We start from the raw sequence: 127,757 nt of genomic DNA, 5'->3' as shown, positions 1-127,757 counted from the left end.
CGGACCATAAAGATCACGTGGTTCCAACCCCCTGCCATGGGCAGGGACACCTTCCACTAAACCAGGTTGCCCAACTTGACCTTGAACAATCCCAGGGATGGGGCAGCCACATCTTCTCTGGGCAATGAGTTGAGCAACTCTGCTCCACCACAGCCCTAGGCATCTCTGTGGATATGGCCATGGACATGGCAAAACTGTTGGGAAGGTTAATTTCAGAGGGGTCTCCACTGGTAGGCTGGTTTGGGAGTGGACAGGGTCATGGGCTGGCTGCTGTGATACTGACATGACCCTGTTGTGTTTAACAGAGGGTTTGGTCTATAGCCCAGCACTTACTCATATTTGCAGTTGAAGTTCTCTGATCTGAAGCCCTGAATACTCCACACAGTGTGCCAAAGTGAGATCGATGTTGCCCCACCGTCTGACTGTGTCAACTCCCCAGAGATCTATTAGGGAAGAGTTGATAAGCAAATGTTGATTTACGTTAGCTAGAGAAGAGGTAGAAATCATACAGGGCAGGAGCTACTGACCCCATCACAACTCTACCACTGATACAGAATAGAAAATGATTGGGGAAGAGGAGAGGCTTGTGCTTGGTGGAACAAACACAAAATTTCATGGCTTCAATCACGCCTGATTTTTGCTCTAAATGCTAATGAAGCCTTATATCTCCTGTAAAACACTTATTTAAACTATCACAGCTTATTGAAAATGCCCTGCTTCTTTTTCCATTTTTAATAAAGCAGTATTTGGCATTTGAAATCAAAATAATCTTTCTTAAAATATTTAAATTCTTCATTTTAATCCTATTTTCTAAATTAAAACTTGTAAAAAATTACATGTTCAGACATGCGCTGCCATTGCTGCCCTCTGAGCTCTGTCCATAGTTTTATTGACTACAGCTCACAGTCTTTCCTGGTTTCAGTGTTTCAAGGAGTAGAAATATCCTAAGAGGTCCATGTGTGGTGCAACACAGGTGACATCTTCACACCTTAGAGTGCACTTGATGTATAGATGGGCTATATTTGTCCAAAATGAAGTGCTGATGTTCTAAACCCTGAGACTTCCTTTCTGGTAGGCTTTGTCCATGTACTACTTCATCCCCCCTCATCCCTGCTGGCCCAAGCTGCAGAGACCCACCAAAGGCTGTGAGAATGGCTGGCTTCCCAGGGCTGCCAGCCCAGCAGTGACACTGCCAGGAGCGTCACATGAAAGCGTGTCCTCGTGTGACTTCTAGCCCACTTTTACAGATGCAAATTTGTTTGCTCAAGCTTCCAGTTTCCAGTGTATCAGTCAACTGGACTGCCATGATTCCTGAGGTTGACCTGCCAGCCTTTCTTCCAACTTATCTTATTTTTTTAGGTTATTCATTAAATTATTTCTGCATTACCACAGACCATCTCAAAATATTGACAAAAACTACCTTTCGATATCTATTCTGCCCTCAGAGTAACTGTTCCCTCAGCAGAAAATTTCCTCTTTGTCCAAGAGATTTTTCCATAGGTGCTGTGGAGCAAGGAGCAGCTTGGAAGCTGACTGACAGAGAAATATGTTAGTGACTCAGACCAGTGGAATACTTCAGCCTCATAATTTTTGTTCCCAATTCTTTATAATCCAAACAGGCTGAAGTTAATGTGTCAAGCCAAACCCAGATCTAAGAACAGGGTAATACAAACTATTTTTTCTTTATTATTGTTTTTCTTTGACAAAAATAGAAAGGAAACATGCTGAATTTTGCTAAAGATTAAACACTTTTAATTTCTAGGGTTCCTTGTGCCTGACACATTACATTAATACTAATCAATATAATTTTCTTCCATAGTAACAATTTTGTTTTTATTGAAACTGTGATGTCAGGTACCACTGATCAGCCAATGAAGACACACATATGAAACAAACAGGATTCTTGTGGCATCTCAAAGAAACTGTAATAGTATTACTGATACTTTTAACACTTATTTAATGGCCTGAATTTGGAGATTTAAAGGTTGTGGCAGGATTCAGATTCATCAGTTTTGTATGAAGGGCAATGTCATGCATTTAGTTGAAGCCTGGGCACTGGGCATAGCAGAGCCCTGCCATGCACGTGAGTTTTTACTGGTTGTTGAATAGCATGTTGTCATGAAAGGAAGGGTGGAGAAGTCAACATACATAAAAATGGAATTGCATAGTTCCAGCTGAAATTCCCCAGAAACAAGGAAAGTAACTGGAAGCAATTAAAGCCGCACTTCATTCTGAGGTGATGATGAAATGCCACAGGGGGTTAGCTTGAGTCCTGATTGGGATTGTTGTAGGTTGGACCACATCACAATTTACAGAAACACAGAGGCCTGAGGTTGGCAGGGATCATCTGGTCCAACCCCCTGCTCAGGCAGGGCCTCCTACAGCCAACTGCCCAGAGCTGCGTCCAGTCAGACTTTGAACATCTCTGCACCATAGGAAAAGCATCATTGAGCTGCAATGAATTCAGAGCTCCCAGGTCCCACTGGCCTCACAGCTCAGAGGGAAACACGGTGGACAAGGTACCACTGATCAGTCAGCTACCAGCAACTCTTGGCTCCTGCTAAGTGTCCATCAGTAGTATTTAGCTTTAGTTTGGAAAAGCAATGTGACATCAAGACATGTCTCCCATTGCCAGTCACTGCTCTTGATCACGATCTCCTCCAAAGCCTGGAATTTAAACTCAGGACCTGCCTGTTTCACAGAACTGTCCTGTCGGGAGCATCTGTCCAACTCAATGGCAAAGTGCCTCTTCTTTCCTCTAGCAGCTAGTTCAGACAAAGGAGGTTATCCATTCTTTTTCTCATTTTATGGGCACAGGACAATGGTTATGTACCTAAAGATCCCGGCTGTGCTAGTGGTACCATGGGGAGTTACCAGGTCAATATGACAGAATTTCTGTTAGCTCTCAGTGAGTGCTTGAGAACTTGAGAATTAAATCTGAGTAACCAGGATGAAGCAAAAAGACTTTGTAATTTATCAAAACTGATTTGAAAATTTGTCCTCATTTTTGAATGTGGTATGCAAAGTTCTGTCTACAATGTACTTTTTTCTATGCTTTTCATTTTTGAAACTATAGCTGGTGTGAACTGTCTGTACAACTAAAAGTAAAACTTGTATTAAATTGCTAGCTGCAAGGGTGCAAAATAAAACCCAAGCCACAATAAACTTGTGCTGAAGTATTTAACTTAGCAGTTGCACAGCTTTGCAGGTTTTGTAATAAATATTATGTTTTAGCACCCTCTTCTGGAACCAAGTAATACTGCTGGTATGGACACTAGAAGGCTTTGCTTAAGCTGGAAAGCAACTGCAAGGTGTCCAGGAAAGTCCTTGGCTGCAGTCACATGTACAGTTTAGTTATGTAGTTTCTTATTCTGTAAATTTACATCATTTTTTCTCATCCCTCTTTTGCTTATCATCTTTATATAAATAGTCTGTATTATTCAATTAAGGCAGCTAAGAACTGGGAAAAGCTCTGAATCAAAAACTGAAGCTGAGCTGTTGCAAAAGACTGCAGTTGTATGCACAGTTGCTTGTTGTCTGCATGTCTCCTGTGAGGAGCCTGGTGGCGTTAACTTGCTGTGAATTGTGGATGGACCTGAATGATCTTCCTCATACCTGCCAGTATTTACTATTAGGGTAGCATATGTGGGATCCAGTTTGGAATCATAGTCATGCTGTGTTGAGACCTACACACAATCACAGTATGATGCATAATGGTGAAATACAAAGGGAAAAGGGTGGAAGGATGCTGCTGTCTGTACTCCTGCCCTGGGAAGTAGAAATGTGTTAATGCCAGAAGAAAGTTGGACGGGGGCAAGTTACCAAATATATTTTGAGTAGAAGAAATGGCTACACTTTATACAATCATAGAATCACCTAGATTGGAAAAGACCTTTAAAATCACCAAGTCCACCACTAAATATATCACTGAGGGCCTCATGTACACAGTTTGTGAACACTTACAGGGTCAGTGATTCTACCAGTGCCCTGGCAGCCTCTTCCAATGCCTGATCACCCTCCTTGTGAAGAAATTTTTCCCAGTATCCAATCTAAACATCCCCTGGTGCAGCTTGAGGCCACAACCTCTCGTCCTATAGCTTGCTACTTGGATGCTTGCATGCATATTTGATCTTGTATATATAGATCCATGTATATCATGATCTATATACATGGATTATATATGTATTTATCATGCCACGATGGCTCCATTCCAAGATAATGCCTTCTTCAGTTATGAATGAAGGAGATATGATGTGAATTAATCAACTACTATTAGTAAACCAGTTTGGAACCATAGGATGATGTCTATGAAATATTTTAATAGCCCTAAAATGTTGTGACAGCTATTTTACAGGAAAGTGGTGGTCCCATACTCAGCAAGCTTACTTTAACTGTAGATTTTAAGTAAAAATCCAGAGAAACAGAACAGTGTAGCTAGGAGGGAGCTGAAATACTTTCCCAGAAGTTAATAGGGCAGTAACTCTTACTGGCTTGCTGCTTGTTTGCAGTGCAGAAAAAAAACCTTGCTAAGTATGTGTAACAACCGCTTAGGCTAGAATTAGAGCGATGTTTAAAGATCAGGAAACATACCAAAGTACAAACTTATCAACAAATAACAGAAAATATGTTTTTAATTAAATACGCATGCAAGACATGCTGAGTAGGTTAGGCAGAATATTAAAGAGGGCTATGAATGTTGAAAGAGAAGGCTAGGAATGGAAAGAGAGGACTCTGGTTTGATTTGGTGAAAAAGAGAAGGCTAGGAATGGAAAGAGAGGACTCTGGTTTGATTTGGTGAAGTGACAGCAAATTTGAGGATGTGAATGAGGGCTGCATGTGAAGGTCATTTTGATTTAAAGGTATCTTGAAAGGATGAGGCATGTGGCACACTCAATGAACAGGAAAACCAAAAATTTTTAGCTTCTCTTAAAATGGGAGATTTTTAAATAATGCATAAAAGAAACAAAAAGACCTGTATTAAGTTTGACATCTCACTGCAATTGTTGCATCTCCATGGGAAATCAGGCTTCTGTAGTAGTGGATTTAAACCCCTTTCCAGTAGTTTTACACAACAAAGTCATAACCTTATTCTTTTGCTAAAAGCAGTCCATAACAGAATCAAGATTATCTCATGATTTCTGGAATACAGTTTTTCCCTCAGATTTCTCTTTAGTGGCAAGACCAGCCTTGCTGCACATCCCTCAATGTTAACAGAAAGTGAGACCCAAGGTCGTGTGGAATGTGAACCGGGATGCGGTGGCACAGGTATGAAGACTGCCCCGGCTGAGGCCGGGTAGCTCTCTTGTCCCCCTCTAGATCAAACCGCGGGAAGCAAGTGCGCCAGTGACAAGAGGCAGAAAGAGGAGCTGGAGACCAGGTTGCCCCATCGTTATTAGACCTACACCACTGATCTAAGTCGTGGCACAGCGATGAGTCCTAGTCTTAACCTCATGCGCAGGGCTTCACCCGCGGCATGTTTTCTTCCACACCGGCTGCTCCCTTCCCGTTTCCTCCGCCGCACAAGGCAGCTACTGGCCGGGCAACCAACCAGCCCACTCTGCTTGCAAGCCCTCCCTGCCAGCGCTGCCGGTCCTGTTGAGGCAGCAGCCCCATCGCTACAATCGTGACGGAAAAGAGAGGACCGCCTCCGAGCTGCTACCGTCAACGGGCCCCTCAGCCTCCCCTAGGGCGGGGGCGACAGCTGCCCTGGCCGTCGGTGGCGCGGAGCATGCCGGGACTTGTTGTCCTTGTTGGCGAGAGTGCCCGCCGGCTCCGGCAGTTGGGGAGGGAGGTGAACTGCAGCTCCCGGCATGCACTGCGCGCAGCCGGTGTCACCGCTGGAAGTCCTGCCCCGTTCGCTGGCTGGAGCTCTCACGGCGGGTCGTGAAGCGGTGGGAGGAGACAGGGCAGGTGTCACCGCCCCGCCGGCGCGACCGGGGGCCTCTCAGCGAGTCTCGCTGTCTTGGTTGGGCCGCGGAGTCGCCCTCTCCCTTCCCGGGAGTAGCGGCCAGCGATGCGAGGCGCAGTCTCTTTCCCGTAGCCGCCGGCGTTTCTCTGCTCTCCCCTCCCCTCCCCTCAGCCCCGCGGCGCGACCTGCCGAGGGGCCGGCCGATCCCTGGCGGCTCTCACGCAGGGCTGAGCGGGCCCTGACGGCCGCCGGTGGTGGTCGGCCCAGCCCGGGAAAGCGGCTGCTGCAGCTGGGAGGCATCTTGAGGAGGAGCCCCCGGTGTCGGCGGAGAGGCGGCCGGCGCCATGTGGCAGAGCATCGGGCTGACCTTGCTGGTGATTGTGGCCACCCTGGCCTGCGTGCTGCTCTTCATGCTGTGCGGTGAGTTCCGCCCGCTCCCCTCGGCGGCGGAGTGCGAGGGAGTGTGGGAGGGCTGGCCTGGCTCTGGTGTACAGTGCTTGTGTCCCCCACTTTCACTCTCCGCCTTCTCAAATCTCTGGTGGTTCCTCTTCGCACAGATTGACTGGAGGAAATGAAAGGGCACCGTGCCCCGGGGTGTGCGGGAATGCGTGTGGTTTGCAGCGCCCCCTTCTCTTTGTTTCCAAATAATCTAGAGCCTTGAAATGCCTCCAGAGTTTAATTTGGTCACTAATCTGAAGCTGATAGCTTTTTGTTTTATGTGAACGGACTACTGAGCAGTCATATGCCTGACATGCCGGTGAATGGAAGAAGTAAACTTCCTGCTGGTAACACCTCAGCTTCTGGCGTCTGTTTGCTAGAACAGAATAGAGAGCAGCTCTCAGGAGTTGTGTTGTTCTTTTTTTCTTATGTGAATCCAAAACTTGTGCGTATATATACGCATAGGTATGTATGTATAGAGAAGGGTTATTTAAATGGAAGGCAAAATTTGCATGTCTGGAGGTCTTGGAAGGAATCAGCAGTGTAGTGTATGGAGATGTTGGGATCAATATGCTGAATTTTTTAACCCACTCCAAACCCACCACCACCAAACTATGCGGTACCTTATGGTGAAATGCCTGTGAGATAAAAAGCAAATACCAGGTGGATTGTAAGTGATTACTGAAAAACAAGGGAGCAAAGTGGAGTTAGCTGACGTCCAAAATTTAAAATGTGTTGTTAATTGTGGTCAGAATAGCAAAACATTGTGAAAAGGTTTTGCAGTGTCAGAGGCAAAATGGGAGGTGAAATATGGTATTAACATGAATGGACTAATGCACATAAAATGCAAAGTGTATGCCCGATTAATTTGTATGGGGAAATATAATGGCTTCAGACTGAGCTCTTAGTATCCCCCAAAAAGGATTAGCTGCAGTATTTGCAAGTACTTCTCCAAAATATTTGTTCAATGCTTTGTAGCAAGCAAATAGGCAAGTCAAACAGTACAAGTTTAAAGCAGAAAATTGCTACAGGAATCTACCACATGTCTGTGTCTCAGTGCATTTTCTTGCTAAAATTTATTACCTTATTAAAAAAAGAAAAGAAGGCCTAGTTTCTTTTTAAAAAGATAGAATTTCCAGCCTAAATGATTCTATGATCACATAGTTCTCACCATAAAATGATTTCTGCGTGGCGAAGCTGTAAACAGGTTAGGTTTGTCTAGCCTGGAAAACAGATGACTGGAGGAAAGGTAATGGTTATAGAGCTGAGAAAAGTTAAAAGGGTGAACTGGAAATGGTTGTGCAACTTCATCATTACAGAGGAATCAGAGTACATGAAGTTAAATGATCAAGCAGCAGACTTAAAGTTTTCGTTTACACAATTGGGAAGTAAACTGCAAGCTCATTAACAAAGAATATTGTGGTTTCTGAAACTTCTGTCATTTAAAGTTCATAGAAGAATGGTCCATATCTTTAAGCTGTAGAATGAATACTCGGGTAAGGAAGCTTCTGAAATATAGATAACTGGTCCTGTAAAGCTGTATGAGGATATGTTTCTCTGGGCTTGTGCTCTTTCCTGTGTGTCCTGTACTGTCCATTGTTACAGAGCAAACGGTTACCTAAGTGGCTATTTATTAAAGTGTCTGTACGCTCATTAGATTTGTCTGGCCACTTTTCCTCTTTTGTAAGATGAAAGGTGGTTCGTTCTACTTGCTAGGTAGCTTATGTTTTTTAGGGTTTTTATGCTTTCAGACTGTGCATGTGAGATCTTTGTTTACTCTGCTGAAAGTTTGAAATGATTTTGTTGCATGCTGTTCAAAGCTGGAAACGAAGATAATTTCCTTCAGGCCTTTCGTCTTTTGTCTGTATGTGACAAGTAGAATTAAAATGCTAGGGTTCTCTAACTTTGTCTGCTAACCAAAACATCTCTCGAATGCTTTCTTGCTTAAAAAGGGAAAAAGTAACTAGTAAATGCCTTTTTAAAGGGTTTATAAATACTTAACAATTTAAAGATCCATGTTGTACATTCAGCTTGGATTCCATGAATACTTTGTTTTGAATCCTTCATTGTGTTTTACTTTCAACAGCATCAGAGCTTGTAAAAAGATAGCTAAAAATCACCTAGATTTCAAAAGTACTGATCACGGGAAGCTGACATGTTCATTGGTTTTTCTGTGAGGATTAGAAGTGACTCAGTAGGATTTGATAATGACTTACAGTATCGGTAATTATTTTTTCCACATACAGCATTTATTAATATTGGTACATGTCTAGCTCTTGTGCCATGATTATTAATAGAAAATATTCAAGGAAAACAGTGGCAAGACCACTACTAGAAAAAAAAATGAGTACAAGCTGCTTCCAATTCAACTGTTTATCTGTACCAGCAATAGACAGTTTCTTATCCACCTGCTTACCTACTGGCTTCTATTCTTTACAGCCTGTTAGACTCCCAGGGAGACTGAGTGCTGGTATGACAGGATATGAATAAATGTCAGCCAGTGAGACATACAAATTAAAGGACAAACCTGACACGAGAATGGCTGGATATAATCCTGAGTAAGCTTGATCTGATGATAAGAATGTTTTACAGACATCTGATGAGAAGCATCGAAACAGCCTCTTCAAAAGACTTACAAGATCAAAAGCTGTAAACATAAATTTTGCGTGGCTTTTAAAAGGGCTTGTGCTGTGAATGCTTGCAGAGAACAGTAGACTTAAATACCCAGGAGGAGGCCTATGATCACGTGGATTTCTGCTGCTTATCACATACGATATGATAAGTGCTATCAAAACTTAAATAATGGGGGGAAAAAAACTTCATTTTATCATTTTTCTCAAGTGAAGAGACAAAATTCAAAGCACAAACTACCAGAACTTATTTGGACCAGTTCTTCAGCCATGAGAAAAGCAAAGTTTTATGCCCAAATTGGGCATTTATGCCTATAATAAAGAACTTTGTAGAAATGACCTGATTTTCTTTCAGACATTTCTGGTTGCTTCTAACTGCTACTTTCAATGTTAATGTGAATTTGTTTGGAAGGCTTATAGCTAGCAACATCTCTATTTGTAAACTGATCACATCTGACATAGAAACCATTGAGGGACTGTAAACACAGATTTTTGGTTTGTTTTTGTTGGTTTTTTTTTTCAGTTTCTCTGTTAAAAAGTGGGACTAAGGTAACTTGATGCCACTTTTTTAATTCCCTTTTCTGATTTCCTTTCTCTGGCTTCTCTCTGGTAGTCTCATTGCTACCTCTGTGTATTCCATGTTCCTCTGCAGATGGAATTCATGCATAGTCAAGGACAAGGTAAAATACCAGCCAAGATGAACTGAAGTACTGCTTACCTCTGTGTATTTGTTTTGTTTTCTTAGTGTAGTAATGCGTGGAGCCATATGAAATTGTAGGAGTGCCTTCAGTGGAACAGATGGAAGTGTTCATCTCATTTGGCAAGAGAGGCTAATGAGATGTGGTTTGAGGGACTGGCCTTAAAAAGCATGTAACTCATAAAATGCTGAGACAAATGTGTGGTTTGTTTCACAACTCTGAATTCAGTTGCAGATGGGAAAATATGTGAGTCCTGAATTCTACCTGAATAACTTTAATGCTTTGTTTAAACAGTTTTGTAACTATCCTGAATGAGTGAACCTTGTAAATTACTTCAAAAGATGAGGAAAGTCATGCTTGATTAGACCAGCAATAAAAAGACAGTACCCTTTAATTTGAAGTTGAGTTTTGAAATGATTACAGATGGAAGATGAGAAGAGAGCCGAGTTTCCTTGCAATCAGTCAGCAAGCAACAATGGGACCAGGTTTAAGGAACCGTGCAGAGCCAGGCACCATGTTGCTGATGTCTTCTGTTACTTCAGTGTCAGAAGAGTGGATGCTTCCTTCAGTCTGATCATCTCCGTAGCAAAGCTTTCCACTAGGGCAGTGTATTACCTACATCTTAAAAATGGCACACCATCAAAGTGACTTGTCAGTGGTCACAGAAGACATCTGACACTCCTCAGAGTAGAGCCCTGTTCTCTCAAATCTCCGGTTAGCGTCGGAAGCTCTGTGCTCCTTTTTTAAAGCTGTAGCTGCTTATGATTTTCTGTGATAGACACTTCATTTGAATAAAGGCAACATTCACCTTGGTGATAACCTAGTTCCAAACTAGTCCTCATGTGCTGGAGTAATAACGTCCTATTTTCAAATCAGCAGGGACACAGAGGTAAAATGATCTTGTAAGACTGCACAGAAAGTCCATAGCAGGATCAGAAATAGAAGCCAGATTTTCAGACTCTGTCTTGTGCCATTACTACATCACCTTTCCTCCTTTCTTGGTTTAACTTGTATTTCACAGAAGAAAAATCAGGTTGCTTTACCTCAGCATTTCATATTAGCCCTGGGTTTTGTTTTGTTTCCTTTTCCTGATTCAAATTGAAAGTGTGCTCCAATAAAGAAAACCATCCGTTAGCTTTTGCATTCAAGACAGTAAGGTGAATGGAATACATGGACCTGAGACTTGTACCCCTCACCATCTGAGGTGGATTAAGGCAGTTAGATCACTTTGCTTCTTTCCCCTTTACAAAGAGCTAGGAGCTGGTGGAAAGTAACAGGAAAGGTAGCTTTTATGAAGCATAGTCAAATCATAAAATGTGTTTAACATCCTGATACTGCATAGATGTTACATAGTATGTATGAGTCAGTGAAAGAGGCTTTGACTCATGGTGCCATCTTCACAAACACATTGCAACACGATTTTATAAGAGGGGTTGACATACTGATGGAATAATGCCAAATGTGCCTTAAATGTCTTTGAATGGCACCTGGCAGTGGTATTTTAAGTGACAGAGTGGCTCTCAGCTTTTAGTGAGTGCTAAACTCTGCAAGGCTGGGAGCTGCTATTTTTTCTAAATGCAAAATACTGTCTGTCATAGACAGGATTTCACGACTTGCTCTGAATTCAAGTATCTGTTAGACCTAGAGCTGGAGCCTGTTCTTTAAATTGCTATGATTTACTGTAGGGTCTGGCTTGCCTCTTTGCGTAGCAGTGTCTTTCACCAATTAATGTAGGAATATTGTATGTTATAGTCTGCATGTTATCAGTGCTTGTTTGCTGAAGCTGTATTGTGGGTATGCTGTTCAACTTCCCGTGGTTCAATCAAGGAAAGGATGCTTTGAAAAGGTAAATCAAATGGCTAAAGAAAATACAGCAAACACTAGAAGACTGATTCAAATCAAGAATAGTGAAGTTAAACCAGTAGGACTTCTTGGAGAGCAGCTTACCTGAACAAAGTGGAAGCTTTTGAGGTGCAAAACAGTGATGTCAGTTACCTGTTCAGGAAGAGCTCTACAGCAAAAGAGCTGCAAAGCTAAACTGAGCTGTATAGAGAAAGGAATTCGTGGAAATGCCCATTTTTCCTTTTTTTGGGTGTTTTTTTTTATTGTGTCTTTTAAATTACTTAATAGTTATTTTAAGTACACAATTAAGTAACTTACAGTTCTTCAGTATGGCATGGTGTTGGGTGTTACCATTCTGCCATGTTCTTAAGAGGCTGAGAAATTAATGGAAAATGCAGTCTTCTGATTCAGAAGAAACTACGTACTGTGAATCTGCCTCCAGGCTTTATGTGTGGTTTTGTTTAGTGGTGTATTTAGTTGATATTGTTGCTGGAGAGAGTTTCTCCTACCCAGAATAACTTGTTCTTTCGTAGTCTGGTTATTTCCAAGGAAATTCTTACTTGCTTAGTAACAGTGAGGCGACAGGGAGTCTCAGCTGAAGAGGTAGTCTCAGCTTGATTCAGACAAGTGTATTTGTTTTGGGGATTTTTTCTTAACTTTCCATCCAAGCTGGCACTGTAACTAGAGCAAGTGAGAAAAAGAAATCTTTCTACTTTTGATTACTGTATACCCAAATGTCTCTGCTACAGGCTGGGAAATCTTGTGAGGTTTTGAAACTCTAATTTTCAAGCCTGGTTGCCCTCCCCCTATTACCGTTGGCTAAGCCTATTGTAATTTTCTTTTCAATGCACTTCATTGTGGTTCATTTCACCTGGCTGTTATCACTGGTGTGGTGGTTTGCCAGCTGCAGCCCAGTCATGTTGGCTGATTATTTATACTGTCTTGTTTGTAGTCTTGAGCTAGAATGCTTTTAAGTGTGTTTGTGGCACTGGGTATTCTGGGTATGCAGACATGGAAAAAAAAAAATGCTGCTTTTCTTAAGAGTGTCTGCAAATGAACTGTGACATTCTTTAGTACTCCTCCCCTCACAGTAGTAAATCTGTGTGTTGAGTGGCCTTTTTGCAGTGATAGAGGAAGTATGTGGTCTGCTCCAGCCTAAACTAAAATACCTCTCTTAATGGGGTATTTATTTGTGCAAAACATATTCGAGTCATGCTTCTGTGAAGTGCTCTCTATAACTCTTTTGGGAAGGCCCTGAATATTTTTTGGCTCGTTCTCCCTGCTCTGTGGTGTTCTCTGCAAGTGATGTGTCTGTTTCATAGTAATTGACTTTGCAGGTGGTTTTAATTAGGGTTTTAAACAATCAAATAAAAACATGACCCCAACAAAATAATTCATGGCTGGCAGTCATCCCCCTCTATGCTTAAGTGGATTTAGTAGAATGTATCACATGATTTTCATGCACTTCTAAGTGTAGTGTCTCAAATTTTGCATCTGTCAACAAATTGGGGAGTTGGAGATATTTTAAAATGTCTTGTAATATGCTGTGTAGGTCTCACTTTCTTGCAAGAGTCCTATGTTCACATGAACTATTTTATGCGTTTTCTTTCCTGTGTGAACAAGCACGGCTTTTGGAAATTTGATTACTTTTAAGGATGCTTAGATCCATGAGAAGAATTAATTGGTTTATGGTCCTCAAAACACAGAAACCATTGAAGATCACAAAGATCTGAAATATCTCCCAGTGGAAGCAACTTTCAGAGGTGCAGCTTCAATTTTTACATCTAGATCTGAAAGAAAAAAAATGCCAAACCCAGACATCTTTCACTGAGGCTTTTTCTAGGTGCAGGGGGCTTTAATTCATTTATGAGATATCAGATTCAATTTGATCACAAATCTTGTAAAGGTTTAGGTGTTAATGGAAAAGGGAATACTTGGTAAGCATTAAAGATTGTAATATAAAAGCTTTCCTCCACCTTTCCTCAGCAGCAGTTAAGTTACAGAACTAAAAAGTCTACAGGATGTGAAAACCATTCCAGGAGGGAGCGGAAGGGTGGGATCTTGTTTCTTCCTAAGAAGTGGCGTGCTCAAATTGGCATGACTGATTACGGAAGAAGCAGACAAATAGTGGTGCTGTGGTTACAGAAATGACACTTATTAGTCTTTCGTCCCCTTCCCTAGCACATCTGAGTTGTCCACGCTTAAGAAATCTGTTTCTGCTGATAGATGCGTAATTGGGAGTATGGGTTTCCCAGCTCTGTGAAACAGGACTCTTACAATTTGCATCTGTAGACAGAAGTCTGCTTGACAACGAAGGGCACCCAGTAATAGGGTTAAGGAGATAGTAATAGGGCTAAGGAGATAGAAAGACCTTCTGAACTCTGTGCAAGACAGGTAGGTTCTGGGATTGCAAATGATGCTTAGATAGCATCTGTTTTCAAGTAGCTGTTTAAATTTTATTCTGCTTAACTCTGTATTATACAGAGAAGTTACATTTCTGTTCTATAAATGGTGAAACTTGACTGGTTGGTTAGAGGGAAAGGGATAACAGTAATTCTCAGCTGGGTAAAACTCCAGTCTCTCTTGATGTAAATGCTTAGATAAGGGAGAGACCTTTTAAAAGGAAGATTTCGGTTTACGTTTAGATATTCTTTGTATCTGCTTTTTAAAGTTCCTTGGCTACCTGTTACATGAGAGAAGAGGAGCTGGATCTTAACTATTTTTCAAGAGAGATTTTAGCAACATGACTATCCCAAACCTTTACTTGGGACCCAGAGTATTCTAGTGGTGGAGCAGAACATAAATTTACCAGAGAATGTTTATTTAGTGGGATTTAGACATGGTGAGGGAACACCTTGAATTAGGGGCGTGTGATCTTTTAGTGAACATAAGGAAGACCTTGTACATTTCAAAATAGGATTTATTATAAAAGATGGTATTGATTTCAAGATCTCCCAAAGTGTGCATAACAGTGCTTGCATAATGCAGCTTTTAAAATGTGGTCTGTGAGGGTAGAAACTCCAGTGCTGCCTTTTTACACTGTCTGTGTAATGAATCCTGATTCCTTGTTTTAGGTGTAACCACAGAAGTTGCTTTTCTCCTGACAGTTCTTTATCTGTGCAGTCATGATCACCCACCTACTGCTCACTTTGGCAGTACAATTTGTCCAGAGCTTAAATGTTTGCTGTTGGATGAGGACAAACTATCGAATTGGTATTTACAGGACTGTAGAAAGGGGTTTGTGGGAGAGGTTTTTGGGGTTTGAGTGATTTTTTTTCTCACTTTTCTGGTCTAATTTGACTGAAGGATGACTATCGATTTCTAAGGAGTAACTGAGCATTACCTTTTTTTCTTTCTCCTGCAGGCTGGTATGTCGTCTGGCAATTGTTTTTGTCCAAATTCAAATTCCTGAGAGAATTAATAGGTGATACGGGGTCTCAGCAGGGAGACAACGAGCCTTCAGAGACTGAAGCTGACCAGGAGACTCCACCTTCACCCCTGAGAAGCAGACAGAAGTCTGCTCGGCAACGAAGGGCACCTACAGAAGACACAACCTAAAGTACTCTGTTGAACTTCTGACTAATTATGAATGGTTAAGCACCTCTGCACTGTGTTGTTCAGTGGTTTGATCTTACTGAAAAACTGACTTAAGAGGTAGTGTTAATACCTGTGGACCTTTACTTTTGAACTCTACCAATGTAAGCTACTTCGGCAGAAGTTCAGGGAGGGCTTCAGCAGCAAGCCATAGAATACTGAAAGAAAGAAGGGATGGAGAGAAACCTCTGTCAAAAAATGCTGAACCGCTGTAGTTCCTGTCACTGCACACAGGTTAAAAACAGGTCCCGGACCATAGGCTTAGCCTTTGCATTAGTCTGAGCATAGTGAGCATTTCAGAGTTGAAATGGTTTCTAAATTATTTTTTTCTTTACAGCACTGTAACTACATATAGTGAAATTGAGTTTTATTTCCTTAACTATATATGAATATATATTTTTTCTTCAACCTTGAGAATGCATGTGTATTTGAAAAACAGTTGAAAGGATATCCTGCTTTAGAAAGTATTCTAAAGTGAGATTTTAATTATGTTCTTATATAAAAAGTATAAATGAAATAAGAAAAATCAATATTAGATGCACATGGTTTGGAGGTTTTTTTAATCTCCCGTTTAAAAAGAAAGGAATCAGGTGGTAAGACCTGTTTTCTTGGTTTTGGCATAAGAAGGGTAACGGGTTAAACAGTCTTGTTAGGTCTGTTTTTCCTGAACCTTTTACTCTAAGTCCAGCTTACATTGGAGAGGGGAAGGTGCCTAGGTTATGTACTCACCACATAGTATTCTGAAGTACTGTCTTTGGGCTTTGAATACTAAGCACTTCCCTAGTTCACTTTGTACACCTTTACATCAGGTACATGGTAGCTGACATAACTTCTTTCCTGGAACCAGTTAAGGCATTCTGACCAGTTTGGTAGACATCACTGTAGCACTTTGATAGTGTTATAGGAGTGAATTTGGTACCTCAGGTTTGCTGGAGGATTTACTGATGTATTTTTTTTTTTTTTTACTGGTAGCAAGCAGTTGCTCCTATTTCTTTGAGAATGAGTTACATGGCTATTTCGACGTCGCACTTCAGAGCAAACAGCTTCACTTCTGTTTATCTAGCAGCTCTGAAGACTGATGCGGGAGATCTTTGGGAAGAGGAGGAACATGCATGTACCACCTCTGATACGTGTGTGTGTGAGAGAGAGAGAACTACCAATAAGTCTTGTCATGAACAGATCCAGTTTTCTCTTAAAGCTTGGGTATGTGGTAGTGTTTGCGCCATTGCTCCCTGTATGAAAACTTAAACAGGACTACAAAATTGGTCTTGTACTTCCAGCTGTTAAGAAGTTTAAACATATTACTTCCAAACTGGTGGTTTGGTTTAGTTATGTGGCTAAAAGCAGCATTTAGCTTTTCATCAGGTAGGCCTACGTCTGGGAAAAGAGCACTCTTTTAGTGCCTTTATCTTTTGTGAATACTGCTCAAAAGCTAATGAGAGCATTCACTTTATAAAATGATTTGGATGTTTCAGTATTAAAATATATAAGATCAACCCTGACCTTCCTCTGAAGCCTGAAAGTCTGCTTTGTTTACTAGCATGTGCATACAAGCATGCTTTGTGTTACAGGGTTACATTTTCAAGCATGATTAGGGAGTGCTATGCACATATCCTCAAAACACATATAGGAGTATTGATAGTCTTCTTCCTCTATCGTGTCTGCTGGCAAGGGAATGCCTAATGATGCTGCTCTTGTATTTTTAATTAGTAAAATCGATTAGTAAAATTGAATTAGTAAAAATAAGCAAAAGCAATCAGATTCTATTTCCAGCTGCTTCCAGTCACTTGCTTTGCACAACTTAATGTCACAATATTCTTGTGTCTGTACATCTTGTCACATGATGAGACTTACATTTTAGCAGTGCTAACCAGTTGCTGGTACATTTTCTTAAGAAACATCTTTAGCATCTTTGTCTTGGGCTTTGCTAATATAGGCTTACAAATAAAGATCTTTTTTTTGTACTGACGGGTAGGGTATTGACACTCCACTGCACTTCACTTTCACCTAGAGTTTAGTGCACGGAAGATGGCAAAAGACTGGTTCGTGCATGTAGTATCCCCAGCTGAGATGTAAGGAAAGGTTAACTCAGTCTCTGCTTCTAGTAGCTGTGAAGAAATGTGAAGTTACAGCAATATACATACCGAGTCAGGGTAGCTCTAAAGGCGCAAGAATATAGACTCTGGAGCATGACAATGAAGGAAAAATCCATGCAGGTTTGAGTGCTGGCATTGATCAAATATGCAATAAGATGGATGTGGAAACCTCTGGGTAGCTCATCTGCTCTAGCCAAACAACTCCCTTCTCCCTTCCTTGCTGTATGTAGATGTACATTTCACTCTTCAAAGTTGCTTTCAGTCTCTTTTATTCTTTTTTGTTGTTGTTAAACAGCTAATGCTGTTTTTTAATCTTTCTGTGACATAGCTGCCAATGATGATGTCTACCTAATGTATAACTTTAATGATCCTATTAGTATCAGGCGAAAGGTTTATATTGCGTGGCTTGGAAGAATTTTGTAATGCTGATGTCTTCTGTCAATGCATATTTTTTCCTGAAGGAGTCTGTAGTCAAATATCCGTACAGGGTGCTTCATATGCAAACCTGTAAAAGTGAAGCTGTGTGTGAAAGTGTACTTGTGATAAGACCTGGGTTCTGATTGCTGGCAGTCCAGTATACTCATGTCTTTGAATCAATTTTTTACCAGTGTACTTCTGAAATGTTACTGGTGGGTAAGCACTTAAGTTTGAATTGACCCATTCAAGTCTGAAACCTGATGAAGGCAACAGGTTACACAGTTGATCTTGTTTTGTTTAGTAGGATCTAGTTTAAAAACTGTTTATTGCCTTATTGTTGCAGCCATTCTCTTGAATGTATTTTGGGTTCTTATTTTAAATACAGTCATATCACCTTTGTTGCAGGGGCTGTGTAACTGAATAAGCAGTAATTACCTATGTTACATGTGACAGTGCTGCACTTGTGAGCAACTCGCTGCTTAATATCAGGTTTTACACTGAACTAGACCTGTGTATGTACTTCTGTTTCATCTGGAAATGATTGGCACAAAGAATGTGCTCAACGTGATCATTTGCTTCTTCAGTGTTATGATACTGTACCTAAAGCTCCTGTGGTTGTCGGTTTTCATTGTTAACTGTTCTTTTAACTGACTGCACAAATGAAAAATAAAGTAACCGGACTTGAGACAAATATTTTGAGTGGTTTTCTGACTTCTCTTTAAGTGGGGTAAGACTTTTTGGAGTAAGACTGTGGAGTAAGACTCCTTGTTTGAGCATGCAGCACTACAACAATCTAGCTGGTATAGTACCTACAGATTGCTTCATTACAAAGGGTGGGTTAGCGACTCTCTTCTAGAGCAGTTGTTATTACAGGTGTGTGTTCTGCCTTATCTATCCGTGAAGGTTGTCACCCGTTGTGTTTGTGATGCACCTCCCTCTGCTAGCACAGTTTGTGCCTGCTGCCACAGGGATTCATCCTGAATGCTGGCAGTGTCCTTGAACTCGAAAGGGTAAAAAGAAGGTGTTATGTATGAGGGAGCTGTGGCCTGAGAGGTGTTTACCTGTGAGTCCCTGATGCCTGGGGCTGTGTGCTGCACAATTCCTGCAGCTGGCTTCCACCTACATCCCATTGAAACTTCAGCCTTCTATGCAGACAACTGCAGAGCTTGCACGTAGGAAGGTACATGTAACCTGTGTCCTCAGAACCACTGTAGAGAGGGGTAGCTTGCTGTAAGTCACATCAGTTTCCTCTCCTCTGTGCTGAAGTATTTTAACATCTTGTGTGGGGAGTTAAAAGCTTCCTCTCAGCAAGTATGTGTGTGTTCACAAATAACACCAGTTCTGGCTTGAACTACTGGGGCTATGTTATGGGTTTTTATTTCAGTCAGTCTTGAACTTTCTAGCACAGTGCCCTGCTGCTTATTTAAGGACCTAATCAGGAGCCTTCTGTTATTCTGAGAACTTCCTGCTCATTTAGAGTTAATCGCAGTTCCTGTGTTTCAAATCAGCCTTTCGGTGCCAGCTGATCATCTGTTAGCTTTGTCCTGTTTGAACATGTCAGGCAACATCCTTGCCACTGCAGAATGTGTCAATACGTCTCTTGCACATCATTTCCAACGTGAGTGGTTTTGGCTTTTGATAATGTAAGGAGTTACTACCCTCAAGTTCTGTGAGACACTGCTTTAAGAATGTTCTAGAGGGCACAGGAGATACCACCTAGGGATCTGAGCAGTTGTGAGAGGCCTGAGCTTGGTGCTGCAAGGCACAAATGTGTGGCTCAGGCACACCAGGTCTGCAGCATCGATTGTGTTTTCCAATGCTGAAACCCCCTGAAGCCGTCTTGCTGTTGTGGCTGGACAGCACCACATCTGTGGTGACTTCTGACCCTGGCACAGCCTCATCTTTGTCTTTCCAGGAACACGGGTGGCCTGATCGACCTCTGCTGCTGATCGGGTGCAGGCACGTTCGCAAACACCCAGCACAGGTACTGCTTTGACATTGGGAAATGCTCATCCTTCCTCCAGACCAGTGGAGGGCATGCCAAGGGGCTGGCAATTTCACTGAGTTGCAGGTCTTCTACTGACTGTTTTGGCCTCTTTATTTTCCAGAATCACAGGGTTTAATGATTGTGACATTTAAGTATTAGCAATGACACTTACTGCAGCCTTCATTTTTACACTTTCTGAAGGAGTCTCATACTGAGGGCAGACTTGATTTCACTTTTCCTTGTCCCTGCTTCCAGGATGCCCTCATGTTTCTCCTGAATTCTGGAGTGATGTCATGGATGGGGAAAGCACTTTTTCGCAGACTGGCTGCTTAAACAGGTGAATTTCTCACAGTGCAGATCCAGTCTGAAACCCTGGAAGGTTTCAGTATCAAAGTTGGGTACGAAGGCATCGTTGGAGCTGGCTTGTCACCACTAGGTGGCATGGGCCTGCAAGCTTTGCGGGTAGAAGTCCGCTTTGCAGGAGGAAAAGTGGACCGCCCACCAGGGCCAGTGCAGATGGCCTCCTTTGCGACCTCCTTGCCGCAGGGTTACACTGTAACATCGTGAAGAGCAGCTTAAGAAATTGGTCGGTTTTGTGATTTTCGTTTTTTGTCGGTGGGTTTTTGTTTGTTTTGTTTTTTTTTTTTTCTGATGGAGATACTCATGGGCAAACCCCAAGTTCACAGAGTAATAAGAGGTACAGGCAAGGCAGTATGTACTAACAGGTCAAATGACTGTGAGCAATAGGGAGTTGGATGTGTGAGTTTACCCTGAATGTACACATCTGCCCCTGTTAAGAGTATGAAGCTATGTGCACCATGGCCTGATCCAATGGGGCAGCTCTTACCTTCTTAGACATTGGCAGGCTGATAGAGATGCTCAGAGATCAAAACCAATTGAATCGTGCACACACACATCCCCTTAAGTAAAATGTCTCCAAAGTCCAGAATGAAAAATAAATCCTTTGTTTTACAAGTGGCTGCCATGTTTACTGCTATGAAGGACCAGCAATAAACCAGTGTCCAGTGCAGCACATAGGAAGGGATCACAGCTTTGCTCCTTGCTTGCCTGCTTACTTATGTCTTGGGATGCTCTGCACACTGAGCAGGGCCAGCAAGAGATCAGAGCTTCTTGGGCTTTGTGCTGCAGCCAGCTCCCACCCTCCCTTTAGCTGATTTCACCCTGTGCAAGGGAGATGTGAAAAGCTAATTAGCTCCTACTTGTGCAAAAGGTAGTGCTTAGGAAGCCTTTTTTCCTCCCTTTTAATTTGTGTTAAAATGCCAGGGCTAGAGGCTTATCAGGCCTGGAGGACTCACTGCTGTGTGCATGGAGTGGGCTTTAAAAATAGATGCATCTCAGCTGGTGATGGGGACACAGCTGTTGCTTTTCTGTGCATAAAGCTTGTGGTAAAGAAGCAGTCTTGTGGAATGGGAGCTTGTCGAATTGTTCTTCTGGTTTCTCATCATACACTGTCCTCCTGGGAATCCATGGATGCTTTCAGGTAGAAAACACTGTATTTCACTCCACTACTTGATTGGTTTTGTTTCTAAGGATGTGAAACTGAGCAATGTTCGCAGGGCATGGAGGTTTTGTTCTCTGTTGCCTTGCCTGAAAGGCAGGATTGGCATTTTCTGCCAAAGTTATTCCTTGTTCAGTTGATTGGATCAGTTGCTCCAAAGGCTTTGTTGGGTTTGCTGTGGAAGAGATGCCACATACTCCTGTGCTATCGGGCTATTGTAAGACTCCACAAGTAGAAAAAGGTATCTGTAGCTCTGTCCGTCTGACAAGTACCTGATGAGATGTAATGACTCCACATGAAGTACATGAATTGTGCAGTTTACCCCCATGACAGCACAGTCTGGGGCAGGTTAATCTGCTGGAACACTGGTCAACTGCAGGAGTCTGGTTTGCATGGTAATGGTCTGGTATTGTTGTGCTGGTCTGAAAGCAGGTGTGCTTTGTTTTCTCCGACAGCAGTACGGTTGGTTTGTGGTGCAGGAGCAGCTTGGGAGCATCTTGATGCTTCCCTGTCTAGTCAGCTGCTCCGGATGTGCAATTACTTAACTCTGCATCTGGCACATGATCTCCCTGTAAATGAGTGTTTGAAACTGTGTATTATGTTTTTCCAGCAAGGCAGAGATGGATACAGGATTGATTGCTTATTGGGAGGGAGCTAAACATCTCCTGAACAACCATATTTGTGATACAAGTAACATCTGCCTGATTTTCCTGTCCTGACTCCTGGGTTTCTCTGCCCTCTTACAAGGAAGAGCAACCAAATCCAGAAATACCTTCAGGGTGGGAGCTCCTAAGTAAGCCCTCTGTAACTAAATGGACTCTCTGCTGCTGTGAGCCCAGAGTTGATAAGAGAACTGCTGGGAGAATGGAGGCATAGAGATGTGAGCTACCTCTGTGCTTTTCCCTGGCACAGAGCACATTTTAGTCAATGGGACTTCAGAGTCAGGTCTGATCCCATAGCCTGGGAAGTGGCTGGACTGGGAGGAGCTTGGATGTGGGCTGTAACATTCGCAGGCTCAGGCTCCAGCACTGCTTTGGCTTACTGAACCCTTGGGACCAGTGCTTTGATGGTACCAATACCATCTTCAGGCCTGATAGACCAGGAGAAGTCTACGAGTTTCTAAGGTGCTTTAGTGTTCCGGCTGTGACCTGAACCATGTATGTGGCCACACTGAGTTTCAGGAGGCAGGTGTTAGGGTCTGGGGATAGGATTAATCATATTCAAAATTTAGGAGCCTATGATACGGTTATTTGCAGCTGAGCTACTTGTCTTGGTTGCTCATGAAGAACTAAAGGAGACCTAATCACTGGAGCCTAGAGAGGGTTTATTGCATCCTAAATTAGACTTGATCATATGACTTGGTCTCTATTCAGTTTGAAAGGGACCCTGAAGATGTCTTGTATGCATATCTTGTTGGGTAAGCACGAGCAACTGCATCTGGGGTGTCTCACACTGGGAGCAGAGGTGGGATAATCCAACATAGGGCACTCTGGGCATCACCTCCCCATGGAGAAGAAAGGAGCATTTTCATGTGTATATCTCGGTGTCTTCAGCAGCTTTACTCCTCAGATGGAGCTGTGGTTCTATGTAATGCCCACGTTTGTGGGATGTGTGGATTTCCACCTTAACTTCTCAGTGTGCAGAGGCAGCTCCACACCTCCTGCTGCTGCAGGATGGAAATGGTGAGTCCTGCATCCTGATGAGGTGCAGCCCTGCTCTGGGAATGTTCTTTTGGTCATTGTAGCACTGCGTACAAAAGTGATGTCGGTTGCCAGCAGGGCTGTGCTCATTCCTTAAGTAAATCTGCAAGTGGACAACCGGAAGCTGTGTCTTGGGCAGTGGGGCCTGAAAATAACGGCAGGTCAATCACTGCAGAGCACACGTGCTTGTTCTCGTTTACCACAAAATAATTTACTTTGAAAGCCAAGTCAACTTCCCCCATTGTGGAGTGCATGCTAATCACAGGTACCTGTTTCCAGCTCGAATTGCCTCCTGAGATCAAAGGCTTTTGGGTGGGCTGTTCCTACCATGCTTCATAAAAACAAAGCACAGGGTGAAAACACAGTACAAGTCCATTCATGTTCATGGCCACTCACCCTTGTGGCTATTTATCTTTGAGCTTAGCTGGGAATAAAGGCAGACTTCAATCACTGTGCAGGGGAATGCCCTGGAGCCTTCTAGCTGCACAAAAAGTTTGAAAATATACTTTGATTCCTTTCTGCAAGACCATCTAAAGCCTGAGAAGGCTTTTATCTCCTCTTTGCCGTTCTCTCTGCTCTCCTGTTTCAGCCTTATTGCCTGTCCTTCACTGTAACCTTCATTTAACTATGCTTAAGTCTGCCTTTATATAAATAGCAGATGCTTCTAGGACATTGCTATTGCGCCTTCCTGGTTGGCAACGGTTTGGGTAGCCCTGGCTGCAATGTTCAGCAAGGTAAAGCTAGCAAAGTAGGAAGCTATGAAGTGCCTCTTGGATTTGGTTTCCTGCAGCTCTGGAAAGAGCTCTGATCATTGCTTCTGTAATTAAGGGAAATTATAGGGAAGGAGAAAGAAGTCCCCCTGATCTCAGGGGACAAGCCTCCCATCAACAGCAAGGTTATAACACCCCTCCCTTGGCTGGTGAAGCTGATGCCCCATGGGTGTGAGTGTGCATGGAACCAGGGAATCGTGGTTTTTACTTGGGCCTGTGGTATGTGCAACCTTTTGGGAGCCCACTGCGTGCGGAGGTGGCTGCGGCTGCTTGTGCTGCATCGCAGAGGGAATGCATTGCGAAAGAGCTGAGCTTTATATATCATCCGTAGAGCCGATGCTTTGGGCTCCCCCGTTCTGTTTGTGCTGTAGTCAGCCTGATCTGTTGAATTGCTGCTAGGACAGAAAAAGGTGCCATGTCTTGGTGCTCAGCAGAGGAGAATAAACCCCTGTCAGGCAGGCAGTACATACACTGAATCCATTGCAGCTGCAGGCCTGTGGGTGCAGGTTTCCTAGGCACGGGGCTTTGCATGGGAACTCATGCAGAGGTCAGTAGCAACAGGGCAGACTCCTGCAAGGAACTGTGACTTGATGGACTGCCTGTGGGGGTGCAGGGCTGGGGGTAAATACTCAGGGAGGTGTAGACAAGAAAGCAAACGGCAGGTCCGTTCTCGGTTAAACCTAGCGTGATGCTGTCTGCTGAAAAGAGAACTGAAGAACAAACTCCTGTGAGAAGGTTACTATTGCAAGTTAAACCCCAGGAGAGGTGGGAAAGTCACATTCCTCTCAGCATTGCCTCTCTGAGCATTTCACTTCTGCTCAGAAGCCTGCAGTAACTGTGAGCCAAGACCATGTTGTGGTGGAGACATAGGTTTATCGGGAGGCCCAAGGAGCTTTTGTCTCCTCATTTCCTGCCGTGGAACTGTCAACTCCTGATTTTCTGCTGCCCTGCAAGGCTAAAGAGGATGGCGCTGCAACAGCCATCAGTGTGCATGCCCAGCACACCCAGATGGTGTGACCTGAAATTTTACTGGTGAAGCACTGGCACAGGTTGCCCAGAGAAGCTGTGGCTGCCCCATCCCTGGCAGTGTTCAAGGCCAGGTTGGACTGGGCTTGGAGCAACCTGGTCTAGTGGGAGGTGTCCCTGCCCATGGCAGGGGGTTGGAACTGGATGAGCTTTAAGTTCCCTTCCAACCCAAACCGTTCTGTGATTCTATGAAACTTTCCTTGCTGATCCTTTGCTTTGGGAGGCCATCCTCAAGTGGTCCTAGCCACTGACCTGGAAGGTGATGGGATGAAAAGCACCCTGCTCTGAAGCAGCAGCTCCCCAGAGGCAATGCCATGGGAAGGTCTCCTCTGAGGACGGGCTGCTGACTGGCTGGAGTAAGGAGCCAAGCATGTTCACATTTGCCACTAGTGAGGCAGTCTTCCACACCGGACATCAGACAGGCATTTCACACTGGTCATCGACTTGATTGCCAAACAGCAGCATCTTCTTGGCAACTGCATAGGGACACTGTAGCTCAGGGAGGGGAGCAAAGAGGCTCTGGTTTCTCTTCTGAACTGTTTTGGGTGTCCAGTCCCTGCTTTGTTGTTAGCTCACCTTTTTAAATTTAGCAGAGGAATAAACAAAGCACTTTCAGGAAGCAGCCCTGCATCACCAGCTTCCCCCTTGGGACACACAAGCCAAACTGGGCACATTGCTCTCAAGTCTTGCTCTGTACTTAACTCCCCAGCAGGAATGCCTTTTACGGCAGCTGAGAACTGGCCTAAGCATGGAGCAGGTCGCAGGCACTTCCTCTGCTCTTTGCAAACCCAGGGTGTTCAACAGGAGGTAGGGCAGTGCCTTGGCAACAGTGAAATGGGACAGTATCTGATGGGAAACGCTCTGTGATCCTTGAACGCTTGGTTGTTTTGGATGGAACCCACTCCCAGATAATGCTCAACTTGACATGTAGTAGAAGAGGGGTGCTCTCAGCTTTGGGAAGGAGGGGAGGATAGCTACACTAAGTAGTTGTTCTACTGGTTCGCTTGTGGATCATGGCTTCTCCAGTAAATGCTGGAGTTGGGGAGCAGGCCATAGTGCATGGACAGTCACATCCATGTCCTGCCACCCCACCTTCCTGAGGGACTGCGTTGAGAGGAACTGCCCCGTTCACCACAAGGACCAGTCTGGGATGCAGCAGGAACAGATGCTGGCAATGGGACAGAAGCCTAGACACTGATGATTGTATTTCAGACTTGATCCCTTGTGTATCTGAGTTGGATAAATGCTTCAATTGCTTCTTCTAGACAGGCAGAGAAACTGCCTGTCCCCTCCTCTCATATCCTCAAGTTCTCATTTCACCCTATAAGCACTGATCACTGGAAAGACAAAAAGTGAACACCTCATTTTAGAATGGCTTTGATAATATTGCTTCTTGCTAATACTTCCTTTTAATATGCTTAGAGAACTCTGAAAACAAGAAAAAGTAAGACCAAGTGTTACCTTTTTTATATAAAAAAGCTAGTCATTTAATCATTTTAAAATGACTCTCTACAAGATAACAAACTGTAATACAGGCTTGCAATAAAGGTTCTCCTTTCGAAAGCACAAACTATCAACATAACCACTAAGCTTCAAAACACTTTTTCACTTTCTAATAATACACAGTGAAAAAAGAAAATGGATAAGGAAATCCAAAAGAATTCCAAACAATACTAGTACAAAACAGGTTCAGGTGGATTGCTTTTTGGCAACTGGCTATCGGTTACCATTAGCATAACTGCACTTTCTGGATGTTACACCAGAGCCAGGCACTGGAGCCAATTCTGGGCCAGCTGAGGTTGTGCTGGCTCCTGCTGCCCTTCCAGGAATGTTGGGCAGACTGTAGAAGTGTGACATTAAGGTCGCTAAGAACAGTCTTCACTCTGAAACAATACATTAAGGCTGCAAGATTTCATATGCTGCTGAAATGGTTTTGTTATGTAAGACAGCAAATCCTGTTTCAGTAAGGCACGTGTTCGGATACATACTAGGAAGTGAGAAGTTAGGCCAAAGTGCCTGTTCTTGAGGTGCCACCAGTGATCCATTTGCTGACGTGAATCCTCAGAATGCATCAATGTGGGACTACCTTGAATTACTCAAGGAGAGTAGTGTTTCTGCTTTAAAAATGCCAGAATCACCTGGAATTTACCTGAGCTATTGAAGCTTTGTTTCTAGTCTGAGGGCCATGGGTAAATGGCATTCTGATTTATTCTTAGGGGGTTCACAAAAGGCAACTGAGACAAATAAGCCTATGTGTGTTTTGGAGCAGCCAGCATACATGACATTTCTAAAGCAGTCTACCAATCTGCTAACAATTTTTAAGGGTTTAAACTGAAAGTTACTGGGTGGGATTGTGTGTATTTACTGATGGAATGGCCCCATTAAAACAGAGGTCATTTTTCGCAACAGTGTAGTGCAGAAGGATCAGCACCTATGCAAGAGAATTTGGGGTGAAAAAAGCACCCAAGAGCTGAACGGAAGTCTGAATTCCAACAGATGCAACTAATTCCCAGGAATGTGTCCTACAAAAATAAGTGCTATTTCTTCATTACATTGTGTATATGCTATAGAGATGCTTATCTGTTATTTCAAATCAAGCTATTTTCTTTCCATAGGAATTACAATGTGTATGTTAATCCCTCTGGAAGGGACTAGTATTTTGAGACATTGCTCATCTGCAGCCTCAAAGATGAGATGAGTCCAATGAATTCTGGGATGCTTTTAGGATAAGTCTTGAGTCCATGAACAGTAAGGCTTTTGAGCCTGTTAAATCTAATTGCCAATGCAAGGACATACAAGGTAAACGTGTATGAATTTACCTTGCTGGGAATTCATCCACTTTTTGAAATCCCATCTTGCAGTTATCAGAAACAGTGAAATTTGAATGCTGTAAGATACTAAATATATATGATTCTGCCTTCCTCCTTAGAAGGTTCTGTTTCTTATATGGCCTAAAAAAGCTTTTCTTCAAAATGCTGCATGCCTTGCTTGGAGTGCTGCTTGTTGCAGTTGTGCATATATGCCAGTCAGAATGATTGAATGCTGTACATAACAAAGTGACAGCGAGAAGAGAGTTAAATTTCATGGAATTAACCTATAGAAAGTAACTTCTAAGAAGGGAACGGAGTTCTATGAGAACCATTACACTTGCTTCGTGGATTGGTACAAGTAGGTTTCACAACCAAGTCCATGTGCCAAAATCAAGACGGAATGAAACAAGAGGAATGCAGCATCCAGTTAACAAATATACTGAGGAAACAGGCAGTATATACAAAAGATGCATGCTGCTTACCCGACGCATAATCTTTAAGGTGCTTAGCTGATATTTTAGCAAACACAGCAACATATACATATATGCAGTATATACGAATCTAAATGTGTATTAGAAACATAATACAGAACCAGATATACTCCCAGATCCCTGATTTCATTAGATTCTCTAACAAGTATGAATGTATTTAAAATATTCCATTTAAAAAATCTAAAAAAATAAATGATAACATTTACACAAAAATAGCTCCAGTTTGCTCTTCTGTTTTGCCGCTCACAGACTGGGCTCTACTGGGTTTTATAAGGATGCCATTTGGACCAGCGAGAGTTTGAACAACTGTGCGTGACGCGACAGCTCTGTCACTTGGTCCACCATCTTCTGCAGGGCTGCTGTGTTGGGGTAATGCAAGGCAGCCGTCTTGGTAGCCAGAACCACACTCCTCAGCAGTTCACACAGCTGATTGCTGGAGTTCATCACTTTGTTGCGTATGTCCTGAGTCGTCACTTGCCTCGTGAGCATGTCCCCAATGAACACAAGTTTGTGAGCGCTCAAAATGACGAATTTGCTGTGAGCCACAAAGATCCGGGGGGGCTGAGAAGCGTTGACGCAACTGAAAAAGGCATCGATGGCATTTAGGAGGGAGTTGAAGTGAGTCTCACATTGGTCAGAATAGAACAAAAGCAGCTGGCTGTCACGGGAGGTGGCAGCACTGTTTGCAGTTTGGAGAGCTTGAGGTGGCTTCCATTTTGAGATGTCATTCTCTACTGGCTTTGTGATCTCTTGCTCCAGACGTTGAAACTGATTGATCTGAAAGGCAAATTAAAAAGCTCTCTTCAGAGAATATTCACATAAGATGTTGTGTTACGTATTACAGTTTCACCTTATGCCTCGGGGTACTCCTGGGTATCCTAGACTGACCTGTGATAAATAAAAAGTAGTATTATGTTTTCTAAGATCTTTTATTGTGGAGAGTGAGGGGTAATCAAGCACTCTGGTTACCATAAAGCCAAACACACAGAGTTCAGATGAGAAAAAACATCTAAAATACTCTATTTGCATAAAAAAACCCAAAGCACAAAGCCTCATGAATTTACAGCCTGCTGCTCACTTGGAATGTTCTGAAATCACAAGTGAGAGAGATGGATCCAAGTGGCAGCAACTCCTACACAATCTTTAAAAAGCTGCCATCTCTGTGGGATTTTGAGATGACAAACATTTAACTCTCACCTCTGCATTGCTTGTACAATTTTCTGCCATAAGACATGGCAAAAATGTTATTGAAGAATTAACATGAGGGCAATGTGATAGCTCTCAATCTCACATGACCTACCTTTTGGCATTTAAAATTATGTTAAGCACAGTATTTAAGTTGATGCTATTGATGTTCACTGAAGAGATGCACAGGCATATTCAGCACGTGTATTCAGTGTGGTGCAGTGATTAAGGCACTGGACCGCAGATCAAGAAAGCCATGTTCTCCAGCTGGCTTTGTGACTGACCCACTGTGAGACATTGCAGAAGTCTGTTTCTCCTCTGTGGTAAACTTTTAAGACATAGAACGCCTTTTATTGTATGTATGCGCTGGGCCCACCACAATGGTGCATCGTATAAAAAATAATTAGCCTCTTAAATAGAGATGGTTGGAAATTGTTTTCAAGGGGCAGGCTTATTCCTGCCACAAGAAATGTTTTAAACAGAGAGCTGCGTCTGTGCTTACACTCAATTACGAAGTGGCAAAAAGGAAATAACACAGGCAGAGATGCTGATCTTCAGAATGGCTACTCTGGGGTTAATACTTAAGATTTCTTTGCCATAAGGAATTGTTGACACAGATGCACAGGGCCAGGAAGGTGCTAAAATCTTGATGCTCACCATTTCCCATTTGGAGCATGACAGTGCGTGTCCTTCTCCTTTGTGTTGATGATCCATTAATGGTAGAGCCTGACAGGCACAAATTCCACTTCAAAAGAAACTAACCAGGAGCTGCTGTTTAGCCAAGACCTAATACCTGCCATCTTCACAGTCTAGCACCTGGGACTTTCCAACTGCATGTGCTGGCACTCATGCATACCTCACAGCCATGATGCTCACTGCTAAGGGAAGGGCCCCTCCTGCTTTACTTGACCATTACTCCCTATGTGCAAGGAACACTGCATTTTAAAGTTGTTATTGCACCCAAGCAAACATACCTGATGGTGCTCAAGCTCCATCTTGCTCTGCTTCATGATATTTTCCTTTTCCAGCAGCTCCTTCTGTTGCCTTTCAAACTCTTCTTTTCCCTGTTTTCCATAACATAAAACACTGTTAAACCAAAACCGCTCCTGAGCTAAATGACAACTCACAGGTCAAATAACAGGCTTCTTTGTATTGGCTTTTTCACTGGTAGTGCACCTCTGTGAGTTCAAAGAAAAGGATTGTGTGGCAGAGCAGAAGGCTATCACTATCATGTATACACAACAGTCTTATCTGAGAGGAAGTGTTTGCCCTGCTGAAACTACTTTTCAATATTCATTAGCATGACAATCTGATTGCTACTTTCCTGCAAACACAGGAAAGCACAGACAACAACACTGGGTTTACCCACCTGCAGGTGAACATAATCGTAGTCATCCATCCAGCTCTTTTCTGAGCTCTCACTGGTAGTATTGTGAGGGTGCTGACCTTTATTCAGGAGTGGAGGAAGGGAAGTACAGTGGTTCTGTGCTTTTTCTCCATGACGCTGCATATGAGGATTATCATAAACATAGTCAGGAATGTTTGTGATACTCTCTGGTACGTTTTTGAAACGTGAGCTGCTCAGTGCCTGTTTGAAGAGCATCTCTGCGTTGACACTGATGGTAGTGGTCAGTTGCTTGGCATCGTCTGGGACTGTCCTTGCCACCATTACAAACCGATCTAAGTCATCACACTTGCTCTGCAGTCTATTGACAGCTAGAACATTCAAAGACCAGTTGTAGCTGTTCAGGTCGTGACTGGTTTGGGTAAGGATCTGGTGAGAGTCCTCCAGCCTTTGCACCTCCCTCCTCATTTTGTTAAGGAGGCTGAACTCGGACAGGCAGGAAGCATTGGCTGCTGATCCTTTAGCAAACTGGAGGTACTCCAACAGCGACTGCTCTACCTTATCCACAGCAGCGTGAATTTCATTGATGTGTTTCTCCATATATCCGTAAGATCGCCAGTCTGCTGTTACAAAAGCCATAAGGTTATTGACAGCTGTCTCCACCATCTGCTGGAGACAATAAAGCCTCTCTATAGCAGTGTCTGGATCAAGGATTAATCTTTTGTCCTGTGCAGTCGATGCTGAGAAAGAAGAGTCTTTTGATGTTGTTGAAGATGTGGACATGTTACTCCTTGTGCTTCCTGTGCTGGAGAAAGACAACCTATTTATCCCATCAGTCACATCCTGTAAGCCTTTAGTGTCTTGGAGGACTGGTGGTGGCACATCATATACACCTTCTCTTCCTTCTGGGATGAGACTTTCATTGAGTCCTGTCTGTTGTCCTGGGAATGCAACTCCCCTTGGGGTATCATAAACATCTTTTTGAGGTGCAATTTGCTGTCCAAGAAAATGGTTTTGCTGGTTCATAGGGATGTCATAAACACCATGTTTCTGTGGCACTCCGTCCGACAATAACAGGCTCTCAGGAGGAAATTTATTAAGTTCTTTTCCAGTTGCTTTGGTGATGGGAGGAGGAATATCATATACTCCTTCTGGTCTTGCACTGTGGCCCACTGCAGATGAAAAATCCTGCACATTTTCCCTCAGGCCTGTATCATCTCGGCATGCAGATGGATTGGTTGCATAGACCTGATTCACAGAAAGCAAACCATGAAACCTTTGGCTAGAATAGTAAAGTATTTTACATCTTCCATATGGCCTATAAAATGATGGGATGGAAGATCTGCTATTGACTTTTATAAAATTCAGTTACTTATCCTGAGTTTGAGCACCCATTTTAGTATCTCACGTTTTAACATTTACCTTGCTGCAAATTATCATAAGCAGCAAAATCAAAAAAGGCAGCATGCTGTGACAAAGATAATGTAGGTCTAATTATCAGTTCACACTCTGTAACATTAATAATGTTGATGCAGTGCTTCACTTTACCAGTTTTAACAGTTTAGGAACCTAAGGAAATCTTTGAATCTCCTTTTCCTTCAGGAAAATCTTCTTTAAATATGTCTTTGATCAGACATGAAAGTACAGGATCTTGTGGAAACAGTATAATACTTACCACTTTGGCAGGTGGTATGTCATAGACTCCTAAAGCTTTTGCTTCTCCGATGGGAACTGGAAGTGCAGGCCCCTTAACTGATGTGGGGGGAATGTCATATATCTAAAGAAAGAATAAATTTGTTACATAAAGAAGTCACCTCAGGAAAGCTCTACTCTCAGACAAGTTTTCTTGGTTTCTGTGTTTCCTCTTAAACAGCCTTCAACTTTGTGTCATATGGGAAAGCTGCTTGGATTTGCCTGGTATTTCAGACAGCTGGGAAGAAATGCACTTAGCTAGGTCCCCTCTGGGCAATTGTGTGGACACCAGGTTGGAGAGGTCATCACAGTCATCACAGCTGACTTCCATCCTGAGAGTTATGTCAAGGCCAGTCTATTACAGATACCTACTGGGGTGAACAGGGAAGCACTATCCTCATGTGACCAGAACTGATCACACTCTTACTAATAGAGATTTAGAGGGGTTGAGGAATACACTTGTACTAGTACACACCAAACTCTCTGAAGCTAAGACTGTCCCTATCAGCATCACCCATCTGCTTTACTGGGTGCAGTGTAAGCTGCTTCTAGCAGAGTGCAGCTGTCAGATGTTTCAAGTGTCCCACTTGGTGGCATGTCCTACACTTATAGTGGGTTCTGCATGAAGTCTAAGGCCACTCTCTGAATGTCTCTTAACCCAGACTTCCCAGCATTTGGTGCCAGTTTGTTTTATGTACTATTGTTTCAGGGTTGCTCCCGAGGGGAGTAATCTTGAGGACTGAATGCTAAGTGTGTTCCCCTGAACAAAGATGTATTTCAAGTTCAGTGACATGGTGCAGTAGATATGTGGTGAAAAAAAGCTCCCTGCATAGCAGCTGTTCATTTAGGCGATGATTTTACCCTTAGTGAGTGAATTACTGTCAACTAACAACAAAGTAAGGGGAAAAAAAAGTGTCCCTAGGCAGCAAGTTTATTCTGTTTAGATACACTCTTTGATCAAAACACAGAGAACAAATGGGATTTTCATGTTTGGTGTGCTGCCAAATCTTAGTCAACATCAAATACAACTTTGAAATACTTCTGCACTCTGTGAATAAGCCACAGTATTTAATTAAAACATATTTTATCTCTGAAATGAGAGAACTTGCTTTGCTCATAAACTTCTGGTAAACATTCATCACCTTTTGTGCCCTGTCAGTGCTGTTGGCAGTTTTATTGGTACCTACCCCTTGAAGAGGGCGAACCGGGGGGATATCATAGGTATCCTTCTGGTATTTGGAAGGGAATTCATAAACATAACCTTGTCCTGACCTGACTGGAGTTATTACCTGTGAGATAAAAGAAAAAGAGGAAACATAAGTCTTTGAGGATCTTACCATGTTCTTTCTGTAACTAAACAGGGTGTAAACAATCCAGTACTATTAACATTTATGTTTTATGTAGCAACGTTAGTGACACAAGCCTACATATACTTCTGACGGTGGAATGCTGCAAAATGATTGTTAGAAGCTATAAATGCACCATCTTCTCCTTCCAGACTAGTTCTGACACAGCTGCTTCCTAGTGCTATAGTTTCTTCTATTTGTCATGCACAGATTCTCCAACAGGTCTAAGGGAGCTTGGTCCCACTAACTGCCCATTAGCACAGACTACATGAAGTGACAGTTGCATCACCCACTCACTGAGATAAGGGCTATGTATACGCTGATCCTATTGAGGTGTTGAGTGTCTCCACTTACTGATAGAGATGTAAAATACTATGCTCAGGCTCTGGGAGTCTAATCCTTTGCTTGTGGAGGTTATTTCCCACCTACTCCGGCAGGACATCTACGTTCCTGTGCTCCATAGGACAATGGCATAACATCCTGAATAACTGAGTGGGAGCTGTGGCTTGGAAATTCTTTACATAGAAAGGCTTAAACCTTTCAAAGCAGGACATTCAATTTTGCTGTCTCTGGTTTGTCTATATTGGTGGCTAAGCCATTCTTGAAGTATATAATGCGAGAAGAGCTTCTGGGGGAAAAAAAAAGGTTAGAATTTACTTTTTTTTGGTCATTTTCTAAACCATTAACTACTATAATGACTTCATATAAAATTTGGTGAAAAATAAATACCTTATGTGCTGGACAGCATCTGCATGGCAGAGTTTCAGTATAGTGTGGTATAAAAGAAATGTTACCTAACCCCAAGAAAGAGCTGTGTTTATAGTGGAAACGCTGACATCTTAACCTCTGCTGGTGCTACTTAGCTCTAAGAAAAAATACAAATACTGTAACCTGAAGGCATAAAATGGCAAATTATACAGGCCCGTACACAATGCGTCTTTGTACTCAGCTGAGGAGTATTCTGTACCAGAGCTACCTGTCTTTAGAAATGTATGCAAGATGTACAATAGAGTTTCTGCCCAAATGCTCAGTAAAGATCGTGTAACAGTTTTTGCTGTAAGGAATCTTAGCATCCTGGTCAGATTTTACTCTGAGTTTTGCTTGATTGAGGTCTGCAGCAAAAGTCCTTGATGCTAACCTGCTACCTCCTCTCTGCTATGTTAACAGCACAGGCTTTTTCTCTTTTTACTTGCTGCCCAAATATTGCTGTGTAATATCTGTCCCTGTACTGTGAAACAAACACTTGATTTCCACAGTCACCCTCCCCAAGATGACTGCCATTCCAGTGTACAGTACATACACTGATTCAGTGTGAGCAGCCCAAGGCAGTGCGCCTGGTAATGCCAGCCACTGTGTTGACTGTGTGCGCTTTAAGAGAGGAAGGAGCATCCATGTGTGGCAGGCGCAGGAAGACAGTGGGTTTTGTTGCTGTATTTCCTTGAATTAGCATCAGAAGTCAGGAACTGGAAATAGTATGGCCTCCAGAGCACCGGGTCAGTTTGCTACTCATGAGAGAACTCCGGCTGGATTGGATGTGGGATTAACAGAGTTTACATATATACCAGATTTTTAAAAAGAATCTAAAAATGTACTGAATTTATGACAGGTCCTTCCTCTCCCACAGAGTCATCTTCTGCAATGTAAAAGGTCTTTACAGACAGAACTTGTGAGAAAGTTGTTAAATTACTGGAAGCTGCCCATAATGAATCACTCCAGACATTACCCCTCCCAGGCCACTCTCACATAATTCTGGGATTATTTTGTTTGCCTGAGAAACTTGTGTCAACATTGCTTCCTCATGCTTTTCTGCCAGAGAAGGCTAGTGATCAGACCAGCACAGTTTGCTATATATTTTCTGCAAACCCCCCTTCAAGTCAGGACAGAAGGATTTGGTTTTAAGCAATGTTTACTCAGAGGTTCCTTCAAGAGGCTCTAAAACTACAGCCATGGTGCTGCTTCAATAACAAGTCACTGGGTATTTAAAAATGATCCTCCAGGATAACCAACCATGCACAGTAAATACAAAGGGCTGTTCTCTGGGTACCCCATCTCTGCTAACTGTTCTGCTATTCTGAACACTGGCATTAGGCTACTTGCTAATATGCTAGGAAACTGCTTGACCATCCCAAAGGAAAAAACCAACAGACTGTTCATGGCAGGCAGCCAGAGGCCCCATGCCAGCCCTGGAAGCAGGGAAGACCAGTGACTGTTGCAGTTTGGCTCTGCTTTACCTGCCAATCACTACCTAGCTGGACAAGGCAGGAGTCAGGCTGTGTCAGGCTCCAAACAGACAGGTCCCTCAGACTGAAATGTTTATAAACCCGTGTTCTGTTGTGGTCTACCCCAGAAGCAGAACTCTGTCGTAAATCCAGAGCAGGACTAAAATTTGACTGGATCTCCTCCAGGCCTCAGATGTGGGTCGCTTCTTACAGTCCTGCCCATGGAAGCAATGTACAACACCTGCAGAAGCCTTATGGCAACTCAGTTCTCCAAGGTTCGCACAGCACTTTAGAGAAGCGCCTTTACACAAGCTCAGCAATAACTGTCCTACCCATCTCATACCTAAATTCATACAAGATACAAGACACCACCTCTTTCCTTGCTCAAAGAAGTCATTTCCATGAGCAAACTCAAAAGAAGTCACAGGCCCCTAATAAAATAAAAGGGAGATGATGTGAGCAGCACGGGTAACAAGGCACAGAATCACAGAAAGCTGGAAAAAACCTTTAAGATCATCAAGTCCAACCATAAACCGAACACCGCCAAGTCCATCACTAAAGCATGTCTCTATGCACGCACAAGTAAAACCACTTGCTCTCGTTGTTACAGGTAAACATGATATTTTGCTTTTGTGGAAAGAAGCCCTGGTGGCAAAGCAGATGATATCCTTACACCAGGGGCCCTGGAACATTCATGGAAAAGAAGCTGGGCTCATTTACAGAGGGATCCTCCCTCATTCTGCATAGAACAGTATCATGCAGCTGCAGTTATTCCTGTAGCTCATCCTCAGAGACCTTTCCCACTTTTCGAAAAAGGCTGACATACCAGTTGCTGTATGAAAGGTTTACAGTGCTACAAGGCTGCTGGTTTTACTTACTGTGCTATGATACAATCCTAAATAACCACACTAAAGCTAGACTGGCCAGATCAAAGAAGCTGGTTTCAGTCACCGCTGCAAGGCTTTTTTTATCTTATATCTTTCACTCTTTCCCAAGTTGCAAATCCGAAGTAGTGGTCAAGCAGGGTCACTCCTTTATTTGGGTGTTTCTGGCTGTTGTCAAAGGAAGTCAGAGGTTAAAATGCTAAGTGCCTGATTCTGGGTATTCATCATAAGTACAGCCTGCCTATATGGGTGACTGTGGACAGAACACCTGACCGGTCTGCAGGGCTGCACTTAGCAGTGCACTCTACTTAAGGTGACATTTATTTTCCAAATAAGACTGCATCAGAGGCTTTTATGCTTGCTCCTTTTTAGGGTTCTGAAAAAGCTATATGAAAGACAGAAAATACAACCGTAAGAAAATCAGCAACACCCAAGGTTTGTTGATAGCATGAAAGAAAGCTTTTTTCTCCCAGTGACTCAAGTATATTTTCCTGTGTGGAGGATTATTACCCAGTAACAACATGCTCTGAGCTATTTCATCATAAAATCCTCTACAAATGCTAATCTGGTCTCACTGAGTACAAGAAGGTTTCCTCTGCTTATCTCAACCCCTGTTGCCTTCCAGCACTTTTCATTAGGTTAAACATGCCTCTGGACTGCTTGTTCCTAGTCAGTTCAGAACAGAAGCAGCTCATCACCAAAACATACCTTGAGTGAAGGTTTTGTAGCAGCAATTAAAAGAATATCCATGCTACTGGCAAAGTGAAAATGTGAAGCATGTTCTGACTCTCATGTCCCCAAGACAGGATCACATACGGGAAGCCAGGACATGTGGTCACACTGCTCTTCTATATGAGGAAGAGAAAGGTAGCTGGATAGGTGAAGTAAAAGAGTTACCAAGCTTGGTATTTTCAGAAGTAACTTTTGATTTTGGATATTCAACCATAAATATATTAAATGAGCTTGTTGCTTCTGAATTAGATACTCAGCCCTCTGACAGCATCACTGAGCCATTTTTGTATGGGTTTGAATGTTTGATGGCAGTTTAGTTTTGAAGATGGACTTCAGAAAATAGGTGGCTAAGAAAGAAAAGTTCCCTTATCCCACTTCTGGAACAGGGATAGCAGCCCCATCTGGTACTTACTTAGGAATTTATTTCCTAACAAATGTCACTGAACTGCAGAACTCATGAGGAGTCTTTTTCCTTTTACCTCTTCTCTTTTAAGAATGCCTGTGGTCATCTGAGTTTAAATAATCCTGCATTTCAAACCAGCAATTTTCCGTGTTTACGCACTGAAGGAAACAGATGGTCTTCCCACAAACTATCTAGCCCAACATTCTCAAAACATTGTTAACCACTTAATAGGTGCAGAGCAGCTAACAGGCACCAGGTTTGGCTCTGGTGAAATGTGTAATGAGGCTACTTCAAACTCCAGTACTGCAAAACAGAGACAGCTTAGAATAAAATTTGTTCTGCTCACGTTGAAGATGATGCTCTTCCAAAAGCAATTACCTGGGTCTTTTCCATGCCAATGGCATGTTCCTAACCAAGAAAAAGTGCTTATTATGCATGTACTTTGCAAAATATACAGTCCTGTGGGTCATAAAATTCCTCTTCCTTAAACATATGGAAAAAAAACCCTGTCCTACTTCTTCTAGGATTAAAATGGACATTAGGCTGCAACACAGAACACTCCTAAGGCAGCAACAATACAATTCTCATGCTTATGGCACAGTACAATACTGTAGTTTACATTGTCTAACACGGACAAAAAGTGAATGAATTCCTAGGCTTGTAAAGAAAATAAAACAGCCAGAGAGAATATGGAAAAACTATAAAAAAGAGAGAATTAGGGGACAACCCACCTAATCCCTGCTGTTTTGATCTCCTAGTCCTTTGGAAGGCAGTAAGCAGCAGCCATCGAATGATGCTGGACCAGGCAGTAAGTCACTTCTTGGGCCTTCTTTCTGTTTTGCTGCATGTACTTAGGAAGTGTGTCTCCTCAAATGCTTTTTTGGGGGGGTCAAGGTTCTGTGGCTAAGATGAACTGCAGGAAGAACAGTTTCTAAGCTAATCATGGTATTTGAACCTGACCCACTGGCTAAAACTCTATCCTTTTTACAGTAAGCACCTAGGGTTTCCTCTCCTGTTTTTTGCAAGCTGCATCAAGATTTCCAGTGACAGATAATGAATTTCCTGGCAGTAATACCTTTTGTATCACTTAGTATTGTCTATTGTAAAAAAATGAGCAAAAATGTTTTTATGAAGCAGTAGCCTTAACTTGCTATATATAATGATATACAATGCATTTCCTAGCCGTCAGTGAGTAAAGGTTGGGGTTTCATTCTCACTTGGGCTAAGGATACTCATTTTTATAAATGTTTGGTTTTGTAAGCTGCTACCAGTTTTAGGATTATGAAATCATAACACTTTAAATAATGTATGAACATTGGGCCAGTATAAAACGTTCTAGTATTTTCTGCCAAAACTGAACCACTGGAGAGCTTTTGATCAAGGCTTACAAGTTGAAAGAGAGGGGGGGAAGCTGGAAAGGCATTTCTTCTAATGCAGTAGGCTTGTAGCTGCAGCTATGAGTTGTTTCTAATACTATGAACCCAAATGTTTCTGCAAGGCAAGAGGAAATCAACAGAAATGTATTTTCTTTCCTGGGCTGAGTAAGTTATCAGCTCTACTAAGTAGCGGAAAGAAATGTGGTATCAGTGCACGTAGTGACGCTGCCACTTGCCTTTGATTGGGTGCTCCTCAGTGAATTTTCTGAGAAGTAAAACTCAGATGTGTGAAGATAAGTATACGTGACAAATACTACCCTGATACAGGACTGATTTATTTCTTGATACTGCTTCCATCTTCAAAATACCTGCCTATTTTCTCCTATGTTTTATGTCCATTTGTTGTCCAAGACCTGTACCTATGAATATCTGCTTTTCTGCTGTGACTGTACGTGCTCTAAGGTTTAACGCATGTCCAGATGTCACCAATTCATGGTGTGTTAAAAATGCTTAACTTTGCAGGCTCAGGGATTTAAACAGAAACTTTTAAATGTGGCTATGAAGTGCCTCTCCAGTATATGCCCAGTCTTAAAAAACATCCCAGTGGTATTGTACTGCAAATAACAACAAGTAATTAAACTGGGTGTTACTTCTTTTGAGGTCATATTATTTCAACCAGATTTATGCAAGTTTTGGGCTGTGAGCCTTAACAATGTAGAGCAGATGTCGTGAAACAGATTTAAAACAAAAAAGGTGAAATCACGAGCTGCCTTTGATTCCAACCCTCAACTGCCGGTGACAAGGGTATAGCCAACTGCTTTGCCTAATCCTGACTTTTAAACTTCTGGTGTGACCTTGTCCATTAACCAGACACAAAAGCAGGTTCATTACACTATTTTTCAGGTTTTTATTTTTCCTAAATCTAAAGGACAGTTTTGTTGTCTTTCTAAACAACTTGTTTTAATCTACGTAGTTACATAAATGACCTAAACCCTGATGAGCATAAATGACAGGGCTGTATTAAGTGTACTAGAATGGTGCTGACTCGCATTGGCTGTAGCTTTATATTATAACTTTGAATTTCTGCTTGTTGCTGGTGTTCATGATCACAAACTACACAGAACTTACTGAATGAGCAGTAAAGGGCACATAAAAGCTTAACAGTCTTGTCACTGACAAAATTTTACTGTTTGGTTTTTCCCTTTCTTTTATGATGTTTTTGTGACCTGATCCTGCTCTCTCACATCAGCTCGAGGGCTTTCTGCCAGCTGTGTTATGAGCAACATTTCTGCTTGCCTCAGCGGAACAGGCTTGGTGCTGGCTGGCCTTGAATTGCAAGGATGACTGGGAAGGGGTACTTCCTTCCCTCTGCTAGAGTTGTTCTTGCTTACAAAATGTAATTAAAAAGTGGCAAACCAACACATCTGAGGATGTCCAATTTTTGAGAGGAGTGAAACATACCCATTGCCATTAAATTATTGGGACTTTTAAGAGAAGTGTGAAAGATGGTACTTGTCCAATACTCTTGCTGAAAATTCTACCAGTGCCATTGCCATGACAATTACTTAGTTTTAGTCAGACGGTGACATCACCATTTCTGCATGCATTGGCCAACAGTTACAGTACTGGTGACAGAAAAGGCATGCACTGTGAAATAAATGTCTGTGGATGGATCTTAGATAAAGAAAAACCCCAAATTATTGTGTGATAAGTTCTAGTGGAGAAATATGTTTATCTGCTAAAGCATTCTCTGGAAACATGGTTAAATTTTGGCTGGAGTTTTGATTTAATGAGAACTATGTGGCAAAACTCAGCACTTTATTTTGGTATCTTGCCTGTGATAAATACCTAAAGCAGCAACCTGCTTTAACTATCCCCGTCTGCCTAGCCTTCCCATTTAAAAAGGTTGTCACACGAAGCACCATTTGGTAAACATGCACTTGTTTTCTTTGCTGGCAATACTATGACTGACTCATCGTGAAGGCAGAAGGCTAAATTTAGGACAGGTTTGGAGGAGGAGAGGGAATGAAGAATGAGATGATGATATGCTGGGACAAGTAGGGCAGAGAGTGGTCTTACTGCTGTGAATGACATGAAATCCTAAGGGCTCACAAACAATAAACCAGTTTGGTTCAGTCCAAACAACTAATTCTTTTTGGGGAGCTTCATCTTAGTTCTGTTATTTCTTCCCTCTACTGAAATTCTAGATGGAAAGTAAGAGGTGGGGAAAGGGAAGCTTAATTTGGGAATTGTTGAAGTAGGGTATTTCCATGACTTCTTGTTTCCCTTCAAATATTTGCTTTCTTCCTTTAAGACATTTCTCAGAAGAGATCCTTCCCTGCCAGAAGTTTCAGTTTTGGTGAACTGGCATTTCCCAGTGGGCAAGAATATGGTTGAGATAATGCACTGCAAGAAAATTTCAATTCCACAAGAGTGCTCCCAGTAACTGGAGTTTAGATTATTATGGAAGTTATAGACATCTTTTAAACAGATATAAACTCCATTCTTAATTGTCTTCTGCATCTATATAATAATTATACCAGACCTCAGCAAGGACTCATTGCGCATATAAAAAAAGTGATAAAACCCAAGAGGAATGTGGTAGTGTCCTTTAAGAACTAGGGATGGACTGTCTTATGGAAAGTTTCTATCTCCTAAGAACCTAACTACATTGATTCCATTCTAACAATTTGTTTTGGGAGAAAGCTTAATTTAGATGATTGAAATAGGGAATGAAAAAAGCAGTATTACCAATGCTGTTTAAGAAAGCAAAATTGAAATGTTTCAGGCCAGGCATGTGGAATGATGATGTTCTGATAATTAATCTTCTTCCAAAACAAAACATCTACAAAATCACTGAACACCTGCAAAACCTGTATTTTACAAAACACTGTAATAAAACTGTTTTCTTACTGCCAGCAACCCACCTTCATCTAATTCCCATCTCTAGAAACCACACTTCCTCCTTATGATGAAATTTACAAAATGGTTTGGGTTGGAAAGGACCTTAAAGATCACCTGGTTCCAACCCCCCTGCCGTGGGCAGGGACACCTTCCACTAGACCAGGTTGCTCAAAGGCCTGTCCAGCCTGGCCTTGAACACTGCCAGGGATGGGGCAGCCACAGCTTCTCTGGGCAACCTGTGCCAGTGCTTCACCACCCTCATAATGAAGCACTTCTTCCTAATATTTAATCTAAATCTACCCTGTTTCAGTTTAAAGCCATTACTCCATATTCGGAAGTGTTCACACACCGTGTAGATGAGGCTCTCAGTGGCATGGGTTAGTGGTGGTCTTGGCAGTCCTGGGGTAAGGGTGGGACTTAATGATCTTTTAAAGGTCTTTTCCAACTGGGTTGATTCTATGATTCTATATCACTACATGCCCTTGTAAAAAGTCCCTCTCCGTATTTCTTGTTGGCCCCCTTTAGGTACTGGAAGGCTGCTATTAAGAGTCTTCAGAGCCTTCTCTTCTCCAGGCTGAACAATCTCAACTCTCTCAGCCTGTTTTCATAGGAGAGGTGCCCTCTGATCATCTTGGTGTCCCTCCTCTGGACTCGCTCCAACAGGTCCACATTCCTCTTGTGCTGGGGGCCCCTGAGCTGGACACAGTACTGGTCCACTTCTGGGGAGATCCCATTCACTCGTAGCGTCTCATGCGAGCAGAGTAAAGGTGCAGTCACCTCCCTCAACCCGCTGGCCATGCTTCTTTTGATGCAGTCCAGCATATGATTGGTTTCTGGACTGCAAGAGCCCACTGCCAGCTCATGTTCTGTTGGAACAAGTCCAGAGGAGGGCCATGAGGATGATCAGAGGACTGGAGCACCTCCCATATGAAGACAGGTTGAGAAAGTTGGGGCTCTTCAGCCTGGAGAAGAGAAGGCTGCATGGAGACCTCATAGCAGCCTTCCAGTATCTGAAGGGGGCCTACAGGGATGCTGGAGAGGGACTCTTTATTAGGGACTGTAGTGATAGGACAAGGGGTAATGGGTTAAAATTTAAACAGGGGAAGTTTAGATTGGATATAAGGAGGAAATTCTTTCCTGTTAGGGTGGTGAGGCACTGGAATGGGTTGCCCAGGGAGGTTGTGAATGCTCCATCCCTGGCAGTGTTCAAGGCCAGGTTGGATGAGGCCTTGGGTGACATGGTTTAGAGCGAGGTGTCCCTGCCCATGGCAGGGGGGGTGGAACTTGATGATCTTAAGGTCCTTTCCAATCCTAACTATTCTATGATTCTATGATTCTATGTGGAGCTTCTCATCAACCAGCACCCCCACATCCTTCTCCTCAGTCTGCTCTCAATCCATTCTCTGCTCAGCCTGTATTTGGGGTTGGGATTGCTCTGACCCAAGTGCAGGACCACTTTCTGAATCATCAGTTTTCCGTTCACGTTTTTCCCAAATGCTCTGCTGCCATGCTTAGGTGTTAGTACTTAGAGGCAAATGTAGATTAGACAAGCTTAGTGTTTTGTTAGTATGCTTTCAGATGTAACCAAAGGCCTAGTTCAGTTTCTAACCAGCAAGAAAGAGTCCATTAACCTTGCATTTTTCTTCTTACTCTTCTTTTTTTTTTTTTTTTTTTTTTGTTTTTGAGCTAAGGTTTGATCCTGCACTTGTGCCTTTGCAGACAGATTTGTGTCCCTGGGTCCTTGGGGACCTCAGCTGTTGGACAAGATCGCAGCACTGGCCTTTTTTTCTGATACTACAGGGAAAACTGCATGCCTCTGGTCTACAAATAGAACTAATTAAAGAGAGCCCTGTGCTTGGAGAGAAATGGGGAGTAATGTTGAGCTCATATGTTTGCTCAGCCTAATAAAATGCAGTCTTTCTCTTAAAATACTTCTCTACAAATCACAACAGTGACTTGACTTCTTACTCTGACTTGTGGATAAGAGTTACTTCACTCATTGGTTTTCATGGAGACCACTGAGAATAGACTAACTGCATGGGCTTTTTAGCAGTAAAATGGCTTTTCTCCTATTAATGTCACACAGAGTTACAAGTGAACTCTCGAGTCTAAGAAAAACTGTGTGATGGTTTTATCCTTCAGTTTGCATTTAACTTGAGAGAATGTCATCCTTTGGAGCACACTTTGTGAAACTGAGCCGTGAGTGTTGAGGTATGTGTTAGCATTCCTGCTGCACTTGGCAAATTTGCTGTGTGTTCAGCACTTTGAAGCAGTATTTTGTTACGAGGGATCCAAATCCCCAAAGTGGAATTTATAATCTGAAAGCAGAAGAAAAGAGGGATTATATTAAGACTGTTTGGGCCATTTAAGTAAACAATATCACAGGAAGCTGTGGTATTTCAGACTTGAGGGTAGGCAAGGACATTCTTCCACCTTGAAATGTAAATACATTTTTGCCAACAAACTACAAAATACAAGATACGCTCCCAGACTTTCTGATGACAAAATATATCTGCCACACAGCTGTTTACTATGCTTAATGTGTGTCTCTTCTAAGATCATAAATATGAAAATAGGCAAGAAAAAAGACTGTAACATAAAAGGCAGGCTTATTTCTGGAACAAACATTATATGCAGCCATTTGTTTCCTCCCAGCTAAACCAGCACTTGTTTAATTGGAAGGAAAAACGTCATAATGTGGCTAACTGGCTTCTGCTACTGAAGTCTGTGCCAGAACTGTCAGGGTGGTGCTGCTTGTGGGGTGGTGTTTCCACTTTCTCGTGGATGCAGTTAACATGACTCTGACAGAAATAAAGACAAGGGAACAAGGTCTGTTTCCTTAGGCATGGTTTACCCAAACCTCCTGCTAAAGGCAGTGAACTCTTGAAAAAGGTGGAGATAGCAGTATCATAGAATCATAGAAAGTTATGGTGGGGTGTGAAATCCTTCACCTGTCAAGGGCATGAAAATAGGCCAGGGATGTTCAAGTGTGAATGAGCTCCTTCCCTGTTCTGTTTTATCCACTTTTAAAAGGTGGCTAAATCTGAGTGTTTCCTGAGCTGCAGATTCCTAATTCAAACAGACCAACAAACAAAAAAGCTGATGTGTTCCAAGCTGGCATTAATCTCTATTTGCCCAAGTTAGTCCATGCCTTGTGGGAACTGTAGTTCAGAGCTGGTAACTTGTGCAGTGCAGCCTCTTCGCTGGTCAAACAGCTGTGGAGCATCAGTCTCTTACTCTGTTTTGTGCTGATTTCCCTTGATCAGAAGTTCTGAAAGCTACTGGTTCCTACAGGAAGCTTACAGAATTTGTCAAACCTGTCTTCCAATGAGGAAATTTTTCCCTTAAATTTTTTGGCCAATGCTATGTGCAGGACAGTAGGGACAGTACGACAGAAAAGTTAGGGGAAACACTGAACCAGGAAAAGAGTATTTAAGTTGCAGGGGTACCTTTTTTCACATGTAGCTTTCCCTAGTTTAAAGCTCATGTGTGAACTAATGATCAATCACAGATGCAAAAGAGACATTGTGCTTTGTCAGCACCTTTCCCAAAAGATGTTCTCAAAGCAGTCTGTATAGAATGAGTTCCCCCATAATTACCCCACATACTTTGCAGATGAGATTGCTGAGGTGCAAAAACAGCACCCCAAGACCATGCAGAAGCCTGAGGCAAGGATAAAACCCAGGTTTCCTGAATACCAGATTTGTCCAAAGTTTCCTTTGCTTTGCTGGCTGCAGCAGAGTAGGTAAGTTTGAAGGCAGAGCACAGAAAGCAGGACAATAGTCTAAGATACAGCTTTTGTATCTTTATGATCCTCAAACACTCTTCACACTTGGGGGTGTAACTGTTTTGTGATGAAACTTGCAGTGCACCTATAAAGGCTTGGGGCTAACAAAGGCTAATTTTAAACCATCCCTCATTATCTCTGTCATTTGTACGGTAAGTTTTAGAAGGCAGTATTTTTATTTGATAGAAGGAGCCGATACAGCTCCGTTGTCAACAACCAGCTTGCCCAGGATCGATTCATCATTATAATTACCTGCCTCAGGACTCGTTCTTGACTTGTTCTGCCTTTCTGGCTAGTGAGATGTGTTACCTCAGCACAGCTTTATGACATGCCTGCTGTTGATTTACTGTTGCTTGAGGCTATACACTTCCTACCCGACAGCAGATCCTAAGCTCTGCCTGTGAAACTTGTATGGCAGCCAAACCACACATTTGCACAAAGGAAATGGGCAAATGTGGGCAGAAATGGATAGGATAGAAGCTGCTGCTGGCCCTGCTTACAATGGTGTCTAGAGTACACAGTCTTCTCTAGCTACTGCTATGGGAAGGGAGAAGGCTTACATATATGGAGACCTCATAGCAAAATTCTTCAACATCCTTAAAACTACCAAAATGCACAGCTCGCTAACCAGCTGTTTCTGATGATACAAGAAGGCAGAGTTGCTCACTGAAGCAATTGGGGCAGGTGCCACAACTTTGAGAAAATAGATTCATCATTTTGGAAGTCAAAGCAAAGATCCTCAACAACAAATCTTCAAGATTTCCATCTTTTCTTAATACCAAGAGTTGTTTTTACTTATCCCAAGAGAAGGAGGATCTGGAGGACAGACTGCTTACTCAAAGGATACAAGTGCTGAAGTACTTCCTCTCAATTAGACTTTTCTTTAACAAAGGCCTTAGCAGATTGTTGCAGCTGTAGCAGTAAAAATCGGTTTTGCAAAGTTAGGATGATAAAGAATGGAGTATGTTTTACCTCAGACTCACCCTTACTAATAACCCTACAGTTTTCTCATCCACCATGGTTTCAGTTCCAGTGGGCTCCTTTTAGTGTAGAACTAATTCCAAAGGACTTGACCCGTCTGTCTGACCAAAGTAGGACACTGCTATGAGGTTTGCCATCTAGCAAGCCTGCTACTAAACACAACGAATACTGAGACCTGAGGCTCTTCAGCTAAATAAAGTCAGGATTAAAGTGAGCCTATCCTAAATTACAATAATTGGCTAATGCTAAACCGGTTGATAGCTACTTTTTGAGAGTAAAATGGTTTATAAATGTGTGTGTTTAGTTTTGTCTACAGTTGGCATTGTAGCCATTTGTTTTTACACCACATAAGATGACCTTTCATAGGTTGCTATGAATCAAACAAAACAAGTTACAAGTCAGCCAAGTAAATGGTCTTAACTTTCTAAAGGAGGTGACTTGAATTCAGAAAAATGTATATTCAACCTTGATGAAAAAATTCTAGGCAAAACCTTGGAGAACACAGATGCTTTAGTGCCTCTGATTTTTGTATCTCAGCAAGATGTTTGCACTTAAATTAGAACAAAAGTTACTCTGTGTATAGGATTTTAATGCAGTCCCTGTAGCAACCAGCTTTATGCAGAATGTCCTACTAGTGTCAGAGGAGCTGGAGAGGGTGGAAGGAGGGAGAAGAGACTTCGTATGCAGTGAGAGAATTCTTTCTGTGCACAGTACACACACACATTTGCATTATGCTAAGTGAACTCTGCTAATGATCATTTAGGCAGGTCAAGTCCTAAGGTTAAAGTACATAGCACTTATTCTAAGGTAATATCTTGGGCTTCCCAAAAGACTTTAGCGCAGCTCTGCAGTATGGTATATCTCCTGCAGCCCAAGATGGCTAGCTGAGGCATCTCTGCGAAGTGCTGTAATGTTTCATACAGACAAACACTAAAATGTGATCTCTTCTGTGCTGTTTCATCAATAGGCTGTTTACCAGGTGTTCACTCCCTACCTTGGAGGTTATCTAAATTCTACTGTGGGTAGGTAAACTATACTGCTCCTGAAAAAGATTTCACTACATCTGGTGTATAGGGAAAGGAGAAAAGGAAAGAAAAGATGTGAGATTTCTCCAGAAAACCCACATAATTGCTCCAACAAAGTTCTTATCTCTACCTGTGCAACAAGTGCAGCTTTCTCATTATATCTTCCTGCACACCCTACAAACAAAACTGTAGAACTAAAGCAGAGCAAACAAACCTCTTGACTTGGAATGATTTCACAGATCTTTTTCTCTTGCTCAAAAGGAAAAAAATCCATTTATTCTTATCAAGGAAAATTAAATTATACCAATGAAATAAAAGCATGACAAGATGTCTTCCAAAAGCCTAATATGAAAAAGGCTGAGTTGAGGGTGAGGTGGGGAAAAAGAAAAAAAGAAAAGAAAGAATGTCTTGTTAATCTAAATTAGGAGAAGTTAGTTCAAACCAGTCAGGAACTTCTTAACAGAGACATCATCTGCTCATGTAACTTTGATAGAGCTTCTAGCTCTAAAGGTAAGGAGGATGCTAATAGCTGGAACTGTTGAGCTGGGAATGGAGGGAGTGTAGGAACTTCCTTTTGACTTGCCAATAAGGGGTATGGAAGCCCAGGAGAAGCTCCTTACTCCCTCAGGTACCTTCCTTAACCCTTTTCAGTCACCAGGGTACCTGGGAGGAACCCCATGAAGTTAAAATGAGGGAGTGACAGGAGGCAGAGAGAGCCTGAGAGGGACAGCAGGAATATGGGAGGACCCATGTAATGCGGTGCTTCTCACTAGAGCCTTGGGAGCTCTCAGCTGCCTCAGTAATAGCTGCATGATGGAGCTGTTGCAGTTTTCACTTTCAGTTAAGAAATACAGCTGTAGATAAACATCAAGCACACCTTTATAAGCTTTAGGTGTGGTATTAAAACATCCCTCATTATCACCATCCTCTTGCTCCCTCACCCTCCAAGCATGGCCCTTGTCTCATCAATCACTGTCTTCTCTTTGTAGTTCAGACCCACTGGGACTTCTCCAGCAAGGGAGTACATCATTTTTAATTAAAAAAAAAAAAAAATTACTTGAGCAGATGATGTAATTGTTCATTAATCCGTGGGTGAGTAAATCTTACTGCAGCAGCTCTCTTTTGAGCATATAATGCAAGAGTGCCATAGGCTGTATGTGCTTCAGCCTCCCTGGGGAGCCCAACGACACAAGACCACATGCTTCTCTTCACCTTTAGCAGCTGTGGTAGAAGAGCTCCAAAATGCTCTACTACACATCTCAGTTGTGAATTAAGCAAGCAACTGGACCTTTGTCTTCCTCCCACAGCAGTAAAGTTACTGGTCTTAACTTAACATATTTATTCTTCCCGTACCTTAAAGTCCACAGGCTACCACTGGAAATTAACCACTTAGACTCGTGGTCAGCACAAGTGAGCTGCTTTGGAGCTATGACACAAAAGCAAATGCACACACCTTGTTAGTCAAAGCTGGACCGTCAATACATCTCTGCATCGAGGGTGGCACCTGGTAAACATCTTGTCCTGCTAGACCATGACCAGTGGGTATTTGGTAAATCCCCTGATGAGAAGGTGGCACTTGATAGACAGGGTCCCGTGCTGAGGCATGCGAGCTTGGCACTTGGTAGATCTTTTGCTGATTAAAGGATTGACGTGTCATATGTCCTGAATTGGACATATCCTGACCAGGAGGACTGTCCTGTACCACTGGACCTATCAGGAGTTTCACACGGTTGCCTGGAACGATGCCTTGCCGGCCATGTAAGGAGCAGAGCCACCATCCTTCGAGACCTTCAGTGTTCTGTTCTATCACTGTCAAAATGTCTCCCTTGCGGAAGGCCAACTCTTCTGCACATTCAGGGACATTATCGTACAAGGCTCTTGCCATAAGATTCTGTGGAGAAAGAAGGGCAAGAAAAACAAGTGAACAAACAAGCTAGAATTTACCTAAAACTTCACGCATGTTCTAGGTGGAGAGAAATAAGAGGTGAATTTGAAAAAGAGTGTCCAGTAAATCAAAATAACATGGAAAAATAACGCAACACAGGATTCCTCTGCCCCAAGTTGGAGAAATGAGAGGCTTATGAATTAGAAACACTGCTAGTGAGAAATTTTCCAGTAATACTAGGTCAGACAGAAGCTCTTTATATGGTCTATTAACCAACAGACATGAAGTCAGGAGAGTTCTGCTTTTTACATTGAGGTGCTCTTCATGTGAATGAAGGCTTGCACCTTCATCTCTTGATACTGGTTTTCCAAATGTGCTTTGCGTAATGCTACAGCTAGCTACCTGATATATAAAACAAAGCTTAAACCGCACTCTTTGTAGGCATAATCCAGAGCAGTTGCCTCCAAACATTTTTACATTTGCAGGCTCCTAAAAGACTTTCCACCAGAGGCACAGATCCCATTAGTATATAGGGAGTGGGCTGGCTTTTCCTAGCTGCTAACCTGCAGCTCCTTAAAGTCAGGAATGCGTAGATCACCTGGTGAGGAAAAAGGCTCTGCTAACAGCAGTACCTCTGCTAAGACATTTTAAGCCAATTATGAGTTGATATAAGCTTGTCTGTTATGTATAACTAACAAGTAAGTGTCTTCTCTTTCCACGGACTGAGCCATCTTCTTTCCCTCTTTCTTTGCAGGCCTGTATGGCACATCTAGTTCTGAATAATCGGCCAAGCTCAGCTATTCAGTGGAAAGTAGGCAGGCTGTCTGTACTGACATTCTTGGACCCCTCACAAAGGTCATGAACATTTAATTTCTTGGCTCTAGTGATGTTTCCAAATGCGTTGGCAACAACTGTTCCATGCCTGCCTGCTTTCTGGCGAAGGCAGTCAGGAGAGATGGTTATAAACTAATTGTATGCACTTGAAAAAATATAAGGAGTCCTGGATCTGGAGCACTCTAGCTGAAGTATTTGGATGCAGTACACAAACTGAAAGGGTGCTAATCCACCGTATGATAGGATATGCAGCTGTCTTAAAGTTTTATTTTCCCTCTTTTAATGGGGTAGTGTCAGGCACAGTTTAGTGTTTCTATCTGTTATAGTTATCCTCCTTCTTGGACATATAAAAACCTTTTTTAATCCCTTGCTTGCTGCATCTTTCCCCACACTGATAATTTTCTCATCATCTCTGTGCTTCATCAAGACATCAGACTTCCATTTGACCTTGCTCAGTTCAACTTTTCTTAAGTGTAGAATACATCCAGGAGGTTTTATGAAGGGCTGACTGGTGGATGTAGAAAGGGTAAGCTCAGATGAATATGCTTTTCCCAGGACATATAGTTTTGAAATGGGGTGCATGAGATCAGTATTCTCTTACCTGAATAGCAGATCAGCTTTCAAATGTATGAGAAACACTGGCTTTGCTTTTCATTAGCATCATTAGTGAGGTCAGTATAAATTAAGCTGTGGCTTGGAAAAGCAGGTCTGCCATTTTAAACTGCCATGTAAACAGCAGCACTGGGGCCCACCAGTTCTCTCTGATGCTTGTCTATTGAGCTCATCAGTGAATAACACTAAGAAATGCAAACAGAGATAAAGCGGGGAGCAATTTTGTTCATGCCTTGGCAGAACTGTAAAACTGTTCTTTAGCATGGCCAAAACCAGTGGTTTCTTCTTGAACACTGTATCTATGCTCTTGACGTGTTGACCTGACTCTCAGCTGGATCCAAGGAGCAGAGAAAAGCTCCTGTTCAGTCTGAATATTCTAGATAATCCCTTATCTTTCTACATTTCTTTCTAGTGTGTTTTCCACAGGAGAAACTGACTAATGTTATTAGCTCGGCCTGTGCAATTGACTATTTAAAGGAGGCTTGCTCAGAGGATGTTGTTTAAAGGAGGAAGATTATGTGGCTGGGTGTGTATGCACACAAAACAAGCAAGGCTAAATGCATGATAAATGCTTATTCTTCTCTAGCTCAGTAATTGAAGGCATTTGAAAAGCTTGATTAGCTTCTACAGCAAAGCAATTCTCAGAACAAAGCTGGACTGGTGGTAAAATTAGAGCAGATAAAAGTTCCCATGTGATTTTTGTTTTCCCAGTTGCTCATTATCTGTGTCCCAGTGACCTTCTCACCACCTGGCATGAAGCATGTTAATAGTTTCTGGATGTGCTTCAAGAACTTCTTTGCTGCAAACAGCTTCAGATTCTCGTTGTCAGTGTTAACTCAGGCACCAGTATGTGAATTACACTAATTGGTTGTCACTTGTTTCACAGCAATTTCCCCAAGGCCTTTTAAATAGTTCAGAGCAATGCCATCAGCATCAGTCACTGACTGAACAGTGAAGCAGGCAAAATATCCTTCCAAATAAGCCCATAGCACTGGGACAGAAACACCAGGCCTGTTGTTTGTTGCCAGCAGCATAGGCACTGTTCCTGCTAAGCAGACCTGTTTTAAGCATTTCCCTGACTTCATTCTTCCACCATAGGATTTCTTAGTATGAGCTTCAGAAACAGTGTCACAGTTGCTCTCACAAGTCAACAGTCAGTCTTGAGAAAAAGGAAATTGTCACCACAGAAGGTCATCAGGAAACCTTTTGAAAACCACAGAGGTACCTTTAATCTGCTGTGGTGATCAAGACAGCAGTCTCTACTTTTCCACATGCAGAAATAAGTGCTGATCAAAGACACCCCTCAACACATGTGGGCTTTATTTGGATTGACTGGACAAAGTTGAGTAAGTTTTGGATGCTATGTGCATCATAGCCTACACCTCACTACACTGCTTCTCATTGGTCTCATCAGCTCAGGGACTGGGGAGGGTTACCTGAAATTAACTGGACTTGCTCTTGAAGACATGGATCTGTTACTTATCTGTCTGAAATAGGCACTAACATCTGATACGAGAAGGTAAAGGCACAGCAATGACTTTTTTTTTTACAACTAAGTGCTAAGAAAACCTTGGCCAGTTCCTAAACAAATTTGCAACAGAGAAAGGGTTGATGAGAAACTTGTCTTGGAGCTTGTTTTGACAAGTGGCAACTTGCACAGAAGTCCCTTTGTATTTCTAATACAAAGATAAAAAATGAAGGGCAACAGATTCAGAACTACAAGTTCTGTAATGGTAGGGGAGAAGTGATCTGATCCTAGATAAGGAGAAAATTTTGGTTTGTTATAGAGATCAGATGTGCTTCATAAAATGAACATACTGGCAGCTACCACCCCCTTTTAATAACATTAAGGATGGAAGTTTCTGTTGGCGATCTTAAGGTCCTTTTCAACCCTAACCATTCTATGATGCTATGCTCTCCTTTGGTCCAGTTAAGTTAACATGATATTAACACGACAGGTGCAGTGGTGCTCTCAAAGTCTGAAGGTACCTGTGGTCTATATACACCTCCATCCTCCTTAAGCCTGCTCTGTTACAGCAGCCATACTTCAATTAATGAGTGCTTCTCTACACCTAAAGGTTGACTGGAAAGCTTAGTTTCAGTTTTTGTATCCTTAAGCCTTGCTAGCAGTACTGGGATGTTTGGAAGTTGAAGCCAGGGTCAAGTCCCCACTGCGTTAATACTGTGTGCAGGAAAATCATAAAAAACCCCAAACAAATGATTTGTTCTCAAGAAGCTTCAATTCCTCTTAACCTCAGACTTGAGCGCAGTAGAAAGTATCTACTGTAAAATCACTGAAAAAAAGAAGTTTTTCAGTCTTATGTTAAATAAAGTGCTATCTCAGTCATCAGCAGGTCAAAGTGAAAAGAGGCCTGGCCCTGATGACTGCTGCCTGGGGATTTCAACTGGAACATGCTGCAGGAAAAGGCTGAGCAGACTTTGCTGATGCCCTGTGTCAGAAACTCTGTCTAAAAGAACTGAAACTGAAACGGATATTCTCTAGATTAAATTCAGATTACAGTGCCTTTGGTCCCAACTTTCTACATAGGCTGAGACAAAAGTAAAGCTTTCAAGCTCTCTGTAGGTAAAGTGAACCTGGGATTTGAAACTTCTGTCTGAATTTTCCTCTAATGCCACTTTCAAGTCCATTAGATAAATCCCAGAAAGGTGCAATTCATATTCTCTGCATGCTTTAGATTGTATTCTCTTTTGCATCCAGGATGCACGTGCTAATAAAACACAACTGAGAGCAAATGATGCTGCCCTGAAAGCTGTCAGCTGTTCAACTTGCAGAACCATTAGAGGAAAAAAAGCCCACAACAAGCTAACCAACCAACCTCCAGAACTCTGTAAACTATTTTTCTTATTGGATGTTGAAGGAATTACAGGCCAAATTCAGACGCATAAATGAGGTCTGTTATAGTCAAAGGTGTCTACTTTCTTTAGCCTACTGCAATTGATTGTTAGCATTCCTGCAGCTGAATAAAGACACATGAAAATACTTTGAAGAATTTGATCTGTTTCGGTTGGCTTTTCATGCAGTGAAGAGAACAGACAGAATTCTGTAATTTGTGGTCTGGAGAATGAAAAGGTGGTTTGTTGATAAGGCTGAGTGGCACAAGAAAGTACAGGCAAGAGTTAAACAGACTGGTGGAAACATCTACTTTTTCTGTTAAACACATTCAGTGACGTTGGTAACAAGAGTGTGTGAGGTGCCCACAGCCATGGAAGCAAACATAGGAATAATAAATGACACACTATGAGATTTAATACAATGGACTCTTTAAGGGCTGAGTGTTGCGGTGCCAAGATCCTGGTGCAGGGCTGCCGATGACTCCTCAGCCAGCTCCGTACTGAATGAACGCTTGAGTAAAAGGTTCAACCAACCATAAACTAGAAGAATTTCATTTGCTTCCCTCAGAGTTGCAATATGAGGATGTTCCAGAGCGCACAGGCTTGTGATCCCTACTCTGCTTGGCTGGTGGGTCGTGTTGTTTTGTTCAGCTTTGTCTTGTTTTTAAATATTGCTTCCTATGTGTAGAGTTTTATGTGCAAACAGAACAAGGGAAATCACCCCTGCTCTTAACTGAAAAAGGGTGGGACACCTCTTTTCTATTACTGGACCAACTGTTTCTTAAAATGCCAAACGGCTTCTTTTCTATGTTTAGCGAGCTTAGGACAAGGAAGGAAGAGAGGCACAAAGGAAGGAAAGGTGTGGAGAGACACCCCAAAGGAGTGTCTGTGCATAAATCAGTAGCTTCATTTTGGTTTATCCATCACAGATTTTTCATACAGATTCCCCTATCTTTTAGGTTTCTTTAAAAATTAAGCACTGCCATTCCAAAGTAAGCTTAAGCATTTACATACCCTTTTATGGTTACAGTAGGCCTAATAATAATGATTTGCCCATGCAACTGAAGAACCAATTTGAAAACCCAGTAAAGAGTGAGTTTTATTGTGAGAGAAGCAGTTTGACTACAAGCAGTACTGGTGAGAGGGAAGATTGTGCTTTGTTTGGCCTTTTTTTGACAGAAGGGCTGCAGTGCAAGAGTCACTGGACGGTTTAACAGATGATTTAGCTCCCATCTCATTTTCTGTTTTTCACTGTCACTTTTTATCTGAAGCTGATAGCTATGTAGTTGAGGCAGGAAGTGCTACCACAGCACACAAGAGTCTCCTGCACTACCAGGGTGTTGCAGTTACCACAACCTCAGCAGGACGACTCTGAAAGGCCTTTAGTATCTAGCTGAGACAGTAGGTCTGACTGCTGGCTCTGGGAACTGAGCTACTTAAACCTGAGAAGAAACTTCTTCTCAGTGAGGGTGACGGAACACTGGAACAGGCTGCCCAGGGAGGTTGTGGAGTCTCCTTCTCTGGAGACATTCAAAACCCGCCTGGACACGTTCCTGTGTAACCTGATCTAGGTGTTCCTGCTCCGGCAGGGGGATTGGACTAGATGATCTTTTGAGGTCCCTTCCAATCTCTAACATACTGTGATACTTTGGCTCATAGCTAATGAGCAAGCTTAGTTGGAAATGCTCAGCATAATAACATTTCAGTTCACTCTTCAAGACAAAGTCCACAGTTCCACTTCTCAGGCACTCTTTTGCTTTCTTCCACCAAGAAACTCCAAATTTTGTTTTAGCGCAGATACTTTTCTGGTCAAGTGTTGCTAGCCCAAATAATTACAAGCCCTACTGGATGGAGATTAAGGCAGTTTTCCATGCATGGATTTGGAAGGCTCACTTAACAGCTAATGAGAGAGCTATGATGTAACAGCCTGATCAGAGCCCTGAAGAGAATAGGTCTTCATCCACCTGAAGTATCCTTGCACGCTGGTCCTGGAACAGAGGCTGTCAGTCATGCTAAAGTATGCCAAGCTGTCTGGAGGCTGTGATGAGGAAAACCTTAGGTCTGCAGGGCAGAAAGGCAAGTGTCTTATTTCAGTGTTCCACTGAGCTGTCCCAGCCCCTCTGTCTGGCCTCAGAGAGGGGATAAGCCAAAAGTAGGCATGTCATGCTCTGGATATATTCACTGCCAGTTTTTTGCAGACACAATAAGCAGCAGGGGTGGCAGGCAGGCAGCAAAGGCCCAGGCACTTCACACTCCTGATCAAGATGCTGATGTGGCCCATCAGTTCACGTGAGACTGGCATTAGAATATAACACAAACATGTGAAAGACTGAAGGCTTTCTGGTCTGAGAACTTTGTTTCAGCATAGCTGTTCCATTTTAAGCAAATAGCAGATATTTGCATATCTGTTCGGTTTGGTTTTTTTTTTCTTTCTTTGTAGGCAGTTGGCAAAGTACTTTGCAAAACTAAGGCACAGCAGTGAACTGAAACCTGGAAGGGAACCCAAATGCATGAATCCAAAAGAAGGAATCAGGAGGGTAGAGGGGTGGAAATGGAAAACTGAAAATGAAGGTTAGAGCAAGAGATCCTAACTGAAGCTTTTGCCTGTGTGAATAAAATACTTCGTTCTTCGGCACTGAGTGCATCAGCTTGTTGCTGTGTCTGACATGTCAAACTGGACAAATTGAGTTGAATTCTGGTTCTGTATCTATTAAGTGCAACACAATGATAACTCTACATTTGCTCTAAGGATAGCAAGGCAGGCTTTGTTTGGATGACATTCTTTCACCTCTTGACTGAGTTTCAGATTTTTGCTTGGCTGGTGTTACTTGATTTTAGAGGGGATGTGAAGTGTCGTGGTGTCGCTCTGCTTTCCTGGGCATTACAAATGTAATTGTAGAAACATAATTTGAGGTGAGATGTTAAATAAGGAATTGATTTACCCCTTCTGTTTCTGAAGCAGTGAAGGATGGATATAACGTATCACAAACACCATTCAAATAACACGAAACCTCTGAGGTGCTCAGTGAGCGTGTAGGGGGAGCTTAACAGAAGTGGCAACTCCCTTTTACTACATAGCAACCTTCTGTTTGCAGTCTGTGCAGTGAGACACCACAGGTCACAACTACACTAGCAAAGAGCCTATCTGAGGTAATGCTGTTTTGCGTAGCCCTGGGGAACACCCCTGAGATGAATACACTCTACTGCTTGTAGTCAGACCACCCACCCTGTTTTGGAGCTATCATAGAAGTCCGGCTACAGTTTGTGACAGCCCGTTTTTCAGTGAAGCAGAGCAGTGATCCACTGATGATGTGTCCTGATCTTATTCCCCAGCCCTCCGAGTTCCTAGTGTTTTTCAGGAGTGCTTCAATACGATTTTCTTCTCTCGCTCTGGGAATGCAGATCACATCCCCTGACTTACCTTCAAGACCTATTAATATTTTGGGAAATTCCACCACACCTAACTCACAAAGTTTTCTGTATACGTTTTACCCTTATAACCAGTTTCCTTTCCCTCCACCCAAGGAAGGGTGTAATCTAGTTCCATGACTCTAAAAGGCCTTTTCAAATCTGTCTGGAGCTGTATGCCTCCTGTGACATCAGCGGGGGGGGGAGGGGGGGGGGCGTGAGGGGGGAGGGAAAAAATAAAGCATGCAAACAATAGCCTTAGAGTAAATATGATCTCACTATGATTAAACCACAGAACATCAAAATAAAAAAGCAGATGGAAAACCCAACCTCTTTCCCTCAGGCAAGCAATTAAAAACTTAATGAAAGGAGATCGGATGTTAAATCCTTAAGAATTGAAGGAGCAGAGCAGAAGGGAAAAAAAAGAAAAGAGATGGAAAGAAAGAATCCTGAAACGTGTGTTTCGAGTTCTCAGTTTTCCATTTTCTGGCATTTGCGAGCAGCCTTCTCCCAGACAAAGTTTCCTTAAAATAAAAAAAACCCTTCCCAAACTTAACCCTTCTCTGTGCAGCTCTGGGGAAACAATCCCTGCTCAACTGTCCAGAAACAGTGGCTATGTAGATTTAGGACATCAGTACTGTCACCAACTTCTTTGTCTCATGTTTTTAATTTTGGGAAATATGATTTTTTTTCTCACACCCCCCCTTTTTTTTTCCCTTAACCTAGAACTTAGCTGAATTGAGACATGCTCTTCTTCCCCAGTCTCTCCAAAGCTCTCCATAGAAGGGAAAGCCACCATTCTCTGTCACTTTAGTGTCACCATCTGGGGTACTACACAGCAGCTGCAACTTGGGATGCCCTGAGAATCCAGAAACTGAAAAACTCCTCAAGCTTGGGAACTCATGCTTCTAGCCCTGGGCTAGCCCTCAGCAGGCTGGTGGGGGGACAGGCAGGATCAGACACACTTCGAGGGGAGCCAGGCCTGACTGGCAGGTGAGGACTTGCCAGGCGTGGTGAGGGTCTTCTCCAAACCACAATGCAGTGGCCAGAAGTCAACAAGCCTCCCAGGACAGCTTGATTTTGACAAGCTGACATTTTCTAGGGAGGCATACGCCTGGAGAAGGGAGAGGGACAGTGTGTGGGTGCATTTCAAACAGTTCAAGCTACTATGCATACTCTCAGATTGAAATACAACATTAACTGTATTCTTGATCGCGTGAGAGATTGGTTTGTGCAATTCCTGGGCTGCAAACAAGATAAAGCAGTATAAACAGGGAGAGAGAGAAAAAAAAACTAACTGCTTGTAAACTAGGCTTTTCTGTAACAGTAAAACTTGGTTTATTACCCCAAGCATTTTAACTGCCTGTAAAGTCCATAGGACAAGGACATTCATGACCCTACTGACTGCAAGCTGTATGTCAAACAGCGTATACTTCCAGTCGTTTTGTACTTAACTCTTTGGACCAAGAAATTCATTTCTTTGACAGAGAATACTTGAATTTTCCTGGCCTGTATTTTCCTCCCGCTGACCTCAGCTAAGCAGGACATTCACTGCAGAAATTAAGACTTTTACTCTTAGGATCCTCTAGCATTTTCTAAGATTTGTCATCACCAAATGGTTCAGAGTATTGCTACTTCTAATAATTTCAACCTTGCTGTGAATGGGGCCTGCTTAAGAGCTTCTGATGCACTGACTGCATTCCTGTAGTGTAAAACTATACTTACTACCCTTCCTTTTCCGGGCAGGCTAATCCACTCTGACTGTGAATGAAATGCTTTTAAAACAAACACCAAAACAGAAAGGCGAGAATGGGCCTCATCCCTATAGAGAAAAAAATATACAACTTTTGTTGTGCTATGTGCTTGTGTTTCAAGGACTGCAAACTATAGCTTTAGCAGTCCTGTTTCTTGTCAAACGCAAACTACGTCCAAATCTGCTGTGGAAAAATGAGCTCTTTAAAATTAAGACAGTTTCCACTACTGTAATGTCTAGACCAAAAAGCAAAAGCAAAAGAACACCTGCCAAGAGTGGCCTGTGATAAACAGGCAGCAATATTCCAGGGCTGTATTCTTAGATGCTATAAAGTGACCCAACTTCACTGACACTGAGAGCTGCAGCCATTTACAGGCAGCAAGGAATACCTCTAAATGCAGCTTTACTCAGCAGTAGCCTGACTTAATACTGCTGAATACATACCATAAACATTCTTCTTTAGTACAATCCTGGAGGGCTGTCTGATCAATACTACAGAAGACCAAGCATAAAGCATCCTTCAAGGGTCAGAGCACTGTTGTAAGAGGTAAATGTCCACTGCTGTTATGGATGCTCAGGGAGCGCATACTATGTAAAAAAGCATCTTGGAAACTTCTTGGAAACTGACTTGCACATTTACGATTCTAAATGTCAATGAATGTGGGCACCTACAGAAGTATGTGGACTTTAATGTCTTGAATTTCAGATACTTGCCTCTATCTAAAGTGCAGCCAGAAACAGAGTAGAAGATAAGGGCTCTCCACAATCATTGCAGCTAAGGCATATACCTGTTCATGCTCTTTTTAAATGCTTATTTTGCTTTAAAAATGAAATTAAACTCCAGATCTTGAAGATGGGCAGGTTCCTAATTCCTGTTGGTATGAGTGGGATTTAAGTACTTAAATGTCTGTGATAAGCTAGTCCAAATAAAACAGCAACACAAAAATGACTTTACTTAGGCCCTAAAGTGACCTCTATTGCATGCAGAAGTAATTCCCATGCCCTTAACATCTTTGATAATAGCAATATGATGAGAAGGAAGCCCTCATCATGGAACCACGCTCCAGTCATGGTTTTCTACTTTTTGTATGCACAGAGACACAAGGCTGTTTGCTATTTCCAAATACCGAGAGAACATCCTCATCTGCTGTACTTCTGTGAAAGAGCAGGACCTTGCGGTTGGCTGATGATTACTGTGAATGTGGACTGAGGACTACATTCTTACTCTTTGCAAGAAGACCAACAGGCTTCTTGTCTCCTACAATTTCTAAAGTTGGCCAAGGCAGCCAGTAGGCACACCCATTCTAGTAGTGGTGCTTCTAGTAGGAGGCGTGTGCAACTAAGGAGAATTACCTCATTCAGACTTTTACTTGGGTCACTAGACACACCTGGCCTTGCTGCAATGACGCTGGTGTTTGTAGTGGAGCAAAGGCAGTTCAATACTATAAACTTCTCCTGAGCCACCACACGTACGAGTTCAATGTTCAGTGATAAGATATCAGCACAAGTATAATTTTTTCTAACCCCACTTGCTGCTATGCTTGAAATCACAGGATTCCAAAGGTGAGTTTGTACAGTCTTAAGAATTGTGGTCTAACATTTAATGAGTTCACAGTAACACTTCATGAGACTTCCCAAAGTCTAGGCTGTGTTCCGCAAAACAGTAGTTACTGCCTTAGAAAAGCTGAATAACTCTCCTGAATTGGACTTTCATTTTTCCTTTGCAGAAAATGTTTCCATAAAATCTTACTATTAGGGAGTTCTCCTGTTCTCTGACCTGGTAGATCCTCCTCTGATCAGGTCTTTTTATAGTATGGTACTGTTGGGTCAAAGTATCTCAAGGCTAAGTAATAGTCTAATGTCACTGAAACCTCTAGCAGGATCTTAAAAGCATTAAGTAGAACCCTCAGGTTAGTCTCCAAAGTCTCTTCTATTATCTAGGGTCAAACTGAATTGGAACTATCAAAAATATAAAGAAGACTGTTCATCTAGCAGTTCTGCTTCCACACTGTGTATTAGGAACTACTGGACAGAGGTGGATGAAGGCTACCAGTTTCTTGATGAAATAAGATTTACAGCTACTCAGAAGCAGCTGTTTGCATAAAAACACAGAAGTTCTGAAATCATGCAAAAACCTGCATGCTGTTAGCTGTAATGCTTTGTGATGGTTCCTCTTCTTCCTCTGAAACAAGTCCTGTAACATCCCTAAGTCTCAGGCACCTCCATCTCTCAAAAAGAATTAACACCACCTTGCTATCCTACCAACTCTATGGGAACACTATCATGTGAGGTTCTCAAACACCCTGAGGTATTGAGGCAGTTACTTCTATTGGAGGTACCCAAAATCGGAGGCTTGTAACCAGCACTAGAGGGGGTGGGATGGGAGAGGCACACAGCAGTGAAGAGCTGGAATCTGAAAATCCAAGCTTTGGGGAGGAGCCAGTCATGTTCCTACATCTCACTAGTGCTGCTACTGATTTAGACCTGACAGTGCTGGACTTCTGCCACCTCCCTCCATACCACCACAGAGGGGAGAAAAATCATGGAACTTCCATTGCAAATTCACGATGGTAACAAGCATGGCACAAACTTGGACAGTTTTCCCCTTTGTTGGTTTGTTCCCGTAGTACTACCTTTTACAAGGTTTTACAGTTCCTATTTACTTCTAGGTTTGATTGCCACCCTGTGACTGCTGGGATACCAAACAAAACAAAAAAAAAAAGAAAACAGAGAAGAGTAAGGAATAAATGAAACAGAGAGGATTTGGTTAGTAAAGTACAGGCAGTTCTTTTCCCTTTACATAGCCCGACACTCAAAGTCTTTCATTGCCAGGGTTACAAGCGGCTTTTCACAAGCATTCCTGGTTGGGAATATAGTATTTCTTCCCAGGGACACTATTTTGTTTGTCTTGGCATGCAGACATTGTAATCAAGTCTATATATTACAGGACTGTGCCTTAGCACAAATGGCTGTCATTTCAAACCCTATTTAGGTTTCTTCCTTGCCCAACAAATTATCTAAAAATAGATAATCAAGACCTCATACTTTACATCTACGTCATTCCTTCTGGCTTAAATGAGGTAAGGAATGTAGGGGCTTTTTTCTTCCTCTCTTCTTTCACTGTTTGGATCTTTTGGTAAACAGATAAGCCCCTCTTTCTCCTTCCCCCTCTCTTTTTGTCTTGCTTGTGAACAGCCAACAAGCTACAGAAGCCTTATTATGATTAATGCCTTCTTCCTTTTGCATCTGTCACACTTTTATTTCCTGAGATAAAAGCATTGGAATTGCTGGCTAGATTATCCTTTCCCATCATGTTCTTCTCTAATCATAGTAATTTCTGGTATTTCTGATCCTACATAGTACATTTCAGCTGTACTTGCTTCATCCTTGGAGTCACAGTCTGGGTTAGGGTTCAGAGAGGGTTCTGGAGTACCAAATACTGGAATAGCATCCTGTGAGAACTTGATGGGATGGGGGTGTACTTGGTGGCTCATGAACAGTTAGCACAGAAGGATGCCAAATTCATCAAACGAGGAACTGGGGCATTGCCATAATACATCTGCACCTGACAGGAATTAGTTTCTGAAAGTAGCTTATAGGCAAGTAGGACTAAGGCTCACAACTGACATGCAAGTATTTGTTATGCTTAACATTTCAAGTCTTTCCATTGCTCACTCAGAATAACTTTTGTATTCTCCATTATTTAACCAGAACGCGAGTGGTAGAACAGGACCTAACCTGGTAACATCCCTAAGCCTCAAATTTGCTTTTGCTTTGAGCAGTCATAGCTTCATTGAATTCCACACAGTGTGCAAAAGAGACACAGAAGTGTAGAGACATATATAAGGCGAAATTCTGAACTTGCTTAAATCCACAGGGATTTTCCCAGTGGCTTTCAGAGGATTCAGACTTGAGTAGCATATTGGAAGAATTATTGAAGAGTGGGATGGTCAATAAAAGAAGCTTAGGTGAAGTGAAAAGCAGAGTGAAAAAAGGGTAGACTGAGTAATGGAAAGGTTACCTAGGCCAGAAATTAGTTGGTTTAGTCACACTGAAAGCGAAGCTGTGAATGATGAGAGATGTACTCAGGGTCTCATGCGAGTCAGTTCCTGTTCTGTCCAACTGTTAGCACTCTGATTGAACTATGATAAGCATCTCAGCCATTTCATTAAATGAGGCCTTATTTCATGGACTATCAAAATGGAAATAAAGAATGACAGGCCCCAATATAACACCAGGAGCAGTTAAACAGACCCAACTCTGCACCTGGAAGCTAAGCCACCTCTGGAGTGATGGTATGTCCCCAGGCAGGCCATGAGCACATTCTGTTCCTTTATCTTCTATATACAATAAAAACTATAGGACTTTTGTTTTCCTATAGAAACATAAAAGAAAGAAAATACAGAAAAAAGAAAAAAGAAAAAAAGACTGAATGAGCAGGTATTTTCTTTACATGTTGCTTCAGGGATAAGAAACAGCTCTAAGGATCTTTGTCCTAGTTAAGCAGTGTAAGAAACTACTTCACATTTCCCAGGGAAAGTAAACACCCGAGTCTGACAAGAAGGCTTTTGAGGCCAAACCCTTCAGTCTTTTTTTTTTAATGGCTTGGTCTTTCTTTGTCTAGCTTTCTCTGCCCAGAATTACGTAATCACCAACCCAAACAAAAATGCTTATTCCAACCAGACAGCGCAAAGGAAACATTAAAAGCAGGGAAGACTTCTCCCTTTTGAGCTACTTTATCAGTCCCTATTCTTGCAGTGCCACTGGGCTACTACATATGAGGCATGGTCTCCTTGCAGCAGAGGAAAGCTAGCTGGTTACCAAGAAGTCTGGGAGCTGTATAACTGTGCAGGACCATTATTTTCCCACTGTAACACTGCTCTTCCGATCCCAAGTGCCTGATGTTTCTGGGTAAGATTAACAGCTTCTCTAAGCAGGTATAAAGTCTACCTGGACTGATGTGAGATAGAGTAAAAAGGCATGGGAGATAAATGCTATCACAGACTTCAGACAGCTGTTTGAGAACATACTAAAAACAAACAAACAAAAAAAAACAACAAAAAACCCCCAAACAAATCCAAACAACAACCCCCCCCCCCCCAATTCAGATAAAAATTCTCTCAAGTCATGTATCTTTGTCTATTTCTATCTTACACTGTTTATTTTTCCTGGTAATTCTTAACCACCATGAGAAACTAGCAGCAGCTTTGAAGACTTAACTCTGACTTTTCCCAAAGTTTGGGTATGAGAGATCCTGAAAGCTTGGGCTGAGCTCAGAGAGCTATGGAAAAGCAAGAAAATCTGTCTATATTTGCCTAGGTATCACTTGCACATCTCATTCCGCCCAGTGTTATAAAGTTATAGCATCAGGGCTCTTCTGTACTGCACTTCCAAATCAAGTTAGTCTCCAAGTAAGCATATAAGGTGTGACATTTCCAAATCACTTCTTTTATTGACGCTGAAGTTATTTTTGGCAGAGGAAAGAAAGTTTTCCCTTCCTTCCCACTTTTTTTCCAAGCACACAAGATTATGGCATGTCTGTACAGTAATCTAATGCTCTGTGGGCAATTCAGTAACTTGTCCAGATGGTTTTAAGTAGAGTAATATTAGGATGAAAGCCTCTAAATTTGTGACTTCTGAAAAATAAACCAACTCTGGTAAAAGCTTAATCTAAACCCACTTACTTCACAGGGGAAAGGGGGATAGGCTAACCAGTATTTTAAATACACCGTTGTACTTTTTTCTCCTTGCTTGTAACTCATCCGACAGCCCGCCCCGAGAAGCTGCGCTGCGATAACGAGACACTCACAGAGGGCTGGAAAACGGGCGAGTTACACAGACGCGGCGATACCTGTCCCACACCGATGCTGGGCACCACGTACACACCCGCCTTTCCCGAGCCACCGGGCTCGTCCCGTTAGCCAGCGCCGGGGCAAGCGGGGAAAAGCGCTCCACCTTCTCCCCCCACCGCGAACACTCCAGAGCGCCAGTGGATGGGGGCGTCTCCGCCGGATTGCCCCCGGTTCCCCTTTTTCCCCCGGAGCACCTCCCTTGGGGCTCTACGCCTGCAGGCTGCACAGAGCAGCAGGAGAGGGGAGAGGGGTCAGCCGATCCCCGGGGCAGTAACCGCCTGCCCTGAAAGGAAAGAGGTGCTGAGGGGAGCCCCGAGCCAACCGCTTCGCCGTGAGGGCTGCGACCCCTCAGCGAGCGCTGACAAACCCGTGAAACTCCGCGCGCCCAGCCCTGTCCCGTCGGCGGCTCACCTTGTACTTCATGGCTGCGGAGCGCTACGGAACCAGTACTGCACCCACTACTCCACCACCCGCCGCATCGCCACCGCCTCTCCGCGCCGCGCCGCCCGCCCCGCCGCCAGGCTACCCCGCTCATTTGCATAGCGCCCTCCCATTGGCAACGTTCTGGACGCGGTCGGCCCTCCTCGGCCACGTCCCCTGCCGCCCTCCCGGTCGCGCCGCCTGGGGGCTGCTGTCGCGGCGGCGTGTATCGCGACAGATAGCCGCGCACGGTGCGAGGGCTGCGGCCGTACTTCCGTGATCCAGCGCACCGCCCGTGCCGCTTCGGAGCCGCTCACCTCGAGTTCGCTGCGTGAAACGGACACTCGGAACAAAAAGGCTTCTGTCTGGCCAGCCCAGCCCCGGCTGCTGCCTGCTGTGCTTGGGGGGCCTGGGCTTGACAGGGTTCAAAGCACCCAGGCTCCCGGCGAAGGCCCCCCCCCAAAGCCGCCCCTCGTAGCCTGAGGCCTGCAGGGCTGTTCGGAGGTCCCTGTATAATGCCAAACCCGCCGGGTGCTAGACTTTTTCCATCCATCCTTTCCACAGTTGCTTTTTTCTTGTGCAGCTTTTGGAGGAGTTGAGTGCTTCATGCTGCTTTGTTGTCTTTGCAATTGATTTTTATTCTCATTTGTCCCCAGAATATAATCTGCTCAAATCAAGTTGCTAGGTGCTCACTTTGCCTAGAAAAACCTGGTGTTTAAACAGTGGTTAGGCACCACAGACCAAGGTGGCTTTAATGACCTAGAGATGTCCATTATAAAGAGCAGCTATGGCAAATAAGGATTATTCGGGAGGGTGTGATCATTAACTCTGATATCCTGGGGGCAGGAAAGAGCGGGAAGAACAAATGTGTGATGATCCTCCATGCTGTTTAAGTCAGACTCCTTAATCAGGCATGATTAATACGGTGCACATAATGGGAATCTTTGTGTATAGGGCATACTCCAGCTTGTTAGATGAACAGGAAATAAATTCTCTCCTTTTTGCCTGACTTGCATCTTACCCAACATTTCTAGGTCACAGATGGACTCAAGACTATTTCTAGTGGCCTAAGGAAAAACAGCAAAGTATAATCTTGTACTACCAGATTACAAGCATAACTTCATTCCATCGTACAGTGATATCCTTAAATTCTCACGTGACTAACTCTCTACAGAGAGATCCTATTGCTAAAATGGCTTCATGGCGTCTAAGGAATGTCATACTTTTAATCTGTAATCTCCTTCATTCTCTAGTTCCAGCATAAAATATGTGGTTATCTATACAAATTTACTAAATGAGTGCAAAGATGCATTTTTTTTCCTGTATCACCTTCTTGACTGCAGTTACCCCAATAGCTCATTGGTATAAGTTCCCAACAGTACAAAAGGTGTGTTGGTGGGAAAAGTGAGCTTCTGCTTTCTGCAGTTCAGAGCGTGCCGCTGTGACTGGGCTCCCTGTGCAGTGCCATTGCTTCACTTGCTGTAACCCCTTTCAGGTTTTCTCCTGGGTTTTCTTTCCTTTTTTTTGTTGTTGCTGTTGATTCTTCTGATTTTTCCGTGAAGTTACATCGAAAGAGGTAATATTTTATATGTGATGGGTTTGGGGCAGTGTTAAGCACAGCATCAAAATAAATTTGAGTAGTTCAAAGAGGGCAAAGATCATTTGTATTCTGTGTCCTTAGATACTGTATTTAAGACGGTAATTCTTCCAGTGATTATGTATAATCCTACTGTAAGGAGAGCGTAAAACTCTTTGGATTGTTTCTTAACTGTAGGGTTTGACCTTTGATTTTCTTCTTGCTTGTTTTTGTCCAAGGATAAAAATTTCTTCTGGGAGGAGAAAATTCTTCCCGAGTACAGAGGATGCAATGGCTGAAATGTTAGCATGGTATTGGGCTAGCATCTAGGTCCCGTTCCCTGATTAAGTTCTGTATAATCTCTATGTGGCACCATAGGCATGAAGATAAATGCATTAAAGATTGCAAAACCACATTAATAAGACCCGGTTAAGTATCAGAGACAAAAATAAGAAAAGTAGAATCATATTTCTGACTTCACCTATATCTAAATGCAGATTGCATCTGGTTTCCAGTTATCCTGCCAATACTGATACTTTTCATGTAACTGGTGCTTTTCCTTTTTCAGAATGCCTTTACAGTCACATTATAAAACCTAAGCACATTTGAGAAGCTGTGCCTTCTGCTTTTGTTCTAGCTTTCATTGCTTTTAATGTATGTAAAATGTCCCTGACTGATCTTAATGTCAGGCAACAGATGTGTATAAAATTCTAATTGGGTTGTTCTTTTCTTTATATATTGTTTTGCCTTTATCGCTCTCCATAACTCATATTAAAAACTTTCAATTAGATGTCACTGGTATAACACTTTAGGCACAAGAACACTAAGTTTATTGGTGCTGATAACTATACTTTACAATTATGAAGAAGCAGGTACAAGAGTTGTTATTTTACAGGGAGAAAAAGAGATTGGCATTGCACACTGCCTCTTCAGTGAAATCCCACTGCTCATTTTATTCACACACCCTTCCTGTCTCCTACCTGCTCTGTTTACCCACTTTGGCTTTCTTTGCACTTTGAGGGGTTTTTGATTTCCCTAAGGGTGAAATGTTCCCTGTTAGTACAACACTTCTGGTAGAGCTAGCAGCGTGGTGGAGCTCTGCAAATGTCACAAATGTCAGGAATTAGATATACCTTGAAAGAGAGATTTGTAAATATGATCCTGTAACCTTAACTCACTGATATAAGAAGTCAGGACTGTGTCACGCACGTCTGTGGTTAGCGCAGGCACTTTGCTTTCCTTGATGATCTTGTCGACTGTTGTCCTTTACTATTTAATACTGTATTGCAGGCATAGTCTAGGAAAGTTTTGAGTTGGTTGTTTTGGATAATGAGCTCAGTTATACAATGGACCATGCTTATGAGGAAGCCACGACCTGGCACTACTGAAGTCTGTGTTGTAGAGGCAACTTGAGCTGTGTTGCCAGGATTTATAACTGCAGGGTCCTATTGAAGTTCTCAGGAGGGTAATTCATGTAATGTGTCTTTTTGCTTCACAGCACAGCAATGGCTTGATTCACTGTCTCATATTTTATGCTGCTACAATTCTAGCAGAGTCGCAAAGGGTTTTGTGACTTTGTCTTGTGCCTGCATAAGTGGCTTTTGTTTGTTTCTTTGCTTTTGCCAGAAGCAATTAATATTACTCTCTGCTCATTTGGACAACCTACTGCTTGTCTCACACTCCCCTGCACCATCCTGGTGAGCTTGCGTTGTTTCTACCTGCACCACTGGGCTGTGTCTTCCTGGTGCCCTCCTGATTGGGGTTTTGGAGGATTGCAGCAGGTAAAATGGTAAGGCAGCCAAAGGGACTGCTTGTCAGCAGATCACCAGCCACAGCCCTCAGCACACAATGTGGAACAGAGCTGTCAGCCGGGCTGGGAAGGGAATACCTATTGAAGCAAATCAGCCAGCTATCACCCTGTGACAACTGATAGGAGAAGAACATGAGACAGATACCGAGCTCTGAAAGGTTACTCAAACAAAAATCCCTTGTTCCTGTTTCCCCATGACACAACCTGAGAAAAGAGAGACACAGCAGTGTCTCCCTCACAGCTGAGAGAGTCTTTTCAGGAAGGGTCTATGAGCTCTGTGTTTGGGAAACACGGAGATCTCTTCCCCCCCCCCCCCCGCACAAAGCCCTAACTATCTTGCGTGGCATCTGCATCTCTTCTTGCTGTGATGGTGGCCAGGGGATTAGGTTTAAAATTAATTTAGTTACAGTGCCATTGCTCTTTACGATCAGAGGTGTCGTAATTAGCCTTAGTCTTGCCGACGCTTACAACACTACCTGGACTGGTTCAGCCAGCATGCAGTGGACAAAATTTCTTCAATATAGAACAGTTTTACACACAGTCTGAGTGGTGGAATTTGCTTGCTTGGACAAATCTGTTAAAAAAGTTGAAACACTGCTGTTTCCTAAAAGGATCCTTAACAAAAATTCACCACTGATGTGGGCAGGTTTCTGTCTCTGTCTGCACAGAAAGGCGCCTGTCCCACCTCAGGAGATATGAGAAAAAGATTTCATTCTCACCCAAAGAAGGGAATATTTTGCATTTCAGCAAACCAAAACAAAGTCTGCTCTGTTTTTCTTTGACCAGTGATGGAAATCTTTTCAAGCAAGCTGACTATTCCATTTAACAGTAACAGAAGTCTGTCCTGTCAGACAGAGGGGTAGGTAGGGATCGCTGTAGTGCTTAGGTTTAAAGGCAAGGTTCAAACTGTGAGGACAAAAATTGTTAATAGAAGTATCTTGTTTACGTTGATGGTCCTTTGCCTTTCTACCTAAGATGCTTTTTAACTACAGGACTAGTTCACTTGCCTTGCTCTATAATTCAACTTTTCCTTTAATAGGTATGAACTAATCTTACAGGCATCCCACCTCCTTTCACAATAAAGCACAAAGCTGTTCACATTCTAAAGAGGGGCATTCTATGCAATGTTTCTTCAGGAATCGCTCATTTAACTTTGCAAGTCAACCATCAAGGCCCTGTTTAGTGACCCTCCTTCAGAAAAAAGGAATAAATACAGCTCCCTCTATCCTCTCTGTTTTGCTTCAAATGCCAGCCAGAAAGAAACATACTGGTGTCCTCCCACCCAAAAGGTTTTGAAAGTGAATCCAGCCTTTGTTAGCTTGAGAAATCATGGAAGGCAGTTAGAGTTCACATATTCTGGGACTGGCTATCACTAAGGGACCAGCCTGACTGGGTGAATAAAATCTGAAAAGTCTGGTCAGTTAAAAAAAAAAAAAGGAAAAAAAAATAGGAAAAAGGAAAATAAATACTAGTGCAAATTTAGTTTGTTATGAAAAGCAGGTGGTTACCACCTCAGGGGAAAATGAACATAGGAAGGGGAAACAGTGGATTCACTATTAAACAGTATGAGGGACCCATCTCACTGGATAAAAGAATGTGAAATCAAAATGAAGTAAATTTATCTCTGAGCCAGTGCTAACTGCAGATGAGGATGGAAAAGAATTGCTTTTCCAAGTCCATGCAGAACAGCAGCTCCCCAGCCATCTGGCTGTTGTAGAGCACACAGGTCCATGGGACTTCATGTTCTCAGCAGCGCTGGAAGGAATTTGTGCAAGACAGTAGCAGTCGTAGCTGAGCTGCCATGCACACTTTGCAAGTAAGAGCTCTGCAAACCTTGCTGTGTGCACTGGTGTGAGTAACACTGGTGCCTCAGTGAGAGGTCAGAAGCTGCTGGCTTCAAGATGGGTGCAGGACTGTGGCAGACTGGATCCCCAGTCCTTGCCTGCCCACAAACTGGTGGTGTTGGGAGGGCAAGAAGAATGTAAGGTATGCGGGGAAGACTGGAGAGAGAAAAGAATGTCAGGATGGAGCACGAACTGGCCTATTCCTTCCAGAGATACTGTCAAAAGCTTATTCATTTCCCAAACAAACAAACCAGTCTAACAGTGGCGCTGACAGAATACACTCCTTTATTTTTCCCTCTGGCACTGAATATTTTTAATACATGGGTTAAAAAATACAGGCTTGCTTCCAGACGTGTGGCATGCATGCCACTCAACCTACTGATGCCAAAAGACTGTTTTTTTTTGTTTTTGTTAAAAAAAGCTGAAAAATAGAGCAGCTATGGAGGCTGCAAAAGGCTTCTGTTCCCTCTGGTTCACAACTGTGTGGATGAAATGTGATAAATGTAATACAGAGAGGTTGCTCAAGAGGAAATGTATGTTTAGATATCACAGCTCGTTTAAGTTGAAAGGAATCCAGAATTGGAACCGGAATTGCCTCAGACAAGAAACTTGGGCACAAAGCTTAGGCATGTCAAGCTTTTCATGCAGTCACTATGACTGAAGTAAGAAGTCATAGGGCTGGCATCCAAATGCTCAGATCTTTACCTGAACTTTCTACTTTAATTTTCCCCAGTTTGGGCGAAACTCTGGAGCTGAGATTTTATCCGTGTGGATCATGTTACATTATTCCAACAGGTATTGAAGTCATTGAAGTAGGTGTGGGTTGAATAAGGTTTTTTTTTTTTGTTTGCTAGTTTTTTGGTGAAAGCCAATCAGCCCATCACCGCACTATGTTCCCAGATTAGAAACCCCTCAGGCTCTTTTGAGCATGCACCCACATTCTACGTTTGTGGGAATGAAGTCCTGACTCGACACATAACCACCTGCAAAGGAGTTCCTTCATGAAAGTGGAGTGTGAATTTGGACAATTAAGTAGGAAACAGTGGTCTGGAATAAAAAGGTTCATCTTCCTGTGACATCCTGCTTGATGTCTAGAAAGATAAGATTTTGTAGGCTAATATCAGTAAGCTTTTCTCAGCAGATGTGATCTCTCTCCCCTCCATGCATGCACACGCAGAGTAATATGCAGCAGTTCCCAACCCCAGAAGCTTTGTAGCAAATGGCTCTGTTCTTTCCAGTCTCTAGTGGCCTGCTCCTGCCTGCTCTTCCTGCCTGCCTCTCCTTCCTATCCTACCTTCCTAGTCCCGCAGTTGACAGGGTGGAGACCCCCAATTCCAAACACACATGCCAGCACTTTCCTCTGAATTTGTGTGGAAGGTGGTTGTGCAGAAGTATGGAGTTACAAAATGGCATATAAAGAGGGGGGTGTGTTGAAGTCCTTACACATTTATTAGATAGATCTAAAAGACTTCATCAAAATCCTTGCAGTCCCATAAACCTCATGCACACCATTTGGCCCCACCTCAGGGAGCGCGAACCAAAGAAACCATTGTATACTGTCCTCTCCCCCCTGATTTGCAAAATACACACTGCTTTAACTTGGGAAAAACTCAAAACTGACCCTGAAATACAATCTTTCCTGACTAGTAATTGTCCATTAGTTTTACATATCCAAGGAATCGTCCTGTCATTAGAGTAGCCAACTGTATCCATTTTGCTTTCAAAGCCTGTTATTTTTCTTCTGTCTGGTTTCAGGAACCTTTTTTTGCATATCTCCCACACTTCTTTCAGCAAAGGTGATCTGCTCTGGTTATATTTTATATCTTCACGTTTTCCCTCTCCCCATCTCTTACCAGCAACCCTTTCACAGCATGAAGAGCATTTCTCCCTCGTAGGGCCAGCATGCTGCTTGGTTGTTGTCCACTAGCCAGCAACCAGTATTTTCCAGTGGGAAAATACTTCCCCCAGGAGAAGAAGCAAAGAGGAAAATTTAATAAAATTCACATTAGGGATTTAAAGAAAAAAAAGGGAAAAAAATCAATCCAAGGGGGAAATTCTCTTTTGCCTTTACCACCAAGCTTCCCATACAGTCTTAGCCTGGAGGTGTTCTGAGGCTTGAGGAATTTCAGTGAAATTTGCTTCTTTTGGAGATGTTTGGAGGGAGGATATACAATGAGAAGGTGATCATCTTTTCTGTCTTCCACCTCAAGCAGATCTGTGGAGGTCAGCTGATCCATAACAACAGGGAATAGAACATGAAATGTCTCACACTGTCTGACTTATTTTTCTCTTCTTTGGGTGTTGGTGTTTAGGCTCTCATCTCATACTCAGTGTAAATTTGCATCTCCACGAAACTGCCAAAAATGGTTATCTTTGCTGCCATCTAAATCTGTTTACGGTCTACTCCCTAAATCATTCTTTAAAGCAAAATGACTGATTTCCAAGCCCCTCCTCCTCTTCTGTTATTTGTAACAGGCTTTTCAGTCTGATGTCATTTAAAGAAAAGATCATTGCATTACTGCGTATTGCAGGATTCACAGGAAACAATACTAGAAGAGAAGGAACGTGGGAACTCTGTTCTCTCTCTTTTCCATTACTATCATATGCAAACTCTGAATGCTTCCAGCAAGAGGGTAGCCAAAGATGGGGTGAAAAGGACAGACCGTGTTCCCATTGGCAAAGCTTCTCTCGACTTCACTGAGACCAGGGTTTGGCCCATGCTGCATAGCATCCCAGGCCTTGGCTTTGACTTAATTGGCTCCTCATAGTAGAGTATCTCTGCGGAGGGAGGCAGCGCTTGCAGATAAGTTGGCTCTCAGGAGTATCCACCACAGTTATTGTTCTGCTTGCTTCTGGATACTTACACTTGCAGAGCTGATATAAGCACCAGTCTTGGGATCGCATGAAAGCAGGGCTACACACAACCATTTGCTGGTCTCTCCTTCAACGCCTACATTTTCTTCTCTGCCTGCCCTTATCCTCACATCCCAGTTGACTCATGGTGTTTGCTTCTGAAGTCTGATGGGTGCTTGAGTCATAAAGGTTGACACAAGGCTCTGACTCTTCACCTCCACAGAGTTCAGCCCTGTCTGGGAGCTGTAAAGATCTGTCTGCCATGTGTATTAATGGCTTTTAAGGAGTGGCCTAGTTCATTTATTATGCCTTAAGGTCCTGGAAACCACTGCTAAAAATCCCTGTGAATGTCAGGGGTACTGGAGGAGCTCTCCTATAACTCCAGGGTTTTGAGATAGAGTGTGTTGTCCTTGGCTCTCCAAACAGTAAGTAAACACTGTAAAAGGACCTTGGTCATGCTTTCAGAAATAAGGCACTGTAGCATGCCCTCCTGAGCACAGCTGCCATGGGATGGGTCCGCAGTAACTATTCCAGGAGCTGTTGCCTCCAGTAAAAGACCATGGTGACAATGACTGCCCAAGGAGAAGACCCTGAAGGCTGTACATATGCAATCTGCTCTTTCCAGAACGTAAGCTGTGGTCTGACATGATTGGCTAGTGGTGTAAACACTGGCTGAGAAACATGAAAGTCAAAGATGTGCTGGGAGAGCGGGTTTCAGGTTGTAATGTGAAGATAGGGTCAGAGGTTTCAACTACAGCTGGTGAAATAGGCTCCTTAGACTGGTCTTACCATTTCATTTTCCTTATTTCTCAGAGATGGATCTTCTGAGCAGAGATTAGAAGTGGGAAAACACAACAAATGCAAGATCCCAAATGCTGATCTAAGCACATAGGTGAAAGAAAGACTGTTGGACCAAGTTGCATTTGCAGGAAGTGTAACTGCTGTGGGGAGGAATGGAGGGAGACATTGCTTCAAATCTGTGGGAAAAGGGAAAGAAGGCAAGAAAAGGAAGATAGATAAGATAGAGGAATAGAGTATTGTTAATCAAAATAAAGAGAGAGAAATAGCCAGGGGCATTAGGGATGCAAAGCACCCCACACCTTATGTGGATCAGTACAGATTATAGCCTTTTCTTTTTCCTTACTTTGATATTTAAAACATTCTGCACTTGATAAATAACAAAAAAATACATTTCTTAAAGATGGAACCACATTCTGGTAGCAGCCAAGATAACTTCATGAAGACAGACAAATTTGTGTTAAATTAAAAAGTATATATATCATGCTAGAAAGTTATGCAAGATTCTATTTTAAAATCATCTGGTCCTAATTTACTAAATTTACTGCCTCAGAGCTAATGCCAAACTGCTACATTTGATTTATAGAAATACTTTAGCACATTTTTCCATCAGGCTATTGTAGAGTATATTTACTGCCTTTTTAGTAGAGTGAAAAATGCAGACTTCTTTAAGGGAAAGGAACAGTTTTGAAGAACTTATTGATAGCTTCTCACAAGATGCCAGGAGACATGCACATAGTAAACAATGCAGTGTGCTTAGGAACATTCCGCTCAATTTTCAGCTCCTCCACCATCTTTTTCTTTTCCCTTTGTAATTGGACAAAGCGATCCATCTGGTAAATGGATGTTTGAAAATGTCCAGTTTGTGCCAAACCACTTTTCTTAAGCACAGACTACATTTTTTTCAGGCAAATATTTAAACAGCAGCCGTACTGTGATGCATTGCTAACCATTAAAAAACACACAAACCCAGACAGCAGGCAGGGGGGGAGCTGGGGTGGAAGAAAGCTTAACAAATATTCCATTAAGAATCTATCTGAAAAGATCATGCTAAACAACACTCCTTCCTCCCATCTCTCTCCCTGCCATGGGTTTCCAAACGGGAAATGACCGCTGTGCTTTGTGTTCAGCAGTGTGATTGGATGTGTGCTTAACTTTATGTACATGGTCAATTCCTTCTTATTCATTTGTATGTGTGCGCTTTACTGAGCTAGATCCTTGATGAGTCTCTGTCCACTTGTGCAGTAAAATCGTGTTCTGGAAAAGTTATGTTTTTTTAGGATTTTGAGAAACCACCATAGTTTTTTTCTCCTGCGTCTATCTCCCACTGAAGATATCCACAAAGTTTGCACCAGATGCAATGAATTCTCATATTTATGGATATTGTATGGAGCTCTGGTTCAAGCTTTTCCCTGATTTTTGCTCATCTATGTATACTGATCTTTGGAACCCGGAAGTGCCAAAATACCACAGGTGGAGGGAATTTTTCTGGTATTTCCAACTTGAGTAGAGGTGGGTGGTATTAGAGATACTTCTTCCATGGTAAACTCAGACTACTTCAGATCTAATCTAGCAGACATACCAGCACCTCGTCTCCAAAAGTCCCCATGCAATTACTTGAAACTTGTATTTCCTGCTTTCATTTTGATAACTCTTCCCTCGTCCATCTCTGCAGCTGCTTTCTGTTGAGTCTTCTATTCAAATTCAGAGTCTTCTGAAGTCACACAACCAACTAACCAACTTCAGGGACTGTAACTTCAGCCCTGTTTTGAGTACATAAACTCCCTCCCATTTTAAAGATCAAATCGCTGAATAATTTTGAAGCTCAAGGGACAAATAATTTTTGCCTTGGTACAGCAAGACATCAGACTTTTAATGCCAGCTTAAAGAAAAAAAGCACCAGTGCTCTAAAACTGTCTGGTCTCAGTATCAGTAATTCCAGATGAGTTGGGTTTGCAGAGCAGAAGAGTAAAGAATTCAGTAAAGAATGAGGGGGGTGTAATCCCAGTTGTAGCAAAGCTGGCTCAAGTGCAGCTGTGACTCCACATTATCATCTGTTAGGTCTCAAGACAGAGGGTCTGAGACACATCTCAGTCTTTCAGTGCCAAAGCAAAAGGATGTCTATTTTGTACCCGTGAATGCCTTGCCACCATGTCTGCTTGTATCATCCCAAGATTTTAGGTCATTTCAGTTTTGTGTAACAGGTTACTAGGTTGTTGTGGGTTTTGTAGTTGTTGTTATGGTTGTTGTTGAAGGACTGTCATAAAAGGGGAACTGTGTGTGTTGCCCAACATGAAAGGCTCCTGGCTGAGAAGATTTCCTTGCAGCTCAACGTGTACAACTCCACTGAATCTTCTCAAATGGCTCTGTGATACAGTGACATGAAAGGGAAGGAGGGTAAAAAGGTCACAGATGGGAGAAGAAATGATTCAGCACTAGTTTTGGTGGGTTGGCATTTGTTTGCAGGTCAAAGTCAGTGTAAAGTTATAAATGTTGTTCTGTGTTCTGCTCTGGAAAGGAGATAACAGCACAAGACAAGCAAAGCGCTAAAGTCTAAATTTATATTGACATACCATGAAAATGAGACAATTGTGTGCTAGCTGGTTGAGGTCCAGGGATGTCACTTCCCATTACTATCATTTCTTGAGTAGCTGCCAACATTTGTTCGTTTTCACAGCCCCATCAATGTTGTAGAATATTCCTGGGACTGTTCGGCAGTCTGAGGAAGAGTGGAGCTTTGTTTTTCAGGAGCTAATCCCCTTAAACCACTTCCTCTTCCCATTGGAGTGAGGTTTTCTTAATGCCTTTTTATGTGTTTTGTTTTGTTATGTTTTGTTTTAATGACCAGTGCTCTTGGAGCTGTTTCCAGGTCTCCCTGAAAGGTCAGGCCTGCTTTTCTCTTTGCTTGCCATTCATATGGTGAGTAGCAAGTGCTCCTCTTTGCCCGCTTCCCTCAGGCTTTGAGGCTGCTCTGTTTGCTGACCTCAGTTCTCTTCTTTGAGGTTGGCAGTGGTTATTTCAGTATGTCAGTCTTTAGAAAATTAAAGAGTTCCTTAAAAACTTGAGAATTTATATCCCTTTTTGTTATTTATCACCACTTCACCCACATGCCTGGGTAAATAAAAAAGTGCATTGTGCATTTACATCTTTCAATCTTCTCTTTGAACAGCAATACAAGGAAAGACACCTGATGCAGAGAGGACTTTTTACACCTGCAGCTATGGACAGCTTTAGTGTTTGTTGTTTTCTCCTGCAGGGTTTGTTCTGCATTTTAGAAAGCAAAAACAAACACTCATGAATCATGCTTATATAGTCATGGTTCTAGGCTTCAGATGTATTGTATGTAAGCAGGGGTTCCAGAGAATCTAAAGTATATCAGGCATGCCATTTTTACAGATACATATGATATAACCACTTAATTAAACCAGGCATACATCCTAATGACTGCATCTGTCTTTGATTTGTTCAAGATCTTGGTGGTGCTGGGAACCTGCAACGTATACTGCACTAAGAAGCTGCACAGTTTTATGAGTGCCTACTGCCTCTTGGAACCAGTCCAGCTGATAAAGCTTGTGTTGAAGTAGGTGACGGTTGTATTTGTATGTGTAAGGTGATATTTCTGACTTACCACCTTTAGATGGCTTTATAGAGATCAATATAAGTGCTCACTATGAACGGTGTAGTCAGATACAGAAAAATCTTTTGGGGTGTGAGAAGATTTAACTTCATTTAAATTTAAAAGTGAGTCCATCCTTCAAAGCAGCAATTACCTCCTCTCTAATAAAGGACCTCTCTTGTTATAACAGTATTAAATTCCAAAGTTCAGAGCCAGATAGCTAATACAAACTGGATGAATTTTGCTTCCTTCTCTCTCCATTATTATTTACAAACAATTTGTGCTATTTCTCAGGTTGGCTGATTTATTTTCAAATTACTTTTTTCTCCTCATATCATGGCTTCATTTCATTAAAAAGTCATCTCTTGATTATTTTTTTTCCTTGCTATTCATGACTCTGTGATCTATTCCTGTTCAAGGTTTCAAAAATGAATTGATTGCAGAGTGCCACTTTTGAACCAGATGATTTTGAGCCAGTTTTGTTTTGAACCAGAACCAGTGCCACTTTTGAACCAGGTTAGAAAAAAAGTGCTGAGATGCTAATATGAACCCATCTCTGAACCACAGCTGCAACTGACACAAGCAAAGGAGTACTGGAGAAGAAGTTGGTTCATTTAGCTGTCTTCTTTATTAGAGGAAATAAGGGAATTATTGCATGCACTATAGTCTGCCAGTCATTTATTGACCACACTGTGGTTATATTTTCGTTAAAAGAACAACTTCCAGCGTTTAAATGCACGTTGACCTAGAACTATATATGGCAGAGATGTAATACACTTATTTGATCATGTAGTCCCTTGCATTTAAGAAAATTTACTGCATCATCTACAACATTTTTTTTCCTTTATGTATGTGGTAGGTCAGCAAATAAATGTTTGAGGGCTAGGCTTTCAAAAGTAAATGTGGGTCCACCAGGAGGGGCCTGGGTTGCCTGACCGTGGAGTCTGTGGACAGGTCTGTCTTACGGTATCCCAGCTGACATATAGCTGTAACTCCAGGAAGGCAGTGGTGTCCAATAGGTCCTATTGCATTATACCCACTATTGCATAGATGGTTGAGAAGTGAGTTCCTGATCCTTCTGAAGCCAATCCCTGAATTTTTGTGGGATCAGGGCCAAGATATGTGAATGTCCTGGCTTAGCAAAGCTTAGCAACGGACAACTGCATCTCTCCTGTCCACAAATGCATTTATTCTGGCAGACACCAGATATGCAGAGGAGAAAACACATAAAATAATAATCATCACCTCTTCAAAATATGTTTGAACTATTTCCACATAAAGTATCGGTCCAGGAATTCTGGGAACAGGAGAGATTTGGTAGTCAGAGTAATAGTAGTAGAAGAATCCATGCCAATTTCTGATCCCTAAAGTTCAGCCAAGTAAAAGTTCATGCATTGTGAAGTTGTCACAGCCTGCTTGCTTAGGTGGCCATGACCTCTGCCACTTTTGTCCTGTAAATTCAAAGTGGCCTCTTCCCTGGCCCAGTAAGGAACAGAAGATGATTCATTGCAGTCAAGCATCTCAGAGCTCAAAGTAGCCAGTAAGTTTTCCCTAGGACTTCTGAAAAGCCGGTTTATTTGATGGAATGCACACAGAAGGTGAAGATACAGAAGGAAACTATTCTCTTATTTGTTTTCTGTTTCTACTAGTTTGTGCTGTACATAGACACAAAAAAAAAAAACCCACCTAAATCCATTACCGATTCAGTAACTTCTGCATCAGTATCTTGCTCTCTGCACCAGCAGTCTTAGCTACCTTGCTAGGTGCAGAAACAAAGTATGTCTTTCTGGTTTTATAGAGTGAAATTATGCTTCACACTCGGAGTTTCTAGGTTGTACGCTTGCATTCAGAAAGGATGTGGTTTTTCTGTTCTGTAGGTTTCAACACAGAGCTGCACCAAAATGGAGTTGGAGGAAGTTTGCTGCATAGTGCCAGTTGTGACAAATACTTCACCATAATTCTTCACAAAAGGATGAAACCCACAGTTTTAGTCTTCTGAACTACACCTTGCCTGCTGGGAAGGGTAGACTCAGGTTTAACTTGCATGGTGGGCACAGTAGGACAGTAAGTAGTAGGCCAGAGGGGACAAATGGGGACATGCAGTACAATGGTTCTCATCCAAGTGTTTAGTAAAACCGTCCCTTACTTGTTCTTTGCTTTGGCTTCTGCTCATATTGAAGGTGCCACCACAATAAATCTTTAAACCTCCATGGCAAGTACCTAAATAGACTTTGCATCCTGTCTTGACTCCATACCCACAAAACTGTAGAGTACAAGGAATCTTTATATGCCACCTTTTCACTTGCCAAACATCTGCTAGGTCCTTGTCAGTGCTTAAGGGGTCTAGCCTGAGCCCCCTGGCTTTGAAGTCTGCAAAGGGCCTCATTGTGCTCACAGGAGCTACTTCCTGCAACTAGTTCTCATTCAGTTACGAGAGCAGACTTCCCAGGAACATGGAAGAAACGTAGGTGGGGATATCTGCTCCTTAAACCAAATGACAGGGAGAAGCAAATGCAGTGGTTCCTCTGAAACTTTTCCAGAATGGCTCCACTTTTCTAGGAATACAAGGCTAGTTTGGCAGGGACTACCGGTGTCACTGAAGAGCCTTTTTTCATTTCCTCTTTTCCTTCTGCTCCATGCTGTATCTAGGAATAATGTATTTCCTACTAATGTTGGCCCCTTATACTGAAAATGCAGGAAGACAGGATGGGAAACAGCATTCACATAGGTCCTAGCTAGTGACTGCAGTGTATCAGGTTTTTGGTATATGAAATGAAATGAACACAGTATCCTGAGGATACTGAGACAATGGCAAATTGTCATTCTGTGTATTCAAAATGTTCTGTATACTGCAGGCAAGGGTACTGTCGCAGGTTGACAAACAGAAAAGCAACCCTTGCTTTTCTACATGACATGGTTTTTCTGGTCATTATTTAGTTTCTGGGAAAAGAAACAACATGCTTGTGTTCTGGGGTATTTCCACCTGATTTCTCTCATTGTTTTCATGCACAAAAAGAAGGTGAAACCAGGGGGTTACAAGTCTGAGGAACTACCCCATTTCTAGTTATGAAAAGAGTACAGATGTTATGTGACGGTGTTTTATTCACTTTGTCTTCTAAGATTTAAACATATTTTCCTGAATTTTTAAACGACAGAAAATAAAACCTCTGTGATAATTGGGGGTTTTCCTCTTTAAGAAACAAACAAACAAAATCAACCAACCAACCAAAAAACAACAAACATGTAAAGAAATGTAAACTCTTGATCTACTTCTCTCTCTTCCAGGGAGCACTTGGGCTGCTAGTACCTCTCACTTCTCTCTCTTTTTACGAGTGTCTGTTGCTGTAAACACCATCCACTAGAATCTGGGTAAAAACTTCGTGTTTGTTGCTCATCATAGCTTTGCTTACAGCTGAACCAGTTCATTAATTCACATTAGCAAAATTAAGATTAAGGCTCTGTCCTAGTACCGAGCAGAACAAACAGTTCCTGCTCTCTCTGGTAGTGCTGTAAAGGACCTGTCTGTTGTGAGTAAGACCTTGTCTAAACTCCAGGCTGCCATAAAGGAGGTAGCTAGAAGGATTTGCAGGACACTGTAATATCTGGAACTCATCCACAGAAATGCAATAAAGTATTTTTAAACACATGAGAATCTTCCAAATCCTTGGAAATCTGAGTAGTTTGCTTTGAGAATGCCCATAAATAAAATATCTCCCAGGCCTGAAAACCACATCTGTTGCCAGAGTTTAATCCCAGATACTGAAAGTGCAGAAAGAAGCTGGCTTATAAGGATACAGGGGTACTCCTCTGTGCAGATAGATCATCTCCTTTTGCAAAGTCCCCAACAAATGCCCAACATTTTCAATATGCAAAATCAACTTGCAGCTGCATAACTGCTACAAAGGAGGTTTCTGCATTGCAAAGAGATGGTTTTCTTGGAGGTATTGCTTTATGTAGACCAAGGGCTTTGCAGGCAATTCATAATTTCATCTCACTGGACTAGACTATGGATGAGTTATCAGCCTTGGCTCCTGGAAGTCGTGAGTTGTGAGTTTCTTAAGTTCAGATAAATGGTAAACCATGCACATGGTGAATATATGCATGTACATGCACAGAGTGTTATCCCTTCAGCTTTCATTTCCTTAGGAAAGGAGGCACGTACACCCCACACACAGGTGCACAGAGATACAGATAAACATTTTGTAGATTGAGTTAAGAATTAGTTTGACAAGTTTACCACACTGTAGTGGTCCCTGAAGTGTCTGGTTGCACATTTACATAGGTTGCATTGGTAGCTGACTTTCAGAACTAAACACAAGGGAATATGTGTGGTTGCTGTAACGCTTTCAACATACGTGTTACTACAGATCTCTACTTTTCTATATGTTAACCAGACTTGTGGGTTTGGTAGTGCCTTTGCATAACTTCTATTTGTGCAGCTGAAAAATCTCTTCCTGCGTAATTGAGTTCTGACCATTAAAATCAGAACCCAACAAAAAAAGGTCAGCCTTTAACAATCAGCCATTATATAAAATGTCCGCGTGTTGTTTCCTATTCACTCTCTAGATAACTAGGATGGATTTTCAGGTGCTTTTTGGCTGACAGTTAAGACATGGTCATTGCATAGTTTGTGTCTGTACTGAAGTATTTTAAACCTCAGAATGGTTGCTTTTATGTGATTTCTTCTGTGTAAGGAAATGAGGGTCAGACTTTTCCATTGGTTTCTCAGGGATAAGCTCATTCTGTTGCTACTGGTGTACATGACTGCACTGAGGTAGGACTGAATTAGACTGTTCAACTAATGTTTAGTTCCTTGGATCCTTCCAGCAAGATGGGCGATTCCCCAACTATTCTGTAGGATAACAATGACAACATTTTTTTTTTATCAGCCAGCAGATAAATGACAGCTTTCCCTGTGCTCTGGAATGTCATTGTGGTGGCCTCTTTCACAAGTTTTGTCAGCTTAAGTAAAACAAATACCCTACTCATTTGCCTAAGGTTACAAAATAACAACCAAGCATTTACTGTTGTTATAGGGACCCATAATTATTTATCAATTACTGAGTATGCAAACTTATTTTGTGTACTCAATGGATTTAGATCTATTTTCATTCTGGTCTAATTAGAAAGCTACATGGTAATCTCCAGCCTCAGGCTTTTCCTATCCATCATTGAGTGATTGCTTAGCTTATCCTTTCAAAATAAACAAGGAGCTGCCACATCCACAGCAATGTTCCAAAAGGAGGCCCCATACACAGTGATATAGCATTAAGAGGTTACTTCTTTTTTTTTTAGCAATTCCCTTTTGTTTTGCAAACTTGTCTACTAACTACTGGCTTCAATGAGAAGAGTTCACTTTGAAATTTCTAGACCAAGTTAACATTTTCTTTCAAACATGGTGGGAGAGGAAGAAAACGAATTTGAAGCAAAGGTTAGTTGACTATAGGACAAAAGAAGCTAAATTCTGGGAGTATAAAGTACTGAAACAGGTATTTGAATGAAGTTACGGGCTCTCCTTTCTTGTGTGCTTTCCAGAACATGTTAGATAAACATGTTGTGATTAGCCTAGGCATATCAGACCCTGCCTCTGGGCAAAAAATTATATTAGATGATCTCATAAGGTCTCTTTCAGCTCTAGTTTCCTAAAATTAAATTCAAATTAGAAGCACAGGAGGCTGAGCTGTGCAAGTCACTGAACTTTACCCACTACTGCTAGAAATCAGAGTGCCCACCATGCTCTGTAAGAGCAGACCCTCCATTTGAGAGCTGTGCCACTGTAGGAGGAGGTAGACATGGAGATGAGAGGATGCTGGAAGTAAATCCCCAGGATGGAGGCTGTGGGCAATGCCAGTCACAGTGAGACACTCCCCTGGCCTCTGACACTGGCAAGGTATTAGAGGAAAAGTTTGAATGAAGTCTGTCCACTCTTTCCTAGGAAAAATGAAAATTGGCTGAAAGAAGAGGTATCCTATGGTTTGCATCTCCTGCTGATGAGCACCCGATGTAACCGAATGTATGCTGGAAGGCAGCCCCATGGCCAGCTGCCACATCCCAGGGTAAGCATCCATCTTTCTGGGCCACTGATCTCCCTTCTTGCTTCCTGCATTATCTCTGTCCCAGTTTAGGTGAGGGAACAGAGTGAAATGAGTCCATCCAGTAAGACAGTGGGAGGACCCCTCCAGGATAACATGTAATGTGGTAGCTAAGTGGCCCCCTAGGAGTTTGAGAAACCATCATCAAGTGCCTGTTTCCAATCAGGCAAACAAAGATGTCCCAGAAATAAGATACAGCCTTTCAGCCTTGGTCAAAGAGCAGCACAGTCCTCATAGCCTCCTCTTGGGCATGGGTTTTGGCATGGTTGTCATGAGCAATCCTGCTGTAGGACCCATATTTAATGTGCATTAGGCACAAAACAGTTTGGAGCCAAATAAAAGAGAAAACAAGGTTCAGCGTCTGCAGGCTGAGGTGTGGATTCTTGGGATGCAAACCACAGGCTTTGTGCAGAACATGGCAATTAGACACTTAAACCACCCACACAATCTCATCCCATCTAATGGTGTTTGTCTGTTTATGTTTATGGTTATATTTGTATTTTAGAGGGAAAAACAAGCAAACCTCTTTACCAAGAGAAAACATCCCATTGCACAAACCAATTTTCTGTCAGGAAGAAGGTACTCCGTGTGATACAGGTGGTCATACCACCTGATGTGCAGCCAGGAGCGCAGCAATGATGCTTCCATGTGAATTTGAGTAGTTTTAAAAAAAAAAAGTTTCAAGCTTCATCAAAGGGCAGGTGGTCATATATTTTTTTTTTATGTATACATATCTTCACATTCACTGTTGTGTGTATGACAACACGCGTGTTTTAGTTGCAGGATAGGTCTGCTTTTTGATCATGGGAGAAGCCAGAGCTGCTTGTGTCCATTTACAAGGTTATGTAGTCTGACTCTAGCAAACAGTCAGACTCTGTTTCTTTGTATCATGTTGATATTTCCACTCTGGGATATACAGTGGCTTTAGGACCTCAGGAAGAGCTGTTTGTGCAAATTATCAAGCAAACCAGTGGTATGTGCATTCCGAGGACTCATAACTCAGGCAGAAAGAAAAAAAAAGATCATCAAATTGCTCAAAGGAACTTGTTTAGGGTGGCAATTTCCTTGCCATATTTCAGCGCTCTGTCTCCAGCTATTCAGGCTGTCTGAAATGAATCACTTTTTTCTTCCTGAACAATGGAGGATGTGTTATCAGTTTGTGCTAACTGTTTTTAATCCTCCTTTTCCATAAAAAGAAAAAAAACAAACTGAGACTGTTTCTGTTGACAACTCTACCCTACCAACTAAACATGCAAAAACTGTCAGTGGGCTTAAAGTAGTACCTTAACCAGAAGTCCAAATAGCTTGGCTGTTTTACCCACCACTGGAATGGAACGCATGCTACGTACACAAATCAGGACTCACATATAAAAAAACATCAGTAAGAAGTAAGATCCATTCTCCCCTTTAATAACTACAGATTTCATCCTACACTGGAAGGCTGCTGAGTCCAGGCTCCTGTTAGGTGGCCTCATCCCAGACAGTGGTGAGCCCATATAAAATCACAACCAGTTGTGGGCTGAGTTTTTTTTGCCAAAGCTGAATATATTTCCCTTTGAAGTACTGTTGGTGAGGATCATGCTTTATTACACATGGTGTTAACACCAGTTCAAAATCTGAACTCCTTTTTCATATTGAAATAAGAAATTGTGTCCACGAGAGCTTGAGATCGGCTTTTTCACTACAAGCTGCAACTCTTTTTTTCCTCAAATGAAATAAAGGCACTGCTTGGGAGCAGAAGAGCAAAAGGATGTTTCTAAGCTAAAAGGCAGGCAGAATAAGCTTGGCTTGTCACGAAGTTGCACTGAATTTGACAAATGAAATTTCATTAGAAGTGCAGGGGTGGTTATGAAACTGACAGTAAATAACTTTCTCCCCAGAGTCTCACACTTTTTCCAGAGTCTATTTTCTCTTCAGACTCCATTCTGCCAGGGACAATATTTTAAAAGCAAAAGAGTCAGAAGTTAGTAGATAATAAAGGTCAAATGTATTTTTTCCCGGAGCTACTGGAGTTTATGCCATTATTTTATCTTTTTCCCTCCTTTGCACTTTCTCTCACAATTGTTACCACTAATGTGTCCAAGCCAAGGCCATGAATCTAAACAAATGTGGAGGTGGTTCCAGAGCTAAATTGTGTAGCTGACCATTTTCTCTCCAATGACCCAAAGCAAAACCCAAGCTCTGTGCTGTGAAATGCTTGGAGCTGTTTCAGACCTGGATCTGAACTTCATGGCTGATGACCCTCTCTAGTCATCATCCTTCAGTAATTCAAAATATAAATTAAATGCACATCATCATTCATCCCACTAAACCACATCTGTGTGTGAAGCTACTTTTGCTCTCTCAGGGCATTACAAAACTATGAAGTATCTCTCTTCCTGGCTGTGACTGAGCAAAAAGGGCTTCTTTGTCTTCTTTCTTGCTGCTTCTGTAAGGAAGGTTTTCTACTCTTTTGGCTTGGGGATGTAAGACACTTGCATTTCCAAACAGGAGGCTCTATCATGACAGTTTGTTTTCTGTAGGATTAGATGTTGAATTTACTCTCTTGTCCCACCCTCACTACTCCTCAGAGGGAATGTGGGCTGGGAATAACCCTGAAGCAGCTTCTTTTGCACTGAAGCCAAGGCAGGAGGTCCAGCAATGGTCCAAAGTGTAGGAACACATCTTTCCTGGACAGACACTGTCACTTGTGATTGACTGAGACTGGCTAGAAGGAGCACCCAAACTCTTTCACAAGAAGCTCCCCCACAGTAACACAGCCTGTATCTCCTCTTACAAATGGCCTTCTGAAGGACACCTGGTTTTGAAAACACACATATCTGCATCTGTCTCTGTTGTTAGATGCGATTTTGATCATGCTTAGAGATGTTTTGTAAGTGAACTCTTTTCTAACCTACATGCAAAGAAAGAGTTTTTCTTGGTAGCAGGTAAAACCAGGTTACAAAACACCTGTTTCTGAAGTGCACAGCAGTCTCCAAATGGACAATTAATGGAAAAAAAGAGATGTTCTCAGACTCATTCTCTACTTTCCTTTTTAAAACACTGAGAACATGTGTTTTGGGCAGAATCCTGCTGCTGTCAGAAGAGCAGAGATGGGATTTCAGCACCCTAGTTTGGTTGATTGTTTAATTTTCTGGGAAGCAAGTTTTGTGGATCACACACTTAAGCTGATAAAATCAGCAGAACTTTACTACCTTCCCTCACCAGGCTATGTCACTGACGTAAATGGAAGTTATTACACTGATAGTTTATGGGAAGAGGATTTAGGTTAAAGAGATAACAGAGCCCCAGTCTTTTGCTCTTCCAAGTTTCCTAAAGCTGAAAATGCTTGCAGAAGTAATCTGAAGAGCGTATTTCCAGTGTAGATGAAGTTGGAGGACTCAATTTCTTGGTACAACCTCTGTTTTCTAGAACTGGAATTAGGACTTTCAGAAATCACTGATAACCCAGATGTCTTGCCACTGCTCTTAGTAGAAGTCAGTCCTAGATAATGATCCACAAATACCTTTAAATTCGCCTCTTTCTCAGAGTGTGCCATGCCAGCAGATGATTAATACATTAATCTTACTGCATTTGCAGCTGATTCTTTACTCATTCTCTACCTTGAAGATTTAGTCACGATCATCTACTGTAAGATCTGTTCTTACCCATAAGAGTGTAGTCACTTTTGAGTGGGGGATGATCTAAAATAAAGTCTTGCAGATGATAGTGCACAAAACACCACACACAGTTGCACACAACGTACATGATGCTGCCAGCAGTCCTGCTGCTTAAGAGCAAAAAACATCTTTCATGAAATCTGAATCTGCAAGTTGATTGTAATGCGATTGAGTAGGCTAATAAATGTCATACCATTGTACAGGCTCACACAGGAGGCAGTGCTAACACATTCGTTAAAGGTACCAAATTGTAGAGATTGTGTAACAGAGATATACTTCTTAGTTGTGAGAAAGAACAATTTATTTATGCTGCTTATTATTGAGAAATAATACAAAATGGTTCGCAGGAGAAAAAATTCCTGTTACATCACTCATTATTCACCATTGTACTGGATAGAAGATAGCTATGTGAAAGAAAAATCTGGAGAATTTAATTGAGCTAAATTTGCTAGATTTGATGGAAAATACGTGCTGCATACCACCCGCTGCAAATCCGATTTGAATTTGGTCATCAGTCAGATGTTAGACTGAAATGTACCATAATATTAGGGAAGGTCAGAAGAATATTGAGGTTTGTATTTGAAAGATTACAATCTCTGTCAGGCATTAACTACTATAGCTGCTAAATATGGCATTATAGAAAGCATTTTGCAGCTGGATTCAGTAACTCTCTGAAAACATTCAGAGAATGGAGGGAAAAGGTAAAGAAGTAGGTAAGTGTGCTTTTGGCATTTCTGGGCTTTATGAAGGTATAACTTTGTGGGAGCAAGGATGACAAGGGTAGCACTTGCAGATGTGAACTGGGGGGAGTCTGGAAGACGGCTCTATCAGTCTGCTTTGGTGGAGTTTATCTGTCCCAGCAGTAATCTGGGTACCAGCAGGTATTTGATGGCTCTGCGATAGGCGTAGATTAGAAGCCACTAGAAGGGCTATAAATTTTCAGGCTCAAGGCTTGAACTGATGTGTAACCAGTTGAGACTAGGGACAGGCTTCTCTTTTGGGGAGACTGCTGCGTTATTTGTTAGCAAGGCAGCTGGATTACATGGACAGTTATTTGTATCAAATACAGAGGTTCCTGTGTACTCTAGCTGTCAGGGTGCGGAGGAAAGCTTTGTCAGATGATGAAAACACACTGTAAAAGACATCTGCCACTGACTTCTTGAAATAGCTGTATATATACTGTATAGTTAATGCTGAGAACCAAATCCTTAAGAGACCCTACCAGTGCTGTCTCTTGCTTGTGAAGGTGCTGGGGCGCCTGTTGTTTGAGTAGCAAAGGGGCAAAGCCAGAGAATGGGGAAATATGATAGCAAAGAAACCAGAGACAGGCTTCAGAGACAATGTTCCGCAGTGGTATAATGGTATTTTGCACTGTTTCCAACTATGCTCTGGGAGCCACTAAAAATTTGTGAAGATATTTGCTTGATAAAACCCCCACTGCTTGTTTTAATTAGCTTGGTCTCATTTTTAATAGGCACCAGATGAAAATTGTGAGTGGGATCTTGTATGTGTTTAGGTACTAATGCAGAAAAATGGGCCTGACAGAGCTCGAGCTTGCATCCTGGTTATTGCAGGTGTGGGTAGTTCTTGGGTCTGATCTGGCACAGCATAGGGGGAGTAACACGAACCAGTTAAATTATACTCGGGGGGTTGGGGCTATCTTTTGTGTTTCACTTGAAAACTTAAACCATATAAAAGCCATTTAGATTTTTTTTCCTCATCTCTGTTCAAGGCTGCTGAGGTCTTGTGTTGAAAGCAAGTAACAATTGGCTGTGGTAGATAGCTTTTCTATTAGATAGTTAAAGCATGTCAGCAATCTTTGGCTGACAGCAAACAAAACAAGCTCCTCTCGTGTTCCCTCACACGAAGCCTTTAAGTCTTGCTGACATGCCTGGAGTTGAAAAAGCCAAGGATGAGCTGGGATAATAGCTTGTAAACATAAGAGTGTGGCCACACCTTGCAGTGTCTACAGCCTAAGGGAACAGATCTACCAACCTGTATCCACCCTGAAATGCCAGGAAACAAATCATTGGTAATAAAACGCAATGGCTGTTCTCCATCTGCAATCAATTTCTGTTTTAACTAATGATGTTAAGCAGAAAATAGCCACAGTCTTCTCTTATTAGGTTCTTGAATAAACAATGGCTGTAGCTCAAATACTTCATTAGCAGGGAGGGAAGCAGCTATCAGTTTCTTTTTCGGGTGTCTGTAGTTGCTAAGGTTTGCATAGCTGTGGACAGGTAGGAACAGCCCATGTTACTGCCACTGCCCTTTGCTTGCATGATAGAGAGAAACATATCTTTGTTTTCATGGCCTAGACAACTGTGGTGTGCTTGTAACAGCAAGGCAAGCTCTGCAACCCTGTGAAAAGAGTCGGCCTTTCTGCTGGTTGCAAATGGCTTTGGGCTCAACCATAAAAAAAGTCAAACAGGGTCTGGGAGCAGTTCTGGGTGTCTGGGGAAAATCACAGAGCCGGGTCTGTCTCTAAGCTCTCAAGCAGAGAGCCTGAGACAAGCTGCCTTATGTGTTTCCTACCTCCCCTTGAGCAGGCTTGGGGTGCAACTGCTGGTGGCATTGCGGTCCCCTTGAGCAGGCCAGCTGCATATGGTCAAGATGTTTTTTCAGGCTCAATAGCAGAGAGAGGTTCAAGATGTAATGCTGGGATTGGGGCCAAGTATGAAAGTTCTCAAAAGCTGCAGGTGATGATATGGCTTTGATTTGACTCGCCACAAGCTGTACAAAGATAATACCTCCCAGTTTTTCTAGGCTTTTATTCACTCTTCAACTTATTCACTCTTTAAGTTGTTTTTTTTGGTGCCATATATAAATTAAAAAAACCATCTCTCTCAAAGTGGAAAATCTGTGCTATGTATGTGCACAAGGCTTGGCTGTTCTCTTACAGCAAAATGCCATGCTGAATAAATAATCATAAGCATAAGGAAATGTCAGGAATGAGAGAAGGGAGAAAAAGAATAAAATAAAATAAGTCTCCTGAAAAATACTTTCCCAAAAGATAATCAGACATTATGGGCAAAACCACTGTAATTTGAAAGGCAGACCAATGAATCCATGTTCTTTAATGGCATTCTAATGCAGCCGATAAGAAATGCGTGTATTCATAGGACTTAAATAGATGATAGATCCTCTCACTTTAGGATTAAAGCAAATAAAGCCTTAAGGTAATTTCAGAAAGCCCCCTCACTTGTAGCTTGCTCTTTGTTAGTTGAAAAGAAGAAAAACACTCACAAAACAATTCCTGGAGGAAAATATTTATGTTCATTTGGGGCAACCCAAAGCCTTTCATTTGTTTTTGTTTTGAAAGGCTAATGTTTACCCTGAGTCTGAGCCTAGCCTGCAGGTGTTGTGCCTGGCCCTATTAACCTGCATGGGCCTGCTCACCCATTTGTGGCTTCCAGGGTGGGCTGTGCTTGGCTTACCATTTTTCGTTTGCTAGGTGTGTTACAGATCCATCTTTCTTGTGAAAACCCACATATTTCTGGCTTGGATTAAGTTAGAGAAACTGTGAAAGGAAGGGGTTTTACTTTGCTCTGATTTTCCCTTTGTGCTATTCAGTGGTAATGGCTTCAGTTAGATCAGAATTGAGAAGAGCAAAAGGGATTTCTCCCTGGCTGCTTCCGTCTGTGAAAACATTGGTTCCGAACATTAAATGTTAGTACTGATCTAGTCCAGCCCATTCTGTATCTGTATTTAGCTTGCTCTTCTGAATCCCCACAGAATAGTAATGGTGTTCATGCAATAGGGGTTTATGTATAAATGAACATCCAAAATTTGCTATATATTGCTACAAAGAGAGTTTACTTAGGCTGCTGTTTGTCATTCACATATGCACTGTGGTAGCCCTACACAACAGTGAAACATAATTACTAGAGGCTGTTTTTAATTGGGCAAGCTAATATTAAGAATTGTATGAGGAATCACCGTAGGTGGAACAGCTCAGCCCTTAAATACTGGGTTACTCAGCAGCTGATGAATGTGTCATCTCCAGGCTCTCCCTTCTGCACTCATCCTTGTAACTCTGTGATGCCTTCTCAGTTTGGTTAAGGATGCATTAATCCATAATCCAAACTTCAGTTAAATCTCTGTATCTCTGGTTTTTATTACTCTCCAATAGGCTGGAGCTTGAGATGTGCCTCACTTGCACTTTGTCATACTTGGAAAAGAGAGAGGACTAAGTTGGCTCAAAACCTGTACCTGGATGCAGTCTAGGAGTTACTGGGTTGGATGCAGGAATAAAATAGAGCAGGCTTTGGCTTTTTTCTACACTTTGCTTTGTCTGCCAGCAGCTCCCGAGGCTACTCTGTTGTGTGAGGATTGTCAAGGGGCGGGCTTCTCACTTATGAGTTGTCCCTGAAGCCTTTCTGCTGCACTGAAGAACAGCAAATGCAGGAGCTGCTCCCAAGGCCAGGCTATCTTGAAGGATTCCTTTAGGTAAACCATGGCCAATGTGTGTTGATGAACTGCTTGTACAGCAGATGGAAAACAAATGGAAAGCATACAAACCCCTCTATCCATATTTTTGTGTATTTTCTGCCTTCACTTCTAATCCAGTCTGGAGGTTTTTTTATAAAAAATCCAAGGGCTAAATATCTTATTTCAAGATTCATTATGAGGTGCTCTGTTTTTCTTACTGCTTCACTGGACACTAAACCCAAGTTTCTCCGTGGTATTTTTTAATAACCTGAAGCTCTGTGTGCAACATTTGTGTAATTTGGTGTATTTCATGCAGCTGCTACTTCAGGCCTTCATCCTCCTGTCTTTCAATGGGGAGGAAAATAAACCATCTATGTCAACTCAAGGTAGAGGTTATAAATGGAATGCTATGGCCCCCATGAATGAAAGTATTATTCATGGGGTGAGATGTAATCCCCCAAATCCAGGCTGGGAGAACTGCTGCTCAGCTGAGGCCACTTTTAAAACCTTTAAGGCAACTTGCTTTCCTTGTAAACTAGGGAATCAGGTATAAATACATTTTACAGCACCTTTACAGTTCAAAACAAAACAAAGGATTGAAAGGTACTGTGCTCTCTTGTCAGCTTTCACCCTCTTTACGTGGACTTCTTCCAGCCCTCCCACCTTATCTTCATGGGTTTTAATGCAGTTATTAATCTCAGTTTCCCTCCTGGCTTGGCAAGGGGCTTCCTCCCTTGCCAGTCTTTGGTCAGATGATACTACTGAAGCTTGATTCAGAACCTGTTGCTGACGGGAGCCTTTGATTAGCTACTGTTTGGAAACCCTAACAATTAGGCAGGGTGTACATGTTCAGCTGAAAGCCAAGGATCTTGTGCAGAAGGTCAGGGGTGGGATGATTTGCTGGGTGAGTGTCACAGGGCAGCTCAGTTTACTGTAATGCAAAGCATCAGGGGTGTGTGCAGTGAAAATCCCCAATGACACATTGAGAAAGGACATCCTCAGGAAAGGCATGTGATGCTGCAGCTGCCTGCACAAACCAGGTGGGTTGACTTTGTTGCCTGAACTGCAGAAGCAGATAAAGCACTGAAGGCTGACTAAGAAATGTATAGCTTTCTATAAATAAAAAGGATCCTGAGATACATGCAAAATCTAGGCGCTGGAAGGGCACTGTAGAAACCAATGTGTATTTCTTAGTCTTGTGCTCCAGAATAATGTATTGTGAGCTGGCAGTGCTGGAAGACTCATAAGGATAAAATATTAATGCTGTGTGCTTTAAGGTGCTGCATGTCAAGAGGGAGGTAGTTGATTCAAATGTAACTTCCTTGGGGGCCATCTGAGCCTGCAGACTTGTTTCAGCTTGTTTCAGCTGTACTTTGTAACTCAAAATGAGGACAATTTAATTTAGTTACACAGCTCCTCTGAATCCAGGCATGGGCTTGGCTTTGCCAAAGAGGTTGGGTTGTGCACAGAGGGAAAAACATTGCCTTTGCCCCACTGCCATCCAAGCACAAAGATATGTGGGCAGATCTTAGATGGCTGTTGTTTGGAAGGTGCTAGTGTTAGCTACAAATTTTATTTCTCAGGAAGGGTGAAATTTATCCTGCCTAGCTGAGATGTTGAGGGCTAGCTGTCTCCAGGGCTTATTTCAGTGTAATACAGTTCTACTGACTGTGGGGAGGACAACCTACGCTAGTTGTCATTGTTAGGTGAGGTGGATACTAGTGTCCTAGATCTTTGGGTGCAGGGCTGGCTGGAGAAATAAAGCACTGTAGCACTAGCAGGATAGCCAAGGATTAGTGCTTCTGTGTGTGAATCCCAAATACAGAGCTTGGGGATCTATGGGAGGGGATGTCTGTATGGGTGGACAGTGAGACAAATGTGATTGCCCCCTTTCTATTAACTAATTGAGGATGTAGTGATCTGGTTCCTGTTTGGTGGGTTAGGAGATGTGTACTTCACCTCTGCTGGGAAGCACTGCAAAGCAGAGACTTCCCTTCTCTCTTTCCATGTGGGCACTTAGGCCCAAGTACATAATGGTGGTTTTGGTTAGTTCCTAAGTGCAAGAAAAGAACTGCATCTGAATCCTGCTGTGTCTTCCCAGGCATGCTCCAGATGCAAGCAAGCCTAGGTTTCTTATTTGGCCTCAGTTTATACTTTCCTAGAGAGAAATGAGGAGGATCTGCAGGTAAGTCCTGACTGGAAGAAAGCAAAGTCTGCCATAAGCATCTATCTGCCTGCCTTTAGTAGCAGGAAAGAAGGGAAAGTTTTTGCTTAACAGAAGAAAGTGCATGCAGCCTTGCTAAATGTAGGGAGTCACTTGCTACCTTTCAGCTCCTGCTTACTCCTTGTGATTTGGCAACACTCCATTCTGCCCACACAATTTCTTCAGTGTAACTGGGCTTTGCAAAACCCTCCTTAATCCAACACAGAAAGTTTTTATGCAGTTGCATCCAGCACAGTCCTATTTCACTTGTTTTAAATGAGAAAGTTAAATCTCAGTCTAGACGGAGTGCTCTGTAGCTCCTGCGAATTTCGCACACAGTGAGATGTAGCATCTATGAATGTGTTTCTCATTTTCCAGACAAACCCAGGGGATCTGCACCCCCTCCCTAAAATTCCTGTCTCTGCAAGATTGCCTTGTAGTCCTGATTTATACCTCAATAAAACATGTCATGAGAAGGAGAAAATGCTTAATTGTGTAACTGACATGACATACTCAGGGAATATTTTTGGTGGTAATTTATGTATTTATCTTCTTTAAGAGGGGTACAAAGACCCATGACTTTCATTTACAGTGAGAATAGTAAAAGATGAGGAGAGTAAATGTAGTGAAGGACAAGGAGTAATCCTTTAACTAGTATGGCTTCTGGAAAAGGACTTCTGTTAAAAGAATCACTGAAAAACATGAAGAGATGCAGGTTGCATTTGGAATCTTAAGGGGTTTCAAGGAAAACTTTGAGATTCCTCCTGTCCCCTATCAAACCAAGTCAGAGAACAGCCTTATATTAGGCTTCTTTTCTCAAAGCAATAAGAAGTGAAGAAATCTCCTTTTATGTTGCTTATGAAATCATTGATTCCAAGTTCACTCGATTTCTTTAATGCAGGCCTCTTTCAAAACTGTGCTGTGGTTTTCTTTTAAAATAGTTTTCTCAAGGGTGAATACGGTGCTGGAGATGAAGAGGTAGATAAGCAAGCCTGTCTGCAGGCTTTTGATGCAAAGTTTCTACTGGCAACCTTGTCCTACTGATGACAGGCACCCTGGCAGCACCTTAAACAAGTGTTCAAGTGGTATATGCAAGATAAGAAGACTCCAGGATATTTAGAAATGGGTTCATTTCTGGGAGGCTGACATGATTTACTTAATTACACCGTAAATGTAATATCTTTTCTATCACTTGTGTAAGGATGTAGGTTCTAAGACTATTCTTTGGGGGGGAAAGCTAAGGAGCAAAATTAAGCTTGTTGTTCAGCCGCAATTTGGTCTCATTACTGATAAAATGTTCATTATGGCATGGAGTTAGTGTTGACATGTGCTTTGTTCTGCATGATGTGACTCTTGCCTCAAGGGCCATCTAGATTTCAAACGCTGGAGAATAGGTGCATCGTAATGCACAGACATGCCTATACATTTGCATATTAGGCTGATAGAAAGAAGAAATACTTCATAAATATGCAGGTTACTAGCATTCTTATCTCCTTATCTTTTACTGTCTTTGCCCTGAGCCTACTAGTTGCCTTACCTGTAGTGCTGCCCACATGGCAACATGGCATGGGAACTATGGTGTGGTGGCCCAGCAAACAGGGAGCATGAAATGGGAAACTCGTGAAGGTTTTAAAATTGTGGGGTACAAGGCCTCCTAAAATGTCTTAAGTTGTTTATAGAAGATGCCGAATTCTTCCTGTTGACATGAAGAAATTTCCTTTAAATATGAGAAATGATCAGCACAGTCTTCAAAAGTGCTTCCTGAATGGAGAGATGGACAAAGTTGCTTACATCTTTTTACATGGATTCTGTACCTCGTTGTGCTGTACCAGTCTCTGAAACATCATTTACTAGAGTTAAGCCTCCCTCTTCATCACTGGAGAAAATCTTCCTGGCAGTGTGTTTAGTGAAGATGCATTTACTGCCAAGACTTACAGCGTTATCCCTACCCAGGATACCAGCTTTTGCTAGCTTTGGCACTAAGACTGGTTGTGACCAAGCCTAAGAAGGAGTGCTCTGCCTGACTTCTGAACAACGTGGGTGTTCAGTCAACCTATAAGAAAGAGTATTTTCTTGCTGAACAGAAAAGAAATGCAGTTATGCTTCTATCAAAACAGCTTTTGACTTTGTAGAAAGTGAAACTTACCATTATCCAGTGTTTTTGGCTTCCACCTACAGTATGTTAATCGAAGGAACACAGGAGCTTTGTCGACAGTGGTTATCTCCATAGAAAATCCAGCACTGTGGTTACACTGGCTGTTTTTTGGTCTTTCCCAGTTGTAGGACTTCTTTTCACTTGCAGGATTTCTTTGTTCCAGATATTTCTTCATAGATCCAAGTTGTTTTTGAATTCTTCTCTGAAAGAAAGGGTCAATGAGACAGATGAACAAAGGAGGAAAAAAGTCTTTCACTTTACTTACCATTCTGCCAATTCAAACAGTTCTGCACTGTGCCGGGTTTCCCTGCACACCTCTCCAGATGGTGCATGAGACAGACCCCTGGTTAAAACTCTGATTCCCTCCAAAATATGATTAAATAACTTTGCCACTGTCAGCGGTATGTGTTTTTAATCATCAACATAATTTCTGTTATATTGCTTTTAAGGGCTGAGGAATTTTGGCAGGTATCATAAACGGGTGCATGCTGCATGGCCTTACTTTACTGCTCCCAATGCATTTATCAGGAAGGCTGATATCCAAAGTTGTTTAATAGCTCTGGAATGCTTATTGCCAGAAGCATGTTCATCTGCAGCCTAATGTTGCAGCTTTGTGCTGCAAAGGTCAACAGACCTCATCCAGGGTAAAATCAGCTTCTTTCTGGACTTCACTGAACAAACTTTTAGAGAAAAGCAGCTGGTAAACCAAAGCACGACCAATCCACAGTTGTAGATTGAAAATATAATATTTCATGAGTTTGACTAGCTTTGCCTTCTTTAAAATATTTCTGTTTCTCTCTATACTGGGGTAGTGCTTAGAGCCAGACCACCATGTGGATGATGCAAACAGAAAACAAAGGATTGATCTCTGCACTGGAGATCATTAATCTAGATTTAAACTGACCAGTTGTGCTTTCAGAGGTCATTTTAGTTTGTTTTTTAAACCTGCTTGTTGTCTTGAGTAGCTGAAACATAACATTGCTGAGGCCCTGTGCTTGTCCTGATAAGACACAAAACCTGCTATCGTGCATGGAATTTGCCTCCTGAGCATTCAGGTATATAGGTGTCTTTCTACTCATAACCAGTTCCTCCATGTGAATTTTCTGAGACACTTCATGTTCCAAAGAAAGACCTGAACTGCAAGAAAAGAAACAACCCATGGGAGTAGTCAGGAAATAGCTAAGCAAGTTTGTGAGAAAACTGTGAGTTAAAGGAATATGCAAAGAGTTTATGCCACGTGTTTGAGGTGTGAAGTTTTAGCCAGGCTCAGGCTAGGGCTGCAGTAAGCCATAACGTAATCCTTCTAGCATGCAACTTGCAAGATGAGCTAGAGCTTGAGTAAAGTTACTTGGCTTTGGGATCTTTTCTGCTTGCCAGGAGAGTCAGTCTGAAGGAAACCTTGGAAATAGAGCACATTTACTTATTTTTTGAAGAGCTCAGTAACTTTCGCTCTTTGTACTTCCAGAAAAGCGGTTGTCAGGAATGGCTCTGTTTCTCTTGACTTGTCAGGGGCGTCTCTGGGGTATGACAGTGGTTTCTGAACTTCAAAATGCTTTCACTATCTTCTTGGTAGCATGCAGAGAGGCATGCCTTCACCCCCTGCCTCCAAATTCTTCTAGACAGCATTAATGCCTTGTCTGCACTTCACAAGAGAAGGCAGAATTGACGGCTGCATTAGAATATGCTCACATCATGGCACTAGCATTTGCCCCCTTTCCCAACCAAAACAAATTTATAACAAAGGCACCGAGCAAGCTGTAGGTTCTTTCAGCTGAGGGTGAGACTGCTAGTAAAGGTTGCACAGCAGTCTCCTTTCTCTGCTCCCAGCAAATGAGGAAAACTGATGTCCTGGCAAGGACTTTTCCTGTCTGTCTGGGTCTTAAGCACAGAAGCAGCCCTTCCCAGGGGAGAAAAATAAGTTATATTTTTGTGTGCAAATAGCAGCCAGTTTCTGGTTGTGAAGTAGGGTTTGGTTTTTTTGTTTGTTTGTCCTCCCAGACTTCTAAAAGGTGTTCAATATGTTGAACCCAGTTTCTCACCATTCAACTTGGGTTGGAAGGGACCTTAAAGATCATAGAATCATAAAATCGTAGAATAGTTAGGGTTGGAAAGGACCTTAAGATCATCAAGATCACCTGGTTCCAACCCCCTGCCATGGGCAGGGATACCTTTCCACTAGACCAGGTTGCTCAAAGCCCTATCCAACCTGACCTTGAACACTGCCAGGGATGGGGCAGCCACAGCTTCTCTGGGCAACCTGTGCCAGTGCCTCACCACCCTCACAGGGGAGAACTCCCTAATATCTCATCTACATCTACCCTCTTCTAGTTTTAAGCCATTCCCCCTTGTCCTGTCGCTACATGCCCTTGTGACAAGTCCCTCTCCTGCTTTTTTTTGTAGGCCCCCTTCAGATACTGGAAAGCTGCTGTGAGTTTTCCCCAGAGCCTTCTCTTCTCCAGGCTGAACAACACCAGCTCTCTCAGCCTGTCTTCATACGGGAAGTGCTCCAGCCCTCCGACCATCTTTGTGGCCCTCCTCTGGACTTGCTGCAACTGGTCTTGATGGATGAAAGGGTCAGAGATGATTTGTACCATTCCCTGTGCATACACTCAATGTGCATCCAGAACTGTGATCAGACATTGGGCCAAAGAGTTTGGCCAGGTGGGAGACAACTTCAGGGGGACTCTTCATGAAAGCACTATGTTCTGCCTTGCTGCAGAACTGCTGGTGTTGGCTTTGCTTAGTTCATCTCTCTGGAGTCTGTTTTTGTAGAAGCTTTGGAAATCTCTTTTGCTCTCATCTTCCTCTGCCAGCCCCTGTGATGTGAGCCACATACTGCTTGTGGTCTTTCCTCTCAGAGCAGAGGGCAAGAATGTTATTTTCCTCCTTGTCTTCCCACCAGGCCAATTTTTCTTCTGCAAGATGCGACCTCGAGGAAGGGCAGTCAAAGAAGCTCATGCAGGATTGCAGGATTTCTTGTTCCTGCTGAACATGCATCTTTCCTGTGACCTGGGAGATGTGCTAACACTGCTGGGGCTTGTTTAGGTGTGGGAATCTTGTAAGCATAGCTGTAGAGTGCAGTTACCCCATTGCAGTAACACCAATGTCAATTCCTTTGCTTGTGAATCAAGACTGTCATTCGGGCTGTTTGAGCTATTTCTGAAGTGAAGGCTCTCAAGTATGGCAGAACAGGGAAGATATTTCATCCAAGCAATGCTCCTGCCTTCCTGAGATGCATTGCTGACCTGCTGGTGTGTACTCAGCCTAGGAAGAAAGATTCAGCAGTGAGGAATTGCTAGCTGAGGGATCTGTACAACAGTGTAAACCAGGATGGTGTTTTGCTAAGGGCATCAAGTGAGAGTCTGAAGTCTGTTGACATGTTATTTCATCTGCTGGTACTGCCCAAGAGTGAGGTATGAAACTTGCATATGAAATGCCTACAGCATTCACTACTTTTGCTTACTCCTGAGAATCTTGAAGGGGGTTGCATTACTTGCTTTCATGTTAAGCAGCAGTAACCTTGTGCTAAATTCCATGAACCAAAGGCTGCAGGATGCTTGAGCTTTAAGCCAACACTTGACTTCATAGCTTAGGCAACCATATAGCACTCCAGAAGTAAAACAGGGTTTCTCAAACAAGCGCTTTGGGATTATTACCCTTACATTTCAATTAATACATTCATTTCAGTTGTGCAGGCCGGGGCGTACAGAAAACATTTGTTTGCCAAACAGTGCCAAAAGCAAATTTACCCTTCTATGAGTCATGTGGTTTACCAGGGTAAATCATAGTACTAGAAAATGATAGAAAGACAGATCCATTTAAAATCCTTTTTAAAGTAAAAACACTAAAGAACTCCTTGTCAGCTGTGTTTAAAGAAGAAAGGCAAACATAAAATCTTAAGCCCTGCTCCTCTAAAGGACAACATTGTACTGAAAGGGCTAACTGCTGCTGTGTACACTGCATTTTACTTTGTACCCTTTCATAGCACTGAGGAAAGAAAATAAGGTACAACCCATATGCCTTCCAGATCTGCCATGAGGCATTTCCCTTCTTCTTGCTCCATAATGAACAAACACTCTGTGCCTTTACTCCACAAACGTATTATTTATTGCTTGACACTGAATTCCCCTTTTATTTGCTATATTATTTTCACCACTCTATTTCAAAAGTTGCTCTTTCAAGTATCTGCTCTTCTAGAACTGAAAAATACCTTTCTGTGCTGAATGAAGTGCTGCAGGAAGTTATTAGTTTCTAATTAAGAGAACAGTGTGAGGGACAGACTGCATAGACCTGGGCAGGTCACAGTGAGACAGCAAGTGCTGGTATGAGGACCTGAGGTGACTTGTATGAGAGCTGGGCAAAAGATCTGTGGTGGCATTGGGAAGAGAGTCCCCAACATTGCATCACAGGAGGGTTTCATCTTTGACAACTCTTAATGGCAGGATTTTCAGGACCCCAGAAAATAGTCACTTGTTGCTGGAAATAACTATCTAGCCTGCTCTATTCATGGTGGAACTGTTTGGAAGAGTTCTGGCTAGATGCATAAATGGGACGTGTTAGTAGGCAGGGGTGGAGAGAGCTGAGAGAAGTTAATGAAGAGCCAGGATAAGTGGCTGAGGTATAAACCTTGATTAATGGGTGACTGGTTTCTTTATTCAGAAGGTGTGTGTGAGCTGAGAGATTGCAGAGGTACTACAGAGAATGTACCCAAATTTCCAAGGAACCTGCAGTGAGAATTGCCTGATGCTTCTCACTTGGAAAATCCTGCTTGAAGGTGTTCACATGCCTGGTAGGTTGATGACTTTGGGGTCAAACTATAGGCACAGATCCTGTAATCAGTCTCAGTTCATGAACTGAGAGTTATTTCTGCCATAGCTGCACAGGACAGGCCTCACCTGATGGCTGCCACTTAACTGCAGCTTTATCTACCACACTTAAACCATAAATACCTCTCAATCTATTAAGTGAGCTGGAGGGTAACTGGTTGAAGAGCATTACCCCAGAGGTCTTTCTCCTTCAGAGCTTGGCACAGGAGTCTGGGCTGCATTTCCTTTCTCCGCAACAGGCCACAAACCTGCTGGAAGCTGTCTGAGAGGAGGACTATAAAGGGAATAGTGACAGATTATTGCTCTAGTTTTAGCAGAGAGGAGTAAACATTGCTCCCACCTGCCTTGTTGGCCTTCCCACTGACTCTTACACATAAAGTCAATCCTGTCATCACCATCATTAAGCTCTAGACAATCAAAACACTCTCTATAACATAGAGGGCTACCCCACTGCCTCTCCTTCCTTGCCTATCCTCTCTAAAGAGATTATAGCCATTCGCTGCAGCACTACAGCTGTGCAAGTCATCCCACCACGCTTCTGTGATGGCCACCATGTCATAGTTTTCCTGATGCGCAGTGCCTTCCAGCTCCTTCTGTTTGCTGCCCCTGCTGTGTGCGTTGGTGTAGATGCACTTATTTGGGCTGTTGATTCCACCACTTTTTGCATGGGGAGAAACCCTAATTCTTACATGACCATTCTCAGGTGCTCTAGTGAGCCTGGTTTTACACCTTTCCCTCTTCAAGTGTAGTTTAAAGCTCTCAGTAAGCCCTGATAACTCCTGTGCAAAGATCCTTTTCCCTCGTTGAGACAGGGGTACCCTGTCTATCACCAGCAGGCCTTGTACAACATAAACAGATCCACTATCAAAAATCCCTAAATTCTGCTGGTGATACCAGTCTCAGTGCTAGGTATTGATCTAGTAGCTCTTCCTGTTTCTTCCCTCACCGGTCCCTGCAACTGGAACGATAGAGAACGCTAATGGTGCTCCTGATCCCTTAACCACAGATCCCAAGGCCCTGAAGTCTCGATTGCTGTTGTACTTGCTCCTGGGCAGACCTACAGACTCGCATTATCTTATCCGTAGTGCTGTATGTGTAACGTTTGCCACCCACCAAGTCTTTAACTGCACAGGAGTAGGAGAAGGTAAGTCATATGAAACAGGAGGTAATAGAGTCTAATGAACCCAGGCAAAGCAGACATGAGTTAATGTAAAAGCAGAGAAAGTAGTGTAGTTGAAAGCCTAAGGAGGATAAAACTTTAGCTGTCCTGTTGAAAGTGCGTATCAGCAGGATTTCCCATGTTCTAATTCAAGGGAAGAATTAGTTGTAGGCAGCAGAGCAGAGGCTCAGGGAGGTAAAACAATGCCTGTAGCTGCCTCCCAGAGCCCCACTCTTGCCATAAGCACAACAGAAGCACTCCTGGCATATGCCAGTGAACAGGCAGGCATCAGCCTGTATCCTTCTGCAGTCTCTGGCTCACAAACTGAATTTATCAGGGACCAGCTTGGTCCAGGCAATAAATGAACAATAAAGGTTGATGTGGCAGTGCAGAGCAGCTGCAGGTGCTCATTGGGTTCTGCCTGCGCAGCTGTTGGGGGGATGGTGTTCCACTCAGTGCAAGCCCACACATTTGTAAGGCGGATGGGAATACTCTGACTGGCACCCATGGCATATGGACAGGATCCTTGAGGTCATCATCATCACAAACTGCTGTTGTTGATGTGAACATAATCCAGAACTGCAGCTGTGATCTTCTGTCTAACTGTACACTAGGTTATGCTTGATGTGTGCCGTGATGAAAGCAGGAGAAAAGGTTACAGGTCAGTAGCTCTAGCTTTAAAGCTGATGCTAGAAGGAAGTGCATTTTCCTACCCACCCTCTCCTTCTGTTAACCATTATGAGTAAACTGTTCTGAGTTAAGGTAAGGTAAACATCAAATGCTTTAAATTTACACTGTCTCCTCCCAAGTTTGAGACATGACTAACAATTCCTCCTAGGTCTAGTTGCAGGTGATGATGTTGCTATGCTGGTGTGCCCAGCCCCTCTGTCAGAAGCATCTGCCACCATGGCAGAGATGACAAAAGAAGCAGCACTATCCTCTCTCCCCAGGGCAGTTTGCAGCCTCACACATGTGTTATGGGAGGTAGAATAATTTTTATGCAGCCCTCTTCCCCAGCTCTGAGGTACCCACTTTGTCATCCCCGCTCAGAAGTCATGTGATAGGGCATACCACTGAGATCCAGTTCCTCATACTACCTTTAAAGCTTTATGTTCTTACACTCCTGTGGATCTCTTAGTCCATTTACTGCCCATATTATGAATTCACCTCTTCCTAATTCTTGTATTTATTTGTCTTCTCCCACTTTCTTGGGATTTCTTGGCTGCTTAAGTCCATACTCTAAACAAAGCATATATGAAAAATGAACAAAACCATCGCAGAGTATCCAAGTTTAAATTTATTATGGTGTTGGATGAGTAATTGGCAATTGCACTGCTTCCAGGACTATTTTTACAATTGTGATTGAAAGTTCATTGTAACTTGTAATTCTTTTTCAGCAATGATGCATCAGCTCATTGAATTAGTAGTTGTAAATGTCACTTGGACTTGAGAAGGAGAAGGACAGATAATCTAGTTAATAGTTTTGTTGTGAGATGGTGGGATGGGTAGTCGTCTAATACAAACTTTCTAGGGAAAAGAACATGAAATTAGAACTATAAAGAAGTGTAGAAACTGCCATAAACAGTTGGCAGGATAATGCTTAATCTCATCACTTGGCTTGCAGACAGCTTTTACATTTGATGACTACATTCTCTCTGCCATGTAAGATGAACTGGGAACCTCAACATGGCTGTACTGGTTTTGCATTGTCAGTGATGACTTTCTCTGTGACTCTGGCCTGAGGGCCAGGGCACTGGTGGATCAAGAGGCTAGACTTGCAACTGATTAATATTGAAAAGCTGAAAGCAGAACAGAGGAGTTTTCCCTCCCTACCTCCTTTTCCCACAAGACTTTACAACTAGGTGATTTAAGCATGTTCACAACAGTTGAAGCATGGGTGATCAAGTGAAACAGAGGAACAGAATTAAACATTGGTTTCCTTGCATTGCAGCTGAGCTATAGAGTAAGAGGAGGAATACAACCTCCTCCAGTTTTGTTTTATGCAAACTTGTGAGTAATTGCACTAGCTCTCTACTAAACTGGGTCGTTTGGACCAACTAGGCAAATGAAGTCTCAGTCTGTAGAGCCCCTCTAAATCTGAACATGAGCAAGCCAGCAGGTTTTTCAGCTGTAACTCGTTTGGCCAAGATATTCATCATCCCTGCTTTGCACATAAATGCCTGCCATAGTGACAGGATGGGTTATACAAGTGTCTGGCCAGCAAAGTCCATCTTCCAAACACTAGGAGTGCTAGGAATGGAGTAGCTGCCTTTGACCGAATGCTCCTATACCTGCAGGCTGGCAGAAATATTCTGGTTCCCTCTGCAGCTGTGCATGATTTTCCATATGAAGTTAAGAGACTTGCTGGACTATCTGAAAAACTGTAACATTAGTGGAAGGGACTTGCATCCAAGGTGACAGTAGTTTATCAGTGACGTGCCTCATGAGATGAATGACTGCTAATGAAGTTAGCTATGGTTTGAGCTGTCAGGGTGGTAGCTGCAGACAAAGGACTAGTTTGGACTCTCCTGTTGAAAAAATTAAAAAATCCAATTAAAACCCCCCACTCGTATCTTTTTATTGAAACCAAATGTGTTTATGTAAAAGGCAAGAGTTACCTAAGAAGAGCACATGCTTAAATGTGCATAGTTAAGTGCCAGTTGTCAATTACTCATTTGAAGCCCTAGAAATAGAACTTCATCCATTTTTGTGTATGAGATGTGTGTATGGTGGTTGGAGGTTAACGCAAGTATGTTTTCCTCTCAGCAATAATCCAGTTCTGCTTCAGAAATAACAGTTAATTCACTTCATCCTAATTTCCCCTGGGTTACTTTCAACCCTATCAAATAATCAGAATTTTAAAATTTGCCAAAGTGTTTTCAGCATTGGGATAAATATGAAAACACCTATGACATTTTAAGCCATTTATTTTTGTTCAGTGTTTTTGCTTTTGTGGATTTTTTTCTTCCCCCAATCACAGCAAGTTACATCCCTACATAAACTCACTAGCATACCAGTTACACAGTCATCCAAGCCCAAATGTCTGTGTTGGGCTTGCTGACAAAAAGAAGGGCATACCACTTGGCAACAAATACTTCCTAAAGTTCACCAAGCCTCCTACAGAAATTTGTGAGTGTATATATATATATATTTATATATATATATATGGGGGGTTTGGTGGTTTTTGTTGTGTTCTTTTTTCAAAGTTCTGGAAATCATTTTCCTTAAATTCCAACAATAATGAAAAACACTTGTTTGTAGCAAGGTCTGCACTGTTGCACAGGAGGCTCGCCTGGAATTCGCTGGCTCAGGGGTGAGATGAGCTCACAGCAAAGGTGGGGAGGTGAACACAAGGCAGCACGCAGGCCAAATGCCTACCAGCAGGCAAGCAGGGTAGCCTGTGGCATAATGAAACATGGCTTGTTTAGGTGGCTGAGCAACCTGGGCAAATAACCCTGGTATTCACAGTTTTCTCATGTACAAAAGCAATTCTCAAGGCTTTCATGCTCCAGCAGCTCCGCTGCAGAGTGTACCACCTCTAGGAGATGGTATGAGGAACTAATGCACCACCTTGACTTGGGCCTGCTTCAGGGGAATTCAGCTCTTAAGAGTAGCTGGAACTGCTTTTGCCCACAGCGGTGCAAATCTGTAATTACTCAGAGTCCAATAATCAAACCAGAGTATTTCACTTGCCAGGTTCATAAGCCTACTTCACATTTATGTTGGCGTGTGGCAGTATGCGGTCTTAAGGGCTCAGTCCAGTGGTATGCCACAAAGCAATGATCAAGAGCTGGATATCCTCAGCTCTTCTTGTGGGGAAGGACCATCCCTTTCACCTGGTGTGTTCAGGACCACACACAGACCCGTTATTTCAGGAGTGGGCGTAAGAGCTGTTGTACCTGTTGCTGTGATCTCTGGGCAATTTGGACTCAATTTGAACAGTAACTTGTGTGTGGAAGAGTTATTTCATGCGCTGTGGTTCATGGCTACAGATAAATCTGGTAATTCATTACAATACAACTGTGCAGAACTAATTTGGACAGAACCTTGGACAGGGTGTCGTGTCTTCATTGCAAATAGTTCAGTGGATGAGAGAGTTGCCTATTGGAGCACTGTGGAGAGTTGTAGTTTCCCTCTTCCAGAGATATTGCTCCTGTGCTCAGTTGCAGCTGAGACTGATTTCAGAGGAAAAAATCAGTAGCAAATGAAAAGGTGTCCATCTGCTTATATCAGCTTCCCTGGCCACATCCATAGAAATGTGTGATTGCCCTTACATGCAGCAAATGGGAAGTCAGTCTAAAATACCACCGGTTAATTCTTCCCCGAGTTGGTCCCCTGGCTCTGTCTCTCTTAAGAAGAGTGAATCCCACCACTTGTGCCAGCTCTGTCAAATCTGGCAGCAGATCCAAGCCTTGGCAGAGAGGATATGGATTTACTCTTCTTCAGATGGCACAGTTTTGGAATGTGCTAAGTGATTAACACTGGACAAGATTGGGATCTGGGACCTTCTGGTGGCCGTGGTAGCACTCAGATACTTGCAGAGACAATCAGAAAGCAGTTTCACTGTATCTGCTTCTATTTGCCAGTGGTCACAAACTCCTAGTTTCATATAAGCATTTTTTTGTTGGATGGATTACAGAGGAGGAGACTGTACATTCAAAGGAGTATTTCAATAGGTCAGGTTTTTTGGTGGCACTGGAACGTGCTTTTCTAACCGTGGAAGCTGCAGAAGCCAGAAGAGTCTCTTCCTGCTTTTGCAATAGCAGTAAGTTTCAATTTACAAAAGTTTCCCTGGGACATGAACACAAATGATTTGACTGCCTTGTTAGAGATAAGTTGTTTGGGAATGTCATGTTACACTTTGGTAGCAAAACAAAATCCTGCCTTATCTAAAGCTAACCCTTTTCATGAGAATTAATAATTATAAGAGACTTAGGTGTAAAAAAAATCAGATCTTTTAAAATTTAAATTCCCTGTTTTGATATTTCTGGGGTAAAAAATTAGCTCAAAACTAAAACTATAGCTCAAAATCATTTTAACACTTGACTTAGTTATAAGAACCCGGAAACAAGAAAAAAAATCAACATATTTTGAAGTGCTCAAAGCTAACAAAATAGGGGAAAAAGGGATAAATGTGGTTTGGATTTTAATGCTTTGTAATCTTAGATTTTTCTTTGGAACAGTTCTCTCAAAGTCTCAAACATTTTCGCCCATGTAGGAGGATTGTTTCCAGTCCAGTTTATTATAGATTCAGTAGTAAAAGCTGTGTCTTCCACAATAGATAACCTTGCAAATACTCTTCAAGGAGGACAGGAAATCTGACCCAGTCTGTCTCTTAATGAAATTAGTTAAACCAGAGGCCTTTTCCACATGGCATTATGGGTATCTGCTTTCTCTCTGATGCTTTCCAGGCAGCACTCATAAAGAAAAAGGTATGGTGTCTCTGAGCAGGGGGGTACAGAGAAGTTTAGGCTGATCTGCCATTGGACATGTGAGCATGTACATGGAGACTGGGCAAAATGAAAACTTGAGGTGGTTTGAGCTCCACCCCAGTCCTACCTCCACTGCTGTCTTCTAGTGTCCGTTTCTCCCTTCAGCCTGTTCTGAAGTCTTCACCCTACAGGAAGGAAGAAGAGACCTCCCTGCGGCAATGGGAGGCCCATTTTGTGCCACAGACCCTCTTGTGTCACACTGAGGAGAGGGGTGGAAGAACTAAAGGTGTTTTCCTCCCAGACCACAAAAGATGCATATTGGTAAGGTGGAACATCTTTGTGATTTCTTGTGGACATAAGGCTTTTCAAGTAGGCTGTAGTGCTGGCAGTGACCCACATTTAAGGGTTTTCCAACAAGCCCAGGCTCACCAAGTGGGGCTGAAATCATTCACCTTACTTGAACTCTGCTTGTCACAGCCACCAGTAATTCTGTCTGGTCTGTAGGGCTGCTGGCACCACTGGGAGATGGGCTTGTCAATAATTTGGATGAGATCCTGGCAGTGATGATTTGTGGGAGGGAAATGATAGGGGTTGACCTTTCCTCTGCTTTCCCACCTCCTGTGGGGCTTTATTTCAAGAACTGTCCTCTTTGTCCCTTTGTTTGGTGGTTTATTTCCCTCTGTTTTCCTCCTTCAGAGTTTTATTTTTACCATTTAACCCCCCTGCTTTCTGCTGCTTTTTTGAGAGCCAGTAATGAGAATAGTCACAGCCTAGGACTTGAGCAGTCCCTCCATTGCTGCAATTATGGGCTTTTTAATTATTTGTTTGTTTTATACGGAAGTTTTTAGATTTCCAATCTGAAGTTTTAGAGAAGTATGGCAGGAGAGCTGCTGGGGATGTCCCAGGGCACATGATCTGGGAAGACAGCATGGACTGGGCTGAAAGAGGCTTTATGTAATAACGCACTGCAGCTTTCCCTGAAGCTTCAGGTGAATGATCCATGCCCTTTCCTGAATTGAGGAAAAAAGGCTGACCAAAGAGATCCCTTCCAACAGATCAGGATGCCTGCTGCTTGTTGATAAACATGTTTTATGTCAACCAACTTAGCCCAGTGCATGGTTTCCCTTGCACTTGAGCCACTCTCCTGTTGCAGTAGCTTTTATTGCCCTTCCTGCTGGGTGTGAGAGTGTTCATCAAGGGAAAACGCCAGGGCATGCTGTGGGACAGGAAGCATATCCCTGATGAAAAGGAAGAAACCAAGTTTTTGCACAAGGCTTCATCCCAAAAGCCCCTTAATCATCTTGTGTCACACCCCTGGTATCTTCTGTTTAATTCAAGGAAGTCCTTAACACCATGTATTGCCATAATCAAGAAAATGGTGCTTAAACCAAGTGCTGCCAGGGCCCCTAGAAACCTTGAGCTGATCTTTGGTGGCTTGACTCTGGAGCCAGCCAAGGCATAGTGGATCACCTCTTGAAGGCTGGCCATCCCTAGAATAGCCCCATAAGATAAACCCAATGAGCAAATCTGTGTGGAATGGCTCCATGCTGCAAAGTCTGTTTCATGTTGTTTTAAACTCAAAAGCTGGAAAATTCAGAGCCAGCACTAAATATTTGTTCCACTTTCAAAGCTGAGCATCAGGGAGCCATTCCTTTAATAGTGGATGTCTGTTCTCTGAGCCCAGATGTGCTTATAGCATGGGTCTTGCCAGTGTTTTCCCTTCCTCATGCTTCCCACACAAATGTGCATGCAGCTTTCTAGCCATCTATCTTTACCCTTCAAAGCTGTTGTGAGGAGTAGCAGCTGTTCCTTCTTTAATACAGGTGGCAATAACATTGTACAAATTGTTTTCAATCTTAATCACTAAAGCTTGCCACACACGTGATCCTATTTCTTGCCAGAAGTGATAAATTGGACACAATTTTGGAGCAGATGAAATGTTAGACAAAGTACATTAGTCAAAGACACATCAGAGTATCGGTTACTTTCCCATGGTATATAAGTAATAATTCAGTTCTTAAAACCTTCCACCTGGATTTGGAAGGTCACCTGAGCTCCTGTTACAAGCATTTAGCAGTGAGTTAGTGTGAGGTAGCAGTGCTAACTGGTATGTGAATTGATAAATAGCATTGTGTTACCATTTATGTAACTAGAAACAGCAGCAGACTCCAGTCTGGAATTTGGGATACTGGTTTTTACTAGTCTGTTTTACTGAGATGTTCCTGTGACTCACTGTCATTTTACACAGGCAGCTAATCTCAAATTATCACAGCTTTATCCCTTCTTTAAATAGTGCAAGCTGAGAAGACCCAGAGTAAGGATGATGCCCAGAGATGTACCATGCAGAAATTGACATCTCCTGAAGGTCAGTCATCCCTTTCTTCCACCTTCAGTGGCTGCCTTTGCATAGTGAATGCAACAGAAAGTTACCCTGCATGAAGCAAAGGAATCAAGAGCTGAGATGCTTAGAAAGGAGAGATGGTTTTTTCCATAATGCTTCTGCCACTTTTCCTTGCTTGAGTAAACACATTGCTCCTCTCAGGGAAAGAAGGTGCTGAAGGAAGGCAGTGCTGTTATCCTCATTACGTGCTGGTCGTGTGCACCTCTGCATTGGTGAACGATCTGTCAGACTGGGTTTTGTCTTAGGTGCTGCACAAAGCTTAACAAATGACATGGTTTGAACTGATGGAGTTGCGTCACTTCAAGTAAACTCAGTGAGAGCAGATTCCACCTACACCTCTTACAGCATGTTCCATCCCCTGACCAAAATAAGAGCAAAGGTGAACATTTTGAGAGCTTTAACCAGGTTTCCTATTTTTTAAAAACAAAAATGCTATTATTAATATTATTATTATTATTAGTAGTAGTATTTCTAACCAGCAGAGGAGACAATGTGTAGAGGAAATAAAAATGGCCAAGCCAAAATCACTATTTTTGCTACTGTAGCCTGAGCAAAAGTGTGTTCTCGTTTATTGCACCTGACTTCATTATATTTTAGCACCAAGAACTGGAAGAGAATGAAGTCAGTTGTCAAGATGCTGAAGCCCAAACCAGAAAGTTGGATCAAATAAGGAAAAGATAAGAAGGATGACTCAAAAGCAGGTGGTAATCTGATAAATTCTAGGGCAAATCACAGGAAGGATGATAATGGAGTTGAAGTTAGTAAGGGGTTAGAAGAAGATGACACAATTCATGGTAATCAATACAGTTTTATGAAATTGTCTGTCAAATAATTGCAAAGTAATATTTTTGAATGCTACCTGTTTGGTTGGTTGAAGTAATGGTTTATAAGTAAACGTACCTCTACTAAAATTTCTATAAGGCATATGATTTTGTTCCATACAATGTTCTGAGTAAAAACCAAAGCTATAAATATATAACACTAATTAAAGACATTAAATGATTTGCAGTCTGGCTAATGGTCACACTTGCTGAAGTGACTATAAATGAGGAAGCATTCAGAATCGATGTTCCTGACAGATATACCAAAGGCTCATTCTTAGGGCTATTCAGTTACTTCTTTTTTAATGTGAGAGCACATATCATATTTCATTAGGTGAAGACAATGATGCAACCATCAATAAAGGAATAAAGGCTAATGTCAAGGACAGAAGTGTTCTTCAGGGTCTTCTGAATTATCTGGTAAACTAATTTCATCCAAAAAAATCCCATGTATTTAAATCTTCAGCCAAATTCAAGGTACTTACAGGCCAAAAGTGTACTTTTAGAGCTATGCCATTTGACTGGGAGATTGTATTTTGGAAACCAGCAACTCAGGCTTCTTGATAATGAATAACCAGCTAAACATGTGCTCCCTGTGTGATACAATATACCTGAAAGCAAATGCTACTGTCTCGGATTAGAGCAGATTGCTGAGTAAAGGTCAAGGAGGTGGTATTTCCATGTGTACAGCATTAATGAGACCATTACTGAAATACTGAGGTGGTGTTTATGCTTTTAAAAGGTTGTTGACAGCTGGGCAGAGAACAGAGAATGGTTGAGCAGCACACGCATAGGTTGAACTGGCCATCTAAAGAGAGAAAAAGCAGCTAAATCAATTTATTTTGTCAAAGAGGAGATTTTATAGTCTTCCACTAGCACCTGAAAGTGAAGAGATGACTAATAATAAAAAACTATCTCTGGATATAGCTAGGTGGTTAGGTGCTGAAGGTGGACTAATTTAGATTAGAAAAGAGGCAACTGAGTATTTGTCAGTTTACAACTGGCTTTCACGTTTGATATAGCATCAGAATATAAATGATGTAGAATACAGTATTAGGAAAACTGCATAAATACGTTAAAGATGGAGAGGTAACAGAAGTATGTATATACGTAGGACAGTCTAGATCAGGATGAACTTCTTGGTCTACTCTGGAATCTGAATCATAGTTTTGGGACAGCAGGAACTTGTCAGTGACTGAAAATACTGGCTTGTACACATATGAAGTAAGAAACACTATCGCCAGCATTCCTCCATAGGTGCAGTAGGAACAGAAATGGTAGGCATTTGGCTGCACTTGGATGCAAGCGGAAGCATTTTTATGTTAGATAGCATATGCAGCCTGAAAATCTATTCCTTGCTAACTTAAGGGACTGAAAGGAGTAGGCTAGCAGGCACACCAATCTTCGTTATATGGTTTATATGAAGTAATTATACTCTGAAGAGTGATGTGTGGTGGGGTTAAAGTAGGAGTGAGGGGCAAAGGGCCACTGATGTTTCAGATAGGGAGACAGGAGTTGAATGAGAGAGGCATAGAGGGTCATTACTCAATTCAGAGATAACAAGCTTTCTCATAAATGATCTGTCTCCACCACCACAGAGGTCCACATGGGCAATTTATGAATCTTGTCTGGCATGCGTGAGCTGTGATGGTGCACTCAAATGTGTGTATGAGTATCCATCCTGTATGTGAGTGCTTTGTACCTGAATAACCCTGCTTAAGGTGCCATCAGCCAGTAATAAGTGCTTGCAGCACAAATACACTCAAAAAGCCTCCTGATTGCATCTGTAAGGCGTCCCTCATGCTTCCAGCACAAACACTGCAAAGCAAGGTTTTTTGCACAGGCAGTGAGTAACACATCTCATGTTTGTTTGATGTACTTTTCCTTCTTGGGAGCATGGAAGAACCTTTGCTTTGCATTGATGTGTAGCTCAGATTAATTTCCCAAATGGAACAAAATTTACAAGCTGGAGAAGGGCTTCTGGTGTTAACATGATTGTGTCTACACTGGGGCCGTCATTATGATAAAAATATTTGTTGGGGTGATTTTTTAAATGTACTTGTTTTCAATAGCTGTTTTTCTCATAGCTATTATAGAACCAAAGTATAGAGTAGATTTGAAGGACTGGAGCCCTTCATATCTTCCTTTCATAGCAATGGTGTTGCCCACATGTTTGTTCTGCTTCATGGGACAGATTTAGAAAAGCTTGTTTTGATAAACTGTTTGCTTGCTTGGCTTGGCATTCCCAAACACTTTGTCAGCTTTCCACAGAACTGTCTCATTTGGGTTGGTTGGAGAATTCAGCCTGCTGCTCAGCAGCACACAGCCAGCAAGTGCCGTGACTCAAGGAGGAGATAATTGCATTTATATAACGTTTTTTTCTGAGTAATTACACAACAATTGCAAAGCTACTTTCTGAAAGTGGGAAGGGAGGTTCTGAAATGGATCTGAGTTTTTTGCTGGGTGTTTGGGAGTTGAGGCAGTCACTAATGATGGTAATTGTAATTCTTTCCTTTGGGTGGGGGGGTGTTTCTACATATGTGGCTTGTCAGTGTATGTTTTTTCTGCAGCACAAGCCACAGTTTCTTGTGTGGCTGCTGCCAGCTACTTACAGAGCAAGTGTCAGGCAGTCTGCTCTCATACCAGCATGAGGAGAGGGGGAAAACATGCAGGGAGAAGGCTAGATATGGGACCTGAATACTCAGGAACTGATCTGTATCAAGGAATGTCTGAAGTACAAAAGGCAAGTGTCTTGACTGTGTGGAGGACCTTTCTCGCTTGTGCTCTGCCTCCTGAACATCTCTCTCCTGTTTTAATGGTTTCTCTCATGAGCCCCATTATGTAGGTGCAGAGGTGGTGGGTGCCTGGAGGTGGTGTAGGAAGAATGGAGTGATCAATCATTATAAAACTAAGTAAAATGAAATGGAAACATGAACAGTGGGGGCTGGAAACTAAGCAATACTGAAAAGGCAGTGAAGGCTGATAGGGTAGTCCACAATGTCTAGTAAGCTGGCGTACTTATGAAGAGAAAACAAGTAAGACTTGGGCATGTAGCGTTTCTTCAGACCTGTGTACTTGGAAGCTTGTCTGTTTTCTTAATTTCAGTTTGCCTAATACAAGCTATTGCTTCTCTGAGACCTGTTTGTCATTTACATCCTCATGCTACTGTGACTCTGCCTGTCACTAGAATGCCGACATGGAACTTGTTTTGCAGGGAACACTAATGGTGGGTGGATGCTGAAGGGATTCTAGTTTGGACATCATTTTATTTGTGAAGGCAAAAAATGCTGAAGGCTGAAGGAAAATAAGTGAAATGAAGATGAAAGGAAACCTCATTCTAATTTCCAACCTAAATGAATTACTGACCAGCATAAACAGATTTTCAGGATGTGGGAACAACACTGTCTTTTGTCTTTGGTCACTCTCCCTTTTCTGCCTTATTTCCCTATTGGGGGTGTTGTCAGGCAGCAGTCAGACCCTCCTCCAACTTCCCCCCCACATAGGCTCAGCTCCTCAGCTTTCTGGGTTTCCACCACAGCAGGTCCCAACCAGCACAAGCTGGTTGCTGCTGAGAGCAGTGGTCCAACCCTTCATCCTGCTCCCATCCGCTGCCCTCCTCTCTTCACCCTCTAATCTCCCTCCCTTCCCATGACAGTATTTTTAACCCAGATCAGTGTCTCAATTCAGTTCACCCTGTGGCCTTCTGCTTCTGCCAACAGAAACAACCTGTGAAATTAAGGTTAACCCAAACTTCTTTTGGCTCCGCACAGCCCTTCTTACTCTGGGCAGCTCATCCCCACCTGCTGGAACCATATACCTTGGTAACACGGAAGATGGCACCAGCCTTTTCCATGGGCACATTAGGACAGGCTTGTATTGCCTTTGTTATGGACTTTGGAAGAAGCCCAACACAATGTACACAGGCTTCAGAGAAAAGGTAAGATGTGTTAGTGGAGTCAGCTATTTTTCTCCTCTGCCTTCCTCATGTTCTTCACTATGAAATTTCACCCACTCTCTTGTTATAGTCCTCAAGACTGCTCCACCCATAATAGGAAGGAAAATATATCCCAAATAAATGTTACAATTGCAAAGTTGTGGGAATAAAACTCTAAATTGGAAAATGCACTATAAATGTATTTCTGCATGGAGTTTGTACATTTTACTTTTGAATCTGACAGTGCTGACCTCAACAGGCTCCAAGCATAGTCCATCCCACTCACACACACATTGAAGTTAATGGGATTAGCATGCATCTCATCTAACTTTACAGGTGTGCGCTATATGCAGCTATATCTGGAGCAGTCAGACTCCTTTTGTAGTCAGGGGAGAGTAAGTATGTTTTGGCACTAATCAGTCTTACCTATTTTAGCTTTCTGCCTCAGTATGTGGACTTAACGTCTTTTCACAGAGTGCAATTCAGTTGCCAGTAATGAGTTCAGGTTTGGATATCTACATCTCAAGTCAGCTGATGTGTACACTCAAACTTTCCAGGTACTTCATTTGGCTCCAGACCAGGTCTTGGCAGATTGGCATTTAGTCATGAGATGATAACCTTTGAGTTCTTGCTTGAGAAGATCTTTAACTAAATGGATATGATGCTATTGGGGAAAAGACCCACAGGTTGTTGTAGTTTAACTGCCCTGTAGTCTCTCAAGAGCAACCCAGTGATGACTGACAATGTTTAAAATTAAAGCTTAAGATTAAAAGTATTAATCCCAAATGACAGTTTACAGTATGAGAATCTCAGAATAATAAAGGTAGGAAAGGAACCTCTTGAGTTCACCAAGCCCAACTTCCTGCTCAAAGCAGGGTCAGCTATGGGGTCAGCTCAGGTCACTCAGGGCTTTGTCCAGTTGGTCTTGAAAACCCCCAAGGCTGGTGTCTCTGGGCAACCCGCTCTGCTGCTTGGGTGTCCTCATGGGGAAAATGACTTTCCTCATGCCAAGTCAGAAACTTCCCTGTTTCAATGTATGACCTCCTTATCTTGTTTTTAAGGTATAACCTTTGTGTGTTATCCTCCCATCATGCACCTGTGAAAAGCCTGGCTCAGGCTTCATGGTATTGTACTTGTAGGTACTGCAGGGCTGCTGATTAGAGAAACTATTGCTTCTCTGAGCTGAATGAGTCCTGGTCCATCAGCCTCTCTTCACAGGTTATGACCCATCTTCCAGCCATGGCCCATTGTGGTAGCTCTACACTGAACTCACCCTAAGCTATTAGTGTGTTTCACATACTGTGCATGGATGAGAGACCATGGGACTGAAAAGAAACTTTGATTGCTTTTTCCTAAGTATTGTAAACCTCTCTTGCTCAGCCCACTCCCAACAGAGAGAAGTACTAAGGGTCTCTGTCCATAGCTCTTCCTCAAAGGTGCCCTAGTGCTTTGGTTAGCAGAATCATGAGGAAACCTAAATGACAGCAGGTCTCAATTAAGATTTGGTTTGGAAGCTAAAAGCTATCCAGCGATTTGGTCTCAGGGATTAAGAAAAACAAAACCTTACCGATGGCTGGATAGAATTCACATTCCTTTCAATTGTGATCATCCTACATCAAGGAAATGTTTGAAATGTTGGCAGTCTCCTATGCTATGCCTGCAAAAGTTATTATATTGCTTTAATATAAGAAAAAGAGACCAAGAGCTATAGCACAAATGTGTTATATAAATCTTCATTGGGATCACTGCTGTTTCTACAAAAATAGTTTGATTGATGTTGGGTCCCAGTGGGTAACCTTTAAAAAAGACCACATCAAATGGAGGGGCAGAGCTGCAGCTCTCCACCCCCATGCTGGCTCTTCTCCTCACCAGAGTGCCTCTAGACAGCTATGTCATCTGTAGCCATAAAATAAATTCAAGAATGTCTGTCTCGCTAAAGGCAAAAAAGGATCCCTTTCTCATCTCCATTGAAGAGGGCCACATCCCTAGCTGGGCTGCAAAGTGAGCTGTGTACCTGCATGGGGACTTAAATGGCCATAAAATCTCTGTCTCCATCACCTTGGATCAAGGTGTCCTGGGTTGAGAGAGATGTTTCTGTGGGGCCTGGGTGGGGAGCAACAGGAGTCTAAGCTCTGCACCACCTTAAATTTGCTGTTTAATTATTGTGGGAACAGCACGATTTTCTATTCATGTCTATCAACAGCAAACTGTTAATGCTAGAGGAAGGAGAAAGGTTGATTTTCAGAAGCACAGCTCTTCCTAGGAAATACCTGTGATATAGTTTATTGTCAGTGATACTTCTTGCCCAGAATACTTATGCTGAAGAGTTCATCACAGCACTGAGGGTGTGCTGCTCACAAGACTGCTTCCACTATTTATGCCAGGCTTCAGGGGACAAAACTCACCAATTATTGTGGTATAAGACCTACATAAGCATTTTCTTTCCCTTTTCTTCAACAACAATTTGTTTGGTTGCAACTTAGAAAACTTTGTTTTGTACTGCTTTGTCTCAGAAAGGTGAGTACAAACAATCAGTGCTGTCATTATACCAGAGTGTCTTATCTTTAGAAAGAAATATAAGAGTCATATAAGGCAAAATAAAGTCCTGCTGAGGTGTCCTGTATGAGACATTTAGAGATGCTGACTTGGCAAACTGTCTGCTCAGATGGAAATGACACTAGTGGAACAAACCACTACTTGGAGGGAGGTAAGGTATTAGTGAAATTAGATTTGTTTCCTTATGCCCTAGGGGCAAAGTTGGGGAGAGTGATGTGGGTGTTTCATTGCCATCTACTCCCCTAAGGCCAAGTTCTTGCAGTAGGCCATCATGTGATAGTGTGTCTCAACACATCATGTGAAACGTGTGACAAAAGACACACTGGTGCCCAGCTAACCAAGGCAGCCTCCCTCAACCTATGAATCATGGTAACAGAGGTCATTTCTTACAGTTAAGATGGATTTGTAAAGTACGATTCCTTTTCCCATCTTTAATTCTTACCATGACCACATGAACAAATATCCTCAGATGCTTCAGTCCCTAGTACACCTTGTCACCCTCCAGAAGAGCCCTTTGGTCCCTCTCCAGTAGTAGATAACCAGTGGGAGAGAGCCAACAGGTTTACCAGCTACTTTAAAGAAGGGGAAAATGTCACAGTGCTTAGATCAGCTCTGGTTTAAGCATGCCTAAAGGCCACAAAACCCTTTGAAGCTTTCTCTGCTCATGTTAAATGCATGGATGTTGCAGTAATTTCCATAACAACAGCTAAGGTCCAGAAACCAAGATCAGGCTTTCTTGATAGATAAGTAGAAGATCATCAGTGGGCACTTGTTTGGATACCTTTTTGTGCAGGGAGCCCAGTGCAGTTCAGGCATACGAGAGGAGGATGTTGGTGAGCAATTGGACAGAAGGAAGAATATGAATGTTCATCTGGGTTTGATTCCCATTTGTGCCTTGCCTCAGGGAATATGCAGTATCTTGTGAGTCTCTCCAACAAGAATACAAGGTGGATCAATTATGGGGCATGTTTTCTGGCCTGCCATGTAGATGCAACCAGAGAGTTTTAAATAAGAGGGTTTATAAAGGTTAACGGAAGATTATTAATTTTTACCCTATGATATGCTGCCCTGACAGAATTTTCTGGTTCTGATTCTGTTCTGTTTGGTTAGATCTCTTTTTTTTTTTTCTGCTGACAGAGGAGAAATATTGATTTGGTCTTAGACAGGATGTCAGATGGTCTGAGCACAGCTGACTACATGCTTCAAACCAAGTAATGGCATATATTATACCACTTGTTATACCACTCACAAGCAAAGAACAGTCTCTGTTTTTCAGGCTGTTCCCCAGATGCTGTTGAGTGTTTTAAGTATTTGGTATTCATGACATACTCTTTGGTTAGTATTTGATTCATTCAAGTTGTTTTTCCACTAAGTGGCAAGAACAATACTTTCCAGTTTCGAGTCTTGAAAATACAACTTTACCATTTCTTTAAAAAGCTGATACTTGCTTAAAATATGCTGCACCTGATAAAATGCCTGCCACTAACACTGTATGGTAGAGCATTTGGAGAATGCTTTCCTCTGAAAAGGAAATTTAAGTGAGAGAAAGGGAATGAATTAAAAAAAAAACCCAAGCAAACAGAAAACCCCTACCTGTAACCTACTTCCAAAGATATTCTGAGTAGTTCTGGAATTGTCTTAATTAGCACACATGGATTACTGGGGGCAACCTCGCCAGGAGCAGAGAAAGCCCAAAAATCTGGATGTAGGAAGATAGGCTAGATACACAGTTTAGTGCTTTAGGAAATTCCAGTGCAGAAATCCATTACGTTTTTATGTAATAGCCCCTTCAAGTTTCTGCTTCAAGTTTGGGATACTGTGCAAATCCAAATGTATGGTAAGTGGTTACGAGAAAATTCACTCCTGGGGAACAAGCATGCAAGACAACTGGCTGAAGGAGTTCATGGGGACTGTTATGAGGGTGATAGAGAATGCTGTGCCTTCTCCAAATTACTTCACCTTTCCTCATTCCCCTTCCTCCTTGAAATACCAGATTCCTCCTTCCCTATTTGCACTACTTTCGTCTCATCTGTCCCAGACCTGAATTTTGAATGCACCTGCTGCGAGGTGTTGCATCTCACCAACATTCAAAGCTTGGTCCCAACATGTTCATTTATCTCTGCTACCAGAGTAGGCTATCTCTCTAAGTCACTGTGAGCCCCTGGCTCTGACGGAGAGTCAAAGCTCCTTCCAAGAGGCATTGTGGCTTGTCTGATGAAGCACAAGTTGCTATTATCAGCCTTGTTTGGTTTCCTGAGAAGCAGACAAAAAAATTTCACATTCCAGGCACTTAGCCTCAGCACAACACTCCCGTTCCCATCCTTGGTTAAGCTTTGCCTACTGTTTATATGATACTTTGACCAGCATAGGTAACTTTTTTATCAGACCCCATGAAGCAACATTGCTTCAGAGGAAGCCTCAGAACTGAGCTGGACTTTCTCTCTGTTACTTTCTGGCTTAGAGGGCTGTCATATCTTCAGCTGGTAGATATGGACTACAAAAAGGTTGCTGAGGGTTGCTCTTGGTGGCATTTGGCCACTATAGCCTTTCCTTGTCCTCCTGGCTGAATATGAACAGGTCTTAAGAAGAGAAGTAAGGGGAACTGTTCAGTGTAAGAGGAACAATAGTCCCCCTTTAAAAATTCACAGGGTGTTCCAAATTACTCAGCTGAATTTATTTTACAAGCATTTTATCCGAGTCTATTTTTAAGCCCAGGAAATCATTCCTTCAGATAGGCCAAAAGATGGCAGAACAATTAATTTTCTGCTTACAACGCACAGTGTGACCCAAATAATTTCCTTTTGTCATATCCTACCACACCCTGAATGATGTATCTCAGAGAGGCTGGACTGCGTGGTGCAGGTCACTGTGTAAGATTTCCTGAGTAGTCATGCTTGGTTTCTGTACAATCACAGATGAGTGGTGAACAGCTGCAGAAAGTGAGAGGGACGTGTACCACTAACACAGCTTTATGGTCATCATTGAAATATTGTTCACAGATGCTTTCTTGCCAAATTTCCTTGCTTCTCAAATCAAATGCCACCAGCATTAGAAAATAGTTTGCCCACCACCACATACCACCAAAATAACAATCATGTTATGTCCCTATATCACTATGAATTGCCTAAACAAAGCAAAAAAATCATTATGTAAATTCAAGCATGTGAAAATCTATAGGCTGGAAAGCCTAGGGATGGATAGGAATTACTGAGGCAGATGTATGGTGAAATCTGCACTTGCAAGCAATGGTCTCTTATTGTCTTTAAAACTCTATTTTAAAAGTATCTTTGAGCTTTCTCACATACTAAATCTCTGTTTAGAGAATGACCAGTATGTCCTTATGCCTCCAGGACTGACTGAAGCAGATTTTACTCTATATTCAACACTAAAAAGGAAATCAGAAACTTCCTGTCTGATAAATATAATGTAATTAAGAGCTATCAGTCTGTTTGGTAATGCACAGCTTAGAGTAAGGATGGGTTTTCTCCAGAAGAGTTTATGATGTGTTTCCTCTCAGCACACAGCAAGTAGATGGGTTTTGGCCCCTTCTCAAACAGGAGTGGCAACTGCAAACAAGCACACAGTTGCCAGCCAACTTCCTGATTTGCCTTTGGAAATAAGGCAGGACTTCTCTGATTTCTCATAAAACTCATCTTCATGAAAGAGCTTACCAGTATCCAAATGGTCAGAGGATGTGAATTGCAACAGTTATCACACAGAAAACAGTATTTCATCAAAAAAGCCCTTGAGAGTAAAACCGCAGTTAACAGCTTTTAACAAGTACAGAGCTCAAATTAATTGGTAGGGTTGTTAAAAAAAAATAAAGACTGTCACTGCATATCTAAATGAAGAGGCACCAGACTGCAGGTTCTGGCTCAGCTATGAGACAGACGTGTCTCTTCAAAACACCAGCAGTTGCAATGGAGGGGTTTTGCCGTGCAGCACTTACCTTGCCTGAGATGCTGCTCCTAAAGCCCTCCACCAGCCATTCTCATCAGGTGTCTCGCATCCTTGGTAAGGTTAACATATCCCAAGGAAACCATGTCTGCCCACTGGCTCCTTAGGGAAGCCTTGGTGGTAGGAATACATTTTTACTCCATCTCCTGTCTTACTTCTAAAAGACAGAAACCACAAATGTTTTTCTTCCGGTTTTAGTCATTTCCTCTCTGATTGGCAAACCTTGTTTTTGACAGGATCTCAGCTGTTCAGGCTGAGTGCTTATTCAACAAGACAGTTCAGTGATCATCTTGCAGGCAGCAAATTCAGTGGAGCTATGCTGAATTATAACTTCATTTTAATATGATTATTTACTTGGCAGTACCAATACTTGAGGATATTTCTAGCCTTGTTTCAGTGCTAAAAAAGAGCTTTGTAGCTCTGGAAAGTCAGATCATGGGCTTTGAACTTCCCATGCTGCAGCTCTGTGGTGCTCTGTGTGGTGAGATTGCTACTGACTCGCACAGCTCATCACTTCTGTGGACTGTGGTCATGGGCAGTAAGAAATGTGCTTTAGGACACTCACTTTCATTATTACAAACAACTAAGAAGCCAAGAGCCTGAGCTGCTTTTAAAAATGGATTTAAGGAATAGGGAGGGGGTGCTACAGACAGAGGTTTTCTTCCCATGCAGGTAGGGATTGGGAGTTGATGGAGGTTTGGGTGCCCCCATTCATCACTATGGAGCTGGGACAATGCCTGGCCATTCATCTAAAACCACAAAGTGGGAAAGTACAATTAGGTGTCTTACTCCTTTCTCCAATTGCAAAACTCCCATCAGTCATAAAGTAAAGAACAACTAATGGAGGAGAAAGTGTGAGGGAAGCTCCTGTGTTGGACAAGGCATGACTGCAGGTGTTTCAGTTGTCCTCACCACAGGTGCTAATTAGTAATTTCTGCAGAAGGCTAATTAGTTGCACTTGAGCTTTTTAGCCTCAGTGCACATGACTTCAGAGTGGGGTACTTGCTGAGGTCATTCCTGGGGGAAGGTAGTGCAGAAGGTAAATCTATTAATTTCTGTGTGCCTCAAACTACAAAAAAGCTTTTCAATCTGTCCCCAGGTCTATTCTGCCCCCAAAGGGATAAGCAATTAAAGCTGATTTACTGATCACCTTAAAAAGCAAGCACTGAAGACATTTCTCTGTTTATCTAAACTGCCTCTTTGTTAGTCCTAGCCTTTTCTGCTCATAACAGTTTATTAATTATTAATTTTAAATTAACCTGTGATGAAGCCTGCAATCAGGACAGGTACTTAGGGAGAGGCAGATGTGCCACCCCAGTGTAAACTGGAGGGTTCATAAATGTGCTATATCTGATTGAGGCAGTGGACTGAAAACCAAAGGGCTTGAGACCCTTTTCACAGCTCTGTCATAAAGCGTGGTCTCCAATAAGATATTCTAGCACCCTTTTAATACCTTCTTGCTCCTCTTCTTGGCAGTATCATCTGCAGAGTCCCTTTGCATCAGGATTGACTTTTGGCTTCTGTTTTTTTTTTTTTTTGTGCTATTAAAAAGTGCTTCCTTTTCCACTGGCCTATACATTATATGGATTCATTTAAAGTGATCCGTAGTACAAGCCTTGAGTAGTGACATCAATAAAGAAAAAGGAGCTAGAGAGACTTGGTCCAAAGAAACATTAATTACGCTTCATGGGTGTCTGCATTTGCATCAGTGTGTATTAATGAGCTTTTGGGGACAGCTTCCTTTAGTTTTCCTGAAAAATTTTCAGACGGATCTGTGTTTTAGGGGTTGGGGTCTGACCCCACCAAACACTCCAGGAAGCCCTTTCCTCTTTCATTTGAACAAATATCTACTTTCAAAGAAGTAGGACTTAGGAGGGAGGCTATAATAATTGCTCAGAATTGTGCTCAGGGCATTAGAGATTTGCTGGAAGATTCATGGCCCAGAAGGAGCCTTTTAAAGTAAATCTGGTCCCACATCTGGTTTGACATTGCACTCTGAAAATAAGTACTATTTAAAGAGGTTTATTTCTTGCCAGGAAGGCTGTAGCACAAAGGACTTGATATGTTTTTCACCCAGTGGAAACAGAATAGCTCAGGCTTCTGTTGGTTTGGATGCTGACTAAAGTGGTGGCTTGAAGAGGAAAGGCAACAGTGGCTGCCGGGTGTTTTCCACAAAACTGAAAATACATGTCTAAGTACTCATGTTGAGTGACATGCTGCTGGATTGTGGAAGAGTAAGCAGAGTCCCTTCTGATGCATCTCAGTGCCAAAGTGAATTAAACGCAGGAGCAGTTTGCATGGAACAGTGCAGACAGTGCACAGCAGTCCTGGCTGGACGGGGCTGCTGCTATGCTTAGCATAGCTGGGACCAGTGAGGAGGGAAAGTGTAGCACAAACCAAGCCATTGCAACTGGCCAGATCCATTTCAGTTATGCTCAGGGTCCTGATGCATGTCCCACCTTTGGGACGCTTGCAGTCAAAAGAAATAATAAAAATAAGTTACTGTAAAAAGAGTGACTGAGATCAGCTTCATAATTTATAGTCAGCTTCACTTTAAATTCCCTTTTTACTGCTTTCTACCTCCAAGCTTCTGAGGCATGACTTTCTCTCAGGGCAGATAGATTATTGCACTAAAACTTTTCTATGATACTATATCTGTGCTAAGGTTAGATTGCTCAATATGCTCTTAAGTAAATAGCATAAAACCCAAGGTCTATCTTTAGCCACCCTAAAATAATGAAGTGCGTAACTAGCATTGCATGAGCAAGAGCTTATTATACTGTTTCAGCAGGTTTTAGTGTAGTAGAAAGAGGGCAGAGCAATAGGGAATATCTGGGAGTAAAGAGCTTGTCCTGTTTCTTGGTACTATGAAAAGCAGCCAAGGCTGGCTCTGAGGCAACAGCAAACCTGACTCCACAGATGACTGAGTGCAGAGTCTGATGTGTGTATGTTGTTCTGGCAAGACAAGAGTGCAGAGGGTGGGTGAGAGTCCTGTTTTGGCGGAAGCATCACGGAAGAGTGTGTGCACAGTAGAGAAAATGGGAAAAATGTAGATGTGACATGCGTTATGGTCTGTGGGTTGGTGACAGCTATGAGGTGCTCATGGGCAAAGATTTGTTTTGGTGGAACATCCTACATCTCTCCAGAACTACATTTCTTGGCCAAAGCTGGTGTAGGTGCTAAGGGGAGCTTTAAGGGAAAGAACTGGTGGGGCAGCCTGAACGTGCAATCCTCATGCTTGGTTTTCTTACACATAGAAAGGAAGGATGTGAGTACACTAGCTGTGTACTGGTTGATCATAAGATCACTCTGAGTCACTATCATGACCTGCTTTTAAAGAAAGGAAAAAGTGATCTCAACATGAATTGCCAGGAAGGGCATAAAAATGTCAATGCTATATCATAATATAGCAACAAGATGTCATCTAGAAGGCTAGTCACCTACTTCCAAGAAAAATCAATTCATACTGGGGGAGATGCAGAGATCAGTGTTTGGTTCATTAGGTACATGATCAGGAGTTGATTTTTTGTTAGGGAAAAGTACTAAAAAGCCTGATGGTTTGTTTAGCTTAGCAAAACAAAAGCTTCAAAGGGGACACAATTGCTGTATATAAATACTTCAGCAAATACAGACCAGAAAAAGAGCTGTTTACCCCAGAGAGCTCTGACACAGGAACAGATGAACTCAAGTGTTCATGCCAGCCCTGAATGGAGACTTCTACCCTTGGGATAAGCAAAGAAGGAGTATTAGCGTGATAAAACCAAGCCTCATTTGAAGGTACAGATGGAAAGGCATTGTATGACCTGGGATAGGGAAGCCCTTTCACCTTTTTTGGTGGTGCGAAGAGAAACTTTTCAGCTGGTGGGCAGTTTAACATGGGAAGTATTTAAGACCTTCCCTCATGTTTCTAGTTCCTTGTGCTTGAAGTTTTGTGTTCCTGCGCAAAGAGCTGTAGAGTGCTATTGTTCTGACTTACCTTTGCTTAGGGTTTATTTGGACAAGGGTAAAAGCCTGCATTGAGACTGAGCTATTGTTTCATATGGACACCAGTTGTGAAGAAATGGAGAACTTTAATGAAAGGCTGAAGAATGTGTGAAGGCACTTGCAGCAGTTCTGTGGGTTGCGTGTCTTGTTAGTCTTTGCTGTTTATTAGTCTGCTGTTTAAAATTAATGGGAGCTGTATGTATCTTGTAAATGAACATATAGGATCATTTCCAAAGTCTCTATCCATTTATTTCTCTCCCAAGTAAAAACTAATGAGATCTGCAGAAAATGTCCATTGTAAATAAACTCCCTGACAAATACTTGAATGTTTTTGTTTTTTAAGTTAGTTGTAAATATTTTTGTCATCATTCAATTGTTACCAGAAATAACTCAGTCCTGGAATTCACTCCCTGATAATATGTTACATCTTCCTGGAATAGCTACATTCCAGAGGTCACATTCTGTGAATAGTTTTCCTAACTTAAATTACTAGCCAAACAGTCTGAAGGGTCCTATATGACTGCTATTGCGAAATCCAGCTTTCCTGGTAGCCATCTGCATTTAATCACTTCCAGGCAAAAAGTTACGTGCAGTGCTTTTGGACTCAAGCTTTACTTTTGAGAGTGCATACCTGCAAGTACCTTCATTATTCATATTTTATGTTCATGTGAAGGATGTTCATACCTCCCATTCCCATAAAACGCAGTGGGATACTGCTAATAATGCCCATTCTTCAGTGTCAAATTATACTTTGGCAATAGCTTCAATTATCACTGTGGTGCTATAAAGGAATGAGGATATACTTCTGGGCTTTGTTTAGAACAGAGCACTGCAGCACTGATGTATGTTCTCATTTCTGTAATGTAAGAACTTCCAGCCTTGGTAAAAGTTGGAAATCAACTGAGAGTCTGGAAACAGCTCAGGTAACAAAAGGAACAGTTATTTCTTAATTCAGACTAACGTTACTACTATCCTTAGTGCAGGACTCAATTAGCAGGAAGAAGGATGAGCAGTAAAAAGAGGTGGATGGGGAGCACAGATGAAGTGATATTCTTCAGGAGACATTATCTGAATTTAAGAGAACTGTTTCACCTCATCTCTTCTGCATGGAAGAGATTCGACTTGCTAAAAGACAGCTTTACAGGAATAAGGACCAAACCCCCATTCTCACTTATGCCACCTAATTCCTGCAGCTCTCTGAAGTTAGTGAGGAAACTGGAAGGCAGAAAGGCATGGCTTTGGCACAGGGGTGAATGTGACCTCTGAGAAAGGAGCACCAACAGAAAAGAATCAAGTGAAACAGGGCATTGCTAGTGGAAAAATACAAGAAATTCTTCCTGCAATCTCCAGGGGAAAAAAAAGCTTATTTCAAGATCAGAGGAAAGCAATTATCCCTATTTTCTTCCAGGTAAAAAACCTTGAACAATTCCACTGCCATATAGCTTCTTTTTCTTCAAAGTATAATACCGCATGAATGCACAAGCAGAAAAATGGCTGATTCTGAACAGCCTACATAACTTTTTTGTTTCCCTGTGAACAGTAAAATGGTTCTATGATCCATTTGATGAGAAAATAAGAAGGTGGAGGGTCCCTCTAGTACAGAAACTACTTTTTTTAACATTCTGCATGGAAAACAGTGAGTTGGGCAGTGTATCAAAACCTGCAGTATTTTGGCTGAACTTTTCTGAGTTTGGGAGCTTATGGTTTGGGAGGGTTGTTTTTTTTTCCCCAAATGGTAACATTTTTCTCTCTATTAGATGTACATGATGGATAATTTCATTTAACCAAACCCCTGATTTTTCCATAGGAAACCATTCAGAGTGGAAGAAGGTTTTGTTTCAGCACAAAGAGCAGGCAATGGGCCGTGCAGCAGGAGGACCAGGTACCTAACACAGCCTCAGTCCCAGAGGCAGGGCTTATGGCAGGATATGTGTTCCTTGTAAGCTTTTATAACCTCAGCAGTGTTTCTAACACCAGGTAAGTAGCTACCAGAACTCAAACAGTTCTCTGATGACCATCATGTTCTTGAGGCTCTGCTTGACTGCAGCCCAACTTTATATAGCAATTAATTCCTTAATAGCTACAGAGATTGACCACATGGAACACCATCCTCAGGGCCGGCATGGCACTGGCTCTGGGCCTGTGAGGCCCTCAGTTTCTCCTGTTATATCCTGAGGTTTCTCTCTTTGTAAAGCTCAGGCCTGCCCTGCAGAGCTCAGTAGGTTCAG

General features: G+C 42.4%; 2 protein-coding genes and 1 long non-coding RNA gene across 3 annotated transcripts; 1 reads left to right on the top strand and 2 right to left on the bottom strand.

Annotated features, from left to right (window-relative positions):
- Positions 1 to 6,092: 6,092 nt before the first annotated feature.
- On the top strand, positions 6,093 to 18,314 carry SMIM13 (small integral membrane protein 13). The gene is made up of 2 exons (XM_061346509.1): positions 6,093 to 6,328; positions 14,881 to 18,314. Exons 1-2 carry the CDS (start codon positions 6,253 to 6,255, stop codon positions 15,072 to 15,074), a joined length of 270 nt encoding a protein of 89 aa, XP_061202493.1. The 5' UTR covers positions 6,093 to 6,252; the 3' UTR covers positions 15,075 to 18,314.
- A 7,773-nt stretch (positions 18,315 to 26,087) lies between these two features.
- On the bottom strand, positions 26,088 to 65,548 carry NEDD9 (neural precursor cell expressed, developmentally down-regulated 9). The gene is made up of 7 exons (XM_061346508.1): positions 65,414 to 65,548; positions 49,259 to 49,696; positions 33,336 to 33,437; positions 32,132 to 32,233; positions 30,481 to 31,704; positions 30,086 to 30,175; positions 26,088 to 28,703 (listed from the first exon to the last, which is right to left on the bottom strand). Exons 1-7 carry the CDS (start codon positions 65,423 to 65,425, stop codon positions 28,194 to 28,196), a joined length of 2,478 nt encoding a protein of 825 aa, XP_061202492.1. The 5' UTR covers positions 65,426 to 65,548; the 3' UTR covers positions 26,088 to 28,193.
- Positions 65,549 to 83,602: 18,054 nt separating this feature from the next.
- On the bottom strand, positions 83,603 to 96,747 carry LOC133208391 (uncharacterized). The gene is made up of 2 exons (XR_009724354.1): positions 96,451 to 96,747; positions 83,603 to 83,850 (listed from the first exon to the last, which is right to left on the bottom strand). It is a non-coding gene; the product is annotated as an uncharacterized LOC133208391 (long non-coding RNA).
- Between the last annotated feature and the right edge of the window lie 31,010 nt (positions 96,748 to 127,757).

This window comes from Neopsephotus bourkii, unplaced genomic scaffold (assembly GCF_033783945.1).
Source record: "Neopsephotus bourkii isolate Nb327-2 ecotype Australia unplaced genomic scaffold, CSIRO-AGI_Nbou_v1 NB_272, whole genome shotgun sequence".
Classification (NCBI taxonomy): Eukaryota; Metazoa; Chordata; class Aves; order Psittaciformes; family Psittacidae; genus Neopsephotus; species Neopsephotus bourkii.
The sequence above is the reverse complement of the archived record's forward strand: the minus strand, read 5'-3'. Positions and strand labels throughout refer to the sequence as shown.

What these genes read in the sequence shown, in the direction of transcription:
- SMIM13 (XM_061346509.1), top strand. Translation starts at nt 6,253, where the DNA reads ATGTGGCAGAGCATCGGGCTGACCTTGCTGGTGATTGTGGCCACCCTG. An exon ending in GCTGCTCTTCATGCTGTGCG is followed by an intron (nt 6,329 to 14,880) that starts GTGAGTTCCGCC and finishes TTTCTCCTGCAG; the next exon opens with GCTGGTATGTCGTCTGGCAA.
- NEDD9 (XM_061346508.1), bottom strand. An exon ending in ACATACCACCTGCCAAAGTG is followed by an intron (nt 31,705 to 32,131) that starts GTAAGTATTATA and finishes TCTGTGAATCAG; the next exon opens with GTCTATGCAACCAATCCATC. An exon ending in TGGAGCTTGAGCACCATCAG is followed by an intron (nt 28,704 to 30,085) that starts GTATGTTTGCTT and finishes TTTGCCTTTCAG; the next exon opens with ATCAATCAGTTTCAACGTCT.